Source organism: Carcharodon carcharias, chromosome 21 (assembly GCF_017639515.1).
Source record: "Carcharodon carcharias isolate sCarCar2 chromosome 21, sCarCar2.pri, whole genome shotgun sequence".
In the NCBI taxonomy this organism is placed as follows: Eukaryota; Metazoa; Chordata; class Chondrichthyes; order Lamniformes; family Lamnidae; genus Carcharodon; species Carcharodon carcharias.
The window spans coordinates 62,957,944-63,061,441 of NC_054487.1; the positions used below are offsets into that span (position 1 = coordinate 62,957,944).

The 103,498-nt window shown below is 41.0% G+C and overlaps 1 protein-coding gene across 1 annotated transcript; it reads left to right on the top strand.

Moving 5' to 3' along the window:
* Positions 1-23,513: 23,513 nt before the first annotated feature.
* On the top strand, positions 23,514-55,362 carry wif1 (wnt inhibitory factor 1). Its single transcript, XM_041216104.1, has 10 exons — positions 23,514-23,744; positions 25,884-26,023; positions 34,972-35,080; positions 37,770-37,910; positions 38,917-39,012; positions 40,774-40,869; positions 45,887-45,982; positions 51,971-52,066; positions 53,167-53,262; positions 53,763-55,362. The coding sequence occupies exons 1-10, from the start codon at positions 23,606-23,608 to the stop codon at positions 53,882-53,884; spliced, it is 1,131 nt and encodes a 376-aa protein (XP_041072038.1). The 5' UTR covers positions 23,514-23,605; the 3' UTR covers positions 53,885-55,362.
* Positions 55,363-103,498: the final 48,136 nt, after the last annotated feature.

A 103,498-nucleotide genomic window follows, 5' to 3' on the forward strand; every position in this document is an offset into this window, starting at 1 on the left:
AATGCCCTGCTTTAGGCTATAAAAATGTTACTAAAACAAGTGAGCCAGAGGACAGGCCCCTTATTGGGAATAAGAACTTCAGGTGCTCACATAAACCGAATTTAGTGCATGGAGGAGGTTATAATAAATAATGAATGCAACATTCAGCAGTCCTGGAAATAATATTGCAATAAACTTAATGACCTTACCAGATTAGCCGAGGTAACATTAACCATCATTCCTTCAGATTAAGTTAAGGTCCCAAACATGCATGGCAACTAGAGTTGTCTCCCCTTTTACGCCATTCTGCAATATTTGAATGCTTAGCATCAGTGTTCATTATGGAACAGGGTACATTAACTCTGAACTTTTCAAGACGGTTATGTTTTGAAATGTACCTTTAACTCAAAATGAAATAGATTTCCAGATATACATCTCAGCTCAGGGACAGGGACATGCACATGCAATCCAGTTGCCATGCGACGAGAAACTCGAACAAAAGCCCATTGAAGTGTGATGGCCTTTGACCTGGAAGCAGTAACAATGAGGAAAAATTTTAATTACTTTAAAATGTTTGGAAGATCTGTAACTATTTTTAAAAAAATGTTTAAAAAGCACTTTTAAGAATTTGTATTACTGGTAAAGGGATCAATTGTAATTTTTGAATGATAAGAAATACTGATCCCATTGATCTGCCAACCCTTCACCTGGAAGCAGTACCATTGCAGTAAAACATGGAGGCCATGTAGCAAGCAGAGAGAACAAGGAGACTAAGAGACGAGAGGAGCTAAGAGTTGAGAAGGTCTTGGAAAGAAGTGTGTAATTGTTTTTGTGGGCATAGCTCTGTTTACATGGATGCTGCTGCCTGTGGAAAATTGCCTAAGTCCTTAAATTTAAGGGACTGGAATTCTGCTTGGATGAACTGTCTGGCTGAAACTGGGACGATATAGGTGGAGTGGACTGCCTATTACCTCAGTGAGATAGTATTTGTTGTATTTGCTATTTCATATGCAATTTATAGTTCGTACAGAATGTGGTTTGCCTCTTAATCCATATTTAATTTGCATTGATTCTGATTTGTGTTGAAGTATAGTTACAAAAAGTGAAATCTTGTTTGGTAATTTCTTCATTTGGGGATGTTTGGTAAATGTTGTTTTTTTGGCTTAGGGATCCATATGCGGATCATAACAGTATGCTTTGCAACAATAACTTATATCCATAGATGTTTCACACACAGTCTCAGAAGATGGTGGAAGCAGTTAGCATGGAAGTCGATGCCAGGAATCAATCCCCGAAGACCTGGATGCAGTGCCACAAGAAATTTAATTATCTCTCACGATTGGTCAATCTCAATGAATATATCTTCAACTGCCATATCACATAATCCTCAAGTGCTGCTTAAATCACCATATTCCTATCCTTCTCTGACTGATAATCCCTAGCAACCAGGCCTCATACAACAATCATATGCTTCTCCTCACCCTCATACTTTTGGCATTGCTGCAAGCCTTACATCCATATCTCACAGTTTGCATACACTGGCAGTTATTCAACAATGGCAGCCATTACAGGACGCAAATGATGTAAATATGCACCTCTTACTTTCCCCATAGCTTACCTTGCAATCCATCAATCTTTCCCTTGTAACATTTTCCTTTCAGAAACCCAAGGTGTGCAACCTGGCCAGTACATGGAGGAACATCAAGAAGAGAATAACAGTGAAGGCACAGTATTGTTACTTGATTTCAAGTTTGCACCAGTTCAGACATGGTCAAAGATAGATTAGAGGTGGGATCTGTAGATGGAGAGACACTGGGCACGTGTGGGATGCAGGCAGGGCAGGGGCAAAGTAATGCAGATGCCAGCTTGCTGGAGGGTGAGGTTGCACACTTATTCAGCTGCAGAGGCCTCACATGAGGTCTTTGATGGGACTGCCGACAGAAGAACTCCAGTGGATATGCATGATGAAGTGCATGATGCACTGGGAAGCCTATCAGACAACCTACAGTCATTGATAAAGAACATAGAAGGTTCAGCACCAACATGGCACAGGGGTTTGAGCAGAGCTTGGAGCCCATCCTTTCCAGCCTGGAAGTGGTGGTCAATGCCATTGGCGCACTTGTGGTCCCAACCAAATGCAGCATCTGGTGGCCGATGTTGCAGCTCCCATTGCAGGGCAAACATCAGCCAGCTGAGTGCTGTAGTGGAAGCTTAGACTGCTGGCATGCAAGATCAGCTTGCACTATGGAAGCTCAGACAGGTGCCATGATGGCTGTAAATTATTGTGTGCAAAGAGGCTTGCAGGGTATTGCAGCAGCCAAGTAATCTGTCCTCTAACAAATTACTTGGATTGTTAAGGTGTTACCCCTTAGGCAGTGGAAGTGGCCCAATGAACCACAGGCCTGGTGTCAAGACACCATTTGTCCTCCTACCACAGCCATCCTACCAGTACCTTTGCTGTTGGCTGCCAGCCTAGAATGGTGCCGCACATGTTGATATGGTGCAGTCCAAAGCTGGGCCTTCTAGACCCAGAGCTGCTCTGGATGTTCTTCCAAGGCTATCTGCAGTCTCCTCCACTGAAAGTCAGAAGGCTGTCTTATGAGGAAAGGTTGGACAGCCATTAGAGTAGCACTGTGTAGAACAGTGGAGGAGAGTGTCCACGAGGACAGGCAAAGGCACTTGGAAGATAGGCACTAAGTGAATAAACAAGAGTGATCAGTTGACTTTTGTATGCAATATGGCATGATTTAATTTATAAATTTTGTTTGGAATGCTTTTATTTTGTAGTGACTTTTATTTTTGCATATGGCCAAGTGGACCGTGTGATGATTAGTGACAGGGAATGTACGCGTGGGGAACTGTTGGTGAATTGGCAGCATGGTTTTCATTATATGCATGTAGTTATCAACCATGTTGTCACAGTTATATATAGGCACTAAGTGATTAAACAAGTGATCAGTTGACTTTTGTATGCAATGTGGCATGATTTAAGTTATAAATTTTGTTTGGAATGCTTTTTTTGTTTCTTGTGATTGAAAAAGTTAGTATGCAGGTACAGCAAGTAACTAAGAAGGCTAATGGGATGTTATTCTTTTTTACAAGAGGAATTGAATATAAAAATAAGGATGTTACGTTTTAGCTATACAGAGCATTGGTGAGACTGCATCTCAAATACTGTGTGCAGTTTTGGTCTCCTTATTTAAGGAAGAATATAAATGCATTGGAGGCAGTTCAGAGAAGGTTTACTAGATTGATACCGGGAATAAGCAGGTTGTCTTATGAGGAAAGGTTGGGCAGACTGGGCTTATTTCCAATGGAGACTGAGGGGTGACTTGATTGAAGTATATAAGATCCTGAACAGTCTTGACAAGGTGGATGTGGAAAGGATGTTTCCTCTTGTGGGTGAGTGCAGAACTCGGGGGCACTATTTTAAAATTAGGGGTCACCCTTTTAGGATGAAATGAGGAGAATTTTTTTCTCTCAGAGTGTCGTGTGACTCTGGAGTACAGGTCCGAACTGTTTTCCCTTCCAGCTAACCTTCTATTTTGCTCTACCTGCACCCTCCATCTCAGACCGACATTTTAACAGCATAAAGTCCATTACATTTCTACCTCTCTCCAATTCTGAAGAAATCATATTAAACTCAAAACATTAACTCTGTTTCTCTCTCCACAGATGCTGCGAAACCTGCCGAGTATTTCCAGCGTTTTCTGTTTTTATTTCAGGTTTTGCAGTATTTTGCTTTTACACTAGAAATGTGATCCTTGCCCTGCTCGGAGGTTGCAATTGTGGCTGTAGCGGGTGGCATGTTTTCAATTATAAGTTTAGTTTAGCATGGCATATTTTAGTGGGGACATCCTTACTGAAGTGAAGACATCTTACATACCGTTTCTTGTTGAGGTTCAGATAGAAGAAATGCAGATATGGCCTCTTCCTGTTAGCCCTGCTTCCCCTTCTGTCCCACCCTCTTTCCAGCAGCTTGTCCTGCTCTCTTTAGCCTCTGTTCAATCTCCAAGACATGCTTTTTTCAAAAAGAAATGACTACTATTTCCCCCCTATCTGGGAGCAGCTGATTTGTGCAGAAGTCTTGAAGTTAGCAAAAAATCCTCCACCACTTACCACACGACTCCATGTAGAATTTTGTAACTTGAAATATCTATAGAAAACACCACTTGTAGAATTGTGGGAACAACCAAAAGAAATCAACCAGCAATTAACCTGTAAGTAGCTGTTGATCACTTTAGCGCAGGTTGGGGTCCTTCCTGAATACATGTTCATTCGATTAAAAGAAGTCACTAGATGATATATTAAGCTTCTGGTTGGGCATTATGTCAGCGTTGCATGTTGATTGAAGTCGTAATTTGTCTGCTCTGTATACTTCTAGCGGATGTTCACTGTGCACACACTAATGACTGCACCAATATGATATCTGACAGGATTTTCCCAAAGAAGTATGCATGCTGCAGACAAAACAATAAGCACTAATGAGCTGAATTTCTCACCCATGAAGTCCCACCCCATACAAGGGTGCAACCTTGAGCTAAAAGGCCAAGAGACCAGTGACAGCACAGGGTTTTGGGAAGTTAGAAAACCAACCTGTGTTCAGGGTTATGTTCTCTTCTCATGTTCATTCTTCTCATCCTATTTACTCACTTATTACCTGAGACTAAAGTATACACTGACATACAATACCACATGCCTCACAAAACTGTGATCTATATCTGTAGGGTTCTCGTAGTAACAACATTGTGAGCTTTGTTCTTTTTTCCCTTAGGTATTGCAGAGGAGGCAGACTCAGGGTCCAATGACACTGAACAAACCAAAGCCTCACAGAAAGCAGTGTCTCTCACTCTCCAGTTCTCAAAAGCAGATACTTTGGCTCATTCACCTGGGTATTTTGACTTCAGATAGAGGAGTGCTCACTGATTAATACACAGTGCATGAGTGAACAGGAGGGAATGATGATAACATTAGAGGAGTAGAAATCCTGCAGTCTGGAGGCATGTTTGTTCTCAGCTGATGAAGCCAGAAATGCAGACTCGAGCCAGCATTTTTAAAAAATGAAGCTTTCTGATCATCAAATATCTCAACAGTCATGAGAGAATGTGCCAAACAACCTGCAAAAGATAATGCATATTATGGAGGATTGGGCATAGTTGAATGAATGATGTGCAACATTACAATCTACCATGGGAAGTTTGGAAACTTCAGGAATATCTGCAGCACAGCATTTAATGACAGAGGTCCATTGCAAATCTTGTTAATGTTCAAACAGCTGCCATTGAGGATTTAGGCTCGAACACCCAACAGGCAATCTTCTCCAACAGGTTTTGGGATTTGATTGAGGGAATCATTGATCAGGGTTTTATCAATATTATTGTTACCTTCAGATGTGCTCTCACACAAATTGATGTGTATCATGAGATAGTGGATGCAGTCTCTAAAGATAACAACACTTCTGGACCTCCTCTGATGTCTGTATGCATAACAGAAAGCAGGCATGGTCGGGTGAGCCATAGTTGTAAAAGTGACAGGAGCAGTAGCTTGGCCATGTGGAGACTCCATTCTTATCGATTGTGAGTCCTGCCAATCCATAAGATTCTCAAAAGCTCAAACCAGTGACCTCACAGATCCCTTTTCCCAATGGAGTACCTAGAAGAAGCAATAGATTGACTTTCAAAGTATAGCAATTGTACACTGCCAGCAAGGGAAAGCACCATGATGCTAAACACTAAACACACCCATGTCACATTTAGAGGCATAAAATTTGGTTGCCTAGAAACTTTCCCGGCCTTGACTTGCCTAGGTCTTCAATTACACTCACGCCACAGGTGTGGCAATATGTTTGCAAAGTAGACCGGAACCTAGATACGCTAGGTCCTGACCTGTCCGTTTAATTTCTGTGAGGTTTTCTTTGGGCAGAACCTCCATCTGCTCCAAACATGGCGTCCTCTGTCAGGGGCATCGGTGTGGAACTCTCTTTCTTAAAAGGCAGTGGAAGCAGAGTCTTTGAATATTTTTAAAGCAGAGGTAGATAGATTCTTGATTAACAAGAGGGTGAAAGGTTATCGGGGGTAGGCAGGAATGTGAGGTTGAGGTTACAATCAGATCAGCCAAGATCTTATTGAATGGTGCAGGCTCGAGGGGCCGAGTGGCCTACTCCTGCTCCTAATTCATATGAACATATATAATATATATTTTTAAAAATTGACTTCCACCACTTACCACTTCCGAGATATAACCATAACTAGCTTTATGATTTGAAAAAAGAGAATACTCCAGTAAGGTCAGTAGCAGAGATTTCTGCCAGGCAGAACAAGATACTTCTAACAGGAACACAGGCCATGTGTGTTTTACCTTTAAGTGTCCTGAGCAGGGTCTTGTTATGATGTTGTTTAATATAATTCTTTAACTGAAACCGATTAATTATAGAACCTGGTAAACAAAAGAAATAAACAGCAAACATTACCAGTTTTACACAGAATCCTGTTTTAAAATTAATTCCTTTATAATTCAGAATTGGCAATGCCAAACAGGCTATCTTGTGACATCAATAAAGGTCACTCACTCCTGTAGTACAATTAGCACTCTCTTGATTTAACTTAAATACATTAAATGCTAGACAAGATTATGGTGTACGAAAGTAATTTTCTTCATTCACGTTCTTTTCACTGATTCAAAAGCCACTTGCTATAATATAATCTCCTCTGATTTGCATGTGAAGATACGGTTGTCTTGACCACTGACTTATTCCTAACCACTGTTCATACGCAAAAAGTGATCTGATGTGAGGTATGATTTTAAGCAACTTAAGTTTGCCAAAATCAATTTTCTCCATGTCATACATTTCCATGTGGTGCTCTATTCAGCAAGCTTGAGTAAAGGCTGGTGAAATGCTCAACTGATCCAAATGAGTCTGACTGCCAAACCTCAAATTTGAACCTTTGGCTGTTTGTTTGGGAGACAAAATGCCCACACATGTGAATTACTTGAGTGATGGTTAAAATCCATATTTGAAAAATCATGAATCTCAGTTTCTTACCTAATCCAATAACCATTACCCCCGTCCTCCTGAAAACATTGGTGTCCTGCAGAGGGCTCTCTCAGACCAGGAGCATGTTCAGTTACCATTACTGCTCCCTATGAATGGCATTGCAAGGCTATGGTTGTAAGAGTTTCAATTTGATCCACATAATTTAACTATATTACTGTACAAGACGACCTTTTTATTTGACAAAAACTCAGTCGATAAATTTGAATATTTTTGACTTGTTTATGTGATCCTTCAGTACAGTACCTCATAAGTATTAAGCTGAAGATTATGTGGCAGGCTGAATACTCCCATTGTGGTTTGAATCAAGTTCACGTAAAATATAAAGATCTTTGATGCTGAAAAATCCAGAAGTATGTTTGACATTCAATACCTCGTGGGGTAAGTTAACCTTCTCACGTTGCTCTTGTGGAAAATAGTTGTTTTTAAACATTCCTTAAAAGAGGAAATCTTAGTGCATCAGAAAACTACCAGGTAAATTCACTTCTCTGGAGCAGTTTTCTCTGAAAAGGCTTCTGAAGAGGCATCTAATAGAGTACTGCATCAAATCATGTACCACAAAAGACACTGAAGCCGGAATTTTCCACTTCCGTTGGCTGTGGGCCTCATGGCGGGTGTGAGCACATAATATGGCGAGAAGGTCAAAAGTCGGTTTTACGCTGTCGTGAAACCAGTTTGCAATCATCTGCTCTGCCTGTCAATGGCAGGCTGTGTTTCCCATCATCCAATGTCAGGAACTTAATTTGCAACTCTTCATTGTGGCCGCATGCCGGAATCATCCCCTGGCGTCAAATTTACCTCCCACGTTAACGTGACTTCAGAATGGCGTGATGTACCACTTCCTTTAAAAGGCGTGCACCTGGCGAGCATAATTTCGAGGGGAACTCGGAGGTGAGTGCACACAATCTTGTGCAGTGCTCACAAGGATCACCTTTAGGATATCAAGGAAGAGACGTCGTGCATTCGGTGAGGGGACACAGGCAATTCACTTTTTCCCGGCTGAATTTCAGTGTGGTGCTGGGGCAAGGGCTCCAGTGTGGGTGGGGGTGGGGGGGGGTGCTAGTGTGGGGCAAGGCAGCACAGACTGAAGGAAGTACACAAACACATGCCGGTGGGCACAGAGGTGGGGTGGATGGTAGGGAAGCAGCCACACACTTGGAAAAGCTTGTCAAAAGTGAGCATTCTTCCGCAGCTGAGGCCGTACCAGCAGCTGCTCAATTGATATGCTTGGAATCGGGCCTCTGAAGCATTTCTTAAGCAACGCAAAAGCATGAACGTGCCACCAAATGCTCCAGAACTTTTCACTTCTCGGGTGTAGACTGCAAATTAATGTGCAATTTAGGGGACTGCAGAACAATTGGACAACTGGGCAAGTTGTAGAATCCCCTTGCGAAAGGTGGCACAGTTGCTGGTGGAGGCGCTCACAACCCCTTACAAGGTCTTTATTAAGATTTGGACCAGTATCCCTCATGGTTCAAGCTAACAGTGCAGTCTTACAGTGTGGGTTAGGAGAATGCCTGTGCCTGAGCTAAGAGCACAGCATGCAGTCCAGTGGCCAAAGCTGCCACCAATCAGTTGAGTAGAGCAGAGGTGGGTGAGGTTCCGGACAGCCAAGAAGACACTACACATCCAAGTGGTGGCCAGCACTCTCTGGCATGCGTGAAGGGGCCTTGGGGCTTAACCAAGAGAGGTCCTTGGGGGACACATGCTAAGCCATGCATCTCTCTCTTTGCTCCTGCAGGAGGAGAACATCGGCATCACGGAGCCTGGTGATCGAGCGGTATGCCTCATGGTTTAGAGGGAACACAGATGAAGGGGGATAGTGTGACGGGGATGCCTGGCTCACCAATGGGAGGAGCACCACCCTCATGACAAAGGTGCGGCTGGCCTCCTGCACAAGCAGCTGAAGATCCAAGTAAGCCATCGCTCATAGACACCTCACTAGACTCAAGGTCTATAGAAGGTGTTTGTCATTCCTGCAGATGACAGAACCAGTGTCGCCGAAGACTGCACATGTCGAGGGAGCTGGCTGGTAACATATGCCACCTGCTGCAAGATTTGGGGCCACAGGGACATGGAAGGCATACATTGCCAGTGGCTGCGGAAGTGACTGCGACACTCAATTTTTATGCCAGTGGACTCCACAGGTGACCTCTACGGAATCTCGCAAGCCACCCACAAGTGCATCCAGGGGGTCACGGACACCATTTTTGTGAAGGCACAGAACTTTGTGCATTTTGACTGGGATCAGACAAGCCAGAAACCAAGAGTGCTGGGATTTGTGGCGCTCTGTGGTTTTACAGGGTACCATCACTGCACTCAGGTGGTGCTTAGATCTCCGTGGCAGTAAGCAGTCAACTGTGTCAACCACAAGGGCTTCCACTCACTAAATGTTCAACAGGTCTGCAACCACTACAAACGCATCCTACAGGTCTGCGCACAATTTCCAGTAAGCCTCCACTATTCCTGTATCTTTAGCAGGTCTCAGATCCCTGACATCTTCCAGGGTCCACAGAGGCTGCAGGGTTGGCTCCTCAGGGACAAGGGCTACTCACAGAGGACTTGGCTGATGACGCCTGTGGCCTCAGGATGCAGCAGAGTGACGTTATTAAAAGGCTCATGTTGTAACCCAGACTTTGGTGGAGCAAATGAAAGGTATTTTGAAAATGAGGTTCCGGTGACTCGACGGGTCTGATGGAGCACTGCAATATAGTCCCCAGAGGGTGTCGCGCATCATCATAGCTGCTTGCTACACAACCCGGCTCTGCAATAGAGGGGGGGAGGACCTGGCTGAGGAGGAGATGGAGGAGCTGGAGGTCTCCTCCGACGAGGAGGACATCAAAGGGGATGAGGGTGATGAGGTCCTCGAAGGCAAGGATGCCGGCAATGAGGCATTGCATTGGCCAGACGAGGCAGGCGCACTCATGAGGCCCTAATAGCCACAAGTTTCATGGAGGTTGATGACGAGTTGCAGTGAGGACAGTTTGACATCCTCATCTTACATCTGTGAACGTTTGAATCCTGTGTGGCTGATGGCAGCACACAAACCGTCAGTGCTCAGGCTCGTCATAGAGATGCCACAGAGACCCTAATAATCGCAAGATTCCAGGAGGATGATGACAACATGCAGTGAGGTCACTCCATAGATCTTCATATTGCCCCTTTGAATGTCTGACTCCTGTCTGGCTGAGGGCAGCTTGCTTGTGCTGTGTGATCAGGGTCGTATCATGGAGATGCAGCTGTGAAACTTTAAGTGCACCTGATCCTTTGGCAGCCTTCAGCATCTATTCCCTTCAAGACCACACCATCACCAGACACAGATGTTGAAGAGAAGTGGGGCAGCCCCACCTTAAAGGTACTGAGAGCACATAGAGAGAATGACGGAACTCTATGACGCCTGCCCACAGCATTCTGGCAGCAATGATAAGCAGCATCAAGGTGCAGGCATCATTGGTGTATCCAGTGCGTGTGAAGCCAGACCATCACTTTGCTCTGAAGTTTACACACCGCACAGGGAAGAGGCCCTGGACTGAGATACTTGCCTTTTATCTTGTACAGGAACCATGGTTTCACATCTGAACCACATGAACACTGCTCGTCATAACAAGGAGCCATAGACAAGGAGACATTCTTGGGAGTTTATTGACAATAGTGAACATTATGTACAAGTGATTAACACCTGTGCCACACAATGCAACTACATCTTCTTAACCTTCCTAACCGTGCGGTTATGTCTTGGTGCTCCCCCGACATCCACAGTGGAGGTGGAGGTGGCCTGCTGACTGAAACACCCTGTTTTCTGTGATATCTTAGGCGGGCATCCTCTGGAGGGCCCCGGCCTGCTTTGGGTATCCTCCTGTGGGCCAGGTGCACCCTCCTCAGCCTGTGGAGCTGAAGATGATGGGGTCACAGGAAGAGAGGATTTGGATCAGCTAGACATTCCCGGAGTCGCCTGGGTGGATGGCCCCAGGGTGTCGAGCTGCTGGTCCTACTCCCTATGGGTGATTCCTTGGGTAGAAAGTGAAGCTGGAGTGAGATCAAGCTGCCCTGCACCCCTCTCGCATACACATTGTGGAGGTCAACTATGACATCAGCAATGGAGTTCAGCCCGCACAGCAGTGCAGAACTGATTTTCTGGACCAAGGTCTCCATGGCGGCTGCCATCCTGCTAGCATTGACCTATGTGCGTCAGCATGCTGGCACTATCACCTCAGACTGAAGGTGAATGAACTCCTCCATCATCCCTTGCAATCTGAGGAGTGCACCAGACATCCCTTCCTGTTGTTCCCATGATTGTCTTTGCAGCCCCAACAACTGATTGAGGACCAAGTCCAGAAGCTCAGCATCTGACTCAGACGCAACAAGTCCCTTGCCTCCAGCTGTCCTCCTGGTGCCAGTGACCTCAGATGTCCCTGACTCCGCCTGCTGTGGAATAGATTGTGTACTGTGCTCACCAGATTGTGATCCCTAGGCTGCTCTACATCTAGGTCTCACTGAGGTGTGTGTCACTGTGCTGGCAGGGGGTGTGGATGATCGCCGTGATGGGTCTTCAACGGTGCTGCCCTCAGGATCCCCACCTGAGGTGCTCTCGGTGCTGGGGATGGGGTCATGGTTGCCTGAGGGTGACATGGCAGATGTGCCCAGGACAGAAAGTGGAGGTTAGTAGTGCTTGGCAGCTGCATTACATACAGAACAATGGACTCAGAGTAGTGTTGACAGACGGATGATGTGGTGCAGGATCCTCACATGGATGTTTGCCACCTACCTTGCCATCAATGCAGGAATAGTCCACATCTTCTCTGTCCAGCTCCAAAGTGTGACTCTCAAATGGAGTGAGGACCTTGATGTCCGGCACTCCACCCCCAGTCTGGGACCTCTTCTGTTGATTGTGCATGATCTTGCCCTGCGTAAAGACAGGTGGAGAGAGTGTGAGCATGGTGCATGCCAGGCCAAATGAGAAGGATGCCAGTCATGCATGTGTACTGAGTGGAGCCATGGATGGGATGAAGAGGCGATCTCCAGAGGAGATGAGGCCAGATGGAGATATGAGGGTGTGTATGAGAGTGTGAGCGGTGATGTCCCTTGAGCTGGCAGTGAGTGAGATGCCAATGAATGTGTGAATTGAAAGTGATGAGATGGTTGTCTTACCCTGGCAACACAGATGAGATCATTCATCCTTCTTTTGCACTGGATGGACGACCTCTTGTGTGCAGTGTTGGCACTGACCAGCTCTGCCACCATCTCCCAAGCCGGAGTGTTGAGTCCGATGGGCCTTCTGTGGCCAGAGAGGGGGAAGAGGATATCACGGCAGCCCTCCACGGCGTCCAGAAGGCACCCTAGGGATGCATCACTGAATCAGGGGGCCGCACTCTTCCTGGCTTTTGGGGCCATGTCTTCACCTGAGCAGTCCTGAACTGCAAGCACTGAGAACTCTGTGCATGGCTGCAGTTTAAGTATAGCACCCAGAGTGAGAAAGCAGTGATGTAAGGGCAAGGCGAGCAAATTGGGGGCCAGCCACCAGCAATTCAGCATGATTCTCCTGACTGCATAATTTATGAGGTGGGAAGGGTGGACGATATGGCGTGAAAATCTGCCATTGCGGCTGGCAGGTAAGACGCCTTTTTTCACGCCTGCCACCGGGCCTAGTGCAAATCTAGGATGATTCCACCCTAAGGGCGTAACTTGTCTTTTTAACAAAACCCACAATTAACTCCAGTTAAAGAAATGGCTTTCAGAGAAATTGTACATTTCAAACCAAATTATTTATACAATTTTGTAATGGGTCACTAATTATGAACAGCAAAATATGGCATTTATATAGCATTTATAGCATTTTAATGTATATAAACATTCTGAGTTGCATAAAATTTGTGAGTGACTCGAAATTGGGAGGGGGGTGTGGGGATGATTAATACAAAGGAGGACTGTGACAAAATACAGGAAAACATTAATAATCTTACTTATTGGGGGTGCAGTTAATAAAAGAAATTCAATATAGGTAAGAGTGAGGAAGAATAAACAGGCCACATACTTCTTGAAAGTGTCCAAACGAGGTAGTGGACCAAAGGATCTGGGAGTACAGATGCACAAATTACTAAAAATAGCAACACAGTTTAATAAGACCATAGCAAAAGCAAGTCAAGAACTGGATTTAATTCTTAGGGGAATAGTATTGAAAAGCAGAGAAGTTATATAGAAACTTCACTAAATCACACCTGAAGATTGTGAAGACTCCTGATTTCCATATTAGAGAAAAGATATAGCGGTGCTGGAGAACATTCAAAAGTATTCACTAGAATGATACCAAGGTTGAAAGGTTACACCTAACATTAAAAATTGAACAGACCGGAACACTTTTCGCTAGAAAACAGAGGATTATGGGGTGACCTGATAGAAGACTTTAAGATTATGAAAGAGTTTGATAGGGTAGATGTAGAGAAGATGTTTCAACTTTTGAGGGAGACCAGAGCTAGTGGTCATAATATAACATAGTCATTAATAAATTCAGTTGGGAATTCAGGAGAAACTTATTTATCCAGAAAGTGGTTAGAATACGGAATAGTTAATGGAATAGTTAAGGCGACTAACGTAAATGAATTTAAGAGGAAACTAGATAAACACATGACGGAGAAAGAAGTAAATTGATACGTCGATAGAGTTAGATGAAAAGGGGTGGGAGATGCTTGTGTAGAGCATAAACACTGGCATGGACCTGTTAAGAAAAATGGCATGTTTCTGTGCTGCAAATGCTATGTAATGGTTAAAAAAGTGACCAAAAGGTTTATCAAAGAGATGGATTTTAAGAATTTTTCAAAGGCAGGGAGGGAGAGAGAATCTTAGGAAGAGGGCTAAAGTGAAAGGGGCTTTGAGGACTGATGTCTTCATCATCAACAGTGAAATAGAGGGAGGAGGGAAATGCACAGAAGGCCAGTAACAAGGGACTAGAAGACAACATAGAAATGTAAGGCTGCAAAAGGTTGAAGATTTCAGATGGTGAGGCCATTGAGGGATTTGTTGCTGGAATGCAGATATTTAATCTTTTTAGGATTAGACCCAGTGTAGATTAGCAAGGATGGCACTGATGGGTAAATGGGACTTAATGTACTACAGGATATGGGTGACATAATTTTGGATTACTTACAGCTTGTGCAGCGTTTATGGTCAGGTGTCAGGCAAAGAGGCCATTGTTCAAATTGAATGTAGAAGTGACAAAGACCCCTTTGATGGCGGAGGCAGAGGCAAAAAGTGTTGCACAGATGAAAGTAAGCAATCGAGATTATTGATATGATATGGGTTTTGAAGCTAAGCCCTGTGTTCAATTGAACTTCAAGGTTGTATAATTCCTGGTTCAGTTGTCATGGGAGTCAGAAAAAAGGAATAGAATTAGTAGCAAGAATGCAGAGTTTTTGTATGGACTGAGAACTTCTATCTTCTCAATATTCAATTGGAGAAAATTACTCTGGCAGCAGAGAGGGGGGTGAGAGACATTGTGGAAGATAGATCTGGGTATCATCAGCACTCATTTAGAGTTGACCATGTTCTAGATGTCACTAAGAGGCAGCTCTTGAGTGAAGAAGGAAAGGAGGTGAAGAATGGATCCTTGGGGTACTCCAGAGATATAGGGATGGGAGGAGACACCATCAGTGTTGATGTTCTGGCTGGAATGGAACAGCCAGTAGTATAATCACACAAGATGGTTCCAAGATAAGGTGCAACAGGAAGATGTTGTGAATGGCTCTGTTAAATACTATGGAAATGCCAAGGAGGATGAGAAGGGACAACACAAGTTGGTCATAGTCACAGATAATCATTGATTATGGGGGAAAAAAGGAATTATCCTGTTTTACAGTGTTGGAGAAGTTTCAGGTCTGCGCTTCTATGAATTCGTTAGCCAGGTATCAATTAAAGGTTAAGCTATTCCACTCTTTTTCACTAAAACAGAATTTTTGCCTGGTCTGGTCCTGAGGTACAGAAAACAGAAAGCACCCACATTCAGTCCTGATCAGTGCTGAGTTAGCTGATTTCAACTGTGGTAATAGTAGGCGTAATATAATTAGCCTTAATGTCCCTGAGCTAGGGAGGTGCAAATATTAAAATTCCAGCTACTAGCTGCTGTCCAATGATTGCTGCTGAAAATTATGTATACCAAGTGAAGACAAGATTGTACTTGGCTGAGATGTTTTCCTGCCTCCATAACCCCTGACAAGCTGAGTAGTCTGTTAACAATAATTTACAAGCTCACAATTCGTAAAAATTGGCCACAAGAGTAAAATATTGGCGAGCTGGAGTTATTCATAGAACTGTACTCCAGGACCAGTCAACAACTAAAGGATGAGTTAGGACAAAAAACTGGAACAACCAAGATATTTTAAATACCATTAGTTACTCCTTATATTTCAATTTATTTGAGAGGTAATTTGAAAAGATAATCAGCTAATATTTCAAAAGATTTTGTCACAGCATAGCACCAGCTCTATCCTCTATCTATTTGAATGATGCATTTTTATAAAAAGAGATTAAATATATAAATACCACTTAATATTTTGCCATCGAAAGTAGAATTAATGCCAGAGGGAAGCAGGTCTGAAAATTTCACAAGGTCTGCCATTGACAGTAAGCTGTGGAGGCCTCCATAAGAGCAATGAATTTGTGTTTAACAGTGTAACATTAGTAATCACGCTTATACTATTTGTGGAATATAATTTGATAATAAAAGAAAATTAGATCTCATCATTTTATCAATAGTACTTTAGTATGGACTATTGAAACTGTGGAGAATTCTTTAGTTTTTTTGTTCTCTGGACATGGGCAATGCTGGCAAGGCCACATTTAATGCCCTTCTATAACTGCCCTGAAAAGGTGGTGGTGGGCTCTTTCCTTGAATTGCTGAAGTTTGTGCAATGATGGTACTTCTATGATGGTGTTCTATAGGGTATCCAAGAATATTGATGCAGCAATGGTGAAAGAATAACAATGTATGTTCAAATCAGAATGGTATGTGACTTGGTGAGGAATCTGGGTGAAATGGCATTCCCACATTATTTCTTCACTTGTTCTTCTTAGTGTTAGAATTTCACTCCTCTGTAACTTCTATCAGAGTACTTTTGGTGAGTTGCTGCACACATTGTGCTAGTGTGGCTGTGATGAAGGAGATGAATGTTGAGTCAAGTTGCAGAGGTACTGAACAAGTGAACCACTCTGTGATGCTTCCACAGGATAATTGCAGCTGCATCTATTCAGGTGAGTGGTGAGTATTCCATCACATCTCTGACTTGACTGTTGTAGATAGTGATAAGGTTTTGAATAGCCCAGGCTGTGACCTCATCAAAGATTATCCACCTTCTTCCCTCTTAATATGAATATGGCTCATCCAGTTCAACTTGTGGATAGGATTAGGGAACTCTGTGATGTTCCTGTGTAAGGTCAATGAGTTAGCCTTTAGGCTTCGTTAGAGATGGTCATTGCCTGACACTTCTATGGTAAAAATGTTTCCTGCCATTTGTCAGCTGACACTTAGATCAGGGCAGACTGTCCACTGCCTTTAATTGAGGCAAATTTCCAAGATTTTTCCTGCTATTTTGAAATCCTATTAGTGAGCATTAAAATAAGAAATTATGTATAGATACCTCATGATAGCCTCAACATCTGCATGTCTTAATTACTACAGTAAGTCCCCATTTTACGTTGCCTCGTTTTATGTTTCTTCGCTTTAACGTCGGTCACATTGTGAGTTTTGTTTTAGAGTCATTTTGTGCCTGTCTGACATAGGGCCTTGTGACTTGATTGACGCCATTTTGGAGTGGCATTTGCCACTTCCTGACCCTTTCACTAGCTTCTGACCCTCACCTCATGGCCTCTACTGCTCCCTAACCCACCCTCTCACTGCCACTCCTCCAGCTCACGGCCTCTCCGGCTCCCTAGCCCACATTCTCACTACTGACCCTCAGGCCCTTGGCTTACCCTGCCTCCTAACCCACCCTCTCACCGATACTCCAGTTCCCTGATTCTCCGATTTGCCGCTTCCCTCTCCTGAACCCTTGCAGTGAGCGAGGGTTCTGGAGATGAGCAGTGAGAGACAGAAGCAGCAGCTTCAACTTCCTGAGGGTCAACAGTGAGAGGGAAGGCTGAGAACAGGATGTGTGGGGAGTGAAAGGTTTGGGAAGCAGGATTGGCAGTGAGCTGGAGGTAAGTAGAAAGTTACCATATTTCTATTATATTTTTAAAGTTATTTTATTTTAAAAATTATTTAATTTACCAATACAGGAATTTAGCAATGTGAAGTATTTTAACTTACAGGGTATAATATTTTTATGATTTTTTGCTGATGAGAAGGTGCTACAGAACTAACTACAGCTTTTATATTGGTTTTCATGGGAAAATCTGATTTGCTTAAAATTGTTTCACTGAAAGCCGCACATTTCAGGAATGCAACTGCATCTTTGTGAGGACTTAATATACTTCAAATACAAATATAAATGTAGAATAACTTAAAAATCTTATACCTGTATGGATTTGTCACCAACTTTTTCAATTTTAAATTCTTAAGTGCACATTTATAACTAAACTCCCATCTAAACTTGTTGTAATATCCTCCCATCAGTGGTGGCATAGAAGTGTCTTAGTGCATTGTTTCCCAGTTCATTAACCTGTACTGTAGAAAAACTCCTGTGTTCTGATCGTTTTTGATAATTTTTTAATCTGTCCAACCTACTGTTCATTTTGCTACTTAATTATAAATAATACCATAAAATTTAAATTTTATAGAAAAATGAGGACAGAAGGTGTACCGCAGGGATTGGTGCTGCGACCCTTGCTGTTTGTCGTGTACATAAATGATTTAGAAGTGAATATAGGTGGTATGATCAGTAAGTTCACAGATGACACGAAAATTTGTGGTGTTGTAAATGGTGAGGAGGAAAGCCTTAGATTACAGGACAAGATAGATGGGCTGGTAAAATGGGTAGAACAATGGCAAATGGAATTTAATCCTGAGAAGTGTGAGGTGGTGCACATTGGGAGGACTAACATGGCAAAGGAATACACAATGAATGGTAGGACCCCAGGAAGTACAGAGGATCAGAGGGACCTGGGTGTACATGTCCATTGATCCCTGAAGGCAGCAGCACAGGTAGATAAGGCGGTTAAGAAGGCATGTGGGATACTTGCCTTTATTAGCTGAGGCTTATGATATAAGAGCAGGGAGGTTATGTTGGAGCTGTATAAAACGCTAATTAGGCCACAGTTCGAGTACTGTGTGCAGTTCTGGTCGTCACACTATGGGAAGGATGTGATTGCACTGGAGAGGGTGCAGAGGAGATTCACCAGGATGTTGTCTGGGCTGGAGCGTTTCAGCTATGAAGAAAGACTGGATAGGCTAGGCTTGTTTTCCTTAAAGCACAGAAGGCTGAGGGGGGACCTGATAGAGATTTACAAAATTATTAGGGGCATTGATAGGGTAGATAGGAAGAAACTTTTTCCCTTAGTGGAGTGTCAATAACCAGGGGGCATAGATTTAAGGTAAGGGGCAGGAGGTTTAGAGGGGATTTGAGGAAAGTTTTTTTCACCCAGATGGTGGTTGGAATCTGGAGCACACTGCCTGAGGGGGTGGTAGAGGCAGGAACCCTCACAACATTTAAGAAGTATTTTGATGAGCGCTTGAAATGCCATAGCATACAGGACTATGGGCTAAATGCTGGAAAATGGGATTAGAATAGATAGGTGCTTGATGGCTGGCATGGACACGATGGGCCAAAGAGCTTGTTTCTGTGCTGTATAACTCTATGACTCTATGAGAATGTACAGTTTCAAAATGGAACTCATTTTAATATGTGTGACTCAGCCCAATAATCTACTGCCCTCTCACCCCATTGCACCTGAAGCATGCATTTGGTCCTGCCTTCACATGTGAAATGCCATTGTAGATCAATTATGCACTTTAAATATGAAAATTAAAAATAAATATCAGCCTATGGTTTAATGTGAACTCCCATTAGTGGGAGCATCCTCCCTTCAGTTCCCTCTATTTTATTTTTTTAAATTATACTTACATTTATCATCTTTTAAAGTATACCCTTGTTTATCATCTGCTGATTTTAAAATATATTTTGTTTATACTCTTTGGATGAGGCATTAAACTGAGGTCCTGTCTACTCTCTCAGTTACATGTAAAAGATCCCATGGCATTATTCAAAGAAGAGCAAGGAGGCTCTCCTGGTGTCTTGGCCAATAATTATCCCTCAACTAACACCCTTAACTAAAAGATTATCTGATAATTTATTTTTGATTTATTGTTTTTTGTGAGTCCTTGTGTGAAAATTAGCAGCTGCATTTCCCTAAATTTTAACACTTCATAAGTGTGAAGCACTTTGGGATATCATGAGGTCGTGAAAGGTGCTGTATAAATGCAAGTTTTTCTCTTACAGTGTCACTGTGTCACAGAGCTTTCACTTTAGACAAGCATTCAGACAAATTATTGAGACATCTTGTTTTCAGATTCAAGGCTGTTGAGGAAACTGAATGGAGCAGAACGATACTTGTAACTAAAGAACCTGAATAAAGCATATAATTGATAGGCTATAAAATGTATTTGAATATCTGCATCTGCACAGGAGCATATCTAATAGACAATGCTTCCTATATCATGAAGATTCTGACTTCGAGAGTTGTCTTATTCCCTTGTATTAGACTATCATTGTGCCTTGGGATCCTGATGGATTAAACGGTTTGTGCCAAGTAATCCTGGTACTTAGAATTTAACTTGTACTTATAAAACATCAAGGGTAGCTTGCACTTCACAGAAGTCCTTCAATGTGTTGAAGTGTGTGTGGCCAGAGGGGGGGATGTGCGGCAGGCTGTGGGGAGGCACAGGGCAACAGCGGGAGAAAGGGTGACATAACATAAACCAAAAATATTTAATGGGCAGCATGTTCCCTTATTTCTTTCAGTCATTATGCCCATAGCTGAACCATGTTTGATGTATGGACAGCCTAGGTATTGATGGAACCCTGGAGTAGTCAACCTGACACAGGGGGTTATAATTATTTGGCAACTCTGCACAATGATGGGTTTCATCATATGTCAGGATGAATTTGCTCATGGGGCCGGTGCTAGAGCTGGTATAGTTTAAATCCAGTGCTGCCCTGAGATCTGAAGCAGAGAAATGAGAGGATATCTTACTGTGCATCACTATAGAGTAATGTTGGGCCCTAATTGGGCGTAAACACAGACTGTAGCATTGGTGCAAGACGAAACTGCTTAGTATCAATGCTACTGTTGCAGTTATAACACAATTGGGTACATTTAAGCACAAAATCTTCATAATCAAAGTAAAAAAATAAGATTTATCAAGTTAAATGTGTGGCACTTGTCATGCCTATTACAAGATCTCTTTCCTAACATCCCAGGTAAAACTACTTATTTGATTACCACCATATGTATTTCTTTATGGACCAAATCACCTTTCCCTATCTTGCATTTCAAACACGAAAAGGGGGAATAATTACTTTTAAGTAAGGTTTGAAGGCTGAAAGAAATTTGTAATTATGCTCCTTAATGGTTGCATGAGATTGCACCTGGGCGTAGTTGAGGGTGGGTGGAGTGCTTAGGGTGTTCATAGAATTTTTTATATCACAGAATCACACAGTGCAGAAGGGGCCCTTCAGTCCATCGAGTCTGCAGCGACACATGAGAAACACCTGAGCTACCTACCTAATCCCATTTACCAGCACTTGGCCCATAGCCTTGAATGTTATGACATTCTCATCCAGGTACTTTTTAAAGGATGTGAGGCAACCAGCCTCCACCACCCTCTCAGGCAGCACATTCCAGACGATCACCACCCTCTGGGTAAAACAGCTTTTCCTCACATCCCCCCTAAAATTCCTGCCGCCCCTCACCTTGAACTTGTGTCCCCTCATGACTGACCCTTCAACTAAGCTGCTCCCTATCTACCTTGTCCATGCCCCTCATAATCTTGTACACCTCGATCAGGTTGCCCCTCAGTCCTCTCTGCTCCAACGAAAACAACCCAAGTCTATTCAACCTCTCTTCATAACTTCAATGTTTCAACCCAGGCAACATCCTGGTGAATCTCCTCTGCACCCCGTCCAGTGCAATCACATCCTTCCTATAACGTGGTGACCAGAACTGCACACAGTACTCTAGCTGTGGCCTCACCAAGGTTCTATACAAGTCCCACATGACCTCCCTACTTTTGTAATCTATGCCACGATTGATAAAGGCAAGTGTCCCATATGCCTTTTTCACCACCCACTAACATGCCCCTCCACCTTCAGAGATCTATGGACACACACGCCAAGGTCCCTTTGTTCCTCAGAACTTCCGAGTGTCATGCCGTTCATTGAATACTTCCTTGTCAAATTACTCCTTCCAAAGTGTATCACCTCACACTTTTCAGGGTTAAATTCCATCTGCCACTTATCTGCCCATTTGACCATCCCGTCTATATCTTCCTGTAGCCCAAGACACTCAACCTCACTGTTAACCACCTGGCCAATCTTTGTGTCATCCGCAAACTTACTAATCCTACCCCCCACATAGTCATCTATGTCATTTATATAAATGACTAATAATAGGGGACCGAGCACGGATCCCTGTGGTACGTCACTGGACACTGGCTTCCAGTCACTAAAGCATCCTTCTGTCATCACCCTCTGTCTCCTACAACTAAGCCAATTTTGAATCCACCTTAGCAAATTACTCTGTATCCCATGTGCATTTGCCTTCTTTATAAGTCTCCCATGTGGGACCTTGTCAAAGGCTTTGCTGAAATCCATATAAACTATATCAACTGCACTTTCCTCATCTACACATCTGGTCACTTCCTCAAAAAATTCAATCAAATTTGTCAGGTATGACCTCCCTCTGACAAAGCCATGCTGACTATCCCTGATCAAACCTTGCCTCTCCAAGTGGAGATAGATTCTCTTCTTCAGAATTTTCTCCAATAGTTTCCCTACCACTGACATGAGGCTCACTGGTCTGTAGTTTCCTGGCTTATCTCTACAACCCTTCTTAAATAGTGGAACTACATTAGCTGTTTTCTAGTCCTCTGGCACCTCCCCCCCATGGCCAGAGAGGAATTAAAAATTTGGGTCAGAACCCCTGCGATCTCCCTTGCCTCCCTCAGCAGTCTGGGACACAAATCATATATATATTGGCTCACACCCTCTTTCAAAGGAGCATGCCTTAGGTCACTTCGTAGAAAGCCAAAACAATGGATTATGTTCCAGAACTAGCCAGTCCCACAACTCAACCACTGAAAATGGATTATTTGGGGTTCATCAGAATATTGCAGCATATTGTAGTGATGTTATTGATAGACTAGTGAAAAATGACCTGCTCTTGGAGTTTGTGCTTGATAGGACTTTTGCCAAGAGACAAGGGCCCAAATCTTCCAGTCAGTGGCAATGTTGCACTCACTGCCACTGCCCACAAAGATTTTCCCGATCCAACACTACTACCCATTTCTTCTGGGATCTTCCAATCCCATATGACACAGAAATGGGCAGTGCAGCATCTCCCATCTAAATCCAGCAAGTGGAGTGGACTTGGGGGATGAAAGGACATGTCCCCTTTTTACAGCAGTAGTTGCTGTATTCTGGTACATATTTAAATGTCCAGCCTTGTAGTGAACATGGGTTAGTGAACGGATGAGTGAATGGGTTTGTGAGCGAGTGGGTGAGACAATGAGGTAGATAGGCGGGTAAGCGGGCAGGTGGGTGAGCTGGGTAGGTGGGAGAGTGGGTAGGAAGGTAGGTGATTTAGTGGGTAGGTCACTGAGTGAGTGATGGTTAGGTGGATTGGTGAGTGGGCAGCCAGTTAGGTGGCTGAGTAGGTGAATGGGTAGTCAGGTGGTAGTCGAGTTGGGTTTTGGGGGTAGTCAGGTGGGGAGTGATGCATGGTGTCGGCTGTGGAGTTACCCAGCTGTTAGACCAGCTTTTAAACTGTCTAACACTTCCTGGGTAAATATCCAGGTAAGGCGCACATACATAGCCCAAGTCTCTGACTCTAGCTCAGAGTCGGAGACATCCGCGCAGGATCCCGGAAAGCAGGGAATGAGTCTAAACTCCCTAGGCAATTCCGACAATGCCTGCAGGGTCCTGAAGCGCATCTTTCGTCGTACATTCAGTCTCCGACAATCGGGACACTGGAAGGTGTGGGCCATGTCTTCTTTTTGCTTGTTTTAGTTGAATTGTTAGATTAATGGAAGCAATAATGTTTTTATTTGCAACTTATTGCGACATTTCTATTTGGGGGGGAAAAAGACCTTTGTTAAAATAGTTGTTGATCTGGAAAGGTCACCTCCAACCCCGCCCCACCTCAGCAGGAAAGCCGCTGGGGCGCAACAGCGGCGCACTGAAACTCGGAGGGAGCGCGCGGCAGGAGCACGCGGCGCTCTGCGTCCCTCGTGTGACGGGGCGCGCGCTGCTCGTGCCCGCACCCAGTCAGGTTCTCCCGGACGCCGAGCAGCACGCAGCCCAGATCGGAGCGCATCTTTGAGAGCACAAAACAGCAAAGAGGGCAAGAAAAACAGGGCGAAAGTAAGCCTTGAGGATGGGCTACTCCAGGACGTTGGTGCAAACGGTGAACCTCTACTTGACGATGAAACTTCTCATTTTGCTGACCGAAGCTACAAAAGCTGAGGGGAGCCTCAACATGTGGATAGATGCTCATCAAGCCAGAGTTTTGATAGGTGAGCACAATCCTTACCAGTTCCTACCATGTCACATTCAGGAACACTTCCACCAATTAAAGTAGGAGCGTTTGAAAGGCTTTTTGGAGGAATTCGACGTCTACCTTTCCTTTTACTTCTAATTCAATTGTAACCCTCACTTGCGACAGTGTTGTCCTTGGCAGTGCTTGGTGTAATGTGCGGGCGGTCTCACCAAACAGGTTAGAGTATGACGTTAACTTTACTGAAATGTTGAGTGAACAGTTATGCTAAATGAATGAAAATCAAGTTTTTTTGCACACTCAATGTCTCTGGGGCTTTCCCCTATATTAATTTAGCTTCTTATTTTTTTATCTTAGCATGTTTGAATCCCTTCAATTAGGTTTCCACCCCTGCCACAATACCCAGAGGGCTTTTATCAAAGTCGCAAATGACATCCTATGGGACTGTGACAAAGGTAGAACTTTGCACGTCTAGATCTGCCTGTAGCCTTTGACATGGTTGAGTCATCATCAGCCTCCAACGCCTCTCCACTGTCGTTCAGCAGATTGGGACTGCTCTCTCATGGTTCCATTCTTAACTATTCATAGCCAGAGAATCATTTGCAATGGTTTTTCTTCCTTCTCCCACACCGTTACTTCTAGTGTCCCCTAGGGATCAATCCTTAGCTCCCTCCTATTTCTTATCTACATGCTGCCCCTTGGTGACATCATCCAAAGGCACAGCATTAGCTTTCACATGTACGCTGATGACATCCAGCTCCAACTCATCATTACCTCTCTCAACTCCTCCACTGTTGCTAAATTATCAGGATGCTTATCAGACATCCAGTACTGGATGAGCAGAGATTTCTTCCAGTTAAATAACTACTGACTCCATCTCTCTCCCAGACAACAGTCTGAGATTAATCCAATCTGTTCACAATCCTGGGTGTCACATTTGAACCTGAAATGAGCCTCCAACCTCATATTCATGCCAGCTCTAAGACCGCCTATTTCCACCTCCATAACATCTCTCAATTTCCTCCTGTCTCACCTCCCCTCCTGAAAGCCTCATCCATGCCTTTGTTACCTCTAGACTTTGACTATTCCATATTCTTCCCTCTGTAAACTTGATGTCATTCCAAAACTCAACTGCCCGTGTCTTAACTCACAGCTAGTCCTATTTCCCTATCACCCTTTTGCTCTCAAAGATGTGCTCCGATCTGGGCTGTGTGTTGCTTGGCATCCAGGAGAACCTGACTGGGTGCGGGCACGAGTGGTGCACGCCCCGTCACACGAGGGACGCAGAGCGCTGCGTGCTCCCGCCATGCTCCAGCGAGCCGCGCGCTCCCTCCGAGTTTCAGTGCGCCGCTGCTGCATCCCAGCGGCTTTCCTACTGAGCTGGGTGGCTCCTGGTCAAGAAAAGTCTTGCTTTTAAAATTCGCTATTTGTTTTCAAATCCCTTCATGGCCTTGCCCCTCCCTATCCCTATAATCTCCTCCAGCCCCACAACCCTTTGAGATATCTGTGCTACTCGAATTCTGGCCACTTGTGCATTCCCTATCATTAATGCTATACCATTTATGGCTCTGCCTTCAGTTAACAGCCCCAAGCTCTGAAATTCCTTCCCTACACCTCTCTGCCTCTCTACCTTCTTTAAAGCACAAATGATCTCTCAAGTGTTTGGTCATCTGGCTTAGAATCTCCTTATGTGGCTTGATGTCATACATTGTTTTGTAATGATCCTTGGGATGTTTCCTTACATTAAAGGTGCTATATAAATATAAGTTGTTGCTATTAAAGAAAGACTTATTGAAATTCATGAAATGTATCGAACTTACAAATGATTATAAAAGCAAAATACTGCGGATGCTGGAAATCTGAAACAAAAACAAACATTGCTGGAAAAACTCAGCAGGTCTGACAGCATCTGTGGAGAGAAAGGCAGAGTTTATGTTTCGAGTCCAGATGACTCTTCTGTCATATGGACTCAAAACGTTAACTGTCTTTCTCTCCACATATGCTGTCAGACCTGCTGAGTTTTTCCAGCAATTTTCGTTTTTGTTACAAATTATTATGTTTGACGATTTGGTGTTCAGCTGATTTGCCAGAAAAAGTCAAACCTGTGCCACAAGATTGGGACTAAGTTTTTGATCATCCTGAAATTACCGCCTTTCAGGTTTTGAAGAGGATATTCTTATCGTTTCTGATGGTAAAATGGCTCCGTTCACTCATGATTTCAGGAAAGCCCAACAGAGAATGCCAGCAATTCCAGTCAACATCCAGGCCATTAATTTTACGTGGCAGGCGATGGGGCAGGTAAGAATTGGAGCCAACATGATTTCATAACAAATGTTCCAATGTAAGACTTAATTATATCTGCAGGTTTTGCCTGCAAACTTGGAATTTCTTGCAGGTGATAACTATTATTTTGTAATTTAAGCAGCCATATACTTTGAAAATCGTTATATTTGTCTAGGTCAAAACAAAGATGGCTAATTATCGATCTGTTGAGGTAAATTCGGAAATTCTACAGTATGCATTACTAATAGTGTGTTTCACAACACCAGAAACTTAGCACTGGTAAAAATTGTACAGCACATCAGTAAAGATTGTATTTCATCTCTACTTAACCATTTGGAGGGATGTATTTTTTAGTGCAGTTGAAAGCAAAACTGAAGCAACTACAACTTTAGGTTGTATTCTAGGTACTGACCCTGTTTCTGTAAAATGAAAATTGTACCATTTGTAGTACTATTGAAAATAATATTCCTAACTTGGTTAATCATTTCAAGAAAAAAATCATACGGAAGTTTGAAAACAATCTGAAATTGTAAATCAATACTTACGATATTATTGGCTGCTGAAATTATGAAATACTTTAATATTGTCAGTATACCTGTCAGGTATGAATAATCTATATAAAATATATATATATATATATATATATATATATATTTACCTTTCACATTGCCCAATGTGTGGTGAGTCATGTAACTATCATTATGCCTCCTTCCCACCCCACCATAGTACCTTGTCCTTTCAGCTGTAATGTCACCAAACATAAGAAATACCTTGTTTGTGGCCTCTATCCATTGCAGATTGAATGTGGTTGTGAATTTTGCCTGTAGCTTGTAAGCTTTGTTTTACAGAAAGTGGTTCTTGTTGAAAATGAACTCCTTTGAAGTCTTAATATTTTTATCATGTTCCACTGTGGTATTTTGCATCTTAGTGTTTTGCATGCCAACCAAGATTAAAGCAATGGGCCCAGGAGATACCACTTTATTCAGTACAATATGCATGTGGTAGCCATCTGTTCCATCTACTAACAGAAAATAACAGTGATAAACTTCTCAGACTTCTGCCAAACTAAGAGTTTATTGCCTACAGAAGAAGGTTTGATAGTTATCTTGTGGTCTACATCTGGTTTCATTGGAACTGTACATCATACAGACACAAACTTGGTGTTTATGTGGCAAACATCATAGCTGGGTTATAGGCTATCAAAAACAGAAAACATGCATTCTGAAGGAAGCAAAAATGTAGTGATGTATTAGAATTCAGATTAAGTACACTTTTTATTTTTGTAGCAGTAGAATCTTTATGACATTGTCTCTTAACAATCCTCAAAGGATGGGACTGATTTTATTTAGTACAGAAGTTAAGAAGTGATAATATACAAATTTTATTATTTCCAGATAATCACTTAATTATTGGTTGACAAACATTCAGTAATTACAACACAACTATTATTTCTTCAGTCTAGACACCATCATGGATGAATGAAATGAAACAAGGTGGTTATTGGCATTTACCACGATAACCCCAGTGGAAATAAGAGGATCAAAAACAAAGTAAAATCACCACACGTACACATACTATAATATATATGTCTCATGGTGGTGAATAATTTTGCATATACATATATTTATCATGTTATTACATTTATATGTGATTATATATTTAAAATTACTTCAAGAGCGTAATTTCATTTCAGGTTTAATATGGTTGTAAATTCCTTGATGTTGCTTCCTTGTCACTGCTCCCATGTATTCACTAGCCTCTGTTTAAAACTCACATCTGTATAGCTTTTTCTGCTACTTGTCTTATCAATAGATTAAGCACATTCAGAGTTAAACAAAATAGTAGAACTTTGCTAAATATTATTGATAACATAGTGTTACATCTAGAAAGTCTTTCATAAATTTACTAAGCCGAATTACAATAGTAAAATTACCTCAAAACTTAAATTCCTTAATTACACTTCTGGAAGCAATAAGTTAATTATTTTTAAGTTCTGTTTTGCTACATCTACTGACCTTGAAGTAAATATGACGAGTTTTTAACTGTTGATCTTGAAATAAATACTGTATTCCATCTTACGTTTATTTAAGCAGAAGTTACCCAAAGACCTGCTTTCTGTTTCAAAAATAACACTATAAATAACCCACAAAGAGAAATGCTGTTTCTTTAACTTTTCAAACTCATTTGATGTAGCTCAATATTGTAACCTGATAGTAGTTAAATTCCATTGATACTCTGCTGTTTGTGACGGGGTTTTGGAATTTCATGCCGTGGCTCAAGGAATACTTAAAGAACCAGGTACCCAGGCTCATCAATCTCAACAAGAAAGGAAATAACCCATGGCTTTACCTTTGATCAGATGTGGCTTTAATGAAGGAAGTTAGTACTCTGAGATTAGAGATAGGCTATTATCTTTTAGGAGATTTGCAGTCCAACTACATCCTGGGAACAAACTGAAATTTGATGTCCATTTTCTGCTTTATTAAAATGCATTTTATTACCATTTGGTAATGTGTTCAATTCTATTGCATTAGTGGACTTTAAATGGGTGAAGATTTGTTCAATGTATTTTTCATTCCTTTGGCATACGATTTACTAGTAACTAACTACCATTCCAAATGACATAATCGGGGGAAAGAGCAGCTTGGAGGTAATGGCATTTTAGGAGGATTTCATCTTGAACTTCAAAGCTATCTTTAGGGGCTTAAGAACAAAGACTTTGAGACACAAAGCATGGCATACTTCAACCTTATGACTTTTCCGTGATGATTACTGTTCAACAGCTGGATTAACCTTTCCACACAACGTGAACTTTCTCTCATGACAGATTCATGTGGGCTCATTAGGACGTAGGAGTGAGTGATTTTAGAAAGGGTACAGAGGGGGTTTACCAGAATGTTACTAGGGATGAGGGACTTCATTTATGAGGATAGGTGAGTAAAGTTAGGACTGTTCTCCTTCGAACAGAGAAAGCTAAGAGGTGACCTAACAAAGGTTTTCAAGATGGTGAGAGGTTTTGAGAGTAAATACGGAAACAAAATTTTCCCTCTGGCGAGTGGGTCAATAACTAGAGGTTATGGATTCAAAATCATTGGAAGGTCATTGGGTAGATGAGAAGAAATCTTTTCATTCAAAGTTGTCAGGATGTGGAATGCTTTACCTGAAAAGGCAGTGGAAGCTGATTCCATAAACAATTGTAGTTGTGCAGTTAGATCAGGTTGAGAAACTTGCATGGATGTGGATGGGAGACTAAGCACGATTGATCTTTCAAAAAGCCAGCACAGGCACAACAGGCTGAATGGCCTCCTGTGCTGTAAATTTCTATTATCTTAAAAAAAACTTCTTTTATCATTAATTTTGGTCATCTGGCATATCAGAATTCATGGCATCGTTACAGGAGAAAGATATAGATCAGGCTTTTAATCAGTACTTATACTGGCACACGGCAATAATTAAAATTTTCAGAATACTTCTTGGGGCATATAAACGAAATCTGATAAATATGGTTTAACTTTAGTGGTAAGTGCTGAGTATTTCCATATCCAAATATAGAGACTGTGCAGCCATGTAGCTCTTAGCATCACCTGATGAAATTAGATGGATTAAAACTAATGATCTGGATCATGCTATAACTATAAAGCAAACTGTTTCTAATTCTAGGGATTAAATATCAGTGCATTCCTATCTCTCATAAGGATTTCTACAAAGCAGAAGGGAATCATAATTGTAGCTTAGAAATTAAGCCTAAGTATCAACCCCTTTCTGAGTGCTTGCCATTTCTTCTTTTTTTGCTGCTCTTGGCTATTTCAAATACCACTGAATTGCTCCTCTACTTTCCAACAACATTCCCACTCCATGGGCAGAATTTTATGTTCCTTGCTGGCAGGTTTACAGATGCGGGAGGGGGTTGTTGTTGATAAAATTCAGGTGGCCTTCCCACCGGGTTCTTGCCAGCCCCTGCCTCTCTGAAATATTACGGGTGGGACAGGTGAGGTCTAGGCCAGCCAGCTTGTGCTTGCCCCAGCTGAGGCACTTAAGTGGCCAATTAATGACCACTTAAGGGCCGTTTCCCAACCAGCCTCAATTTTCAGGCTGGCGGGAGTTCAGGATGAGGGGGCGAAGCCTGGATAGGGACCCTGCTCGCTCCTCAGGTTGGAAGAGGTGGGGAAGGTGCCTCCAAAAATGGCCTCCTTTCAACATTGGGCATTGCAGCTTCTGACACTGCTGGGATGAGAGAACAGCCGGCCAATCTGATAGGCTGGCCTCTCTGATGTTTGACCTCTGCCTGATTGAGAGGGGGAAGTCCTATCTCCAGCCAATTAACACTATTGGCTGAGGGGTAGCAATGGCAGCAATATCAGCCTGCCATCCTAAAAACTCTGGCCCATGTTTCCTTTTTCTTCAGTTTCACACGTGTTAAGCTACTGCTTTATCCTTGTATGTCGGAGTTACTCCATAGCTCCCTCTCTGCGATTGATATTGTTGAATCTCTTCACCCAACTCATTCTTTTTAGTTTTCCCAAGCTTCAGAAAACGCCTACTGATCTTTCAGTCTTCAGTTCTAATGAAGAGTTACACACCTGTAATGTTGCAGCTGGTTTCTCTTCATATTTACTGACATATTTCCAACCTTTTTTCTCTATTAGAGAATGTTCTCAATACGTGTGAGATTTTGATAAACATTGTGACCAGAAAGGCAAGTTCCATCTTAATCAGGGAGATGAAATGGGTAGTCAATCTGTTGGAATGGAAGGGGTCTGGGAAACATGAAACTAAGTGCCGGGAGTAAATATTGCATGTGTGTACCTATTAATTGCTAGGATTATGAATTTAATCACCATGTATTGGACATTGATGCTGTAACATGCTATGCCCCCACAAAGTTCATATTTTAAAGAAATAATGGACATATGAATCTACATGCCAGGCAGTAATCTCATCAGGGGGTTCATAATGAAGTTCAAATAGTTAACAGTGGTTATCTAAATGACTTGATAAACTAATGGTTGATAACTCTGCTTAATTATTCTCTATATAGGTTTAAATTTTACAATTTATTACTCCTGCAGTAGAACTTCATACAGTGTTGCAGATATTAGGAATTTGGGTGACTACACAATTTCCAATCCATTAAAATTGATGTTGGGAGTGCTAAATTTTAAATTTTACCTCCGCATGTAAAGTAGCTGTAAAACTTCCAGGTAATCAATTATTATTAATTCCTCGATAAATTTGCAGTGACAATATCACAGCCATTTATTTTTCAATATGGCATCTCATGTACCAGCTACATGGAGTATATCTGCCTTCTGGGACTTACCGGTAGAAAGCAACAATACAGACAGTCCGCCCAGAAGGCTTTTTTTTTTTACAGATATAACTAATAGATCTCCTATGATGTTGCTCATAGTGTCCTTTGCTCACCTGATGCTTGTATCTTCTTAATTGAGTCACTGTGAGCTCCCTGTGCCTATTCCCCTTTCATTCTCAAAGATATGTTTTCTCCTAGAAGTTGTGGTTTTATTTTTGTGGAGTGTGAATTTGATCTTTGTGTTTTTCTTTGTCACTATTAGGACTTCCAACACTTGTTGGATCTACTGTGAGAAATTACATTACATGACCATCAGCTGTCATGTATTCCCACCACTGGTCACCTGATGCATCGCGCACTGCCTTTTAAAACCAATTGTAAAAGCAAACAGACTCTTACCTAATTGCATAATGCTTACCTGTCAAAGCCAAACAGCCATTTTCCCCATCACTAATATTTTTGTAACTAATAAAGGAAAGTGTGCAAAGAAAATAGAGAAAAAAATCCAGTTTCTTTAATGCTCCTAGGATATTTCTCCTAGGTTGCTTGCATGTCCAGGAGATTAATCTTCAACTGCTGGAAATTCCAGAACTGGGTTGGCAACCATAGTCTCTTCAGCAACTCCTTATTTCAGTGTTCTAGATCATTTAACTATATTTTTCCTCCAACCTTTTTCCATGCGCCTGGTCTTATTGTCTTTCTGTCAATTTGCTAGTTTCTTGTTCTAAAATGTTTCTTTTTTCTCTGTGTCACAATCTCTATTTTTTTCTGCTTATGCCTCCATCTATATCTCTGCCCCACTAATTTCTCTCTCTGACTCAGCCCCTTGGTCTGTCCCTGAAAATTTTATCTGTTTTCCTAGTAACTCAGAGTTCCTGAGTTCAAATCCCACCATTGAAACTTGTGAAATTTATTGTAATAAATCTGGTAATTTAAAGACTGGCACAAGAGAAAGTGACCATCAAAAGCTGATAGATTGACATAAAAGCCCAACTGGTTCACTAATGCCACCCTACCTGGCTTGGCTTACATAGGACTCCAGTCCCACTCTCCAAGGGTAGCTAGGGATAGACAGTACATGTTAACTGTCCGGTGTTGTCCACATCCCAAGAACAAATAAGAAAAAAATCTGTCACTGTGCTGATAGTCTCATTTTCTCTATCCTGTAGGTTTCTCTCCCTCTCTGAAAACTCCCATTCTCTGCCTGCTTTTCAATCTCTGGCTCCCTATTATCACTTGATCTCTTTCCAATCTCCTAAAGGTTTCTCTCCCTCTCTTAAAGCTCCCATTCTCTGCCTGCTTTTCAATCTCTGGCTCCCTAATATCACTTGATCTCTTTCCAATCTTTCTTTTTCTGGCTCCCACGGTCTCTTTCATTTTTTAATGCGTTTGTCTGTGCTGCTCTTATGTTTGTGTCTGCCTCTATCTCTGGCCCTTAAATCACCTCTCTAGCCCTAGAGCACTCATGGAAATAAAGACAAGTTCGAGTTAGCCCCGTACGTCAACAGAGCATCATTCACCTAAAACTTCCCTCCCTCCAAGCCCCAAAGTCTTCTCAGTGAAGTGGTTAGGAGTAACAGTGAGCTGCAAACTTCTTGTTAGTAGGAGATGGTGCGGAAGGAATGTGGAACCATCCCTCCCTACAAGCTGCAAATTCTTGCTAGTGGAAGCCTCATTAGCACACAAGTAGCTATGAGTTGGGGGGCAGCTGTGGGGGTGGGGGTGATGGTTGTTGTAGGTGAAAGGGCTTATCAGCCATCACATTTTTCTTTTGGTGGGGGTGGGGGCTGAAGTGTTGGGGAAAAGGAGGCAAAAAGTCCCAAGTTCATTTGGTGGGGAGAGGAGGGGATAAACTTCTTGCCGAATGTATGAGTGAATAAAGGTGCAGTCTTCCAGGTGGCCAGTATGTGGCAGCAGAGAACAATTCAGGGTAATAAGATAATATCATCCTGTTGTTACCATTAATAAATTTAATATGAAAACCAGCCATTTTGCAGGGCTACCGACAAGCATAACTGCTACTGCATGGTACATGTGGACACTTCCAGTATTTTTCAAGGATTGAGCCTGGTTTAGGAATTTTCAGTACATTTTGAAATGAAATGTTGTGACCACTTAGTATTTGTGTAAATATAATCTACAAAATAGAGAGATCCTGGATTGATTTTGGGTCAGAAATGATGTTAGGGATGCAAATTATGTTGTAAAACATCTAAGTTTTATTTGCAGTTTATGATTTCACCTGAACCCCACTTGAAGTTTACGATCTGTAAACACTTCAGGGTGTCTATAGTCCTCTGATTACTCTAAATTTCAATAGAAAACACACAATCACTCGATTTATAAAATAAACCTGAAACAGATACCTCACTAAGTTATTCAAGTTTCAAAAGCAAAGCCATTTCATGTTTTTTCCTTCAGGCTTCAATTTAAAAAAATGTTTATCCCATCTGAATAGTTCTGATGGAATTTAAGTGTGTCAATTATTGCCTTTGCTAACTTGATTAATGTTTTGAAATCCACATCCATAATACAGAGTTTCTAATAATAATCATACATTTTCCCATCAACATTTAGCAGAAATACCAATGTCAACAGGATCATAAATGCTCTGGATCAATATATGTTGAATGTTCAGTGATCTTACTATAAGCATTCACCTTAGGCTAAATAAAGTTGTACCTTACAATCCATAACTTGATTTTGAAGTCACAAATTAGCATGTTCTCTTCCAGAATTCTTATGAATGGTTTGGTTCTTTTGTTTAACTTTTTTGAGTCATTCCTATGAGAAAGTAATAGATACTGATCCCTAATTAGTAAATCATTTTTTAAAAAAAAAATTAACCTCACCTTTATTTTAACTTTTCCTGTTTTATTTCCATAATAATGTAATGCTGATTATAAGTTTTATAATCCATAATAGTGTTCTTTGTGTTTTGGGATGTGTTATTACAGAAAAGCAGCTAGTTAAAAGAGCCCTGTTCTTATCTGATTTTGTATTTCAGGTGTTTGAATTCAAGCCTTGAATTTGAATTTCTTTGCATATTTTTCACCAGTTTTTCCTCTGTTCTGCTGAAAGTAGTGGGTGTTGCTGGGATACAGTACCACAGGCACAAGTGTCATCTAGAACCTTACCCAAATGTGATTTGACCCTGACAATGAATGCTTTTAAGCTATTCAGCTGTAAAGGGCATCATGTTTCACCTAATGTTGTCTTGAAATACACATATGTGAATTCCAGCAGGAATAGCACTTAGGAAGGTGACTGGACTATTCTTTGCCCTCTTCCTTGCCCTGCGACTACCCTAACTGACGTTAGCACAGATTGGGGTTACAACTACACTAGACAGTACATTCTCTCACCGAGCCAACTGGAAGTTCAGCTTTGTTTTTTTTTGTAAGGCGCACGCATATTCAAAACCATAAAACTGCAATTACCTGAAAAAAACAGAGGAAACATTCATAATATGAATTTATACAATCTGGACACGTTTTGAAATGTTCTAAAATTCTCAGTCGTGGTCCTTTTAGACTTGAAAATGACTGAAGAACTCATCTGTATATTCTTGAAAGAGATGTGTTGTGGCAGTTCTCATAAGAAAAATGAGTCATTGGAAAATGAATTAATATTCTATAAACTATCAATACAGGCTCTGTATTTTTATGAATTTCAATCACTTCGGTCATTGGATAAAGATGTTATGGGAGATCCAACCGTGAACATTCCTTTGCGAGCAACAATCTCACACAAGGCCACAGGTCAGTAAATATTATGTGTTTCTTACTTCCTTTTTGTATTAAATACATTGTTTTTAAATGCTGAATGTTTGAACTACCACCTGCCTGCTTTACTTGCACTAAAAAGAACCAATTTGGAAAGCAATACTATATACAGCTTTTTCATGTTTTAGTTATAAAAAATATGTTCAGTTGTGAATATAATTAACAATGAAACAAAATAGACTGAATATAGGTAGGTTTAAAAGGCCAAGTTAAAATTGTGAATTCTGCTGATCCAAAAGTTCTGTGGGGTGATACACACTGTTGGCATGGCATTGAGCCACAAGACTGGAAATGTTTAATTCTGATTCCCTGATCTGTGCTGAGTTAGTTGGTCGTAGTCTGGGCAACAGCTAAGCATCACAGTTGGTTGCATAACTGGTAAGGGAGGGAGAACAAATTTGGCACACCACCTGATCACTATACAATGACGCCCTGCCGAATTGTGCATGTGAAGACGGGATAAGTCTTGACTGTAATGCTTCCCCACCACCACTGCCACCATGTTTCAAATACCTGTCAACACTCAAGTTTAGGCTCAAAGAATGGAGGGTTTCCTGCACTAATCAGCATCGTTAGAAGGGGAGAGAAAATCTATAATTTTTAACTATTTCCCCTGTGGTTTGTTTTTATTTCTCATGAAGCCATTGACTCTTAAGCGCTTTCCTAACTTTTACGAGATATAGTTTTCAGCTCACTGAGTTTAAAAAATACTTTGAAAAGAAACTTCAAAAGCAGTTCAGAATTAATTTGTTTGAACTTATTGATTGAATCTCAGGTAATTTAAATGATCGACCTCTTCAAGATGATCCCTTTTAACGTTACTTCTCTTATCAGAGCAGTGTAATTTACTGATCTATTGTGTTACTGGCAAAATCACTTTATTATAAAGATCATGTTGCTTGGTAGCAGAAATTCACATGATCCTCTACAGTTTGGACTGTATAACAGTATTTATTCAATAGTGTAGTTATGTACTAAAGTTACAGGACTCCTGTGTTTTGCCCTCTGAGCTGGAATTCTGTCAATGAAAAATCAAAAGCCACATTGTCTGAAAGAAAACACTGATTTAGAAATTTAAATGAGGTTTAAATATTTACAGGGCTTACAAACCAGTGAGGTCCAATATAATACAGTATAGAAATGTTTGGTAACTTTGAGGCTAGTTCTGTAATTAGGTAAGGCTTATTTCTCAATGTTTTCAGCAGTGAGGACAGTTGAAGATGAAGTAAAGTCTCAGATGAGTATTTTGTGTTTAAACTTATGTCCACATTTATAAGAGGAAATAATATATATTACCTAAAGTCACTCTTGTTTTAGTAAAAAACATTACAGTAGTTTTCTTAATAGCATGAAACCTCTTCAGCTCGGCTGCAGTTGTGATTTTGCTGATGAAATCCATTTTCAAAGGCAGCTGCATAGGTAGTACCATGGGCCGTGACTTTAGAGCAGCCCAAGTACCTTTCTGCAGTTGAGTGGGTCCTTCCATCCATAACTAGCCATATTCCACAAGGGGCCATAGGCATTCCTCTCTGTGGCCTGCGCACCTCTGTCATTCCTCCCTCAGTCCAGTTTCTGATGATGCCCTTTGGTCCAGTCCTTCTCTTGATTTCCTGATTTTTCTCCTGTTCTTTCCTGATTTTTCACCTTCTAGTGTCGCCAACCACCAGCCTCACGCCTGCCTTTTGCAGTGGTTGTACTTGCTTAATTTCCAATCAAGGGGGCAGAAATTACCAAAACAGTTTAGCAGTTTGTTAGCTTGCGACCATTCTATGCAGGCATAGGTTCCACTCCTAAACATGTGGGCACCAATTTTTAGGTTTACTGGGTGTTTGTCTCCTTAAGACAGGTGTTTGTCTCCTTTAAATATGTTAATGAGTTAACAAGTTAACACCTGTTGAAAGGCTCCTCTGCAAAATTTGTCCTGAATGAGCAGCTCAGGATTCTTCAGTAGCCTTTGTGGGTGCGCATTAAAGGTAACCTCTTCATTTTTAAAATAAAACACCCTCTGCAGGGTCTGGAGGAACAGTAATTTCCAGAGGTTCCCCCAACTCCACAGTCCTCACAATCAGGCTCTCCTCAACCGTTGGCAGCGCCAATCCCCTTCCCAGTATTTAGCTGAATTCATTTTTCTCATGGGGTGAGCTGCTTGTGAAGGCACAGAAGATGTAGCTGGAATCCAATGGGCAATTTCAGGACAGCTTTGGGCCTCACTGATTGGACATATGGCACTTGTGCAACATTGAGTCTGGCCTGTATTTTCTGCCACAAGCTTCCCTGGCAGATGAGTTTGCTGGATCTCATGAATCAGAACAGATCTCAAGCCAGTCTGAATTTACAAGTCTTCACTGTTTCCTGTGGAATCATTTGTGGACATATCCTATCAGTGATACCTGCAGAATGAACTAAGAGGGGGATAAAGGGAATGCCCTATTTCAGGTGTTCTATTCCTACAACAAAATTACTTTTTCAACTAAAACATCAGAGCAATTTTTAAGTAAGGATCTGTATATCATTAAAAAGGAGAGAAATGCCCTTATTAGGTTATTTTCCCTCAATATTCCCTCTTCCTAACATTTGGACACTTTTCAGTAATGTGTAAATGCCGATAATGAAAAGGATGGCTTGGTAATTCTCAGTATTGATATAAGCTGTTCTGACATTTTAGTTGTACAGATTGGATTTCCTTGCCTTGGCAGCCAGGATGGGGTAGCGGCTTTTGAGGTCACTGTGGTCATTATGGATGTTGAAGGGAATGTTGTTCTTCGAACACCTCATAATGCAATATTCTTTAAAACTTGTCAAAGAGGTAAGCAATGCTTTTCCTAATGATTATGCTGCTTTTGTCATTCAAATACATTTGCTATAAATAATTGGAAACATGTAAGTTTATAAAATTTATTACTTTCTGATTCAGATTAGTGCTTCATAAAATAACCTTGCTAGAAGTTTGAATTCATGAAAAAAATAATGAAACAAATGCATTACCTGGTTAAATGAAATAAACATTTACTACATAAATCTAACAGTTTAAGTTGGGATGTGCCTTGACCGTGGGTAGATTGATGCTAATTTTAACAAGGTGTCATCCATAATCTGATTTCAATACAATTATAATCCTGAAGGTTGAATTTAATCTGTACCCAATCATTCTAAATTGAGGGTTCTCATCGAAAGATTGGCCTTGATTTTAACTTGTCTAAGCTAGCGGAAACTGGGCAGCGGGGAGTTAAAATAACACCATTCACTTACCCACTCAGATTCCATTGCTTTCCTGCCATGATCTTAACTTGCTCAAGGGTACCCACAGGAGTAAAGCGGGATCCTTCTTTAAAAAAGCAGATTGGGGCCCAATGATATTTTCTATATCAGAATGTCCATCTCCCAGTTATTCTTTAGATAGTTTCACCTTTATAATACATTATTATAAAGGATAAGATTCCATCCTACTATCTGCCCACCCTTGTACTTGAATTTTTTAAAGAAAACCGTAACCAGAAAAATTAGAAATATTAAAACGCTATAAATACAAATTTAAAATTAAAGCTTTGGGCATTTTAGCCAAGATAGACATCAGTTGAAAAAAACCCCCACAAATTATGGAGCCATTTACTAAATACTAAAGAACCTTAGCTAGCTGAAATTTTAGAAAAAATGCAACTAAACTGAATCTGTGCTTATATTAATTCATATAGAGCAAACTGCTTACTCTTATTGTTACATATGACATCCTTTATGAATCACGTAAAAAGGGCAACAAAATTATACATGCATTAGTTATTGAAGATTTACAGGCATCTTTTTCTTCTGCAAAGCCAAATGCCCAGGGGGTTGTCGCAACGGAGGTTACTGTACAGAGAGACAGGTCTGTGAGTGCCCTGATGGATTCTATGGACCTCATTGTGAGAAAGGTAATACTTAAAACAGAAGCACACAGACTATCATTTAACTGTGAATTTTTAAACCCAGCGCAATCAGATGAACAAAGTCTTATGCACACATCAAAGATTGATCAGTTCTGCAACTGATGCACTGCTTTCTGTTCAACAAGACAGCGTGCCTTTTTTCTCAAGTTGTTGCTTTAAGCTACCCAGGGAAGGGAAGGAAAGTTGGCAGGCAAATCACCTGGCGGCTCTCACACACCTTCTAGCAGCCAGTCACAGAGCTGTATTTGTCTGGCCTCTTGGCAGGGATGTGGTGCATAAAACCTACAGAAGAGGGAAGATTAAAGTAGTATGAGAATAAATTTAGGAATGAATAAACAAATGAAAGGAAAACTGTTTGAGTTACTTCGTAAGCTAACATAGTGGATTAGAATAATGTGTTATGTTAGAAATATAAAAATATTTCAAGTTCACCTATGCCCTATAACAAGATAAACAGTCCTATTACCTTAAGTGAAAATGATGTCTCGTGATTATACCTGTTTTGTTGGATTAAAGAACCTAACCAAATGTATCAGCTCAGGGCAATCATCCCGGATTTGTACTCTTTACCTCAAGTACATACTTTGGCATATTGTAGTCTTCTTTGTCCACAGTAGCTAAAAATGCATTCACTATTAGAAAATTTCTGAAATAATCAAAAGCTAAATGCTATTTAAGTTTCATTTTTGAATTAAAGTGTGAAATGTTTTGTCAGTAATTTTTATTAAGGTTAAAAAAAAATGCTCAGTTAACTATTCATCTTCATCTGATCTGTGATGTTTTTTAAATTTAGCCTACCAAAGTCAACAAAAAGAACATTTAATATTTTTAAATCATCTGACGTAACCTGGATATTTGAATTTTCCTTTCCCTTACCCCCAGTACCCTTTAGCGGCACGTTCCCGAAGTGTGCTTAGCCCCAGAATCAATTAAATTTCCTGCCGTTCCCACAGGTTGGCTCCCTCACAGGACCCAGTGTTGGTGGGAAGGTTCGGAAAATGAGGTGCAGTCATAGATCTCTCAAGCAGACCATTGCTTTTGAGGGACTGTCCATGTTCTTTAGGAACTTCCTTCCTGGGGTGCCCAGCCAGCAAGCTCATCAGAGATTAACATGGGAGGCAGGGAACTGCACCTCACCCACATTAAATATGTAGCTTCTGCAGCTGTCTATCAAACTGCACCACACAGGAAGAGCATCTGAAATCCTGCAGTCATTTCAAAGGGGAAGGAATCTGACATTCTGAGACCTTCCCTCTCTTTTCTGACTTTTACACCTGGGGTATATCAATCCCTTCAATTTTTATTGTTAATATGTGCAACATAAGATGAGATGTACGAAATGGTTCTAAAAATGCATTAGCCAGCAAGTCCCGCAATTATATTGGGACTGCACCTGCTGTTCACTCCACCAGGGTAGGTGGAGTCAGCCAAGTTAGGACTGTTTTCAGTTTTTTTTTATTGGAGAGCCATCACACTGAGAATAAATTTACCCCTGCACTTTAGGCTACTCCAGCCCACTTCCTAGCCTCATTGAAGTGTCCTGGCAGCAGGTTGTCTGCTGTCTTGTTTGGGATGGGGAAGCAAAGGTGGAATAAACAATTGAAGAAAAGTGTATCTGCTTTTTCAACTGGATTATTTGCGATGAACTACTAATTAGTAAAACATTTCTAGGACATGCTATATATACTGAGAATCAGTGCATTTCTAAAAAGTCATTCAAATTTCTTTTTTGTTTCATTTTGTTAGCTCTTTGTGCTCCCAGATGCTTGAATGGAGGACTCTGTGTCAGTCCAGGCTTGTGCATCTGCCCTCCGGGATACTTTGGTATTAACTGTGACAAAGGTAAAAGAAGAACATGGCTGAGAAACTGTGCTTCCTTTATTTCATTCGGATATGTTTGGTGAATTTTTGTGTTTATCATGGTGAGGGATATCTGCAGAAGTGGAATACTTCTGGCCATGGAAATCAATGTACACAATCAGGTCAGATAAAGCACTGAGGTGTACTTAGAATTACATCCCCACGCACACCAATCGCAAGAGAAAAGGTGATATTTGTTCATTCTAGGTATGCACATGTTCAAAATTGCTTTCTTATCAATCAATGAATGTCAGCTGTGACTCGGCTCTTCCAGAACTGTGATATTTAAATAATGACTTTCCTTCCCACTCCCAACTTCAGCCCAGACTCCTGTTACTGATTTAAAGTTGGCAACAATCCCTGCAGAATAGATACAGGGAGAGGAGATTTAAAGTCAGTAGCTGGACTGGAATCAGGAAGGAAAGTTGGCATTAAAATATCAGCATACTGGAGAAGCCAAGTTGTTGGTCCACTCCCTTTGGAACTTGTTAAAAGGAAAATGTAATGCTGATCATGTTTCATGTTTGTATTATTCAGATTGTAGCTTTATCCCATACAGATGGAGCTGTGTGGGATACTCTGTGTGCTACAAATGCAGCAAAAAACTTTCCCTATTCGGTAATGTGCCGTAAACCTAATCTGAGTAAAGTGCTTGCAGTATCAATATGAATTTTTTATTTCTCACGATAGCTTTGAGTGAGGCTGCCAATCAGGTGCCAGGTTATTATTGTGGGGTGTTGATTACATCTTGGTAGTTTTGATGAAGTCTTCGTAGTCATACATAGGTTAACTGTAAATCTTTATTAACTACTCAAACTATTTACAAATATACAGTAAAGGATATAAGTTAGGAGCTGTCCCCATGCTGAGGTCTGCACATGCCTCTGTCCATCACCACACTGACCCCTAGGTACGGGTCATGTCTTCTGTTATATCACTGTGTGGGCGGTACTGTACTCAGTCCCACTTTAACCCTGTAAGTACCAGACCCTTATACTACACCTCCCTACCAAGTCTTTATCCAAAGCATTTTAAGTGATTATAGTTTACCTTATGTCTTACATTGTTATTACTGTCATACATTTATATTGTCATTACTACATTATTACTATTAATACATTATCACTGATCCCATCTCCTCTCTTCAAGAGCTTGAATTTAAAGGTTCAGATGGTCTAGAGGCCTTATAACTCCTCCACTATCATTCACACTACTGTTGGAGGCCTGGTAGGCTCTGTTTTTGCTGTTTGTTCTTGTTGGTTTGGAGGTTGAGCTGGCAACTGGGTACCTTTTCATCCTTTTCTTCCATTCCTCCATATTAAACCGCACTTGGTCGGTTTGGCCGTTGATCAATGGTTGCTATTCTAACTTGTTTCTTGTGGGATGGACAAACATTGTGCCCATACCCTTGTCCTTCCTTCACACTTACTGTAATTGCATCAGTATCTTGGTGTCCTCTGTGGCTAAGGAAGAGCATTCCCGTGACGAGGAATACGCCCACCTCTGCATTTCGCTGTCGGCAATGGATGGCTGCTATCTGGCTCCAGCAAATCTTTAGGCTGTGGCATGCTGGCTGGAAGTTCAGTGTATTTTCGATGCTGTACTGACACTGGAGCCAGAGATTGAGGCTCATTGGACTGCTGGTCAAGCTCTTTTGTATCCTTCACTGGAGGTGTCTTGGTTATCTCCCGGGGTGGTTAGCTGTTTTGACCATTGAAAGTTTTCCAGCACCTGTAATGAGAATGGACAAACTTGCTGCACAAAGAGCGAAGACAGTTCACAGCTGAAGTCCAAGTCCAGGCAATTTTTTTTTGTTGAGTCCTCGGGAACATGCAGTTCTGTTTGCTTAATGACAGTGGTTATCTTGACGTCATCTGCTGTTTTGAAGAGATCCAAGGCTACACACGCATCCCTGCTCAGGAGAGAGAGAGGCTGGTTATGGATGTTGTATGTCAGCTCAAAGATCTGTTTGCTGCCATACCTTAGCGTTTCCAAGACTATACCAATGACTCGAAGTCGGATTCCTCTGGGCCCGTAAAGTGGTGTGTCCGTTGTTCGAAGCCAGAGGTTTTTTAGCCATGGTTCTTTGTCCGACAGGATTGTTACACTGGCTCTTGTATCTAATTTAAAATTTATGAAATGGCCATTGATAGAAATGTTTGCACTCCAAAATGAGAAACCAAGATCTTTGACCTCACCCAAGAAGCATGGCTGTGTGTTTTCTGGGTTTGCAGTCTCGACCTCATGATAATCTTTGGGCCTTCTGTGTGTTTAAGTTTTTGCCTTGCGCAGTTTAGCATAGTGCCCTATCCAGTTGCATTGGAATCATTGAGCTGAACTCACCTTTGGAGGCGCTTTGCTCCACAGCATTGGCGTGGTGGCTCTGCTGGCCAGTTCAGGTATTGCTTTCCCTGGCCTGAAGTGTCCCCATGTCTTTGTTGCTTAACTAGCTGAATTGTGGGTTGGCCTTTGCACCACGATTTATTTTCTCTCCTTAAAATGCTCCTAAGCTGATCATGGAGTTCTGATTGTCTAGCCAGCTGGATTGCCTTTTATAGGGTTGAATCTTTCTTTCTTGGCAGGAGGTCAGAGAGCATATCATCCACTACTCTTGCCACTATTCTGTCTCTGATGAGTTTTGATTTTAAATCTCCATACTTGCAACATTCTGCCATCTTTTACAGTTCATTGATGAACAGGTTCTCCTGGCTGTTGGACTCTCTTACTGAATTTAGCTCTTTCAAGTATTATTGTTTCTGAGATTAAAATGAAATTCAAATGATTTTAGTACCTCTTTGAATTTTGTGGATGATTCAATAATTTTATGCCTTGAAATAATGTTGTTTGCATTCGGGACAACCGAGTAAAGCAGTGTGTTCACCTGCTCTTCATCAGTCCTTTTATTTAAATCTGAAGAAATGCTCTATCTTAAGAATCTTTTCCTCCAAAGAGTCCAATTTTTTGATTGATCTGGGCCTCGGATTGGTGTGAATTGACTCAAGTGTAGAATTTTGATCTATGTTCAAAATTTTAAAAGTGTATGTTCTGCTTTAAGAGCTTTCTGAATTTCAAGATGGCATCGCCATTCACTTGGAGACAAAGGGATTCCCTGCACTTGCTGGTTTTGGGGGGCTCTGCTACAGTGGCGTCTGTGCCCAGCTTAGAAAAGTTTTTTAACAATGGCTACCTGCAGATTTCCCTTGTTCAGTGTTTTACTTCTTTGGTTCGCGAGTCTGTCGAATTCAGGCATTTTACCGAGCTGAACAGTTGCGATGTTCCCAAAATATTTAATTAGTTCCTTTTTTGTCCGGACGGTGTCCAGGTTCCGACTTAGGGATCGGGTTTTAGCCACCGATTTCTTTCAAACTGCACTTCTGACACCAAATTACTTTGAAGATTTTTCAGGACTTGCTGCAGCCTGGAATTTCAAAAGATTTAGCTCACCCTTGCAAGTTCTGCCAGCTGTACTCCTGAAGCTGGACTTAAAAGGAGATTCAGTGGAGTCCTCTCATCTGCTGCAGTAAGGAATTTTAAATCTCTACCTTCAGCTTCCAAGCCTTTCTTTGGAGCTTTTCCTGGCGATTTTTTTCCCCTGCAGCTCTGCTTCTGGAGCTTCTCTTCATGTTAGCATGCTCTTCTCTGTCTTCCAGCATTTTGGTTTGTCTCTGCATTTTACTGAGGTTCTGGGTTTTTATCCCAAGCTGCCATCATGTTGTGGGATGTTGGTTACTTCTTCGTAGGCTTGATGAAGTCTTTGTAGGCTAACTGTAAGTCTTTATTAACTACTGGAACTATTTCCAAATCTACAGTAAAGGGTACAAGCTAGGAGCTCTCTCCATAGTTAGGTCTGCACACAGCTCCACCCAACACCACACTGACCCCTCGGTACAGGTCATGTGTTCTCTTACATCTCCATGTGGGCAGTACTGGACTCAGTCCCAAATTAACCCTTTATGTGCTGGATCCTTATACTACAGTTATGTGCAATTTTGTCAGATGCATTATGCATTTCAGCAAGAATCATTTCAACCAGCAGCGCAAGAGAGAACTTTCAACCTGTTTGCATGAGCAAATTTAAACCCATGTCCCAGAGGTGAAAGAATGGTGTACTGAATCACTGAGCTAAACATGCCCCAGGAAACCACATTTAACATAACTGCTGGGAACCCCCTGGGAGATGCTCCCATTCAGCAACAGTAATTTTACTGGAAGTGCAAGTTTGCATGGCTTCTATCAAAGTTACGGCAAAGGAGTGGGATCAGCTCCAAAGAAATTTCCTGTTGGTCATTTGTCCAAAAAAATGGGGTGCATACTCATTACAGTCTTACATTCAGCTATCAATGGCTAGTTTATTATTAAATAAACAAAGTTAGTGCTATTATTTGTACCTGTACTTATCACAAACAATATTTTACATCATAAAATCAACGAGGCAGGGTGCAACTGCAGATTTAACAGCAGTTTTAAAGTCCATACCAAATAATGTTAGTTGTACTCCCCAGTGCATGTTATTTGCTGTAAAAGAATTGCACTGTCCTGACTTGTAAATGTATCACCATTCCTATATCATCACTGGTTCAAAATCCTGGAAATCCATCCCTAACAGCACTGTGCAAATACCTTAAAAATAAGGGATCTGCCATTTAAGACAGATGAAGAGGAATTTCTTCTCTCGGAGAGTCATTAGTCTTTGGAATTCTCTTCCACAGAGATTATTGAATGATCGTTGAATATATTGAAGGCTGAGCTAGATGGACTTTTGACTTACAAGGGAGTCCAGAGTTATGGGTGTCAGCTAGGAAAGTGTGGAACTAAGGCCATAACCAGATCATATTGAGTGGTAGATCAGGCTCAATGGGCCGAATGACCTACTCCTGCTTCTATTTATTATGATCTTGTGTTCTTATCTGGATCACAGAAAATTCAAGTTATTTTATAGGCAGTACTTTTTTCTACTACAATATTTGATGTCTTATTTTGAAATTAAATTTTATTTCAGCAAACTGCACGACAACCTGTTACAATGGTGGAACCTGCTTTCATCCTGCCAAATGCATTTGCCCACCAGGATATGAAGGGGATCAGTGTGAAATCAGTCAGTATCAACCTTGTACATTTACATATATCAGTTTCTAAATAGTTATTTGTATTTGTCAGAAATAATGTGTTTGACAAAAATAGTTTCTTTCTGCCAGTGACCGTATTATTTACAACTTTTACACTCCAGCTTATTGCTGTTATTTGCAGTAAATAGTTGCCTGGTGAACTCCGCTGTCAATTGAGAAATGATGCAACAGTTCTAAAGTTTTGATATACTGATCATTTGTTATTGATGTGACTAACCAAGCAAAAAACTTCTAAATAATTAAATATTGCCATTACAATCTCCGTAGAGACTGTTAAGTTTTGAAAGAAATTCAGACTTCCAGTTAATAGCTGAAAGGATGATACAAGAAGATTTCATGTTATAAGATGTTTACGGTAACAGGAGTACTAAGCATTAACTTTTGTAGGCAAATTAAACTTTACCACAGATTGGAATGCCCCACCATCATCTTTCAAATGTAAAAAAACTCATTACTAAACATTACATTGTCCTTTAAGTAGACCAAAATGATTCTTAGCTCCCAAGTGTTTATTTCCAATCTTTTCCCTTTCCCAGGAAAACTTTCATGGTGTGAGTTTTCCTGGAGACTTCTCCCTCTGGCTAAAGCTAGGCAAATCTCCCAGCCTTATTTCAGCTCCCCATGAATTTGGTCCTTTAAATCCTAGCATGAGTTCCATGGCAACATGAATCACATGGATCTTATACCAGGTAGAGATGCTGATTAGCTATCCTTGTGAGCCCAACTCTCCTTCATCTTGGAACAAAGTGGACAGTTTTAGGTAAAACTGTTTACAACCTGATATTTTCAATATTTGGAGACTCTCAGTCTAACCACTGTCAGCACACAGACTGCTGTCATTGTCACCAAGCATAAGTACCTTGCACCTTCTTCCCAGTAAAACAATCTGAGCCCCCTTTAATCTTGAACAATCAAACCACCTAGGCTTGTTGTCAGTCAGACTTCAGCATGGGTCACATGACTCCCTTCATTTTACACTAAATTTAAATCAGTCCCAAAACGAAGTAAACCTCATAATTGTAACAATTGCATTAATTATTAAAGAAACTGTCAACTAAATGTATATGTAAACACTAAAGCATTTAAATGAACTTAATGCTGAAGCTCTAATACAAACTTATCCAACTTTTTTGCTTGGGGGCCATACTTGCATATTTTTCTCCCTCGGGGGCTGATGAGCAAATTTTGGAAAGATAAGGTTTGGCACTAAAATAAACTGATTTTCAAAAAAAGAAGTTGAGGTTTTAAGGAAAGAAACAATTGCTGAGCAAAAGTACAGCAATGCCATAAAATAAATTGTTAAGTTTAAAAAGAGTAATTAATAAAAATGACCAGAGTGTAAGGTGACCAGTGTGCATGTGTGTCCGGCTCACTCCCAGTCTCAGGGTGTTCATTCACTCCCCTTCATCCACTGTCAGTGGGTCTGTGTCAGAGTGAGTGAGAAACCTGAAACTGGGCACAAGGCTGACTCTCACTTCCCTCCCCACCACCACACCACAACCCACACTCAGTCACTCAGTCTGTTGCACTCCCACTGACAGTCACTCAGTCCCTCGCACTCCCCCCCACACACAATCACTCTTCTCTTCTGCTGCCCCCCCCACATACACAGTCACTCAGTCTCTTGCACTCCCCCACACTCACTCACTCACTCACTCTCACTCCCACTCACACTAGGCACACACTCTCTCACTCCCCCACACTCACTCTCTCACTCCCCCACACTCACTCTCTCACTCCCCCACACTCACTCTCTCACTCCCCCACACTCACTCTCTCACTCCCCCACACTCACTCTCTCACTCCCCCACACTCACTCTCTCTCTCTCTCTCACACACGCACACCTATTTGACCGGAATTTTGAAAATTGGCTCCAGGGGCCGCATAGATGGCTTCCAGGGCCGCACATTGGACAACCCTGCTCTAATATAATGAAAACCAGCGGACCAAAATAATGTTATGCATAATTAGTAATGAATGCATATAATACATAATTATAGTCTGACATTACTCCATTTACTTTAACCACTTTCATACGTAATTTCTTTGTTTTCTATTTTAATGTATGTGGTAACCTATTTCCTTAATGGAAGTTTTAACTTCCAGCTGTCGAATTTGGATTGAAGTATTAGATTGTAAATGATCAAATATCTTGAAGCTCATATTGAAAAAACTTTTATGTGCGATTAATACGAAGAACATATCAAGAAACCTTAAATGAAAACCACACTTCTAGGCAGTGCATTGGAGACCCGAACCACTCGTGTGAAAAAGTTTTTTCTCATGTCACGTTTGCTTCTTTTGCAAATTACTTTAAATCTGTGCTCTCTCGTTCTTGATCCTTTTACGAGTGGGAACAGCTTTTCTCTGTCTACTCTCTCCAGCCCCCTCATGATTTTGAACATCTCTATCAAATCTACTCTCAGCCTTCATCTCTCCAAGGAGAACAGTTCCAACTCCAATCTATCCTCATAGCTGAAGTTTCTCATCCCTGGAATCATTCTTGTAAACCTCTTCTGCACTCACTCCAATGTGTTCACATCCTTCCTATAATATGGTGCCTAGAACTACACAATATTCCAGCTGAGGTCTAATGAGTGTCTTATGTAAATCCAGCAAAACATCCCTTCTCTTGTACTCTATGCCCCTATTAATAAAACCCAGGATACTATATGCTTTATTAACTGCTCTCTCCACCTGTCCTGCCATCTTTAATGATCTATGCACATATACACCCAAGTCTTTCTGCTCCTGCAGCCCCTTCAAAATTTCACCCCTTATTTTATATTGTTTTTCCATGTTCTTCCTACCAAAATGCATCACCTCACACTTCTCCACATTGAACTTCATCTGCCACCTATCTGCCCACTCCACCAACTTGTCTATGTCCTCTTGAAGTTCCACATCATCCTCCTTGCAGTTCACAACACTCCCAAGCTTCATATCATCCGCAAACTTTGAAATTGTCCCCACAGCAAGATCTAGATCATTAATATATATATCAGGAAAAGCAAGGGTCCTAATACCGACCCCAAGGGAACTCCACTTACACACCTTCCTCCAACCTGAAAAATATCCACTGACCATTACTGTCTGCTTCCTATTTTTCAGCCTATCCACGTTGCTACTGTTCCTTTTATTTCATGAGCAACAACTTGTCTCACAAGTTGGTTGTATGGCACTGATTCAAATGCCTCCCCAAAGTCCACCTACATCACATAAAAAGCATTACCCTCATCAACCTTTTCTGTTACCTCGTCAAAAAACTCCAGCTAGTTGGTTAAATTTTCCCCTTTAGAAATCCAAGCTGGCTCTTCCTTATCAACCCATATTTTTAAATGTGACTACTAATTCTATCCCAAATGATTGTTTCTAGAATCTTGCCCACCACTTAAATTAAACTGACTGGTCTGTAATTGCTGGGCTTATTCTTACAACCTTTTTTGAACAACGTTTGCAATTTTCCAGTCCTCTGGCACCACCCCTGAGTCTAGAGAAGAGTGAAAGATTATGGCCAGTGCCCCTGCAATTTCTACTCTCTCTTCCTTCAGTATCCTTGGATGCATCTCATCTGGTCCCGGTGTCTTGCCGACTTTAAGTACCGACAGTCTATTTGACACTTCCTCTGTATCAGTTTTGAATCCTTCTAGTGACAGAGTTTCCTCTTCTGTCACCATGGCCTGGGTAGCATCTACCTTCTTAGTAAAGACAGATGCAAAGTATTCATTCAATAACTTAGCCATGGCCCCTTCATCCATGTGTAAATTCCCTTTTAGGTCTCTAATCAGCCCTGCTCCTCCTTTTACCACCTTGTTTATATACACCTACTATTTATATGCCTATAAAAGACTTTGGGATTCCTCTTTATGTTGGCTACCAGTCTTTTCTCATAATTCTTCTTCGCTTCTCTAATATGCTTTTTCACCTCCCCTCTGAATCTTCTGTATTCCAAGATCCTCCTAGACTTTCTCTGATTCCTCCACTGACCAGTCTTACCATCACCTCTGGAATGAATCTTTGCTGAGAGCTCTCAACTTTCTCTTCTCCCATGATGCCAACTTTCTATCACACAGCAGGGACCCAAACTATCTTCTCTCCTGACAAATATCCTATTCACACGATTCTTTGAATATTAAAATCTCTTTATCCTTCACTCCATTTTTTCTGCCTCTCCATTTCTAATCCACCTGGATTTCCCATTGACTGCCCACTCTATATTGCTTTGCAAAATGTCCTTTTTTCCATCCATTACTTTATTTCGGATGAACCTATCAACATTCTAGGCCTGACTGAAACATGGCTTACTGCTGATTGCTCTTTTCCCCACCTCACAGCAATCGCATCAGCTGCTGGCAATTCACTATGTTCCCTGTCCAGATTTCCACGGTGCTCGTCTCCAAGACCCATTTCAACCTGGTCCCTTAATCCTCCAGCACTTATTCAGCATCTTAACCTCTATTGTTCCTCCAATCTCTCCTTCAAAGTTCTCTCAGCCCTCTAGCCTCCCAAGCCAGCAACCTTTTGCCTACTTTCCTCACTTAGGCCCTGCACCAAGCAAGTCCTTTTTTTGATAATTTTAACATACACATAAATTCTCCTACCAGCTGTCCAGCTTTTCTATCCTCTGGTCCTCAATTAAGCTCACTCTGCATTTCACTTGCACAAAACCCTTCAACCTCAACATCACCTGAGTGTTTCCAAGGTCACAGCTAAATATGATCGCAGCTACAATTTCTCCTCCTCTTCCACTAGTTTGATTACTTACAGCATGCCACAATTGTAGTACCCAATGATATACCTTTATTCCAAATGTACATAAGCCTCCTTGTAATATTATTCATAAAGTTTTAATTTGACATGTATGTCAGTGAAACGCAGTTTATGTTGTCTGTACCACCTTTGATTCCATATTTGTTGCTCTGCTGTTTGAGTACCTGTTCAACTGTCTGGGATGATTCAGAAATTCTCGCAAAACTCTAACAAGGTCATACAAAAGCTGATGGAAATCAGGAACACTCTTCCCCAAAAGGCAATGAACGTTCATTGAATTGGAATTTTCAAGACTAAAATTGATAGATTTTAGTTATGTAAGGATATCAAGGGATATGGAGAAGAGACCGGTAAATGGAATTGCGATACAGATCAGTCATGATGTATTACATTGCCAGTGGAATAGGCTTGAGGAGCTGAATGACCTACTTTTGTTTCTTTGCTAGCCACATCATATCCCATATTTGTTTCACTCACCTATCTCTGCAAAACTCAGTGGCATCCTCTGGCATCATGTTGCTTTCAAAATTTTTACTTTTGTTTACAAATTCCTATTATGGCCTTGCTGTACCCTAGCTCAATAAGCACCTCCAAGCATAAGCATCAGCTTATGCTATCCTTTGAATTTGGACTGCTGTGTTCCCTCTCACTCCCCTTCATGATTATGCAGGTTGGAGATCCCCCTAAGCCTTGCTATATCTCTCACACCTACAAAAGCACCCTCTGAATATATTTTTCTAACCATACCTGCAATCTCCTCTCCAAACCTTCTCCCACATTCTGTTTGTAGTTCAATCTGTTGAAGTGCCTTGTATCATTCTGCTGTGTTAAAGGTGCAGTAACCTCTAAAATATGCAGTAAATTAATTGATAAATAGAGTAATGCAAGCATAAAATAACAAGGGAATAAACACTACAAACAGAAGATATACATATGATGATAAGTTTCTCATAAGACAAGGTTACAACTCACTCATGATTGTTAGCTGCTTGGTCCTGGGCCACTTGGGTAAAATAAATGTCAAATCCTAGTGTTTTTGAAATTGTATCCCATGTTTTGAATTATTTTTATTAACTGAGCTTAATTCTGTCTTCTCATAATATGTATTCTTGGAGTAACTGGGATATATTCGGTAGTTAGAAATGTGAATCTCTCAGAGCAGAAATCTATTCTTCCTCTTGCACAGGTAAATGTCGGCAGCCATGCAGAAATGGAGGGAAATGCACTGGGAGAAACAAATGCAAATGCATTAAAGGTTACCAGGGCGACCTGTGCTCTAAGCGTAAGTATCTTGCAATTAAAAAATTGCCTTTCTCTTTTCAAGCTCCTCAGCACAGCATAGCCTGTGGTTTTTATTTTCTTTATATTATTATTTTAAAAATCCTCTAAGGAAGACCAAAAAAGCAGAAACACGTGGTCCTCCTAGTATGCAACAGTCTGTAAAATTACAACTATATTTAAATTTCCCTGGGTGGTTATTTTATCTTTTGATTCTCCAATAATTGTGCTGTATGTTATATATTAGGTTTATTTCTGGCGTGCTTTGGTGTCTGAAAATTACATGGTAATCCTGGAGATCAATGCTCCTTTCAGAGGTGAACTGAACACTGGCTTCAAATAGAATTTTATTGTAAAGTATATTATGCTTCCAAGAATCTTTGGGGGTGAAATTGGCCTTCATCGGAAGTACAAAATGAGTAATAGCTAATCAGCGGAATTGAAATCACTGAGAAGGAAAATTGGGTGAGGTGTGAAATGAGCTGCTGATTCGCTATTGCTGGTTCTGCATTTTTGCTGAAGACCAGTTTCATCCCCTTTGGCTCTTTTGATAGTTCAGTGAATAAATGTGTGATGCTAAATTATACAAAATGACAGGACCTTTTGACTTTCATCTCACTATCAAACTTCTTACATGCATTATGACCACTTGAATGAGGTACTGGCTGGCACTTGTAGAAATGCACTACATCAAGGAGTCAACCCCTTCAAGAGGGGAAGTGGAGAAGAGAGAAAGATTGTGGAAAAGAATAAAAATAAGTATTAAGTGAATAAGATTTAATGACTTGATGCACAGCAAGTACTCAGCTCAAATGGTTTTTCAGAAGAACTGTCAATGATCTTTTCAAAAATTAAAGTACACTTGTTGCAAGTGATATAACAATATTGGCATTTTAGCAACAATCTAAAAAGTAAACGCCATAAAAGAGTTAGGTGAAGACAAATGTATTTTTTTTAATTAAGAAATTGCCATACCCATTTGGGAAATCAAATGTTTACATCCATATTAACTGCAAGCCCACTATGCTTGTTGTGGACGAGAAATACTTAAACCCTGAAAAAATATTGAGAAGAATTAAACTTCCATACTTTGCTCTTCTGCAGCTGTTTGTGAACCTGACTGTGGACCACATGGATCCTGTATTGAGCCCAACAAATGTGAATGCAGGGAAGGCTGGCATGGAAGACATTGTAACAAGAGTAAGTGGGAACAGAAGGGTCTGCAGAAACCCTGACCTATTTCACAGCCTTTTTTGCCAAATAATCTTGACAATGTATTTGATCTTAAGAATGTATTAAATCCCAGGTAATTCGATACCTTTCAACTAATTACTGTGGTTCTTTGTCCCATTTAATAGAGACGTATCTAACCAATAAATCACCTCCAGAATAAATTTAATGCTTTAATGCTGGATTTGGTTTCTCTTGCAAACCAAACTTCAGTAGAACATCAAGTAATCATTAAATGGAAAGCATAGCTAGTTGCTGTAGCTAATTGAGACTGTAAATTGAATGCAGAACATATCTTTGAAATCCTATCGGTTCAGCGCAGCTTTGTTGACATATTCCTGCAGTTTACTGTAAGCGTATTCTTTCACCGGGTTTGCATTGCAACTATCCCAAAATCACATGAATTGCACAGATGCTGGAGATGTATCAATTGGTTGTTTTTAGCTCTCTTTCTGCTGATTTTTTTGAAGGATATGGAGCCAGCCTAATGAACACCCTGAGGTCAGCAGGCTTCAAGCACAGACAGCATACGCCTTTACCTAAGGAGAATGTTGAGAGTCACATACCACCCGAATCTAATTACATTTGGTAAAGGAAAACATCTGAAACCTTTTTACTGTATGTACAGTTTACGACTCCACTAACCCCACTGAGTACTAAGTTTAAAAAAAATGTCTGTAATGGAAAAACCACTCCTCTATTTTGCCATATTATCTTCAAGACTATGCTTATGTTGGAGCAAAAGCTCCCTAACTATATGAAAATATTCTTTCCATCTTTTTCATTTTAACAGAATCACTGTACATTTTTAGCTCAAATATTTTAATATTTACACTTATGAATTTAAATTAATGAACTTTTAGATAATAGCTACATTTGATGCAGCAATAAACATCAAAGAAGTATTATTTATACACAGCATCTGCTACTTACTGAAGCCAAGGTAGCTGGCACACCAGCCAAAAAGGGGTGCCAGTTTATATATTTTAAATATGTATATATACATTTGTACACAAAATACATATTAAACAAATTAAATATTCAGAATACCTTTGATTTACATCAGCATTGATATTGCCTAGAGATTAAATACAAAGGCCACTTAAAGCCAATTGTAGAGTAATATTAGCCGGTTCTGCAAGCCTTCCACTAGAAAGCAGACCTGTTTTTGTACTCTATTCTATAGTCTGATAGACTTCACTGCAATCAACATAATCTACAGTCTAGGCTTTTTGCTTTCTGGCATGAATCTGTACAAATACATTTCTCTGGAATTCCTTGTAAGTGAAGGTAGACTGCAATATATCACCAAAACCTCTTAAATAAAGATGTTACATGACAGCAGACTAGACATTTTGGTCTGAAAAGCTCTTAAAAACAGCCACAAATTGGCTTATTAGATGAGGTGGAGAACTTGCATTGGAAAAATTTCATATTTTCTAATTTTCTGAGTAATATTAGCCATCAAATGTTACCTTCACATTTCATTTTTTGTACCTTTTCTTATTTTTCAAAATGCTATAAGACATAACTTTTTAATATGTTTAATTTACAAGGCAAATTAAGAAAATGCTGTATGCATCTGTATAAATATGAACAAAATAAAAACTTCCTATCTCACAAAACTTTTGTTTTAGAACCTGGGCGCAGTATGACATGATTTGGAAGTTTTCTTATGGTTATAAATTTATTTCTTGCTGTATAATTGCATGCTGTTAAGTCTATGTCCAACATGTAGGAACATTCAGCTGATATCTTGTATCATTGGCAGAACTGCACTGAAGTGCAAATATGCAACCTTTTTATGGTTATTCCCATGTAACACAGAAGTTGATGATTATAAGCCAATAGTATATACTGTACAATGGCTATTTTAGAAATATACTATATGTTGCCAGATATTTGTAAATTACTTTCAAATTAACTTCATGTCTGCTGTGAGTACCTAGCCATGTTTGGAAGTTCAGGGCATGTTGCAATATCCTTCACGTTGCAGCACTTACTGGTCTCCATCTTAAGGAACAAAATAAACCCTACAATAAAGAATTACAAGATTTCAATATTTGAAAATTGCTGGTCCTGTGTTGCAAACGATTTAAAAATGGTGTGATTCCAGATTTTACTCGCTGAAAATTAACTGCTGCATCAAGAGGTTGTTTAACATGTTTGGGTATAAAGAAAAACTGAACAAAAGAGAGTGCAAATCCATGTTGTAGAAAGTTTCCCCATTTTAATTTTTCACTTTAACAATTTTAACACGACTGATAAATGATTTTTTTTTTTGCTGCCAAATTTTTGGGTTCCTGTCTTCTTGGGAACACCACAGGTGCACATGGAGGAAAGTAAGGTTGGAGGGTGAGAATGTCCTATCCCATCTCATTAGAATCCTAATGTTGACACAGGCACATTCCGGAGAAACTAGGAGTTGTGGCAGCGGACACCTATTCAATGTGACCTTTTCCACCACTTATTCTTCACTGTGCCAAAGTAACTTCAGTGAAGGCTTTCTCACACACAATTCAATAAATTATGAAATACATCATTATTTGATTTTTTAAATTTTGTTCAAAACGAACTTTGGACATTAAAATTGAAAATTAAAGTGTAAAAATGGATGAATTATTTTCAGAATGCATTTTGAATGATTTGTGAGTAAAGGACAATTCAGCACTAATGTTACAATGACCATTCACGGTCAATGTTATAACATTGGAATCCTTATTATAATGCCATCTAGTGGTATTACAGGTACCTCCTTTTTTAAGAAAACACATAGGCCAGAATCTTCGGGTCGGCGAGCAGGGCTGACGCATAAAATGACACGCGTTGGCATCAGGCGTGCGTCCCAACGTCACCGCGTGTCATTCAGATCTTCAGTTCGTTGGGCGCGCACCAGAGTCAGCTGCCACGCCTGCAGAACTGTCAAAGGCCTTTTAAGGCCATTTATATTCCAAATGAAGTAATTAACTGAGCTGCCCGTCCAACCCTAATGTTGGCGGACAGGCGAAGAGCCCAGGTGGCCTTCGCATTTATCATGAAACCTCATCCGTGGGTGGGATGAGGTTTCATGAAGGTTTTTAAACTTTAATAAAAATTTTTAATAAATTCCATTGATATGTCCCAGCTCATGTGACACAGCTCTGTGCCTCAGGGAAATTTCTGCGCTCCTTCATGCACATGTGCGAAAGAGCACAGGCCCCAACTCTCCATCCTCGGCACGCAGCCAATCACGGGTGGCGATCGGCTGCGCATCCACTCCTGTCCAGTCCCCCCGATGGGGAGGAAATTCTCCCTATAGGGGAGAATTTTCTCCGTCGGGCGGACTGGTTGTGAGTGGGCACTGAGCCGATCAGCTGCGCACCACCGTTTTACGTGGCTGGGCCAATTAAGGCCCACCCAACGTGAGACGCGCACCCGGAAGCGCTGAGCGTTCCCTGTGTGGGCAGGGGGAGGAGGGAGAGTTGGGGCCTGCGCTCTTTTGCACGCCCACAAAAGAGTGCAGAAATCTCCCTGAGGGGCGATTAAGTTCAAAACGAAAGTTTCAAATAAAGGAAGAATAAAATTGCTTGGACATGTCCCCTCATGTAAGCTGGGACATACTTATGAATTGTGTGAAAAATATTTATTAATTTAATAAGATTTTCATGAAACCTCATCCTGCCCATGGGTGAGGTTTCTTGCAAAATGCGAAGGCCACTTGGGTTCTTTGTCTGCCCGCCAACCTTAAGATTGGACGGGCAGCGCTGAGAATGAGTTTAATTGGTTTACTTAATGGCCTTAACAGGCCTTTGACAGTTCAGTGGGTGCGCAGCCGCCTCTGGCGCGTGTCTGCTGAACAAAAAATTGGAAAGAGGCGCAGTGACGTCGGGATGCACGCCCGATGTCACCGTGCGTCATTTTACATTGGCGTGTGGGCCCTGCCCCAGTACACCGATGTGAAAATTCCCTCCATAATAATTGTATTAGAAGCAGTTCAGGGTAGGCTTACGCAACCGATTACTGGCATGAAGGGGTTATCTTATGAGGAAAGGTTGGACAGTTTGGGCCTGTACCCATTGGACTTTAGAAGAATGAGAGGTGATCTTATTGAAACACACAAGATCCTGAGGGGTCTCGACATGGTGAATGCTGACAGGATGTTTCTGCTTGTGAGAGAGACTAGAACTAGGGGGACACAGTTTACAAAGATGGATGTGAGAAGAAATTATTTCCCTGAGTCTTTGGAACTCTTTCCCCAGAGAACGGTGGAGGCAGAGTCACTGAATATTTTTAAGGCAGCGATAAATAGATTCTTGACTAACAAGGGAGTCAAAGGGTAAAGGGGATAGGCAGGAAAGTGGAGTTGAGGCCACAATTTAATCAGCCATAATATTACTGAATGGCAGAGCAGGCCTACTCCTTATTTCTATGTTCATATATACAGGTAGTGGTTGGAGGGAAATGTTGACATTTTAGCACTGGAATTCTCATTTGAAATGTTTACATGGCATTTGACAATGTCACATACAATACATAGACACTATATATTGCGGAGTTGTCAAGCAGAATCCAGCTAGCACCCCATAAACAGGTGGGTGGAAGGGAAGGATGGAAAATGAATTGTGAAATGTTCGCTAGGCTGGAAACATGTAACAGCAGCTGGATTTGCTGGAGATACTCAGAAGATCAGGCAACATTTTTGGAGAGAAGAATAGTTAACATTTCAGGCTTGTGACCCTTCATCAGTTCTGATGAACAAATCAAATGAGTTACAGGGCCAAGTTCAGCTTCCAGAATAAGACATAGTAGCCATTTAAATGATGGATAGTAAGCCACATATCCAAATTTGCCTAGGTGGTCAAGTATTGTAAGCAGTGTAGATGAAGCATAGCATTAAAAAGAGATATTAATAGTTTGAGTGAATGAGCTAAGTTGTGGAAAATAGATTTTAATATAGGCAAGTGTGAGGTCATTCACTTAGGGCCTAAAAAGGATAGCTCAGAGTACTTTCTAAATGGTGAAAAGTTAGAAGCAGTGGAGGTCCAAAGAGACTTCAGAGTTCATGTACACAGTGTTAGAAATTAGAAAGAGGGTTAGTCTATAGAGAAGAGTCTGAAGAAGAGACGTACGGACTTGAAATGTTAACTTTTTTCTCTCCACAGATGCTGTTAGACCTGCTGAGTTTTTCCAGCATTTTGTTTTTTGTTTCAGATTTCCAGCATCTGCAGTATTTTGCTTTTATCTTAGACTATAGATATATGTGTGTATGAGTATTTATATAAAGTCAGCTTGAAATAGGTAAGGGAATGTTTTAGTGCTATTTTATTGAAAAACAGCCAATCACATCACTCAATTTATTTTATCAAATAGTTTTGCAGCCAGCTGATCCAGCCAATCATGTAGAAAATACTATTTAAAGCAGAAACACAAAAAAATTAAACAGTTCACCATCAAATCATTAAAAGACAAGAAAAGATGCTTGGGGACAAAGGAGGAAGCCAATAAAATGAGAAAAAACAGGTAGCAGTGATATAAAGATAAGATAAGGTATTTTATTCCTTGAACAATGGGTTCAGTCTTGTTTTATAATTAGACTCTTTGCATGGTGTAAATAATTTCACAGCATCAAAAGAAAAATATATGAACTGCACCTTGCAACAAATGTGCAGGTTCTTCAGAAAACATATGGTACATGGCATGGTTTTAATGAGGTACAGCTGCTCACCACAATAAGTGAAATCTGTGACCTATTGTTCATCTAAACTGTAAATCTCATTTATTCATATCACTAGAAGTAAATAGTTTATTAGAATTATCATTTTTTATTTCACCCAGTTTTTTTCTCCCCCAGGCAACACACAGTTTAATGGGTAGGCCGTGTGGTCTTCACACATGTCACTCCCATTTCATTCTTAGCTTGGTGTCTGGAAATGTGAGAGCAGCGATGAGAACTATTTAATTTCCAATTCATTTTCCAACCTTCCCCTCCACCCACCTATTCACGGGGTGCTAGCTGGATTCTACTTGATAACTCCTCACAGCAATGGCCAAACTTTAAAAATTCAGCTGAGTGGGAGATGGATTCTTTGTCTCACTGTTTCTTGGAACTTTCATTCGGGCTCTGCCATACACTTGGTCAAGATTCTTATTGCCAATTTTTTTTTTCCTTTTATTCTTCCATGGGATGTGGGTGTTGCTGGTAAGGCCAGCATGTTTTGCCCCCCCATCCCTAATTGCCCTCGAACTGAGTGGCTTGCTAGGCAATTTCAGAGGGTGGTTAAGAATCCACCACATTACTCAGAGTCTGGAGTCACATGTCGGCGAGACAAGGTAAGAATGACAAACTTCTTTCCCTAAAAGGCATTAATGAACCAGATGGGCTTTTACAACATTTAATGATGGTCACTGCTACTGAGACTAGTTTTCAAATTCAAAGTTTATTAATTAAATTTAAATTCTACCAACTGCCATTTGAAGCCATGTCCCAGGATTAGTCTGGGTCTCTGGATTACTAGTCCAATGACATTACCTTTACACCACCATCTTCCCCCAATTGTAATTAAACACTGTAAGAATCAATGCCATTTTGATTGCAGTCTATGAATATATTAATGAAATAAAGAGCTGAGAGACAGGCAACTGGTAGTATCTGTAATAAATAAATGGAAACAAAAGATTGCAAATTGTTAATTTTGATTTGCTATAATTTGCAGACACGATCCAACATCAGAATGATTAAAGTGTAAAACCCTGTGCTTTAACATTATTCAGGAGGTTACTTCTCAGCTTTTGTATTTTTTGAAGCTCTTTCCTCTTTACCTTGTTCGAGCACTATTATCCCAGGCAAATCCCAAGCTTTTTAGTTTGCTTTCTGTGCACAGACTCAACTGGAGCATAAAATACATTACAACTGGTAAACCGTCAATCCTTCAGAATGAAGCAACGGCTAAGGGATTCTCATGTCTTTGCAGGGGTTGTTTGCGAAATGTCACCAGTATTCTAAAGATGTGTCTTAAGGAGGCCAAGTTATTGTTTATTTGAACAAGCTGGACTATCACTGTGCATATGTATGATTCTTGATGCAATCCTTTTGACATTGAGTGATCCAATTTTTAATATTGTCACGATAACACCATAACAGAATTTGCTCACAGGTTGCAGCTGCACATACAGCAGGCCTATCCTTCCCTATTACTCACTTAATTATTTGTGAAGTATTACTGATGCAATATTTTCTTACCAATTCAAATGTAGTACCCTTAACATATTTCAATCTATCAACTCTGTTGGTTTTAATGGCGGTACCTTAAGCCTTCTTCATACTAACTTAAAATATAATTAAAATGAGATGTAACATATAATATTTGCCACTAATTACAAAAAAACTATATTTGATTTATGTTTACTTTTATATTTAGGATGTTGTGGTTTTGCAGTTTGATGATGTTCCTGCTACTAATTAGCACAACCCGTATTAGGCCTGTGGTTTCTGACACCGGGGGCAAAATTGTATCATGAATACATTGTGGTAGATTTTCAATTTCACTTCCTGGGTGGTAATCTGCCAGAGTAGATTTTCTGTCCGTGTGATTTTCATTCTATTGAAATGAATGGAGTGAAAATCAGTTGGGATCTACTTTAGCGATCGGCTTAGCCAGGTTACCAAATAGGTGCTGGACAAAAATTTCCCTCAGTCTTTCTGAGAGCATTTTCAGTGTCACTACACAGAGCAACCAGAGCAATTCTCCCAGTGGTGAATTCCCAATCTTGATTGTAACACCAAGGAAGGTACCAAAGGGTAAAATCAATGTCAGTCCTACATACTTCTGGAGGTTTCTTCAACAAGTTGACTGGTAGAGGTCTTGGTAAAGGTTTGTCTGTCTGCCTCCGTGGCCAAGGATATGTGGTGCAAAGACATCTAAAGAAAGTAACTCAAAAGCATAAACTAAACCAGACCCTCAGGATCTAAAATCTGAAATTGTTAGAAGTTTTCAATATATTTTAATTAACATATCTCCCGATTGGACTTACTTTTCCTTTCTCTAAGACCATAAAGACATCATTAATTTGTCTTTTAAAGTAACACATTCCAAACAGTGATTTTAATGTGAATAACATACTTTGACAGTTAAACTGGAAGAGGATTTTTTTATAAGTGCTAAAAAAAAATGTGTATTCTATGCCTAACACATATTAGACACATGTGGCAACTACTGGAATAGTGAAAAAACACGGCATTTCAACAAGTGACCCAATAACACGAGGCTTCATTACAGTGTTTGCTTAAACAGTACTGCCTATGAACTTATTGCTATTGCAAGCATGACCTGGCTTTCTGTTAATTAAAGAATGTGAAGACAAATAATCACAATCAGGATGTGGATAGTAATCTTGCAGTACACTGAAAAGGCATGCCATTTAATTAAACTCCCCCACACAAGTGCTCTCTTCATTCAGTGAAATCATCAGACGTACTCTGTTTGTTATCATAGCATCAGAGATGAAAAGCATATTATTACCAAATTGCTTAGCTTTAGCTTTAGAAGTGAAGAAAGTAAATATTGTGGGTTAACATACCCAAAGTTAAAACACAATCGTATGCCTGTCAGAGTTGGAGTTTGTGAACTCTTCATTGCACAGTCCAAACCATCTGAAAAAGATTGAGGTAAGGATAGCCAGTGTTTGAAACATTTTGGCAAGCTTTCAGAGAATTTGAGAGGGCTAGTGGTTTCCATCATTCTTCCCAGTCAGGTTTAGGGAAAAGAAACTAAAAAAGATGTGGTTGCTGAATGCTGCTCTGGCTGTGAGCAATGTTTTTGACCTGATGGAGCCAATATTTACTCTAGCACATTTGCATTAGTTAAATATTATTTACGTATTATAACCTGCATACTTTTTATTTTAAATATATAGATTCTGGCTACTTAAGCACCGCAATAATTATGAAATTCATCAGATTTCAGTACTGTTAACAATATAAAACATTTAAACAGTTTCACTGATGAATGCACCACCTATGTCCAGGAAGCCCCAGGGTTAATCAGTTTGTTAGTCTGAGTCCAGTCAGCAGTGATGGCACTAATAATGGCTCCTGTGACTCTGGACTAAGTGGAGGCTAAAAATCAGCTGTAGTTCCTACTTCTGACCACTAGCAAGTGACCTTTGCTTAAAAAAAGTACATAGGTGAGGGCAGCAAGCTTGGCTGTGATGTTTCTCCCATGACCAAATAGCTTAAGAGCATGTAAGACCTAGCCTCAAACAATGGCAGTTTGGATAAGATCTACTATGCCCCAGCATAAGTACACACCGTCAGGAGAGACTGAACATTGGAAATGAAAATCTACTTGCTGTGCTGGTGTTGCCAGTTCCCAATATCCGCTGAAGTTAATTTATCAATGTCACTATGAATAGTGGCTGGGATGATCTTTTTTTCCATGCATTTTGGGCAGCCTGCCTTAGCAAATACAGTAAGTTTTCTTTGATTTTGTCACCAAATATGAAAACCCTGCACGTCAGGTGTCAGGCATGTTTGGTGTTAAGTGAAATATAAAAACAGTTCTTGACTGCTATTGAAGAATGCTCTAACTCTGTTTTATTATATTTTGCAAAGAAATGGACATATTAGATATCTCATTGCTGTTTACCGGTGGAAAGTATACTATTGCTTCTGCCTAACTTGTATTTCAAAATATGAATGCACTTATTTACTCAGCAAATCTTCTTTGTTATGATAATTAATTACAAGATAACTTTATACAACTTTGAACTATTTCCTTTTAAACAGGGAGTTTGGATTGCTTGAATGTTTGAAGGTGCTGGAACTACTTCAAACAATGAGAGATTAAAGAACTTTATTGAAAGATCTTAGCTGTGAGGCACAGAGGCCACCTTAGGACCGTATGGTTTAGAATGCAAACAAAGTTTAAAATAACAGCTTCTCAATTCACTTAACCTTAACAAATATGATTGTGATGGGTAAAGACTAAGTTTTTATCACCAGAGTACTAATAGAGTGTAATATTAATGATAACTTTTGTTGGCTTTGCTCTAAATTGAGCTTCAAGTTTCCGCATGAATGCTTTTGTTATCTAGCTAATCAAACGATTCTGAAAGAACTAATCTTGCACATGATTAATGTTGGTCGTGCTTTATTTTTGGGATAGGCATAGCTTCAAAGAAAAAGAGCAGGAGTTTGTACAACATATCCGTATATAATTTAATTAAGTATTTCTTTGTTGAATAGACATGGCTCAAAATAAAAAATGGCGAGATTCTGAATTTCAAATTCCATTGGCTTCAATGGCACACAGTAAGCCAATTTACAGATACAATTAAGTCCATATAAAGACTGTTTTGGGGATTTTCGAGCACCATGCTAGAGACAGAGATGTGTAAAATATCAAAGTTTATTCAAGCATTTGCAAGGGGAGAAGGACACGACACCAGTTATTGTGGGAATTTTCAAGGTTTTCACCTACAGGAACAACCAGAGTGGCCGAAGCTCGCATTTCCTCTGCCCCTGAGTGTCACTGCTCATTACCCTCCCTAGGAGTATTGTCTCTCTCTCTCTCTCTGTTCTTCTCTCTCTTTAGTGCAGTGACTTGTAGACACTTGAGTTGTGATTGCAATGTTATTTTTCTTCCATTACCTTTTGAGCTTCTGCCTGTCCTAACTGACAAATTTTAAGATGGCATGCACATAATATCACAATTGCCTTTACTTCCTTGCCCTTGGACTGCTTGTCCCACCATTCCTTTTGTTGTTCTGGAGTCCATTCGGGACTCCAAGCTTCCGTTTTCATCTTAAATAGTACCTTGTTGTGCTTTTCTGCTAAGAACTCCATGAGTGACCTCTTTGATTCCCAAGTACTACCATCCTCTGTCATGACTGAGATACTCTAGGTCAAGTCTGTCTGACCCCTCTTGATGCTGATGTCCCCCATTACCTTTGTAACATTATCTACACACATACCCTCACACGTCCCCCATTTACCCTTACTGTTTGGAGGTCCTCCTTTTCCCTGCTGCATGCCCAGTTTATGCACTTATTGAAGGAATGGCACCATCCTCCATTCACCCCAGGAATGCATGTGTTTACCTAAGGAACGGCACTTGCTTCTGTTTACCCCAGGAACGTCCACTCACTGCGCCAACTTGGACATTACAAATCTGGCCTTGTTTTGGTCCGGATCTCCATCAGTTTGGAGGTCACTCCAACAGTCCTATCTAAAGGGTGGTATGTAAACATACTCAGCCGTCCACTGTTAGTTGTGAGTGCTAACTTGTACTGATCCCAGAGATCCTGCTGACTGCGGCAATTGTTGTGGGGATTTTCAAGCACCGCTCCAGAGGCAGAAATATGTATTCAAGCATACGCAGGGGAGAAAGGACTTAGTTTGCTAATTATTTCTTTCCTGCATACGCTTGAATAAACTTCGATATTCAACACATCCCTGCCTTTGGATTGGTGCTTGAAAATCTGCACAAGACCCTGGCTAGCAGATAGCATTTATTAGAAATCAGAAGTATGGACGACAGTGGTTTTTTTGCCTCCTTATCTTGAGAGAGCCAAATATTCAGTTATTGCCTAGCTACAATCAGCTGGCTTAACGTACAATAAGGATTGTACCTTGGACTTTTCTGGTTTCTCTGGCAGTACGTTATGAATACGTTGGTTATTTCTAATGTACCTCAAGTCATATGCAATTCTCACGAGTTTTCTCTATGACTGTACAAATCTCTGCCTTTCAACAGTATTTGGTGAAAGTAAGGGAGTTCTGACCTAACATGCTCATCGAGTCAAAAAGCAGGTATGTCTTACAATGGCAAGCAGGTCTAACAGGTTAAGGTTGTGCAGTAGTGTTCCAATAGCCACTATTTTGTAGTTGCTACCTTTGTCTGTCATGAAGGATCTTCACTATGCACCGCTGGAGATAAATTGTCTACCTGCTTGGCCAGTCGGAAATTATTCTGTGATTCCAGTATTCGCTAGTCAGGAAAAGTACAATAATAAGACAGGTTACATCTAGTGACTAATCTTACTGCTCAATTATTTATCTTTCCCAATATGCCTCTAAAGAACACTTCTATTCCAACAACCCTGCCAACCTTACTGATGTGAATTGCTTTAAATCCTGTCAAGCCTCCGTCAGGCTACTACTATTATTAGACAATATACATATCCATCAATCAAACCCCTCCTTTCATATAGACACTGATTCTTAGGAGTGTCTAATAACCAGTCAGTATATATTTAAAAAAAATATACTCAACATGTGGGCAAAATTGGCAAGGCAACGTTGTTCAAAGATGGTGTTGATAGGATTCCTTGAGTTCATGGATCATTGAGTCAAACATGTAGGGCAAGATCTTAACTCACTTGAAGCCCATTCACTTACACAGTTAAAATTGGGCCTGCAGTGTGAGACTAAGGTTACATTTAGACCAGGCTGCACAGTAGTAACAAGGTTCCTTCCCTGAAAGTTTGGACCTAGACTGTTGTTGGGGCAGATTGAATAGCGCTTAGCTCTTCATCCTGGCTGGGATGATAAGGAAACAGGACATCTGAATTTTTATAGCATCCTTCAAAACCTCAGGATGTCCCAAAGTATCTCTTAGCCAATGTATTACTTAATTGAGCTACCCTGGGCTGAATTGCTTGATCCTGATATTGGTTACCTGAAAAGGAAAGAGGTTCATTACCCATTATTTAGGCTTCATTTTGAGAAACCAGGGTGGTTGCTGTAGAAAATATCAGGCATGTCATAAGCAGAACCTCATGTCCAGAGAAGTCATACAATTAAGTATGGGACTCAAACCCAGACTATTCCTTGTTGGCTGGCCAATTCTTTATTTAAATGAATCTTTAATTAGAATAATGGGTTGTTTGCTGCAACTCAGGCTTCCTGATTGGGTGAAGCCAGCCGAAGATGTCCAACTCAGGATGAGAAGCCTCAGTTGGAAGATTTATTTTTCAAAAGCAAGTACTCTCACTCATCAAGAAACACTTCGCTGGAAACAAACCCCTTTGCAAAGGGATTTGCAAGTCAAAAGGATGTTCACTAATTGGCCCCAAAACTACTCAACGTGAAATGTGGGAAATTAGGAACAGGTGGCAATTCTAACTATTCCAATGAAATAACCACAGAAACATTAAGCCCTGAAGCTGTTAAGTCAAAACATATGGGTGGGTGATGCTTACTTGCTTTCTGGTGTAAATGGGGTAGTGAGCCCCATTCTAAAGCACACAACATCACTCCAGAGGTAGGTGCTAAAGTATCTTGTACATTTTTGGCTTATGAGCTTTCAAAATAATCTGGCTCTATTTGAATTTTATTCCTCTTGATCAGAGGAATGAAGTCAACTTGGAGACCTTTGAAGGAGCTTGCTATGGTGTAAACAGTGCAAACTAGTTTGGGATTGATTTCATTTTAAAATGATGCATTAATTCTTTTTGTGCATCAATGTCAGAAAGTGTCTCAAACAAAGTTTTCAGAAGCCAGTATTTTATGGAATCCATGTATTACATTTGTGAGAGGATTGACAAACTGAAATAAGTTTACTAGATCATGGGCAGTATTTGACGAATTGCTGGGGATCCTGCCACCTCATCCCCACCCCCACCCCCACCCCCAAAGTCAACAGTAAACCCGCCCTTGCTCCAGCAGGCTGCCATGCAATCATTTCATGCTCAAAGGAAAATTAAGTGGCTCAGGGCAAGACTTGCGCCCCTATCTGGGGAAGAAGTCCTGCCTCTGAGAGCTGCTAGCCAATCAAATGGCCAGGAGCTCTCTGGTCCCAGCAGCCCCATGGGGAGCGGTGGCCACTGCTTAGACTACTGACAGACCCCAAAAAAGATCATCGCTGGAGCTGGATGGAGGGGAAAGTTGGTGGATATTCTTGGTGGGGCCAGGCTAGCAGTCCACATCAAGGAAGGGGTTGGGGGGATGGGCGGTTGGCGAGGTAGATGGTGTCTGGGTTGTACAGGCTGGCGGAGGGGACCCTTGGGAGCCTCCAGTGGTCCCAGGGGATCCAAAAAGGAGGAACCCAATCCCTTCCTACAGCCCAAAGAGTGGGACCCGATGCACTTCAAACTTGGCTCTACCATCCACCATGAGAAAAATTGCCATTAATTGGCCATTTAAAGTCCTCAATTGGCTTAAAGGCAGGCGGGCTGCCCAACACTTACCCCTCTGTATTGTAAAATTGTGGTGGGGGGTGGGCAGGTAGGTGCTGGGAAAGGCACCTATGGCATCATGCCTAATTTTACATGCCCGGTCGGCCACCCCTGGGGGAGTTGAAAATTCTACCACATGCACCAATACAAATAAAAATGAAATTTGGGAAAAATGTATCAGTGTCTAATCTCATATCACCTCTTTTATACTTATTGTCAAAACTTAAGATTATTCCCTTGCCCTCTATGTTCACGTATATGAAATAAAGAAGCTTAACAATTTGTATCTTCCCATGGTTTTCCAAGAGTTTCTTGTTCTGTCTTATAAAAGAATGAAGAACCACTTGCAAAAGGTGTGATATACAGATCATTCATCAAGTGAGGTGGAAGAAAAATACTGCGGATGCTGGAAATCTGAAATAAAAACAGAAAGGCTGGAAAAACTCAGCAGGTCTGGCAGCATCTGTGGAGAGAGAAACACAGTTAACATTTTGAGTCCATATGACTCTTCTTCACAGCCAGTACTAGTTATTGTTTATCTATCAACAGATAACAAAACGCTTCACTGATCAAATGGGGCAAGCAAAGTATATGGAAGGCTTTAGTTGTCAGTTGGGCAGCTCTGTAATATTAATAACACATCAGGGCAGAGGCTAGGAATCCTGCAATGAGTAACTCACCTCAGAGTCATAGAGGTCTACAGCACAGAAAAAGGCCCTTCGGCCCATCGAGTCTGCGCCAGTCAAACAAGTGTTTAACTATTCTAATCCCATTTTCCAGCACTAGGCCCATAGCCTTGTATGCCATGGCATTGTAACCTCCTGAACATCCTGACTCCCCAAAGTCAGTCTTCCATTCACAAGACACAAGTCAGGAGTGTGATGGAATACTCCCCACTTGCCTGGATGAGTGCAGCTCCAACAACACTCGAGAAGCTTGGCACCATCCAGGACAAGGCAGCCTGCTTGATTGGCACCCTATCCACAAACATTCACTCCCTCCACAGTAGCAGCAGTGTGTACCATCTACAAGATGCACTGCAGCAACTCACCAAAGCTCCTTCAACAGCACCTTCCAAACCCACAACCATTACCATCTAGAAGGGCAAGGGCAGCAGACACAGGGGAACACTCCCACTCACCATCCTGACTTAGAAATATAATGCCGTTCCTTCACTGTCGCTGGGTCAAAATCTTGGAATTTCCTCCCTAACAGCACTGTTGGTGTTCCTACACCACATGAACTGCAGCAGTTGAAGGAGGCAGCTCACCACCACCTTCTCAAGGATAATTAGGGCTAGGCAATATGTGCTGGCCTAGCCAGTGACACCCACATCCCAAGAATAAATTTTTAAAAAATCATACCTACCTCAAAGGAGTCAAAAATGTGTGTAGTGCAAAGCAAATTATGAAACAAGTATGAGACACAAGAAATGCAAGATTGAGAAATTCACCAGTACACTTAAACCTTTTTTTTCCAAAAATGTACTTTATTGATAAAATGTATAAAAGTACATTACATGTCATTTCAAAATGAAAATTACAGAAAGTGCAATAAAATTCAACTTTTCTTCAGACAGTATTTTCCACTTTGAGGTGCTCCAATACAATTGCAATATGGTTGATACTTACAATATACATTCTATGTCAAGCATACAGCACAAAGGCAAAACAATTCAAGGAATTTGAAATTACAGAAAATGCGATTGAATTCAACTTTTCTCCATTCGGCAAGTTCACTCTGAGGTGCCTCCATTCAATTTTAATATTCTTGATATTCATAATATACATTCCATATCAAGTAAACAGCCAAAGGATTCTACACAGTTCCCAGCTCCTCAGTGTACTAAGGTTGAAAGGCCTTAGACTGCAACCTTTTCCCTATTGTGCCCCTGTGGCAGCTGCCCCAAGCTTTAGCGCATCCTTCAATACGTAGTCCTGGACTTTGGAATGTGCCACTCTACAACCCTGGGCTGAAGATAACTCTTTGCACTGGAAGACTAGCAAAGCATCTTTCAGGGTGGTCATGGTCCTCCCACCACAGTTGATGTTTATCTCAGTATGTGTCCCTAGGAACAGCACATAGAGCACAGAGTCCTATGTCACAGAGCTGCTTGGGATGAACGTCAACAAAAAACACTGCATCTCTCTCCAGATCTTCTTTGCAAAGGCACATTCCACAAGGGAGGTGGATAACAGTTTCTTCCCCACCACAGCCACCTTGAGGGTAACACCTGCCTAGTCTTAATAAGTGACAACGTGTTTACCCACTCCCTTATGAGTGATTGGTACCTTGTGTCTTGTACAGTAAATAAGCCCAAGGCGTTATATCATAATAATAGCACGACATGGTGATCAGCAGTAAAATGACAGGTGGCAGCAAGTACAAGTACGACGTGGTGAACAGCCTTAGATTGGGCTACGTGGCATGCCAAGACCCTCGATGTTTTGAAGACTGCAATGAAGTTGCGGTGTTGTGACTGCAAAGAAAAGCTTTGGAGACACAGTACTGAACTAGTGCTCAAGTAAATAACTGGTAAGCAAGCAGACCCCTTGCGGTAAGATTCCAGTGTGACAGGGACTCAAAAAGGGGTTTCATGGTTCTCCAAACTTTGTAATCCCCTTTGGGTTCCTCAATGTTTTCTGGGGCCAGCACTTTCACATTCCACTTCCATGTCCCCCTGCCAACTCTCTGGTCTTCCTGTATTTGACAGACAGCCAGTAGGAGGGGGTGGTCAAAGAAGAACACTGGCTTGACGTCGGTGGATCTGACCTTGAATGCTCGGGATAGAAAGTCTATCTGAAATGGATGGATCTGTCTGGCCGTGACCAGGTGTAGCTATGCTGCGATCTGTCTGCAGGGTTGCTGAAGACATCATGTAGCTTGGCATCCTTTTCTGTTTCCATCAGGAGTCTGGATGTGGCATCCAATCTGCTGTTGGCCCTGCCAGATCGTCCAGCCACATCGATGATGCAGTTGAAGTTACCACCTAGAATAACTGGCTTGGAAGTTACCAGCAGCAGTGGGAACTGCTGAAGGAAGGCCAGCCGCTTTGAGTCGGGGCTTACACATTAATTAATCAGAGCGGAGCATTCTTGTTCAAAATGTCTGCTACAAGGAGGTGCCCGCCCACCATCTCCTTAACTTTGGAGATAGTGAAGTTGCCTCCCTGCAGCAGAATACCCAGGCCGGGCCTGTAATCTGATTTTCCTTTTCCTTTTCCCTCCCACCCTTCTAATCTTTACTTGGTAAGTGCCCAATAAATGAAGTTGCTACTTTATGCTAACAAACATGATTGCAAACATATTTCATTTAAATATATAAATCACCACATTAATATACACAAAGTCAAAAATTAATAACTGTGTGCAGGTGTATGTTAAGAGTTAAAACACAAACTGATGTCATTATATGAGCAATTGAGTTCACAGAGTGGTAGATTAACTCTTCGACACTTTGAAAATGCTGTAATTAGATGAATGAGTCTGCAAGCTGCAAAACAATGGGGGTAAAATTCATCTGGTGCAGCAGTGCAAAGCTAATAATAGTGCAGTAAACTGGCTGCCAGTGCGTTGTTATCCAAGATGAATTTCATGCTGAACAATCTTGCGTGAAAGCTGCTACTGTGAGGCACAGAATTTGTGTTTTATTGTTATCCATGATCAAAGTAGTTTTATGTATGAGGTTAATGTATTTTCTTACCTTCAGAGTGGCTTGTCCCTTTTAATTGATTCCAGACAGAGCTCTGGTGGACTTAAAGATAAAGAAAATTTTTTATTATCGCATTTGCGCTGGAGGTTTGAAGCATGACGTCTCAAACACACTATCACAAACACAAAAATTAGAAGATAAAAGCAATATGATTACAATCGGGAATTGTCCAGTCTCTTTTGTAGGAGGCATGTAGTTTCTTAGACGAATTGATGCTGTAGCTGGAGTGGAGTTCTTGTAAAAGCAGAGGCTTCTCAATAAGCTTCTTGTAGTAGAATTGCCAGGAGGTTGGCTTTCGGGTGACAGTGAAGTTGGAACAGGTTGAGGGGGAAAGAGTCCTTTTCCCACTTTCAAGGCAAAGCTGTACCTTGCTATTGTACTATTGGCTGCATAGTTGTCTTGCAACTAATTCGATAGCTTAGATGGTGTTTCTGATGGTATTTGCTTCAGAACAGCTTATGCTGCTATTTTTAAAAGCAGGTAACAAATATGGCTGCTTTACTCATGAGACCCTTTACAAGTTCAAAGTTCTTTTTAAATAAGGTCATATGTTCGATTGGTAAACGTCCTGTGATATAGCCTTTCACACCGTTAAATTTTCAGATAGCTAAGGCCTGTGTGTTTGGAATGAGGAGCCATTACAATACAATGAAAGGGCATGGAGATCCATTTCATATTCATCTAACACCAAATGAGGTTCTATGTCTCAATTGTCCATGGTGACAGAGAAAGACGAGACGGCTGATATGTTATGGTCCTTTTTGTTGACAGTCCATCCTTAACAAAAGGGATGTATGAATTTCACAAGTGGATGTGATTGTCTATATTTTAATTAGGTATTTGCTTGAGGTTCAAGACTGTCTGGAGCTGAATACTAACAAGTCACATGAGTTGCTCCTGCATAGAACTAGCATGGACACAATAGGCCAAGTGGCTGCCTTCTGTGCTCTAACCATTCTATGGTTTATTACAGCCATCCTAAACAGCTTTTGGTGTTCACTTTTAAAAATATAGCTTTAAAAATTGTAATATTTGCATGCCTATACTGACACCACACAGAATATGGCTTTACAGCAAGGAGATATGCTGAAGTTGTAGAATCCTTCTGTCACCAGCAACATGCATAATGTCCTGCAGTGTGGATAAACCACCTTGTGTCACAATTAGACTTATTACAATGAAATATGTATATATCTTTTAACTGGGAAAGTAACAAATAGCCAAGGGTAGATCAGGCACTAATTAAAGTTGTATCTTTCTTTGTTAACAGCATAACACAATTCTATTTAATGTGACAGCACTCTTAAATGAATGTAGTTCTGTATTACATTTTTATCCACATACCTTAACCTTTATAGTAAGTGCAATTATACCAGCTGATGGTATTATTTAAAGTGATATATTCTGGTTAACTCATTCATTGGTAAAATCAGTTTCAAATAAGATATTAATGAATATCATATTTTTAATAATAAACTGTAAATTATTTTCCAATAAGCTTGTGGGGATTTATTAATCTTGAGTTTTGTAAATTGAAGGCAGCGCAAATTTGGAATACAGTTACTGGCCTAAATTTCAGGCCTGGGCAAATTTATCTTGCGCTGTATTTAAATGCTACTGTTCTACTTTCTACTCTGAACGCAAGTTTATCAGGCGAAGTGGGAAAGAATGGGGAGGGAGTCCAGGAACAAAAGCAAAATACTGCGGATGCTGGAAATCTGAAATAAAAACAAGAAATGCTGTTAAAACTCAGCAGGTCTGGCAGCATCTGTGGAGAGAGAAACCGAGTAAACTTTTTGAGTCTGTATGACTCTGAAGAAGGGTCATACGGACTCGAAATGTTAACTCTGTTTCTCTCTGTACAGATGCTGCCAGGTCTGCTGAGGTTTTCTAGCATTCCCTGTTTTACTGCAAATTTTCTTGTTGGGTTTGAAGGAACAAACTGTTCCTCCGAACTGGTCTCTCAAAAAAAATGTGTTTCACTTACGTAGGGTGTCTCTTTATCCTTCCCACTTGCTTTCAAGCTGTTTCAGTCTGGTGGGGAAACTGCAATGGCTTCCCCAACTCGGGCTCCAGCTATAAGACCATAAGACCTGGGAGCAGAAGTGGGCCATTCGGCCCATCGAGTCTGTACCGCCATTCAATGAGATCATGGCTGATCTGATAATCCTCAATTCCACTGTCCTGCCTTTTCCCCATAATCCTTGATTCCCTTACTGATTATAAGCAGTTAAAAATATCACGGGGATCCTACCAATGCCATAGGGACCTGATTAGTCCTTATGCATTAGGCTCCAGTCTCAAAATCCTCCAAAATTAATGGCCAGGTGTTTTCCCTCGTCGGGCAGGAGGGGTCGGGAAGCCGATCAATGACTGCCACCCGTGATCGGGGCCGGATCACAATTTCATGCTGACGGGGCAGTTAAGGCCCATGTGAAAGGTGTGCTTCAGTGCTCAGTGCTGCCTGTGCGGCGGGGGTGGTGTGTGTGGAGGGAGGGGGGCAGGAGCACAAATTCGCACATGCGCACAGGTGCGCGCTTGAAAAGCTCCCCAAAGCGCAGAGCTGCCTCGGAGATGAAGAGTTTTGAAATTTAAAAATAAAGATTTTGAAAATGTTAAAAACCAGTCCCCTCATGTGACACTGTCACATGAGCAGTGACACGTTAAAAATTAGGGTGACATTTTAAAATTTTTTTATTGACGGATTGAAACCTCATCCTGCCCACGGATGAGATTCCGTCAAAGATGCAAAGACCACTTGGCCTTTTCGTCTGTCTGCCAACCGCAAGGTTGAGCAGGCAGTGGAAAGTTTAATTCAATTACATTGTTAAAGGCCTTAATAGGCCTTTTAATTGTCGGCGAGTGCGCTGCTGATTCCCGTGTGCGCCCGCCGATCAAAATATCGCACGAGTGGGTGATGACATTGGGACGCTCGGCCAACCTCAGCGCGCATCATTTTATGCTGAGCAGGTTGGGCGCACACCCGCCCGCTCAATGAAAAATCCTGCCCACTGGCTTTAATATCAGGGGTTGGTAGGAACTGGTGGGAAATGCAGTTGCTCAAGTTTAGCTTCTTGCCTGCTCTATCTGGTCAAGCAGGTAGAGTTAATAAAGCATATTGCTTACAGCACAGAAGGGGGCCATTTGGTCCCTTGTGTCCATGTTGGCTGTCTGCAGGGGCAAATCAGTGAGTCCCACTCCCTGCCTTTTCCCCGTAGCCCTGCAAATTTCTTCTCCTCAGGTGCTGATCCAGTTCACTTTTTCAGGTCCCGATTGAATCTGCCCCCACCAGACCCTCAGCAGTGCATTCCAGATCCAAACCGCTCACTCCATAAAGAGGGTCTCCCTCACGCCACTGTTGGTTCTTTTGACAATCGCTTTAAAACATGGTCCTCTGGTTCCCCACCCTTCTGCCATTGGCAGCAGTTTCTCTCTACCTACTCTGTCTAGACCTCTCATTATTTTAAACAGCTCTAGCAGATCTCCTCCCAACCTTCTCTTCTTTTTAAACAACCCCAGATTCACCAATTTATCCATGTAACTGAAGTCCATCATCTTTGGAATTCTTCTCACCTTCTCCAAAGCCTTCATTATATATTACAAACATCAACTACCAGAAAATGATTTCAAGGTTGTATTGTAAATTTGAGACCCAATGACCAAATCCAATTTATTTTCTGGGGTCATTTCAACCCCCAGACTATATTGCTACCTTGCAATCACTTCCAGGTACTATTTTCTTTAGTTAACACTCTAGCATGCGGTTGATGTAGGAATTGCCTGCAAATTAAGTGCCCACTTGGGATTAAGCAGGGAAAGGACTATTTTAAAACGATTTTCAGTAAAGAAAGTACATTGCATGTTACCTCTCTCATCTGCAGATTGTCGTTTTGTGCATCACTGAAAACATGTTCTGCTGCAGAAAAATAAACTGTCCAGAAGTTTAAAAAAAAATACATATACTAAGGCGAACAAAAACAAACACCAAAAAAATCTAAATAATTTTACCAGAAACTACGGAACGAAAGAACAGTGGCTGTTAGATCAGGCTTCAAGTTGCAGCAGCCCTTCCATTCAATCCTGGGCCAGTAATTAGTGGCGTACAATGGGTGTTAGGCAGTCGCTGCAAATAACAACGCATACTTAGGCATGTGCACATCATTCTACATGCCCAGATCACTAGATATGATTAGTATTATATTTTCCATTTCCCTTCTAAATCTTCCTCATACTAGTCCAGTGGCAATACCATTATACCACTGCCCCCCCATCACCTATTAAGAAATATATCTACACTTTCATGTTGGGATGTTTCTTATACTTCCATTGACTCAGATACTTTTTGTCAGAATTAATGTTGAGGAATAGTGTCCAGAACTCCTTTGTTCATGGGACGCATACCATAGTAATTTAAAGCAGCAACAACTGGTTGCATATGCATGGCCTGTTCCTTCGTAAAATAAAATATAAAATGGTGTCAACAAAAGAAAAATCTTTTAGTGATGTTAATTGAGGGATAAATATTGGTCATGACATTGGGGAGAACTTTCCTGTTCTTCTTCAAAATAATGCCATGGGATGTTTTACACTCCCCTGAAAGAGCAGCCTTGGCCAAAAGGCAGCACTTCTAATAGTGCCACATTCTCACAAAACTGCACTGTCAGCCTAGATTTTCATGCTCTACAAGATGCACTGCAGGAATTCGCCAAAGCTCCCTAGACAGCAACTTCCAAACCCACGACCACTACCATCTAGAAGGACAAGGGCAGCAGATAGATAGGGAACACCACCACCTGGAAGTTCTCCTCCAAGTCACTCACCATCCTGATTTGGAAATATATCACCATTCCTTTACTGTCGCTGGGTCAAAATCCTGGAACTCCCTTCCTAACAGCACTGTGGGTGTATCTACACCATATAGATTGCAGTGGTTCAAGAAGGCAGCTCACCACCACCCTCTCAAGGGCAACTAGGGATGGATAATAAATGCTGGCGCAGCCAGCAAAGCCCACATCCTGTGAATGAATTAAAAAAAAACATTCCCACAATACTGCACTGTCAGCCTAGATTTTTACACTCAAGTTTCTGGAATGGGACATGAACCTGCAATCTTCATACTCAAGGCAAGAGTGCTACTAACTGAGCCATGGTTGACAACATACGTAGAGCTTAGACTACTGGTGTTAGATTAATGAAATTTCTAATGTAGGCTCACAAATCTGTCAGCTGCCTTCTGTCTTTAGAAACTTAAATCAGCCCGTAAATCAGCTGGGCTTCTTTTTGTTTTGTTAATTTTTATGCTTATCAAAGTTATATATGTAGCTGCTGTGGAATAGTATACTTTCTATTCAAGTACCAGCTGAACATCACACACCCGTGGTCAGGCAGGCCATGTTTTGATACAAAAGAGGATTTCTTCTACTGTGTCAACCTACTGCCTACAAGTGTGATCATTGCTCCATGTTCAACACCAGGCTCTCTGTGGCCTGTCTGGGGGGGATTGACGATTAGTGCCAATTTCATGCAAATTAAGTGTATTATGCAATACACTTGCATCCACTGGGGACTTGATTGAAATTGTCCAGAATGATTTCAAGCAGGTTCATTACTGCCAGTAGACAGAGCAAACTTTCATTTCATTCACCTGTGCTGAATAAAACTACTTTTTATTTCATGATCAGTGGAAAATGCAACCTAACACTGGATTGACTGCAGTCATTCTCTAACTCACTTACAGTCGTTTCCTGTAGTTTTATAACTTTTATTGCATAACTGCTATTACAATCAGATGAGGAGGGGTTGAATGGCTCTCTCTTTGCTCTCTCCTTGTTTGAACGCAACTGTTTTTTTGTTTGAAAAGGACATATTTGCCAATTCAATGAGTACTTAACTGTTTATGCACTGGAACCAAAGAGGATGTTTTCTAGACTTTAACAAAGAAAGAAGTTAACTTTATTATGCTTAAATTGAAGTAAAGGAAATATTTTAAAAAAATATTAGTGGGATACTTTAAAGCAAGCTTGTGTTTGTGTGCACGTCTAATTTACTTAAACTAAAGACAGTCAGACTGCAAGGTTTGAATCATCAAAGGCTTAAGTGTAAAAAACAGGCATTTTAAAATGGAGATGGGTAAGCTAAGATGATGTCTCAGCAGATACGGTGTGAATGGAATTTGCATTTATAAATAAGTTGAGAGATTGTTTGGTTTTCAAAGAGGCATGGTAAGATATTTTACAACTGGCAAGAAAAATAAGGTAAAGTTATTAAGTTTACTTTTCCCGAAAGTGCTGCCGTATGGACAACATGAAAGATTTTTATATTCTAGGAAAAGGAACTTCTAAAGCAACAGTGAAACAATGGGATTTACTGACAAAAAGGAGAAAATATATTTAAAGGAAGATGAAAAGTTTATGGGGTGGACCTGTGAGATCTTGAGAGGTGGACTGTGTGAAATAGACCTGTGAAGAAGCAGCCTCTAGCCACCCCAGAGAAGTGCTGGTTTGGTCTAGAGTGCAAGGCTTTGTTAAAAGCCTTGTAGTTCCATTGTTGAGTGAGAGTGAGAGAGGAGCTGTGAAATACCTCCCTTAAAGCAACAGTAGGTGCATGTGGTAATATTGTTGGATGTTTTATAGATTAAGAATCTATTTGGACTGTTGCCTGAATGGGGTGTGTAGTTGGGAGTCTAGTTAAGTAGAAATCTTTTGGGAACTGTTATAAGACTAAGTTCAACTGTATATCTGTAATCTTGTGTGGTTAACTTTTTATTTTCTTTTGTTAATAAATGTTTTAATTGAATCTTTAAAACCTCCAAAGATGGTATTGGACTCTTTATTTCTGACTTCAGTGTACATACCTTCTCTTAAAAAATACAAATTGCAAAATCATCGTGATAGCTTGACCAATTTTCCCTTTGGGATTTGGTCAGCCTGGCAATTGCCATCTGCCATATCATAACAAAATTTGGAGCTCATCTGGGAATTTTAAAACTCCTTGGTTGGCTTGGAGTTGAATCTTAAGGCTATGAGTACGAGAAAAACATTAAATTCAGGAGTTGTTTTTGTGGGATTTGCAGTTAGACTGCAAAAATGGCTTTAACAATTGCTAATTCTTTTCTGGGAGTAGAAGACACAGCCCTGATTGGTTTTCAAAAAGTAATTAAGGCTAAGTTAACAGAATTGTTGGATAGATTGCAGTTAGGATTATCCACAGGAGTGAAGAAAGTAGACACAATTCACGTAATAGTACAGTATTTAAAATTGGAAGGGATACCTGAAACTAGTGAGTCACAGATGGAGGTAGTGAGACTTCAGTTGCAAATGAAAAAAAGACTTGAATTGGAGGTGAAAGAGAAAGAAAAAGAAAGAGAATTGCAATTGAAAAGGAAAAAGAAAGAGCATTTCAAAGAGAAATGGAAATATGAAAACTTTACCTCCAGAGGGAGAAGTTAGCAATGGAGAAAAGATAAAAGGAGAAAGAGAATACCAGCTTAAAAAGCTGGACATTAAAAAAGAGACCTCAGACACTATGGAAGGTTTTGATCATGAGATGAACACCTTCAACCCAAAACCCAGTGGGGAGATGTTTAAATTTGTATAGGCTCTTCTGGAGTTTGAGGAAAGGGTTGTAGAGGCATTGTTTATTTTATTTGAGAAGATAGCTAAGCAATGAAATGGCCATTGCTTTTACAGTCTAGGTTGGTAGGCAGAGCTTATGAGGTATATGCATCATTGTCAGATGAAGTATCTGTGTATTATGATGCAGTCAAAAAAAGGGCTATTTTGAGTACATATGTGTTAGTTCCTGAGGCGTACAGGCAGAAATTTAGGAATGTAAGGAAACAGCCTGGTCAGACTTATATTGAATTTGAGGGAGTAAAACAAAATAATTTTGATTGTTGGATACAGGCATTAAAGATAGAGACAACATATGCAACTCTTAGAGAAGTAATTCTTTTGAAAGAATTTAAAGGTTCACTTCCTTCGCTAGTTAGAACTCATGTGGAAGGACAGAGGGTTAAAATGGCTAGACAAGCAGGAGAGATAGCTGGTGATTATGAGCTAGCCCATAGATCAAAACCTTTTTTCTATCGCCCATTTAAATCTGAGAAGGCTAGAAGGTGGGAAGGTGAAAGGAAGGCAGGTAGTCAAGGAAGAGAAGGGACAGCTGAGAATTCTCAGGAAATTTCTCCTCAGACCAGAAAGGAAGGTGCTGAAGTTGGAAGTGACATTCAAAGAATTAAATGTTTTCATTGTAATCGGTTGGGCACACAAAGTCAAAGTGTTGAAAGTTGCATGGAAAACCTATTGCAGTAATTGGAACATAGAAGAGTTTGGGAAATAAGAGTACTGTGGGTTTGGTGATCCAAAGGCAGGAAAAAAACAGTGGTTTGTGTACATATAGAGCAGAGAGAATCAATGGTAGCTAAAGAAGTGCGAATGTGTTCACAATTTACCAAAGGGTATTCTGAAGGTTACATAAATGTTTAAAGTTTTGTATGTGAAGGGAAAGTCTTTCCATGTGTACAGGGTGGAGCAGGCAGAGAGATCAAAATTTTAAGGAACACGGGGGCTAGTCAGTCCATAATGTTATGGGATAGTGATATTTGTTGTCCAGAGGGGTGCATTGCAAGAAAGAGTATTCATAAGTGCAATTCATGGAGATACTAAACATATTCCTTTGTGTAAGGTAAATTTTAAAAAGTAAGTTAATAGCAGGTGAGGTGATTGTTGGGGTAGTGGAAAAATTGCCCATTGAAGAGGTTCAGTTTATTCTAGGTAATGATATAGCTAGGTCACAAATGTCGGTGATACCTACTGCAGTCAAGCAGCCTGTGGAGATGCAATCAGCAGAGATGTTGCAGAAAGAGTATCCTGGATTGTTCCAGACTGTGTGGTAATGAAATCACAAACTCATAGGTTGAAATAGGGAGAGGAATAACTTAAAAGACAGGGGAAGGGTGCTGACATCCAGTTAACTGGATCTGTCTTTGAAAAGATTGTTCAGGTAGTGAAGGTTAAAGAGAACGAGGCTGAAGTGTTTGGCTCAATGAAATTGGTAGAGTTACAGCAGAAAGATCCAGGAATAAAGTAGATTTACCAGACAGTCTATTCGGAAACAGAGGCAAAACGTATTCCAAAATGTTATTCAAGGTAACATGTTAATGGGGAAATGGAGACCATAAACAGGATATTTCACTGAGTGGGTGGGTGCACACCCGACCTGCTCGAGCATAAAATGAGTGCGATGATATCGGGCGAACGCCCCAATGTCATTGTGCACTCATGTGATATTTTGGTTGGTGGGCATGTGGGGGAGCTTTTCCAGCTGCACCCGCATGCATGCGCGAACTTGTGCTTTCCCCCTCCACTACCCCCCCCCCCCCCCCCCCCCCCCCCCCCCACCCCACACCCCATCCCCACAGGCAGCGCTGAGTGTTGGAACACACATCTCACGCTGTAGTGTGAAATCACGGTCCAGCCCTGATCGCGAGCAGCAGTCGGCTTCCCAACCGCCTCGTCGAGCCTGCCCAATGAGGGAAAATCCTCCCCCATCTCGTTTCCAGTAGATGAGAAGCGGGCAGTAATATATCAAATGATAATCCCATCTGGACACACAAGCGAAATATTAAGAATGGCTCATGAAATTCCGATAGCTTGACATTTAGGAATTAGGAAAACTCAGGCTAAAATGCATAAATATTTCTATTGGCCTGGACTGCATTAAGACGTAGTCAAATTCTGTAGAACATGTCACACATGTCAGGTGACAGGAAAACCTCAAGTAGTGATTAAACCTGCATTTTAAATTCCGATTCCAGAATTTGAGGAACCTTTTACCAGGGTCCTGATTGATTGCATAGGGCCCCTCCCTAAGATCAAAAGTGGAAATCAGTACTTGCTGACAATCATGGAGGTGTCCGCCAGATTTCTGGAAGCAATACCTTTATGAAATATTTCAGCAAAGAGGATTGTAGAGGAGTTGACCAAATTCTTTACAAGGTATAGGTTACAGTCGGGTCAGGTTCGAATTTCATATCACAACTATTTAAGGAACTAATGAACAGCCTGGGAATAAAGCAATTTAAGTTATCAGCTTATCACCCTGAATCACAAGGTGCTTTAGAGAGATGGCATCAAACTTTAAAAACTATGATGACAGCATATAGTTAAGACTACCCACAGGACTGGGATCGTGGGATTCCATTCTTGTTATTGGCTATTAAGGATGCCCTAATGAATCAACAGGGTTTAGTCCTTTTGAATTAGTCTATGGTCATGAAGTAAGAGGACCACTTATGTTGATTCAGGAGAAACTGATGGGCCAAAGTTCAGATACTACTTTCCTGGATATGTGACAACATTCTGAGAGAGATTGAACAGAGCATGTCAGTTAGCTAAGGAACATTTAAAGATAGTGATGAAGACAAGTGCAGATTAGAACACAAAAGCTCATAGTTTTGTTGCTGGACAGAAGGTGTTAGTCTTGTTGCCAGTGTCAGGTGAACCATTAAAGGCAGGTTTAGTGGGCCTTACAGGATTGAAAAGAAACTGAGTGAAGTAAATTATTTAATAGATATTACAGATAGAAGAAAGAAGCGGAGGATGTGTCATGTAAATTTGCTTAAAAACTACTTTGACAGGGAAGATAAGGAAAAGGAGGCATCAGCAGTGGTGGATAAGGAAAAGAAGGTAGAAATGAAGGATTTAGAAATTGACTTTCCTCTTAATAAATTGGACAATGAAGGACTGCTTAAAAATTTAAAAGTGATACCTTCTAAACAAGTGTCAAAGTGATTTGGAAAAGCTATTTGTGGGAATAAGTTGGGGAAACAGATTTGGCTGTGCATGGGGCAGAAATTTTCACTCGGCGGGCAGCTGCGCGCCCAATCTGCTCGAGTGTGAAGTGAAGCATGTTGATGTTGGCCGAGCGTGCCGATGTCAACGCGCAGTCGCACAATAGTTCAGTCAGCGTGCTGGAGCCGGAGAAGTGGCCAACGACAGTTAAAAGGCCTGCTGAGGCCATTAAGTAATCAATTAACTTAAGTTTTTTGCTGCTCGTGGCGGGTGGACGAAAAAGCCAAGTGGCCTTTGCATTTTTTGGAAACCTCATCCATGGGCTGGATGAGGTTTCCAAAAACAAATAAAAATAAAATAAAAACTTTAATTTTTTATTAGTAACATGTCCCTGCTCATGTGACAGAGTTACATGAGGAGACATGTTTCATTGTAACTTTTAAAAATATTTTTTCATATCTCTTCATCTCCCTGAGGCAGCTCTGTATCTCAGGGAGATTATGAAGTATTCATGTGCGCGCATGTGCTAAGTTCACACTCGGTCCACCTGCACCCCCCCCCCCCCCCCCCACCCCCCCCCCCCCCCCCCCCCCCCCCCCCCCCCCCCCCAACCCACTGCACAGGCAGCGCTCAGCACTGCCTCTCGCGTTTGTCACTGGGCGTGCCTTAATTGGCCTGCCAGCATTAAATCACAGTTCGGTGTCCATCGTGGACAGTGGTCAGCTTCCTGCCTGCCCCTGCTGAGCCCGCCTGCCAAGCGAAAATTTCTGCCCGTGGTGTAGATGTGGGAGATTCAGTTTCAATAAGGCAGCATCCTTATAGATTAAATCCAGTAAAATTAGCTCATGTGCAGAAAGAAATTGAATTTATGCTCCAGAACGATGACATAGAGTCTAGTTGCAATAACTAGAGTTCACCTATTGTGATGGTACCGAAACCAGATGGAACACACAGACTGTGTGTGGATTATCGAAAAGTGCAAGTGGTGACACGTTTGGAAGATTGTATTGAGAAAATTGGACAATCAAAGTTTATCACAAAGCTTGACTTTCTGCGAGGATATTGGCAAGTACCCTTATTGGAAAGGGTGAAACAGATATCAACTTTTGTGACGCCATATGGACTATATCAGTTCAAAGTTATGCCACTTGGTATGGAGAATGCGCCAGCAACATTTCAAAGACTGACAAAGTAATTGCAGGACTGAGCTATTGTGCTGTTTATATTGATGACTTGGTAGTTTTTAGTCGAACATGGGAAGAGCATTTACAACATCTGAAATAACTGTTTGATCAACTACATGAAGCTAATTTCCTGGTGAACTTGGCAAAGAGTGAATTTGTAAAAGCGCCAGTTATATATCTAGGCCACACCCTTGGACATGGACAGGTGGCCCTACGAGATGTGAAAGTAAAAGCCATTGTAAATTTCCCAGTACCTTCAATAAAGCAGGAAGTTTTAAGATTTTTAGGCATGAGTGGATTTTATCGAAAAATGGTACCAAATTTTAGCAGTGCAGCTGCTCCATTGACTGAGCTACTAAAAAAAGAAGAAATTTCAATGGACACAGGAGTATCTGAATACATTTTACAGCTTAAAAACTGTGTTGACTAATACACCAGTTTTGGCAGCACATAATTATGCCAAGCAGATTAAGTTGGCAATTGATTCAAGTGATCTGGTTATTGGTGATGTGGATGAAACAAGAGGATGAAACAAAAATTGAACGGCCAGTGGAATATTTTTCATGGAAGCTGAATGTGGATCAGAAAAGATACTCATCCATCAAAAAAGAGACTCTTGGTCTCGTGTTAGTGTTGCAGCATTTTGAGGTTTATGTTGCAAGCAATTCTTCAGAAACAATTGTTTATACAGGTCACAGTCTTTTAAAATTTCTGAAAAAATTTCAAAACTGGAGTGCCAGACTGTTTAGGTGGAGTTTATTACTGCAACCATTAAATTTACAGATTATCATGTGGCTGGGTGAGAAAATTAAATTGCAGATGCGTTTAAAATTCAAAGGGAACTGAACATTTAAAACATGAAAAATGGACTGGAATGACCTCTGTTGATATGGAGGCCTTGTATATATATTGTCATTTTAATATATGTACTTGATAGTGTAATAGTTTTGAATATGCAGCGAAATATAGTAAGTGGTGTGAAATGAGTTGAGAAAATGAAACTGCATTTTAGAATTATAACTTCATTTTTCCATAAAGATGGAGGTGTAAAGGAAATATTTTTTTCTAATATTACTCTGGGATATTTTAAAGCAGGCTTGTGTGTGTGTGTGTGCGTGCGTGTGTGAGACTAATTTAATTAAACTAAAGACAGTCAGACTGCAAGTTTTGAACCATCAAAGGGCTTAAGTGTAAAAAACAGGTATTTTGAAATGGAAATGGGTAAGCTAAGATGAGGTCTCAGCAGATACAGTGTGAATGGAATTTGCATTTATAAATAAGTTGAGAGATTGTTTGGTTTTCAAAGGGGCATGGTAAGATGTTTTACAACCGGCAAGAATAATAAGGCAAAGTTATTAAGTTTATTTTTCCTGAAAGTGCTGGCCATGCTGACAACATGAAAGATTTTTATATTCTGGGAAAAGGAACTTCCAAAGCCAGGGTGAAACAATGGGATTTACAGACATAAAGGGAGAAAATATATTTAAAGAAAGCTGTATGGGACTGGACTTGTGAGATCTTTAGAGGTGGACTGTGTGAAATAGACCTGTGAAAAAGCAGAGAACTGCTGGTTTGGTCTAGAATGCAAGGCTTTGTTAGTTCCTTTGTCAAGTGAGGGAGAGAGAAGCTGTGAAATACCTCCCTTATAGCAACAGTGGGTGCTTGTGATAATATTGCTAGATATTAGAGATTAAGAATCTACTTAGGCTGTTGCCTGAGTGGGGTGTGTAATTGGGAGTCCAGTTAAGTAGAAATCTTTTGGGACCTGTTATAAGACTAAGTTTAACTGTATAATTGTAATCTTGTGTGGTTAACTTTTTCTTTTCTATTGTTAATAAATGTTTTAATTTAATCTTTAAAATCTCCAAAGGTGGTGTTAGACTCTTTATTTCTGACTTCAGTGTACATACCATCTCGCGCTTAGTACAAATGACAAAATCATTGTGATAGCTTGATCAAGTTTCCCTTTAGGATTTGGTCAGCCTGGCAATTACTACCTGCCATATGATAGAGGCATAAAGCACATTGCCATGGCACTATACAGTAAGATGGAGTCTTTTCTTTTGACATTCCATTGGTACTTAGTCCTATAGACACTTCATAACAAAAGAGCTGATAAATACACTACCTTGTGTGGTCAATAGCAATATAGACTAGGAACATCTTGAGTCAAATCTTGGTCTGTACTGAGTTAACAGCAGGAGTCCTGCAATTGGCTGCAGTTTCCCTGGACTAGGGAAGGGAATAAAAAATAAATCAGCCAAATAAATCAACCTGTGTTCTCACCTCTCTGTATATGGAAGTGCTGAGCTCAGCTATAATAGGACTTATGGGCACAATGATATAACTCTACAGATACTGAAACAGTCCTTGTCCACATACAGAAAGATCTGAACAACATTCAGGCTTGGGCTATTGTGTGGCTTGAATGTTACTTGACACTTAAGCACCAGGCAATAACCTTCTCCAATAACAGAGAATCTAACCACCTCCCCTTGACATTCAACAGCACTACAATCACTGAATCTCCCACTATCAACATTCTGGGGGTTACCATTGACCAGAAACTGAACTGGGCCAGCCACATAAATACTATGGCTACAAGAGCAGTTCAGAGGCTGGGAATTCTGCACCAAGTAACTCACCTCCTGACTCCCAAAGCTTGTCTACCATCTGACCATCTGCAAGGCACAAGTCAAGAGTGTGATGGAATACTCTCCACTTGCCCCAATGAATGCAGCTACAACAACCCTCATGAAGATCGCCACCATCCAGGACAAAGTGGCCCGCTTGATTGGCACCCCATCCATCACCTTCAACATTCACACCCCCACGACTGACACACAGTGGCAGCAGTGTGCACCATCTACAGGATGCACTGCAGAAACTCACTAAGGCTCATTAGACAGCACCTTCCAAACCCACAACTACTAGCATCTAGAAGGACAAGGGCAACAGATGCATGGGAACACCACCACCTACAATTTTTCCACCAAACCACACACCATCCTGACTTGGAACTATATCCCTGTTCCTTCACCGTCACTGGGTCAAAATCCTGGAGATTCCTTTCATAACGCTATGGATGTACTTACACCAGATGGACTGCAATGGTTCAAGAAAGTAGCTGACCACCACCTACTCAAGGGCAATTAGGGATGAGCAAAAAATGCTGGCTTTGCCAATGATGCAACACATCCCATGAAAGAATTAAAAAAATTGCAGGTGCTCATTGTTCATGCTCACTTATGCAGAATGTCCACTTGGGTGAAATACCATTAACTGCACCCTGCATGCTTTCAGGACTGGAGGTTGGTGAGTGGGAGAAAGTTGAATGGAGAAGGGGAATGTGAAAGCATGTTCACAAAAGCAATTGCCTTAAGTATGGTCATCAGATGCACATCTTGTTTAAATATACTTCAAAAATGTATAAAAATGAAATGATATTAATAAGTTGTGACAAGCATCTGCACTGTACCTTTTAGTACTCAAAAACAGAAATTGCAATATCTCTGTTTTTGATTATGAAATTTACTTGTAATTGTTTAAGCAATTCAGAGACACAGATTTTGAAAAATTTGTTTTAAAAAAACAGGATTAAGCAGATTCTACTAATGTGACATCAAGGACTTCAGCAAAGTAAATATTTCAAATTACACATCTCGTTGCTGTTCTCCATGTTAGATATTTTATACTTCAAGAAAAGTAATTTACATTTTGGCAGGCTTTAATGCTTTGTTTTATGGATAAGTATGAATGTTGATGAGGCACATAAAATGAGAAGAGCAACTAGAGATGTTGAAAGGCTGCATGGAGTCTTATTGTTCAAGGTAGCTTCTTGATTTCCTTCCTTGTTTCAGCTCCACCATCTGTTGCTTTCACTGTCAAGAAGACAAAACTGTTCATCCATTCACATGATGCAAAGAATGTGTTTACAAGCACTCTCAGAAAAGCTCAACTGATTTTGGAGTGGTTTCAATCAGCAGGTACAGGTCATTTCCTGTGAAGACCATAGAATTTAAGCCGGCTTGACACTGTCAAAAGCAACAGTTTTAAAAAAAAAGTGGTTCTCTTTTTTATTTGAAACGAAAAGGCACAGGATGTTGTCAGACTTCCAGTCAGTGACAAATGTTTGCAAAATGCTAAGAGGCATTTCTGCTATCAAGAGCTGCCACATAGCAGGTGACTAAAGCCACCTGCCCTCGCCTCCATCTACTGTATAAACAAGTAAGAAGATCTGAGAGGAGAATTTCACAAAGATCAAAGCTAGGGATAATCCATCTGGAATTTCTCAAAGCTGGCAAAGATTTATAAAACTCTGCTGGAATTTTAAAAGGAATTTTAGGTCTCTTCTCTTCCAGCTGAGATAGGTTCTAGTGGAGATTTTTACTCACAGTTGGTACTTTTATTGACTGTGAGCTTATCATTCAGAAGCAAAACTTCAAACATATTCACATAAGGCCAGTAACTAAATAGAATACTCCCCAGTTTTCTTTTTCTTTTTGAGTGACATTCCTCTGCAAATCAAGGAAACAGAAAACATATATTTCTAATTTTTGCACCTTATTCCTACTGCATTCCCTCCTAAAATATTAATCCCTCTCAATAATGTTATGTTTAATAATTGTACTAAAATTTAAAAAAAACTCAAAGGTTTCACAACGTTAGTACACCAGCAAGGGGTTGTTTGTGTGCTATCATGAATATATGGTAATGATGATGACATTTAAAGTATAAGGTATTATTTAGGCTGCCATTAGCATTAATCCAACATATTCAAGCCTTCGTGACACCCTCAATGTGAGCCACAGCAAAATCTACCACTACCAGAAAACATGATATCACATTTGACTTTTTAAAAATTGCACCAAAATATTATTTTGAATTATTCAGTTTCTTTACTGTAGGTCAGCATAAAGCTTTCTGTGTTATGTTGGATATCATTAATTTTTATAGTGTGGAACTGGAATATATGTATAGGGATAAAACCTACAGAAGAAAAGCAGGAGGCTATGAGGAAAGAAAACACTTTTAATGGCAGCCTTCTTCTACAGGGGAAGCCTTTCTGACAAACTTGGTTCTTGTGCTTACCGCAGCCCCCTCTCCCAGAGCTGTAGTTAGATTGCAAGAACCCTTTGTAGCACAAACCCAGCAGTTTATGAAGACAAACACATGGCAATTTGATCAAGTAAATACTTCCGTTTCATACACGGTAGGAGGGAAGTGATCTCAGCAGGGGAGATGCTGAATGCTGTGCTTCCATCTAAAATGAGTATTCCCATATTTCCTGAAATTCCCACCCCCAAAACTACAACAGCGTACGTTCTGCATAGCATGTTGCCAGGTATGCAGGGAGTAATGAGGAAAACACCAAAAAAAAACAGTGGTGACAACACACAGTTGTTCCAGGCTGGAGACAGTTACAATGGCCATGAATGTAGAATGGATTAAACACAGTCCATCCATATGACTGGGTGGATTGCACATAAGAAACTGGCAAATGAACAAGAGAAGCATCAAAGGGACAGTAAACAAAACATTGTAAAAACAGTGGTGGGGGAATGTGGTGGAGGGAGGGGGAGCCTTGGTGGGCTTGGAGGGAAAGTAATTCCATGGAAATAGATTAACATTGGAGAGTGAAAAAAAATTAAAAGGGAAAAGCTGCACAGGAGTGAGAAATATAAAGGGCTTGGTGAAGAAACTGAAGACAGACAAGTAAAGCAAGTCTTAGGAAAGAAACAGAACTGTTGCAAGGGTAATTCACATAATCAATAATTCAAATGTGCCTTGTCATAAACTCTGATCAGTAAGTTTCTTGCAAGTGAACAGAAGAAACATAAGAAAAAAGTTTCATTAGGCTGAATTTATTGCAGCCTGTTGCAGTGGGAACCATGGTGACCAGGCTTGCTGAATCATGGGAGAGGCTGTGAAGCCTTCCACGATTAAGTTGGAGGTTGGAAGAGGCCCATGGGGAAGCTTGCCTGCACATGAAGAGGTGTCAATTAGTCTCATTATTGAGCCAATTGACACCACTTATCCCGGAGCCCAGTGGTGGTTCTGGGACTAAACATGAGTGAGATGGCTTTCTTATGTTAGGGAGGGAGTTCCAGGATTTTGATCCAGTGACAATGAAGAAAGAGTGATATAGTTCCAAGTCAGGATGGCGCATGACTTGGAGGGGAACTTGCAGGTGTTGGTGTTCCTGTACATCTGCAGCCCTTGTCCTTCTAGAGGTGGAGGATGTGGGTTTGGAAGATGCCCTAGAAGGAGCCTCGGTAAGTTCCTGCAGTGCATCTTGTACATGGTAGACAGCACTGCCACTTTTCAATGGTGGTGTAAATGTTTAAGGTGGTGGATGGGGTGCCAGTCAAGCAGGCTGCTTTGTCCTGGATGGTGTCAAGTTTCTTGTTGTTGGAGCTGCACTCATCTAGGCAAGTGGAGAGTATTCTATCACTCCTAATTTGTGACTTGTAAATGGTGGTCAGAATTTGGGGAGTCAGGAAGTGAGTTACTCACCACAGAATTCCCAGCCTCTGACCTGCTCTTTTAGCCACATTATTTATTTCCATATCCATATTGATAGTGGGGGATTCAGTGATGTTAATGCCATTGAATGTCAAGGGGAGATGGTTAGAATCTCTCTGGTTGGAGATGGTCATTGTCTGGCACTTGTGTGGTGTGAATGTTACTTGCTACTTGTCAGTCCAAGCCTGGATATTGTCCAGGTTTTTCTGCATATGGACACAAACTGCTTCAATATCTGAGGAGTCATGAATAGCGCTGAACATTGTGCAATCATCAGTGAAATTCCCCACTTCTGACCTTATGATGGATGGAAGGTCATTGATGAAGCAGCTGAAGATGGTTGGGCCTAGGACTCTATACTGAGGAACTCCTGCAGTGATGTCCTGGGACTGAGATATTGACCCCCAGTAGCCACAACCATCTCCCTTTGTGATGATTGGAGTCATACTGAACACAAAAGAAGATGGTTGATTTGGGTGCCTAAACAATGTCATCACATAAAAATATCCTAACATCCAACATTACCTTCACAACATTTTATAGAGTAGATCACCCATCATGCCACAGAGAAAGCCTAGGGAAGAGATGCTATTGCCAATGCATATCAACACTTCTCCATCCATCAATCAAGAAATTTGATGGAAAGGATTAATTCAGCACCCTTATATTATATGAGAAAAACCTACTTCTTTAGCAAAGCTGTTTAATACTAAAGGATTACCTAAAATAGCTTGGCTTATTCATTTCACATGTTCCAACTATTCTAATATTTCCATCTTTGACTCAGTGTCTGTTTTTGTTCGCTGCGCACACACACATGCACACCCCAATACACACACACACATCCTGATACAAACACACCCCGATACACACACACAAACCCAATACACACACATGCAAGCATTCGATGCACACACACCCCGACACACACACAGACACACCCCCCCCAATACACACACCGAAACACATACACACACACATCTATTTTTATATTTTCACTTTGGAAATCCCATCATCTAATCAAAATGGTACCGCATATGGCACCTTACAACATTTGTTTTTGTCCATTTGACCTTCCTTATCAGGGCAGCTATGTCTAAACTATAAAACATGTCTCCCTATCAAGAAAACCTGAGAGATGCCTGTTATCATGTCTCCTAGGACGTAACAGCCACTCTTCATGTGTTTACCCGATTCCATTCCAGGGCCTAACTTTAGTACCAAACATAACTAGCTCAGCTTGACCCCATGTTCTTACCTGTGTCAAACATCCACCTTTTAATTTACAGCTTATTTCAATGATTCTGTTAACCCTTTATTAACCCATCTGTTTAATACTAAAGGACTACCTAAAATAGCTTGGCTTATTCATTTCACATGCTCCAACAGGGTTCCTGAAAGCTCCCTCCTCTCTTTGTTTTGTCTCCATTCGTTATCCAACCCTATCTATACCTTGAAAAAGCAAAATACTGTGGATGTACCACATTCTTTAGAACTGCATGCTGCTAGGACATACAACCACCTTTTTTCTTGCATTGTCATAGTTGAATCACCACATCTCAATTCCCCCATGGATTTTCACGGCTAGTCAAGATTTTGTTTCTTTTACGTTTGTCTCAAAAGTCGAACTAACACCAGCCAGCACTTAGTTTTGGGGGCTTCCACCATAATTCCACTGCATTAGCTGTTCTCAATCAGTGCAATTATGTGCCTCAATGACCTGGGCTGCAGAAGGACAATAACTATCGTTCTCACTGCTAATTGCCTGAGTTAGTATAATTCAATTAATTAAATTCCTTTGCATGGAGTTACATAAGACTTTCAACCCAGAGCGGACTCCTGTCCCATTAAAAAGTACATAGTTGACCTAGCTTCTGTGATGTATTGGACTGGTTCTTGTGTCCATTCCAGTAAAGCATATTATTTGTCTTTTTAGTATAAAGTATATGATTGGGCAGCACTAAGCTGTGCTGAAGTAACTCGTCCTGGACTGATCAAGAGCTCTAAAATTTATGTTCCCAACAAGGCTTGTGATTTTGTCATTTGGCCAGATTTCTCCCCAATGATTGCTGTTCAAAGACAATTTCTACCTTGCCATGACAGGAGAGATTCATATCAAGCCCAGCAGTTATACTCTTGCTTCTCTGTTGCCAGTTCCTGTGATATATTGTAGTTAAACAGAGGAGGTTGTTTGTGAATGAAATATGTCTCCTTTAGAAGTTATGGCAGATAATTTGCACTTAGGTATCGGAATCTTTAAAATACACTGGAGTTCTTATTTGCATGCGTATCACGGACATGGGCCCCAGTTACGATTTGTTCAAAACCTAACATTTCCATTTAGTTTGAAAAATTAGCATCTGGACACTTTTATCCTCTTTGTTACTTTATTTCCAGCTGTCTGTTATGTAACCAAGCTGATTAATATGCTCACCCTCATCTGGTGTGCAGTCTAAATGTTTTTGAAGTGTGTGCTGGAAGACAGGGGTACACTGGCAAGCCTTCAGTAACACTGCGAGTCGAATGTTTCCATACAGAGCCCAAACAAAAACATTTAATGAGGTGACTGTTTTAAATGTAATTGTAAATGTAGTGAGTAACATAGATTATTGGAAGAGACTGATCTGGTTTGCACCTTGTGTCATGTCAACTTTGAATGGTTATGTAATGTACTTTTATAAATTTTATGAATAAAATATATTTTGGGGGGAAAAGTAATGTGGTAGGAACAAGGCTGTAAAGTAGTAAGGGAGGCAATACCGTGGTGGTATTGTCCCTAGACTGGTATTCCAGAGGCCCAGGGTAATGCTCTGAGGACCTGGGTTCAAATCCCACCACAGCAGATGGTGAAATTTGAATTCAATTAAAACCTGGAATTAAAAGTATGATGAAACCATTGTCAATTGTCATAAAAGCCGATCTACCTATCTGGTTCACCAATGTCCTTTAGGTCTGGCCTAAACTGACTCTAGACCCCATTGACCTCTGAATAAGGGGCAATTAGGGATGAGCAATAAATGCTGGCCTAGTCAGTGATGCCACAAAAAAAAAACTACCAGAACAAATAAAGGCAGAGATAATTGAACAGTTCAGTTGTTTGAATATGATGATCCCATAGCTGAGAGCATGGAAGTATCAGTACTGGGACACAACTGCATGCAGCTAAATAATGTAAAATTAAGTTGATATCCTGAAACTTAATCTTTGATTAGCTTCAAGAGTTAGAGAGAAAATTTCTCAGGGATTTGTTTTGGGAGTTTTACCTGGTTTTCCTCACTTCCCCAGGAATTAGCCTGGAATTACCTGGAATTGGTAAATTTACAATGCACTCCCTCTAAGGCAAGTATATCTTTCATTGGGCACAAAGGTGAAAATCATGCGGAGCATTCCAGGTGTAGTCTCACCAAGGCACCATTAATAAATACTCACAGGATACTTTCTCATTTAACAGTGTATCATCAGCAAACTTACATCTAGTATACTCCATCGAAGTTATTGAGCTTGTAAATAGCTGAGGCCCAAGCAATGATCCTCGTGATACCCCAATGCAGGCTGCTAACCCGAAAGTGACCCATTTATTCCTACGCTGATTACTGTCCATTCATTAATCCTCAATTCAAGTTAATATATCATCCCCAAACCCATGAGTCATAATTTTATGTAATAACCTTTTGCGTGGCACCCTATCAAACATGTTTTGAAAATCCAAATACATTACATCCACTGGTTCCCCCTTATTCACCATGCTCATTAAAATCTCATTTACAACCTCAAGGAACTCTAGCAGATTTGTCATGCTTTTCCTTTCAGAAATCCATGTTGACATTGACTCAATCATATTATGATTTTCTAAGCGACCTATTGTTACATTCCTAATAATAGATTCTAGTGTGTCCCTACTATTGATGCCAGGCAACCTGGACCTTAGTCCCTATTTTCTTTTTCCTACCTTTCTTGAATAGCAGAGTTATATTTGCTGCCTTCTGATCCATGGGGAACCTCCTAGGTTCTAGGGAATTTTGAAATATTAAAACTGATACATTCAATATAGCTGCTCTTGTAAGCCCTCAGGTCCATGGGATTTGTTGGCTTTTACTTCTCTTAATTTCTCCAGTAGTTTTTAAAATTTATTTAAATTCCTCATTCTCAATTGATCCTCGATTGTCCATTATTTCCAGAATGTTTGTTGTCCATTCTATCATGAAGACTGGTGCATAGTATTTCTTCAATGCCTACTCCATTCCTTATTTCCCATTATAATTTACATTGTCTCTGTGCTAAGACTTGGACTGAGAAGCTTCCTACATCCAGAGACGCATGAGATAGACAAAGCACATGCTTAAGTCTGTTTTCTGTAGCTTGTTTTTCCTGGAACAGTTCACTAACCTGAAGCTAGAGCTTGAGGGGCATCACTAAGCATCAAACATAGCTGACCAGGAGTCTCTCCTGCTCTTACAACCTGCTATAGACATGTTGGAAGGATTTACAAGTTGACACACAAACTGTTTGGCCGCGTATGAATGCACCTTCCGTGGCCATCAAGTCCTGGAGTGGGACTTGAACCCAGAGTTTCTGGCTCAGAGACAAGGAGGCAGGGTCTTTTTCAGGTTGGTAAGCTGTAATTAGTGGAGTGCCACAGGGGTCAGCACCGGAGCCTCAACTATTTACAATCTATATCCATGACTTGGATGAAGGGACAGAATGTATCCAAACTAAATTTGCTGATGGCAATAAGATAGATCATAAAGTAAGTTGCCAAGAGGACATTGAGGGCCGAATTTTCACTACCGAGTTGGGAGCGCAGGGACGGGAAAATCCCTGACTCCACAAACCTGACTCGGGAGAAAATGTCCCAAACATTTGGATTTTCGTTCCGAGGAGGCAGCTGTTAATGGGAGTCAGGCCCATTTCCCCCAGAAGGTGTTCAGAGCCAGCCATAAGGGCACAAGGTGCCAACACGGGCTGATTAAAAGGCCCGCCTCAGTGCTCTGGAACCTTGTCCCAGCTGTAAAAAAACACAATAAAACCAAAAACAGCCTTCTAACCTTCACCACCCTCACCCCATACACTCCCCATGCACCATGCAGGACAACTCATGCCACCTCAAGCTCAACACCCACACCCCCATGGCCCTTCATACCCACAATGCCAACCTATGCCCCTCTATCCACCCTTATGGCCCTTTATAGCCCCTATGCCAATTTAGTGCAATGCATATCAGCCCATGACCGACCCACCCTTTGTCCTTATATCCTCCATGCCAGTTCACCCAGTATCCACCATGGGCATTCTGGGATGAAATAAAATGAAGTTCAAAGTGTCTATTGCAGACTCTATTTAAAAGAAAACACCCTCACTGATAAAAACGCAATCAATACATTTAAATCCCTTTAAATTCTTAATCCCTTATGAAAATAAACATTTCATTCAAGTACTTAATCCTGTATGAAAACATAAATTTGTATTGATAGCTCCACATCAAAGATTTGGAGCTGTCAATCAAACTGTGAATTTTCAAACCCCCCCCCCCCCCCCGCCCCATCCCCCACCCCCGACAGTGATAATGATAGATTGTTGAATTAATCATGCAGTACTAATGCTGTAATGATAATCCTCAGGCTTATGCCTACAAACAGCTAGTAAAATTGCAAGCACTGTTTTTTTTCAAAAATTTAAAGAGCTTGGGGACTTAAATTCCTTGACAGCTTGGCAGTTCCATTGAGTTAATTTGTATACACACTAATGTCTAATTTTACCCATCACAAAGGGCACCTGTCCTCTCCCAAAGAGGTAACTGGAATAGTCCAGAAGGTTACCTTACTTCTTCAAATAGCTTTGGTAACTTTAGACCTTTTGCTCAAATGTGTAAAGCCCACAAGTCATGTTTTGGACATCCTACTAATGAAAATTGGATCTGTGTGCAGCTACTGCTTTGAACCCTGAATATGCAAACTACATCCCACCTCTCTACCCCCAGTGCAACCCTCCCACCCCCTATCCCCAGCAAAAATGGTGAATGTTGGTATCGGGGGCTCCGATGCCATTTTGGCTAATTGGGAGACCCTACCGTTCCTGTGAAAATCTGGATAAAAGGGCCTACAAAGGGATTTGGACAGGTTAAGTGAGTAGGCAAAAATTTGGCAGATGGAATATAATGTGGGAAAATGTGAACTTCTCCACTTTGGCAGGAAAAATAGAAAAGCAGTATGTTATTTAAATGGAGAGAGACAGCAGAACTCTATGGTACGGAGGTTCCTGAGTGTCCTGGCACATAGTTTGCAGGTACAGCAAGTGATGAGGAAGTCAAATGGAATGTTGGCTTTATAACAAGGGGAATCAAGTATAAAAGCAGAGAAGTGTTGCTACAGCTGTACAGTGTACACTTTTGGTCTCCTTACTTCCAAAGAAGGATATGATTACATTAGAAGCAGTTCAGAGAAGGTTCACTTGACTGATTCCTGGGATGCAGAGGTTAGCTTATGAAAGGTTGAGCAGGTTGGGCCTATGCCCATTGGAGCTTAGAAGATTGAGAGGTGATTTTATTGAAATATAAGATCCTGAGGGGACTTGACAGGGTGGATGCTAAGAGGTTGTTTCCCTTTTTGGGGGAGTCTAGAACTAGGGGACACAGTTCAAATTTAAGGGTCTCCCATTTAAGACTGAAATAAGGAGCATTTTTTTCTCTCAGAATGCAACTGGTCAGTGGAATTCTCTTCCCCAGAGAGCAGTGGAGATTTGGTCATTGAATATCTTCAAGGCTGAGTTAGATATATTTTTGATTGACGAGGGAGTCGAGGGTTATGGGGGCAGACAGTAAAGTGGAGTTGAGGCCAAATCAGATCAGCCATGATCTTATTGATTTGCAGAGCAGGCTCAAGGGGTCAAATTGCCTATTACCACTCCTAATTCTTGTGTTCTTGTACTATCTGTGTTTGTAACCCCAAGATCAAGAGTTCAAATCTCACAATGGCAAACTATGAAACAATGTAACTTCATCTGAAAAAGATGGAAACGTGTTTGTACTCGAAAGAGTTACTATCCACTGCGCCACAAGGCCTCCTTTCTGTGCTAAAGGGCCCACATTTACTTTCACTAATCCCTTCATTTTTAGATACTTGTAGAAACATTTAATCTCTTGCTAATCTCCTATTATACTCTCTCATCCTTTAACAATTTCTTGGTCCTCCTTTGCTGGATTATCAAATCCTCCACTTATCTGCCATTTTTGGCAACATTATATCCCTCTTGCTTTAGTCTAATAACATCTTTAACTTCTTTTGTTAGCTACGGTTAGACTGGATTTCCCATAGGGTTTTATACCCTAAGGGAATGTATATTGTTGGAATATTCCACAACTACTAAAGCCAATGTGCATCAAGACCTGGATCACTTTCAAGATTGAGCAGATAAGTGGCAAGTAACATTTGCGTCACTGAGATTCCAGGCAATGACCATCTCCAACAAGAGAGAATCTAACCATCTCCCCTTGACATTCAATGGTATTACCATCGATGAAAGCCCCACTAGCAATATCCTGGGGCATTCAGCGATGGTTTGCCTTTAATAAAGTTTATGTGATATTTATTAACATGTCCCATCTCGTGTGACATTGTCACATGAGGGGGACATGTTAATATTTTTTTTATTTTCCTATTTTTGAAGTTTATAAAACTGTCAGTGATCTCCCTGAGACAGCACTTAGTCTCGGGAGATGTGCACTCTTTCAACCCGCTGTGTGGGCCTTAATCGGCCTGCCCACTCAAAATGGCGGTGGTGTCCGTTTCGGCTGCCTGCCCACCGCCGAGCCTCTGGGGCCTGCCCGCCCATCAAGGGTAAAATTCTACCCCCCTACACCAGTGTCAATTTTAAGTTCCCTTCAGTAGCTTTGAACTTCCAATTTCACAGACTAGAACTCTTTGTCAACTTTTTTGACCTCTCCTAGGAAATCATTTGGTTGGAAAGCTATGTTTTTGGATCCCAAACTGTCTGGGAACATGTTCTAATTTACTTCCCTTGAATGCGGTTTTTCATTTACAGTACTGTTTAAAATGACCAGTCGTGCCACAGAAAAAGCATTCAATTCCCCATTCTGGACAATTTTTGCAGCAGTGTTGTCTGTTGGTACCACATTTGGAGTACTTGAATGTAGATGGAAAAGTTCTCCCCACCCCTTCTATGATTCTGGTGGATTTTTTGGGGGGCTTTTAGGCTCCCGACCTTAGGCCTACAAACTGGACTAACGCCTCCCAAGCCCTGACATTCCCCTAAGGCACACCCTGATTTTGGCATCTCAAATTGGCCTTTCTGGTGGTCTATTCAGCATTCTCTAGGGTCAGAACCTCTTTGGATTGTAACAAGTAGAGCATTGTTTCATTGAGGCTGCCAAGTACAATGTGGTTTCTAATCAATCTGTGTTTTAAGGCTCCATTACTGCAGGTACTTGCCAACAAACATGAATCATTAATGAAGGGATCAATGGACTCCCCTGGTCTTTGGGTTCTCTGACTGAATTTTGCTCTTTCTATAGCCAAATTCTTTTTGGCATTGAAGATTTCTCAAAGGTCTCCAGAACTTAACTTATGATGCCGAGTCTTCCTTGATGCCTTGTTGCACGAACACATCATCAGATATGACTCCCACAGCATGTAAAAGTGTACAGACCTGGTATTTCTGAGATTTCCCTTGGAACCCCAAAACCGTTCAGTACCTTTCAAACTGTCTCTTCCAGAGCTCCCATTGCTGTCCTTGCTATGGACCTTCAATAGGTTGGAAAGACTGTGGAAGGGGTAATCGTTGCTCTGTGGCTATTGACATTCTGTGTCACTCACTATCCCCTCACTGAGGTACTTTTTGGGTCTGATCTTGGCTGCTGCAAAGTCAATTTTCTTCTTTCACTGGTCATCACTCATGTATTGCTGATCCCTGTCTGCAATGGCCTCCAAAATTGCCACCATGTTTCAATGTCATTGCTGAGCTTTAGTGAGGCCTCAGCAATACCCTGCTTTCTAATCTTACTGAACCTTGATGAGGCTTTGCTTCCCTATGACAGACTTGAGATAGTTGGTATGATTTAACTCCAAACAATTTATTAAGAACTATTTATAAAGACAACAGGGTAAACACAGACACAGATTACCCTGCACTCTTGGAGCCTCTGATGTTGCCACTACATCATTAATATCATCATCATCTCATTAACATATCCATTATAAAACCTTGTTTTATTTCTTTAGATAAATAAACTTTAACAAACATAGCTTATACATTTTAGTCTTTTTATCTAATTACTTGACCATGTTTAAATTGTAGTATTTAACTGTAACTCACCCTGGCACCCCCGCTGGCACTGAAGATCACTTGTTGGCTTTTCTCCCAGCCTCACAGTCTTTCTTTAGTGCTCTCCTCGCGGCCTCACCCTTTAGCTCCACTCTCTTACTTGGAAATATGTTCATATAAGATGAAAGCACTTTTGATGTCCTATAGTGATATCATCAAATAATTTGCTGAAACTTAAGGAATTATTTACTAATTTTGACTCTGGCAGGAAGCCTCACCTGCTAAAAGCATATCTGAGGCATTCTGCCCACACTGTTCTGACCATTTAAAATAATGGTTGAAATCACATAGCTGATAAGCTCCCAAATTTCCAATGTTTGCTCTTGGAGGGTGGGACACTTAGTTTGGAAAATTGCCTAAAGCTGTGAAAAATGGACCCTTGAGAGCTACCTGCTCTTCTGAGGTGCAACAAGTGAGGTGCCTCTGGGGCTATAAGTGGGATGGTGGACCAGCCTGCCATTGGCCTGATGTATTGCCTGCTACATTAAGCACTTACAGTATGGGCTGCACTGGGATTGCACCTAGATTTGGTCCAGATCCAAATTCTACCCGTCGGATTTCTCAACAGGGAATAGAGGACTGGTCCCTCCCGCACTGGATCATAATTCTCATTTCTCATTTTCTGAATGAAAGCATCTTTTTTAAAAGGCAACTGTTCACACAAAGTCTTTCTATCACATGTTTCGAAGAAGAGTTATATGGACTTGAAAAGTTAACTCTGTTTCTCTCTCCACAGATGCTGCCAGACTGGCTGAGTTTTTCTAGAACTTTCAGTTTTCATTTCTACCACATCATTTGGCACTGAACTTCTGTTGCGGTTATTAAGTGTTGCTGCAATTTCGAACTAAATGCTTCTGAAGGTTATGTTGTTCTGTTTGACTGAACTGTATTTGCAGAATCCAGCTACTGAATAGCCCAGTCCAATATGCCGGGCATTGCTCTTTTGACATGCATTGAGCACGTGTGTTCCAACTGCCATATTGGCTGCTTAGGCTCCTGTTTTTCACCTGTAAAATTGCTGTGACATTATTGAATTTCCAGGATATTATCTTCAAAGGAACATTGCTGCACTGGAATGAGTTCAAGGAACTGAGAAAAGCATTCCAGCAAAGTTTTATGAGGATACACTGTTTTCATAGGATTAAGTAAGATCAAGACAGGACATGATCCAGACCTTTTAAAATTTGAAAGGAAGGGATACCCTGGATGTAGGTGGGTTTTCCTTAGCTTATTTTATCTTGAACTGTGACCATGTAATATGACAACACAATTGGCCAATGCTAGAGGATTTTCTTTCCCTGCAGAGTAAATAAACTCCTTGGCCAGGATTTGACGGGACCCATGGGAAAGGGAAGGCCAAATTGGAAGCGGATGGTGAGGGCCCACCCACATCAATTCCAGTTGGTGGTGCGATCCTGCCTGCTGGACAATTAATGGCCGCCAGGTGGGGTGGCTAACAACTCAATAGCCAGAGGTGGGCTTTGAGGTGGCAGTTAGTTCATCACCTGACGTGGAAGGAAGTGCTGGCGCCATATTTAAAGGGCTCCAGGCATATGAGCCCTGATCCGAACAATCTTTGCCTCAGCGATCCTCCCTACAACCATCCTGATAAGACTAAGGCCTGCCAGAATCTAACAGCCCCATCATCCAGGAACTTTTTGACCTCTGCCCATTACCCCCCGACCCACGCCCCCACCCCCCCACCAGCCACACCCAGCAACATCAAGGGGCCTTCAACCCTCTAGCATCCTTGCAAAAAAACACAACACAGTGGAAAACTTGTTGACGTGACAGTAGCAAGATCCTGGGTGGCCCCCCAATTCAGTGATGTCTACTCCAGGTGACTCAGGCAAGGTGGGAGGTTCTCTTCTCTAAGGACTGAAGGAGGAGACCTTTCTTCCTAACCAAGCAAACCTGGACAGAGATTGCAAAGGAGGCCAGGAGCTATGGGGTCTCCAGAGAACCTGGCTGCAGTGTTACAAGTATGTCAATGACCTCCACCACTCCGCCAGCACAAGTGCTACACCTCGGTTCCATAAGGTATCAGCTGCTGGATAAGTGTGAGGGTGAAGATGCTGAGGAGGGACAGCCCACCATGTCGGTGGCAATAGGGTCAGGCTGCAGAATCTTCTTGGGAAAAAATGCACCTCCCCCACTTATCAGGTTCTCCTCCTTGCTGGAGGTTCCTCCTCCAGAATGTATGATGCCGAGCCACCTGGTCTGACTGGGGCACCCTGCCAGTAGTTGCTTCAATGCTGTCCAGTGGCTCCTCTCCAGTGAGCCCCTTGCTTGGAACTCAGTCTCCTAAGGGGGGCCTCAATCCCAAATCAGTGGCTGCCCAACCCCTTTCAAAGAAAGAGAGTAAAAAGCTTCATTGCACGGCAACCAAGTGCAACAATAACAACAGCTCCTGCCCCTTTGATATCCTTTAAGAGCTGCCAAGGCTCTGACCACCCATGGCCCCACTGTGTACCATGTTATAGAGTTGATTTTCCAGGCAACTTTTCTTGGTGGAAACATTGAACTTTATTGACAAGTAGCAGCAGCAGCTACATGTGTGCATCTAACTCTATAATTAAAGAAGAACTCCCTCCTCGTTGTTGGATGGTCAGGTACTCGTGATGGCTAGAAAAACTGGTGTGGTGCCATTGAACTTCTCGGCCTGTTTGTTATTAATATCATATCATTTTCTGTGATTCAGCTTGCGTTGAGAATTTGCAGTCACTATAGGAGGGGAGGCCACCTTTCAAAAATTAAGAGCCAAAGAATAAATTATATACACTAAAAGTCATACATTTTAAATACGAAGCTTCGTAATGTGGTTCTGAAAGAGTGGCCACTCTTTGGATGCAGTGCATGCCTGGAATGGCAAGAGCTGCTCATCTGCTGTAATGCAAGGTCAATTCCTTGAAATAAAATTGGTATATTCCTGAGCATTATACACCAGGAGTGCACCAAGGGAAATGAGCAGGTCATCTAGTTAAAGGGCTGCTGTTTGCGCATAAAGCTGCCCTGTTCCCTGCAGAGGGGGCAGAAATTACTTTTAATCAGCTTTGAGGATGTGGCCTGAAGAGGTTGTGAAAAAACAATGGTGGACTTTTTTAGACCTTAACCCCCACCCCCCAACCACCCCCATCAAAGAGCAGCCTTAGTGGAATAGGTAGAAAAGCCAGTGTTGTCCTATCAATGTACTTAATATGGGAGCAGGTGAGAAATAAATGTGCTGGCATCAAGAAGTTAGCACAGTAAGTGCTGCTTGTTCTTAATTTAATAATTTAAAAAATATTTATAATATTGCATTAGAAGGCATTTTCAGGTGACTGTTGTTTAATTGTAGGATAGCTTTAAGAATTGAGAACACACAAAACTCTGGTAACTATTTGTCTGCTTTCCAAGGGCATAAGCTTGGCCAGGTTTTGCTAAGGCACTGTGTATTTGCTTATTCGTTCATGAGGTGTGGGCATCACTGGCTAGGCCAGCATTTATTACCCATCCCTAGTTGCCCTGGTTCAGAGGTCATTTAAGAGTGAACCACACTGATGTGGGTCTGGAGTCACATGTAGGCCAAACCAGGTAAGGACAGTAGATTTCCTCCCCTAAAGGACATTCATGAAGCAGATGGATTTTTACAACAATCGGTATTGGTTTCATGGTCATCATTAAACTTTTAATTCTAGATTTTTTTTATTGAATTCAAATTCTATCATTTGCTTTGGCAGGATTCAAACCCATGTTCTGATGAAGATGCTAAAGAGTCATATGGACTCGAAACGTTAACTCTATCTTCCTCTCCACAGATGTTGTCAGACCTGCTGCGTTTTTCCAGATATTTTTGTTTTTGTTTCAGATTTCCAGCATCCGCAGTATTTTGCTTTTATCCCCAGAGCATTACCCTGGGTCTCTGGATTACTAGTCCAGTGACAATACCACAATGCTACTGCCTCCCCCTACCACTATAGTAATGCATTTGCTTTGCCAAGCACTATGATTTGCAATTCTTGCCACAAATTGTCAGATGATTTATACATTAGTAAAGGTGAGTAAACTCACAATTATTTTGCCAGCAAACTCTGAGCCATAGTCTTTTACCACAGTGCTCTGGATTATCCTGTCAACTGTGGAATCTCCACTCAATGTATAGCTAAAATAGCACCATCTACAGGTACAAATTATTAAAGAACTAACCATCAGCTGCATTGCTTGCTCCTGCTCAATATTTCTATGTTGCTGCATTTACAAATTTGAACTAACCTTGGAAATACATGGTCTTCAGTAATCCACCACAAAATCGAACAACTGCTGATGCTGGAAATCTGATTTAAAAATAGAAAATGCTAGAAGTACTCAGCAGATTTGGCATAATCTGTAGGGAGAGAAACAGAGTTAATGCTTCAGGTCGATAACCATTCATCTGGACTTAGAAAAGCTAGAGGTGCAAAAAGTTTTAAGTATAAAATCAAGGAAGTGGGGTGGGGGGAAGGGGTGGAAAGAACAAAAGGGAAG

Coding starts and splice junctions, on each gene's coding strand:
- wif1 (XM_041216104.1), top strand. CDS start 23,606: ATGGGCTACTCCAGGACGTTGGTGCAAACGGTGAACCTCTACTTGACG. Junction 26,024..34,971: donor CGTGGCAGGCGATGGGGCAG/GTAAGAATTGGA, acceptor CTATCAATACAG/GCTCTGTATTTTTATGAATT. Junction 37,911..38,916: donor CTTTAAAACTTGTCAAAGAG/GTAAGCAATGCT, acceptor TCTTCTGCAAAG/CCAAATGCCCAGGGGGTTGT.